At 36.6% G+C, this 144,179-nt stretch overlaps 5 protein-coding genes and 1 pseudogene across 9 annotated transcripts; 4 read left to right on the forward strand and 2 right to left on the reverse strand.

Annotated features, from left to right (window-relative positions):
* The first annotated feature begins 2,737 nt into the window (after positions 1 to 2,737).
* LOC122489011 (transmembrane protein 230-like) lies at positions 2,738 to 3,751 on the forward strand. Its single transcript, XM_043590527.1, has one exon. The coding sequence runs from the start codon at positions 2,754 to 2,756 to the stop codon at positions 3,183 to 3,185; it is 432 nt and encodes a 143-aa protein (XP_043446462.1). The 5' UTR covers positions 2,738 to 2,753; the 3' UTR covers positions 3,186 to 3,751.
* Positions 3,752 to 20,190: 16,439 nt separating this feature from the next.
* Positions 20,191 to 35,396, forward strand: RSPH4A (radial spoke head component 4A). Of its 2 annotated transcripts, XM_043592187.1 has the most exons (7): positions 20,191 to 21,038; positions 24,485 to 24,719; positions 29,403 to 30,143; positions 31,515 to 31,665; positions 32,519 to 32,636; positions 34,702 to 34,953; positions 35,350 to 35,396. In XM_043592187.1, exons 1-6 carry the CDS (start codon positions 20,362 to 20,364, stop codon positions 34,940 to 34,942), a joined length of 2,163 nt encoding a protein of 720 aa, XP_043448122.1. In that variant the 5' UTR covers positions 20,191 to 20,361; the 3' UTR covers positions 34,943 to 34,953; positions 35,350 to 35,396. The 2 variants fall into 2 exon arrangements, with proteins under 2 accessions (XP_043448122.1, XP_043448123.1); XM_043592188.1 differs by lacking the exons at positions 31,515 to 31,665; positions 35,350 to 35,396 and having other exon boundaries at positions 34,702 to 34,844.
* Positions 35,397 to 37,809: 2,413 nt separating this feature from the next.
* On the reverse strand, positions 37,810 to 64,495 carry ZUP1 (zinc finger containing ubiquitin peptidase 1). Of its 4 annotated transcripts, XM_043592192.1 has the most exons (11): positions 64,232 to 64,495; positions 62,119 to 62,694; positions 56,690 to 56,767; positions 53,131 to 53,241; positions 51,397 to 51,518; positions 49,302 to 49,470; positions 47,613 to 47,801; positions 46,807 to 46,972; positions 42,808 to 42,959; positions 41,516 to 41,736; positions 37,810 to 38,053 (listed from the first exon to the last, which is right to left on the reverse strand). In XM_043592192.1, exons 2-11 carry the CDS (start codon positions 62,678 to 62,680, stop codon positions 38,006 to 38,008), a joined length of 1,818 nt encoding a protein of 605 aa, XP_043448127.1. In that variant the 5' UTR covers positions 62,681 to 62,694; positions 64,232 to 64,495; the 3' UTR covers positions 37,810 to 38,005. The 4 variants fall into 4 exon arrangements, with proteins under 4 accessions (XP_043448127.1, XP_043448124.1, XP_043448126.1 ...); XM_043592189.1 differs by lacking the exon at positions 56,690 to 56,767; XM_043592191.1 differs by lacking the exons at positions 56,690 to 56,767; positions 62,119 to 62,694 and having other exon boundaries at positions 64,232 to 64,494.
* Positions 53,791 to 55,278, forward strand: LOC122490228 (annotated as a pseudogene).
* Positions 64,496 to 67,064: 2,569 nt separating the features above from the next.
* On the forward strand, positions 67,065 to 111,302 carry KPNA5 (karyopherin subunit alpha 5). Its single transcript, XM_043592193.1, has 14 exons — positions 67,065 to 67,281; positions 72,991 to 73,124; positions 74,542 to 74,643; positions 74,763 to 74,862; positions 76,374 to 76,468; positions 77,440 to 77,571; positions 79,722 to 79,810; positions 89,860 to 89,959; positions 95,802 to 95,965; positions 98,763 to 98,841; positions 100,459 to 100,584; positions 101,174 to 101,301; positions 104,546 to 104,724; positions 107,846 to 111,302. Exons 1-14 carry the CDS (start codon positions 67,278 to 67,280, stop codon positions 108,031 to 108,033), a joined length of 1,620 nt encoding a protein of 539 aa, XP_043448128.1. The 5' UTR covers positions 67,065 to 67,277; the 3' UTR covers positions 108,034 to 111,302.
* Positions 111,303 to 126,610: 15,308 nt separating this feature from the next.
* FAM162B (family with sequence similarity 162 member B) lies at positions 126,611 to 134,219 on the reverse strand. The gene is made up of 4 exons (XM_043592195.1): positions 134,029 to 134,219; positions 133,751 to 133,862; positions 130,293 to 130,401; positions 126,611 to 126,780 (listed from the first exon to the last, which is right to left on the reverse strand). The coding sequence occupies exons 1-4, from the start codon at positions 134,192 to 134,194 to the stop codon at positions 126,682 to 126,684; spliced, it is 486 nt and encodes a 161-aa protein (XP_043448130.1). The 5' UTR covers positions 134,195 to 134,219; the 3' UTR covers positions 126,611 to 126,681.
* Positions 134,220 to 144,179: the final 9,960 nt, after the last annotated feature.

Genomic DNA, 144,179 nt, shown 5'->3' on the forward strand with positions numbered 1-144,179 from the left:
TATATATTTGTGTAACTCTAATGCACAAATGTTGTAGGTGATTTTCTGCTGCCCTGAATGTAAAGTCCTTTATTAATATCCCAGATAAATTTGATAGGAAGATTTTTAATCTTTTCTTTTTAAAAAGAGTTGTCAAATCTCTAATTCTGTGATAGTCGTATGATTTTTCCAATCTCCAATTGTCCTTAGAAAGAGATAAGGCAAATGGACTTATCAGTGTATTATCATGTGAATTAGAGTAACACACACACATGCACACACACATTATTGACACAGGGTAAAGCATAGTTCTTTTAAAATATTTTAGTTGCCTCTAATGTACCTTTTATATATGCTAAGGGGAGGGGGGACACTATACTAAAACATGATTTTGTTGCTTTTAGCTGCCACTAATTGTACGTTTTAGTGATGGGTACAGATGGGAGAAAAGCAAGTGAGTTTTGCTCAGATAAAGTATACTCTGTTGAGAGCCTTCAGGTATCTGAATAATTTTACTATATCTCTGCCACTTTGAAATTAAGTAAGTGTGAGGTAGTTCCTGGGTTAAGTCTACAAAGGTCAGTTCTTCCTTCAATTATCCTAACTAACAATTGGCTAAATGGTCAAATAATCTCAGGGAAAGCCTGGACTCTAAGCTATTTTAAATGAGTACTGAGATTACTTCTGCTTATAGTTTTAAACTTAAAAATTGATTACTTACATATAAATAAAATAAACTAACTGCATTATTTAAGCAAACAGTAACACGATGTGGACCATGCCAGTTGATAAATATAATAAAGTAATATATTAATGTTGAGCGACTGAAATTCATTTCTGCAATGAATTATCAGCTCCTCTGTACTCTGGAAGGCCAGTATCGGTCTACATTTTATGCCTTGTGTTAGTATCTTTTCCTCTTGTTTCCCAAGAGCACGATCACAAACTCAGGTACAAGTCTCCGTTGCGCCAATAAAATCCCACTGAAGTCGGGTAGTATCCGTAACATTGGCCATTTGGAAAAAGACTGCATTCTTCTGCCTCAGCCTAAGTCTCTTTTCTCAAACGGATCTCTCATGAGTGCTCTTCTCTTTTATAATGCATAGGCCTGGTCTCTACAACCCATAACTGACATGTTTGAGACATGGTTCTGTCATCTAGTTCATACGAAATTTGGTCATAGATATATAACACAAGCTGGAATGAAGTCAAATGTCAACTCCATTATAAATGACTTGCCTCTAGTAAGGTGATTGTCTACATATAATCCATTCTTTGATATTAACTAGCTGTGTGATCTGGGGGTCAAAAATGCAAATCAAACTTTGTATTTCTGAGACACGTTAGAGAGAAGAGATTGTACATTATAAAATGCCATGTAAATAAAGGTAAGATTATAATTTAAATAGTTATAGGAAGAACTACCTTAGCTACTGTATATTCTATTTGTAGTAAATTTAACCAACAAACACTGGGTTTACAAAAAGCAAAATGTTCAATGCTAAGCTCTCTATGGTTGAGAGGATTTTGAAGATGTATCATTGCTTCCATAGGGAAGTTTTATATTCTAGTTTGGTTAATGAGGTAATCCCAAATATAAAAGAATCCACTTAAACAAATAAAACTCACTGGTAGAATTTAAAATGCACATTCCAAGGAGTGGGGTTAAATGGAATTAAATAGGATAATGGATGTAGTAGGTGATAAATTTTAAGATGAATTGTAAACTAGTAAGAAGGCATAGGTTAGTAAAAGGTAGGCATAGAACACAGAAGTGGGAGAAATACTACAATTGTTTGATTAAAAAAAAAAGGTTTAAGCAGAGGCTGCAGCTCGGGTACAAATTCCAGAAGCTGAGCGAGAATTTAGAGGTCTCCAATTCAACCCCTCACGAAGAAGGAACCCCCCTGCAACAGCCTATCAGAAGACCACACCACTTCTAAATAAGTCCTACCATTCCAGAGGTCACACCACTCCCACAAGGCAGCCAATTCAATGATCAGGCAACGTGAGATGCAGGAAAGCTGTCATCTACAAAATCAGCCAAAACTCAGGAGTGAGATGTCTTAAAGTCTTTGGACACGCCTTGCCCTTGATCATGTCAGGACTTGAGTTCTGTGGAGATAGGACTTCCTCTGTGGAGGAAGGCAGTCTGCATCCTTCATTCAGTAAGTACTCACAATAATCTGCATTGTATGGCACAATTCCCCTTTTACAGAAGGAACTAGGTCCTTGGAGATGCACTATGACTAAGCTTACATAGTTAATAAGAGGCAGAGCCAGGATTTCAGCCGGGTTTGATTCCAACTTTCACATCTCTCCTCTCCCCTGATTGGCCCTCGGAGACTGATCAGATTAACCAAGTATGCTGCATGTTAGACCAACGGAAGAGAGGCAAACGCGGGATGTGCTTACAAACATTTAGAGAAAATGGAAATTCTATGAAAGTGACTGAATGCAATCTAATGAATGTAAGCTAATCTGCTCAATCTAAACAGTTGCAGTGTCAAAGGAATCTGGGAGTTTACTAGAACTGCCTTAAGAAAATCACAGAGCCCATATAACATCAGACTATCAACGTAATCGCAACTTTGCATTATGAAAGAGGAATTCGATCACAAACGCAGCGGTCTTGCAGAAACAGGAGTTAGGTGAATGAGAGATGCCGAGGCGAGCCTCCACGCGGGTCCAGGCAGCCGTTGGGTGGGCGCGTGGGTCCTGACGCCCCTGCTCATTGTGTGGCAGCAGGACGGCTCCGCACGCCCCCTGCGGTTATGCTTCCCACTCGCACCAACGTGGCTGCTGGGATCCCCAGCAGCAAAGTGAAATACTCAAAGCTCTCCAGCACTGACACTGGGCACATTAACCATCAGAAGGAAACTTCGTCTACTGAAGCTAGCTTTAAATCGAAAAGATGTCCAGTGAGATCTCACTTATTAAAGTTTAAGAAAAACTCTACGAGGATTCCTTATAAGGCCATTGCCTGTGCCACCGCGCAGTTTTTGATTGGCGCCTTTCTCGTTGTCACGGGTTGCCTCCTGCTGGTAGGCTACATCAGCAAAGTGGGCGCCAACCGGGCTGTTGCCGTTCTGATTGTTGGCATCCTGGTGTTTCTGCCTGGGTTTTACCACCTGCTCATCGCTTACAGAGCGCACCGAGGCTGCCAGGGCTGCTCCTACAGGGACCTTCCGGACTGTGATGACTAGCCCCCCCCCCCCCCCGTGACAGCCAGGAGAAGAGTCACAGATGGGGCTGAGCGGAGCTCTAAGGCGTTTGGCAGAAGCTGTGGACCTCTATGCCTAAGGATTAAGGAATTCTGAAGCTTTGTAGATACTTAGCAAAACTATGGCCAGATTTTATCAATTCGTCCCCAAAATGTTTACAATTAGCCAAATAGGAAGCTGGGAAATGCTCCATTTTTATGTTCCTGGCCCTGGCTAAAACTCCCGACAAATTTTTCCACATGTATAGTGGAAGGACAGCAACGCTAATTGTATGGGGAAGTGAAAAGTTATTTTGTAGGGCAAAATGTTGCCACCACCCTATTTAGAGCCGAACATTTCTTTTAAGCAGTCCTCATGGGTAATTTTATCTTGTGGCAAATGGAAAAATGCAGTATGTCTGATTTCATATTACTAAGTAATTTACTTGTAAAATTTCTGAGTATTTTATCCCCCATGCTTATCTCCACCTCTGTAACCTATGGATACCTTGGTAAAACCAAGTATCAACTTAGGAAAAATAAAGAGCAATACAGTTGTGTTGTGTGCAACTTTAGAGTCAGAAGTGGTTTTAAACCCCAGATGCCAACGTTTTTAACTGTATGACCTTGGACAAATTATCTTAATACTCAGAGTTTGGGACCATAATTCCTACTGCTCTGGGTGTCTGTACGGGTCAAATATAGTATTTATATCAACATGGCACATAAGTGTTCCCCAAAGTGTTAATTCCTCACTGTCAAATAGGGTTTTATAGAAGACGGCACATGAAATTAACTAAAGCCATAGGCGAAGTGCTTCCATCCACTTCAGGCTAACCTAGAAAAGTTGGCCACCCAAGAGAATGAGACTGCTAATCTGTAATCTTGGTTTAAATCAGGGCACTGGGTTGCTTTCTATATGAGCCTTTTCCTCTTGAGTCCTATGTAGGAATAGGGCAGATCAAGGATTTGTGTCACCTAAGGCTTATGCAATTTGAAAGGCTCTCTTAAGAAAAGAGAATTCAAAAATATGAATTAGAAATTAAGTGCAGGGCATAACAAAGGGCCTATATTAAGTATCATCAACTTCATGGTAAACCTGGCACTCATAGAGAAGGTAAATAAAGGATCTATAGAAAAGGACTGAACGTGGGGATATGTCTGCAGCTAAGGCGACGGTCCCAGATTAAAGACAACTGAGTTAGCAGTAGTATTTTTTAGAATAAAGGATATCATCCTATAAAAAGAAATACTTTCTGAAGTGTGGTAGATAAAGAACACAGGCATACGTTGGCGATACCAAGGGTTCATTCTGTCCCAGACCACCTCAATGAAGCAAATACTGCAATAAAGTGAGTCAAATGAATTTTTGGGGTTCCCAGTGCACATAACAGTTATGTTTAAATTATACTGTAGGCCATTAAGTGTGCAAAGCATTACATCTAGAAAATGTAAACACTTAAAAAATACTTTGTTGCTAAAGAATGCTAATCATCACCTGAGCTTTCAGTGAGTCGTAATCACTGGTCTGATAATGAAAAAGTTTGAAACATGGTGAGAATAGGTGTGAAGTGAGCAAATGTTGCTGAAGAAATGGTGCCAGTAGACTTGTTTGATGCAAGACTTGTTTGATGTTTACAAACCTTCAGTGTGTAAAAAAAAATATCTGCAAAGCACAATAAAGTGAGGTGTGCCTGTATAGACTGAGATTTATGGAAGATAAAAGAATATATTTTCTGGACAAAGAATATTGGCACTTCATAAAGGAGAAGAAGGATACTCTCAAGAGTGCTAACTTCAGGATACACAAAACATACCTAAGTTAAAAAAAAGAGTTTAGAAGTCTTTCATTGGTACTATATTATGTACCCAGCATTGTTTTAATTCCAGACATTGTATGCATAGTGTGTGCTGTAACTTTAAAATTGTAGTTAATCAGGTCACATAGCTAACAACTCTTGCTGAAGTATAAATTATACATGTTTGGCTCTTCTTTTCGTTGTTCAAAGTTTAGACCAATTTTCTAGAACGACATTCTTTTGAAATGATTGGATTTCCAGCAGTGATGGACAGCTGTCTAATCCCAGTTAACTGAGTCAGCAAGCCAAGTCATTAGGCACAGAGAGGTGCTGGGAGAGAGAAGACTTCAGCAACACCCATCTATAGACAGAAGAGTATTGCAGAGAGCATTGTCAGAGCAGGACATTGTCCCTAATTTAGAAACAAAGCACATCGCTTTATTACTAGCTTTTCGAGAAAGGTCTTGTACTCTGCCCTTCCAAGAGTGGGCCTCAGTGTCATAATTTGTTCTGGGGTCTTCTTTTATGTTTTTGAAAGTAGCCTGTTTCACTATGGATTCTACATCCTCATGAGTCAACTGCTTTTCAAGAATCTTCTGACTTTTAGCACAGTGATTCTGAGGTCCTGAAATGGGTTTAAGTTGATCACACGTGAGCCCCATGAGGAAGATGTGTGACTAAGGATTGCCAATGTAACTAGATGTGCGAATAAGATATAGGTAGCTCTAGGTCAAAGATATATGAGTGATCCTGATTATAGTTTAAACTGGGGAAAATGTTAGGGAATCAGCAGAAATACGAGAAAAAACTCTATTATACATCTCATTCATTTCTACCTCCCTACATGTTCATGAGCCTACCCTATCTTGTTTAATAATGCACCCTGCCAATGCCCCCTCCCTGCACTTCGGATCACCAGTTTGCTACATTTACTGCTTTATTTTCCAGAGGATTTCTCTCCTTCCAATATCCTAAACAATTTCCTTACTTTTTATATTTATTATTTGGTGTCTGTCTTTTCCCCCTAGTAGGTTAGCTGTAGGAAAATAGGGATTTTTGTCTGTTTTGCTCAGTTCTAAGAATGGCACCCAGAATGTAGTAAGTACTGGATAAGTTTGTTGGATGAAAGAATAAATGGAGAAACTACTATTGCCTAACTTAAATATAAGGAAGTATGAAGGCCTAAGAATAAATTAAGCCCATGCATTTTTGAAACTTCAAGTTTCACTCATTGATAACCTAAAATTTTTTAAATTAAGAAGGCCTTAGGCAGGGCACCTGGGTGGCTTAGTTGATTGAGAGTCCAACTCTCTCAGCTCAGGTCATGATTTCATGGTTTATTAAATGGAACCCTGCCTTGGGTTCTGCACTGACAGTATGAAATCTGCTTGGGATCCTCTCTCCCTCTTTCCCTCTCTCTCTCTCTCTCTCTCTCTCTCTCTCTATGTGTGTGTGTGTGTGTGTGTGTGTGTGTGTGTGTGTATTCTGACCCTCCCCCACTGTATATAAATAAATAAATAAATAAATAAATAAATAAACAAAACTTTAAACAAAAGGCCTTAGGAAAGTACTTTTTTTGTTGTTGTTGTTGTTTTATTTTTTTTTCAATATATGAAATTTATGGTCAAATTGGTTTCCATACAACACCCAGTGCTCATCCCAAAAGGTGCCCTCCTCAATACCCATCCCTCCCACCCCCCATCAACCCTCAGTTTGTTTTCAGTTTTTAAGAGTCTCTTATCAAGAGACCCATTTTAGACCTAAAGTCACCTTCAGATTAAAAGTAAGGGGATGCTGGGGCACCTGAGTGGCTTAGCTGGTTAAGCTTCAGACTTAAGCTCAGGTCATGATCTCATGGTGTGTGAGTTCAAGCCCTGTGTGAGGCTCTGTGCTGACAGCTCAGAGCCTGGAGCTTACTTAAGATTCTGTGTCTCCCTCTCTCTATGCCCTCCCCTTCTCATGCTCTCTCTCTCTCTCTTAAAAATAAACATTAAAAAGTATTTTAGAAACTAAGATGATGTAGAGTCATCTATCATGTTAATGGTTGCAAAAAGAAATAAGAGTAGCCATACTTATATCAGACAATCTAGATTTTAAAATAAAGACTGTAACAAGAGATGAAGAAGGGCATTATATCATAATTAAAGGGTCCTTCCACCAAGAACACCTAACAATTGTAAACATTTATGCCCACGATGTGGAAGTACCCAAATATATAAAGCAATTAATCACAAACATAAAGAAGTTCATTGACAATAATACCATAATAGTAGGGGACTACAACACCCCACTTACAGCAATGGACAGATCATCTAAGCAGAAAATCAACCAGAAAACAATGTCTTTGAATGACAGACAGGACTGGATGGACTTAACAGATATATTCAGAACATTTCATCCTAAAGCAGCAGCATAAACATTTTCAGGAGTGCACAGGGAACATTCTCCAGAATAGATAACATACTGGGACACAAATCAGCCCTCAACAAGTACAAAAAGACGGAGATCATACTATGCATATTTTCAGACCCCAATGCTATGAAACTCGAAATCAACCACAAGAAAAAATTCAAAAAGAAAACAAATACTTGGAGATTGAAGAACATCCTATTAAAAAAATGAATGGGTTAATCAAGAAATTAAAGAGGAAATTAAAAAGTACATGGAAGGCAATGAAAATGATAACACCACACCCCAAAACCTCTGGGATGCAGCAAAGGCAGTCATAAGAGGGAAGTATAAAGCAATCCAGGCCTTTCTAAAGAAGGAAGAAAGGTCTCAGACACACAACCTAACCTTACACCTTTAAGGGCTGGAAAAAGAATAGCAAATAAAACCCAAAACCAGCAGGAGACAGGAAATAATAAAGATTAGTGCAGAAATCAATGCTATTGAAATAAAAAACAAACAAACAGTAGAACAGATCAATGAAACCAGGAGCCGGTTCTTTGAAAAAATTAACAAAATTGATAAACCTCTAGCTAGCCTGATCAAGAAGAAAAAGGAAAGGATCCAAATAAATAAAATCAAGAATGAAAGAGGAGAGATCACAACCAACACTGCAGAAATACAAACAATATTAAGAGAATATTATAGGCAATTATATGGCAATAAATCCAGCAATCTGGAAGAAATGGACAAATTCCTAGAAACATATAAGCTACCAGAACTAAAACAGGAAGAAATACAAAATTTGAACAGACCCACAGCCAGTAAAAAAATTGAATTATTAATGAAAAATCTCCCAAAAAAACAAGGGTCCAGGGCCAGAAGGCTTTACAGGGGAATTCTACCAAACATTTAAGGAAGAGTCAACACCTATTCTTTAAAGCTGTTCCAAAAAGTAGAAATGGAAGGAAACTTCCAAACTCATTCTATGAAGCCAGCATTACCTTGATTCCAAAACCAGACAAAGCCCCCACTAAAAAGGAGAATTATAGACCAATTTCCCTGATGAATATGAATGCAAAAATTTTCAACATACATTAGCCAACCAATCCAACAATACATTAAAAGAGTTACCACGATCAAGTGGGATTTATACCTGGGATGCAAGGCTGGTTCAATACATACAAATCAATGTGATACATCATATTAATAAAAGAAAGGACAAGAACCACATGATCCTCTAAATAGATGCAGAGAAAGCATTTGACAAAAGATAGCATCCCTCCTTGATAAAAACCATTAGGAAAGTAGGGATAGAAGGATCATACCTTAAGATTAGAAAAGCCGTATGTGAAAGACCCACCACTAATATCATCCTCAAAGGTGAAAAGTTGAGAACTTCCCCCTAAGGTCAGGAACACGACAGAGAGCTCGTTCTTGCCACTGGTATTCAACATAGTATTGAAAGTCCTAGCTTCAGCAATCAGACAACACAAAGAAAGGCCTCCAAATCGGCAAGGATGAAGTCAAACTTTCACTCTTCGCAGATGACGTGATACTCTATATGGAAAACCCAAAAGATTCCACCCAAAAACTTCTAGAACTGATCCACTAATTCATCAAAGTCTCAGGATATAAATGTCAATGCACAGAAATCAGTTGCATTTCTATACCCAAAAATGAAGCAACAGAAAGAGAAATCAAGGAATTGATCCCATTTACCATTGCACCAAAAACCATAAAATACATAGGAATAAACCTAAGGAAAGAGGTGAAAAATCTATACACTGAAAACTGTAGAGAGCTTATAAAAGACATAGAAGAAGACACAAAACCATGGAAAACATTCCATGGTCATGGATTGGAAGAACAAATATTGTTAAAATGTCAACACTACCCAAAGAAAGCTACATATTCAATGCAATCACTATCAAAATAACACCAACATTCTTCACAGAGCTAGAACAAACAATTCTAAAATTTGTATGGAACCAGAAAAGATCCCGAAGAGCCAAAGCAATCCTGAAAAAGAAAACCAAAGCTGGAGACATCACAATCCCAGACTTCAAGATATATTACAAAGCTGTAATCATCAAGACACTATGGTACTGGCACAAAAAACAGAAACTTAGATCAATGGAACAGAATAAGAACCCAGAAATGGACCCACAGACATATGGCCAACTAATCTTTGACAAAGCAGGAAAGAATATCCAATGGAATAAAAACAGTCTCTTCAGCAAATGGTGTTGGGAAAACTGTACAGCAACATGCAGAAAAATGAACCTGGACCACTTTCTTACACCATACACAGAAATAAACTTAAAATGGACGAAAGAAAACCTAAGAAAACCTTAGGAAGCCATCAAAATCGTAGAGTTGAAAACAGGCAACAACCTCTTTCACCTCGACTGCAGTAATTTACTCAAAATGACTCTGGAGGCAAGGGAAACAAAAGCAAAAATGAACTTTTGGGGCCTCATCAAGATAAAAAGCTTCTGCACAGCTAAGGAAACAATCAGCAAAACTAAAAGGCAACTGACGGAATGGGAGAATATATTTGCAAATGACATATCTGATAAAGGGTTAGCGTCCAAAATCTATAAAGAACTTTTCAACTCAATACCCAAAAAACAAACAAACCATAGAAGAAATGGGCAGAAGGCATGAGTAGACACTTTTCCAAAGAAGACATCCAGATGGCGAACACACACATGAAAAAATGTACATCACTCATCATCAGGGAAATACAAATCAAAACCACAATGAGTTCTCACTTCACACGGGTCAGAATGGCAAATATTATCAATTCAGTCAGGAACAGATGTTGGTTGGTGAGGATGCAGGGAAAGGGGATCTCTTTTGCACTGTTGGTGGGAATCCAAACTGGTGCAGCCACTTTAGAAAACGATATGGAGTTTCCTCAAAAAAATTAAAAATAGAACTATCCTACAACCCAGCAATTGCACTGTGCTGCTCTCTGAAGTCCACTATGTTGGTGTGGGGGCAGAATATGGTGCTACTCCAATCTCTCATCCTTGGGCTGGGAATCTTGCAGCCCTCACAGAATAGCAAGGGCATTCAGCTCACCCTGGGCCACACTCTTCTGTGTTATTTCTTTGATGCGGTTGGGATTCAAAACCCAAAGTCTGTGCATGGCACAGATCCCCTCCTCTCCTCCAGAGTAGACCCTCTCCACCCTGCTGATGAAAGGCCTTTAGCTGGCACCTACAAGATCTTTTGCCCTTGGGGAGGCAATAAACCCTTTTCCAAAAGTACTCCAGGAAGGGTACTATTCTCTCCCCCAGTGTACCCCAGAGATCACGACACCACACTATGCACTCCAGGATCAGCTCACTTCTCTCCAGGAGCATGCGCCACAGCTCAAGCCTAAGAGTTTGAGCTCCGAAACCTGGTTGCAAAAAAGAACTTCTGACGCACCCTGTCCCCCGCCCCAGTCCATGGTCCAGAGAGGTTTTCCTCCTGTGCTAACTCAATGCTGCAGTATCTCAATACCTCTTTCTCTCCCTTTTGTCTCTCCAGGGAAAGGATTCCATCCCCTCCATAGTGCCGCCATTTTTCTCTCCCCCAATTCACATCCACGCACCTCACTCTTTCCAAGCTGTCTTCCTCCAACTGTGGAGATCCTTCTGCCACTCTGCAGATCGATTTCATGGGTGTTCCAAGTGACCTAACCATGGGCAATAAAATCTATAAAGACTGTGAAACCTGCGGGTAGAGTATATTCTGCTTCTACAACAAAATGTCCCCTCATTACCACACTGTTGCCATCCTGATGTCCTTCTAACATGGCAGCAACAGTCTGCTCCTGAATCACAGAAATTAAGATGAGTAAACAATGGTTATAAATTAAATGAATAGTCAGAACTATGAGAAACCCAAGATGACCACTTGGTCTTTCCTAACTCTCTGGCAAATCCCACTTTTGGTTTTTGCATTCCTTTAGTGACCTTGGTGCATTTGAAAAAATTAGTTTGGTCCTCAGAGGCCTCAGACCTCTCTCTGGACTTTTTAAACATCTGCAGCTGGACTTCATTCAACTATCACTTACTGTGGGTTATCAAAATGTATTTCCTGGGGTGGACTTTCACAACATCCAAGTACCCACTTCACTGGGCAAACTATATAAGCCTCAATGAAAACCTTACAAATTTCTTAAAATTATCACTGTCAATAATCAGGCAAGGTCAACAAAACTAATGAAAAAATTATACTCAAGCAGAACAAGTAAAGATTACATAGGGCCGATGTAATTAATGAACTGATAAATATGGATTATACTTTTCATAACTTGTTGTCTAAAGTGTTACTGGCTTTTAACCTTCTGTTTTTCCAGATTTAGGAAAATTTCTTCTCTTTAAAAAGTTTTTTTCAATGTTTATTTATTTTTGAAGAAAAGAAAGACAGAGTGTGAGTGGGGGGAAGGGCAGAGAGAGAGAGGGAGACACCGAATCAGAAGCAGGCCCTAGGCTCTGAGCTGTCAGCACAGAGCCCAACGTGGGGCTCGAACTCACGAGCTATGAGATCATGACCTGAGCTGAAGTCAGATGCTTTAACTGACTGAGCCTCCCAAGCGCCCCAGGAAAATCTCTTCTCTTAAGCTGCCAACAATTTGGTAAGATACACCTTTGTAAACAAAGATGAAACATTTATCTTTTTCTCCCTACCTAATCCCTCCAAAATTTAAACAATATTGTTAGTTATTTACATAAATTCACTGAGAAATTGTTCCCCTTATCATAAGACACAATTAAAAAACAAATGCCTATCTTGCCAAGGCTTTGACTAAAATGTCATGTTTGAGAGATAGGTACATAGACTCAGGTATCACCATACAGGTTTAAAGAACTGCTTCCAAAAATTGGCCTAATGCCTTGCTTACAAAGCTCCGACAAAGCAATCTTTTAAAAAGTTTACATACCTAGTCACTATTCTTCCTGCTTTTATAAAAATAACCAGGCCAAGCTTAAACAAATTAGGCTTGTCATGATCGTTGATTTAAAAAAATGGGAATTGGGGCGCCCGGGTGGCTCAGCTGGTTGAGCATCCGACTTCAACTCAGGTCATGATCTCACGGTCCGTGAGTTCGAGCCCTGCGTCGGGCTCTGTGCTGACAGCTCGGAGCCTGGCGCCTGCTTCAGATTCTGTGTGTGTCTCTCTCTCTCTGACCCTCCCCCGTTCACGCTCTGTCTCTCCCTGTCTCAAAAATAAATAAACATTAAAAAAATAATAAAAATAGTAAAAACTGGGAGTAAGTGTAGAGAGAAAAGTTACGTTTGTACCTTTGTCTCCATTAGATTCTAGTCCTATTAATTGTCTTTGAGGTTTGGTTATACACCAAAGCTGGACTGGATCCTAAATGTGTGTAGTTTCTTCAAACATCTGGCTATGACTCTCCAAACTAACATTTCCAATTTTCTCCCACCCTTGTAATTTGGAATCAATAAGAATAATAACTGCTCTTGAATCTCCTTGGAAGAGACTATATCAGGGCATCCTCACTGTCCAGATGGCAGTGACTTCGGGGACTCAAGCCTTAGATAGACACCTCACAGCTAAAGAAGGTTCCACATGGCGTCTAGCTCTATACAAATGCTGGAGACCTCTGAATCAAATTGACGAAGAAAACAAAGATGACAGCGAATGTGGACAGCTAAGTCAAGATCCCATACCAGGCCCGCATACTCATAAACATTATTTTGATTCTGCTCTTAATCTCTTTCACATTAGACCTCCTTTACAACGCTGGCAAATCCCTTCGCTTTTCGTAACTCAACATTTCTGACATGGCCAGATTATCGACATTTTCAAAACACTGCTACTCTGTATCTCTTTTCTTAAATTAATTTCCCTCCTAAACCATGTCTACCCTATTGTTGGAACTACAGTGTATAATGACTCCATAATTTCTGCTTCTCCCGGGTCTGTTTTTACTCGTGCTTGGCAAAAACACTACCAGGAACACACTGGTTAAGTCCCTATTGAAGTAAAGGTTGTTGTGCAATTTGATTATTGGTTACACCTATTTCATCTGCGTAATCAATCAGAAACTTAGCACTGGGCACCCCTTTAAGTTTACTTCACTGACTAACGTGTATACCGGCTGCACACATAGTCAAGGGTGTTCAACTACGGGTGGTGCCAACTCCAGCAAAGCTGCTAGGTTTGTAGGATTGCTTTTCCTTGGGTAGATGCTACCATGAATGAATGCCTGATCTCTCTAAAATCCTGAGAGATATTGCTAAAATGCTTTGCTAATGCAATAGCCGCCCAAGAAAACTCTTTGGACTCCCTTGCACAAGTTGTGTTAATTAATGGAATTGTTCTTGGTTACCTCCTAGCTGAACAAAGTGAGGCTTGTTCTGTGATAAACACCTGTGGCTGTCCTTAAGTAAACACCTCTGATGAAGCAGAAACCCCTTGCTTTCACCCGACAGGCAGGAAAACTATTTGGATTTCTAGTTGAATCTGTGACCCCAAACTGCAATTCTGGAATCTCAAATAAACTCTCATTTGAGTCTCATTGTGACTTTTTGTTTTCAGGTTGACATTCCTGTGAAGACCATGCTTTCCTTATTTCTCTTTCAAGTGGTGGCTATTTTTTCTCTCATAAGTGGGGGTTTATCCTTCTTCCTTCTTATTGCTGCTTTCAGATTATTATCCCACCTTCCTCCATAAAAATACCCAGCTTGGTCATGGATATTCTTATCATCTAGCCATATCACTCATTATACATCTTTAGTATAGTCATCTACCAACTCCTGGGTCAGTTCCCTCATTCTTTGAAGATTTTGGTTCTTTGATCGCTGAAGGATATCGTAGGCATACTCTCCCCTATTACTTCCACTAATTACAACTAAAAACTCTGAATAAAATACATAAAGCAGGGGCACCTGGTGGTTCGGTTGGTTGAGTGTCTGACACTTGATTTCACCTCGGGTCATGATCCCAGCGTCATGGGATCGAACCCCATGTCGAGTTCCATGTCAGGCTCTGCACTGAGTGTGGAGCCTGCTTGAGATGCTCCCTCTCCCTCTTTCTCTCCGCCCTTCCCCCTCCCCCCCCCCCCCCCCCCCCCCCCCCCCCCCCCCCCCCCCGGTGTGCTCCATCTCTCTCTGAAAAAAGGTTTTGTTTTTTTTTTTAAACGCATAAAGCAACTATTAGAAGATTCTGAAGTGGAACAGACTAGCCAGAGATCGCAGGACTCAGGGGATGACCCAGTAGTGATTTCTTTGTTGTTTTTGCTTTTTTCCTCTCACGTATATCCATGCCTGGGTGCTAAACCAGCCCACACCTAGAAATTCCAATGGGCATACTTTTAAAAGACCCGAGAAAGGTCTGTTCTTCCTAGACTCGGAATAGAGAGACCCCACAGAACAGAATCTTTCTGACTCTACTCACTCTATCCTAGGCAAACACAAAGGAAGAAGCCCCACAGTCTCCTCCACACCTGTACTGCAGAGTGGGTGGTTTGCTGCTGTTGACAGTCCTCCCCTGCATGAACAGGAGCAGAGATGATCCTCCCTCCCTCTCCCCTCCCCACTGGGCACTGCATTTGCATCCCTCAGCAGACAAGGAAGAGACACTTCTCAAAGTGATAAAAGCAGTGTAAAAAGTGAAGTTGAATCTCTCATTCATTGTTGGTAGGAATGTAAAATGATAGTTTTTCTGAAAAACAATTTGGTAGTTTCTTATAAAGCTAAATACACACTTATCATATGACTCTGAAATTCTACTATTTGCCCTACAGAAAGGAAAACTTTTATTTGCATAAAGCCTGTACGTGAATATTCATAGCAACTTTATGTGCTATAGTTGGATGAATATTCCACTAATATTCCACTTTATATGCTATAGTTGGATTAATATTCCACTAATTTTTGGAACTGTTTTCTATTTAGCCTTTGTTTCTTCTTTTTGCCTTCCCCTCTTTTTTCTGCCTTCTCCTATTTTACATGACTCTACTTTTTTTCTTTTTTTAGCACAACAATGATACTTAAAATATTTTTAGTAGGTGCTTTAGAGACTGCAGTAAACATTTACAACTATTTAAATCCGCTTTCAAATAGCGCTATACCACTTCACAGGTAGGTCAGGTATTTTAAAAGATTATTCCCAGGTTCTCTCATCGCTGATTGCATTACTGTCATTCATTTTACTTAAGCATAAGCTATATTCATCCAACACATTATTATATTCTTATTTTGATCAAACTGTTAGGTTAGATAAGTTAAAAGAAATAAAATGAAATGTTTTCTTTTACCTTCATTTATTCCTTGTCTAGCACTTTTCCTTTCCTTGTGTAGATTTGACTTTCTGATCTATATCATTTCCCCGATCTCTGAGGAACTTCTTTTAACATGTCTTATCTACTGGCTGCAAACCCTCATCTCAGAAAGCCTTATCTCCTTCACCTGTGAAAGATAATTTCATTGGACACAGAATTCTAGATGAGTGCATTTCTTTTCTTTCAACACTTGCATATTTCACTCTACTCTCTTCTTGCCTTAATGGTTTCTCTTGTTTTCTGAGATTTATTTATTTATTTGAGAGAGAGAGAGAGAGAGAGAGAGAGAGAGAACATGAGCAGGGGAGGTGCAGAGAGAGGGGGACAGATCCACAATGAGCTCTGTGATGCAGGCAGAGGACCTGATGGGGGGCTCAAACTCATGAACCCTGAGATAACGACCTGAGTTGAAGTCAGCCACTTAACTGACTGAGCCACCCAGGCACCCCTTGCTTAAGTAGTTTCTAAAGAGAAGTCTGATGTAATTTTTATCCTTGTTTCTGTAGAACAGGTAAAGTGTTTTTTCCCCCTGGCTTCTTTCAAGATTTTCTCTTTGTCTTGTTTTCTGAAGTTTGAATATTATATGCCTAGATACAGATTTTTCAGTATTTATCCTGCATGTTTCCTTAGTGTCCTGGATCTGTGGTTTGGTGTCTGTTAGTAATTTTGGAAAATTCTCAGCCATTATTACTACAAATATTGTTTCTGTTTCTTTCTTCTTTCTTTCTTTCTTTCTTTCTTTCTTTCTTTCTTGCCTTCTGCTATTTCTGTTAAGTGTATTTTACACCTATTGTAATATTCTCACAGGTCTTGGTTATTCTGTTCTTATTTTAATTCTTTTTCCTTTTCAGTTTGAAAATTTCTATTAACATATCTTTAGACTCACTGATTCTCTTCTCAGCCATGCCCATTAAGCGGATGAGCCCATCAGGTCTATTTTTCATTTCTTTTACACTGATTTTGATTTCCAGCATTTTCTTATGATTTTTAGAGTTTCCATTTCTCTGCTTAGAGTATCCATCTGTTCTCCCACATTATCCACGTTTTCCTTTAAAGCCTTTGTTTATTTTATTTTATTTTATTTTATTTTATTTTATTTTATTTTATTTTATTTTATTTTATTTTAAAGTAGCCTTCACACCCAGGTCAGAGCCCAATGCAGGGCCTGACTTATGACCCTGAGATCAAGACCCTGGGCTGAGATCCAAGAGTCGGATGCTTAACCAACTAAGCCACCCACGTGACCCTATCATAATTATTTTATTTTTTTATTTTTATTGACTAAGTTTATTTATTTATTTTGAGAAAGAGAGAGAGAGAGAGAGAGTCCCAAGCAGACTTTGTACTATCAGCAAGGAGCCCAACGTGGGGCTCAAACTCGGGGAGTGTGAGATCTTGACCTGAGCTGAAATCTGGCACCTAGCCTGAGCCACCCAGGTGCCCCATTATTGCATCCACACGACTCCTGAAACAGAATGCTACGGGCACCAGTGACAGTCACAACAAAGTTTATTACAATGAGAGGCAAGGCCGACCGATAGGGACCAACACTCTTGATAAGAGTGCGGCCCCGAACAGCCGGGGTACAGAGTTTTTATAACCGATCACATCGTTTTATCATCACCTGGGAACACAACAAAGAAACAGGTTCCAGATGAGTTAGAAACAGTTGCCTAATGAGGTGTTTACTTTAGACTTTCTGCCTCTAAGTTGCAACCAGTGGATCTCCTTGACCCTGCCTCTGATGCTCTTTTCTTTGAACTTTTGTTTCCTTAATTGGTGAAGCCTAATTTACAAGGGTATGAGGCGCAGTTTACCAGAGCAAAGCAAGGCTGTTATCTCTTAACCTTCAGTGTCAACACAAAGCTGTTATTTTTCAAGCTAAGCATTAGCCCTACACTACAATTTAACCCTTACACCATCATAGTTATTTTAAATTCAGGTCTGATAATTCCAAAATCTCTGCTATATCTGAACCCGGTTCTGATGCTAGTTTTGTCTCTTGAGACTATGTTTATTGTCTTTTAGCATGCATTGCAATTTTTTTTTTGTGTGTGAAAAGCTGGAATGTTGTATCAGGTAAAAGGAACTGAGATAGACCTTTAGTGTGAGGTGCTGTATTTATGTGGCTAAGAGTTAGGCTGTACTCACTGTTTGCTGCAGCTGTGGTTTCAGAAGATAAAATCTCCTCTAATGTCCCCGTTTTTGTGTCCCTGTTTTGTCTCTGTTGTCTTTGGGTTCCTCCAGAGAGTCCTTAGTAAATGGGTCTCAGGTTTGCGGTTCTTCCAGTGCAAGCTCCTATTATTACACAGACAGGGTGGTGAGATGCAGGGAGAGAGGGGTAGAGAAAGGGGAAGCATTCCAAGATCCTATACTCAGGTCTCAGCCTTTTGTAAATCTGTGTCTCTGGGTTGTGAGTTTCACAAATGTTTCTCAGCTTCCTTCCCCCTGTCCAACCTCAGGGGATATAAGAGGGCTAGAGGGGGCTAGATTTGGGTATCTCCCCTCAGGTCAGCTAGGCTTTAGTAAAAACCCCAAACAAACCCTAGTAAAAATTAGTTTCCCTTGAGGGCAGTCCTTGTTCAGGAGAACAGGGAGCTCTGGGCATTTTTCAGAATGGTTACTTTCCTTTGTCTCCCTGCCAAAAGCAGGAGAGCTTTTTCTCTGGTCTTTACAGAACCTAGGGAAACCTCTGGAGGGAAAACTCAACAGCAGTTCATTACAAGGGCAAATTGTATCAATGCTAAGAATGAAAAGTACAGGGTACTATGATAGTACATAATAAGGGAAACTGAGAAAGTCTGTGGGAGCAAGGAAGGTTTTCCTAAGGAAAAGAACTTTTCCTAAGGGAAAACTTTTTTGGCAAAAGAAATAGCATGTGCAATTGCTCAGAGCTAAAAAGGAATATGGAATATTTGAATGAATGAAGGAAAAATCAGGGTGCCTAGGTTGCCGACAGAGTGGGGAGAGTGGCTCCAGATGAAACTGGGAAGGTAAGGAGGCCAAGAGCTTTGATAGTGATTCTAAGAACAATGAGAAGCAACTTTGGGATTACTGGAGTCAAAGACTGGCAATGAAGCAGGAAAAATAATGGACATTTTCTGAAGGTTGTTCCTTTCAGTTGTCCTTTTCCCCTAATTTATCACTTTAGTTTTTCTTTCACTTTGAGTCTATGCCAAGGGTTCTAATCTAGGGAGTTAGACTTCAAGGAGTCCCTGAACCAGCAGAAATTATATGCAACATTTTGTGTGCACAGACACGTGTATTTTGTGAAGGGTACAGGTTCACAGTTTTATTGAAGAATTCTGCAATTCTCCCACCAAAATTGAGAGTGGGCGATATTATGTTCTTCCATGAAGTTAAAATTAATAGCCAACATCTTGCTAAATGGAAGTTGTATCAATCTAAAGTGTCAAAACCAAGTATTAGTTCATTTAAAAAGAGAGGGATACAGGACAAATAAACGTTAAAGGCTAATTAATATACAGTTTAGGGGCGTCTGGGTGGGTCAGTCGGTTAAGTGTCTGACTTCGGCTCAGGTCACCATCTCATGGTTCACGGGTTTGAGCCCTGTGACAGGCTCTGTGCTGACAGCTCTGAGCCTGGAGACTGCTTTGGATTCTGTGTCTCCCTCTCTCTCTCTGCCCCTCCCCTGCTTGCTCACTCTCTCTCAAAAATAAGCATTTAAAAATTTTTTAAAAATATATATACAGTTTATAGTCAAGGCCAGATATTGTCCCATCCTTTATACCTTCTTCAAGTTGGAGGTAATATAAATTAATAGTACTAGTCATGACCTTAAATATTGCAAAATTATGAATTCATACTTACATTATCAAAAAAGGATTAATTATGCCAATATAGTGTTAGGGTTAATTTGAATTTCAATTATTAGAGAACAAGTAACCCATGAACTGTATTATTTATATAGGATAACCTTCTGCGTTGCCTTCGCCTTCAAGGTGATATTCTCTCTACTCATGTGCCACACTCCATAAGAGGGGGAAGAGCAAAAACCTGGACTTCCTTGTTTATCCTCCAGTCTCCTGAGTTTGGTTGGCGCAGATGAGACACATTTGCCTTCTAAGCGCGAGTCTTGAACTCTCCTAGTCCGCCCATCTCATTCATACCTGCACCTCAGGATTCCCAAGGTCTGTCTGTGCCTGGGTCTGGGTCTCTCTGCCAAACACACACACACACACACACACACACGCGCGCGCGCGCATTTTGTAAATGCATTCTTTCTCCAGGAATGCACGACTCACCCCTTTCCGAGCAACATTCAGATCCTGAAAGTTCTCCAGCGCTGGATCAGGACTCGAGGCTCCTCCTTCTTTGCTCCTGCTGCGCCAGACCGGTTCTCAGGTTTCCAACCAAGACTGGTCAACTGCAGGTCGGATTGGCTGCGGTAGGAAGAGGAGCAGATGCTCCACCAAATCACAAATCTAGGATTTTAATTTTACTTGGTCTCCTCCCTAGAATCCTGGCAACTGGTGTGCATTGTTTCTCTTAGAGGAGAAACCCTTCCTTGCCTGGGTTGCTAAGGAGATGGGACGCTGTAACTTGCTGAGCAGTTGGGACCCTGAAATCCTTTAACTGACCTCAGCAAAGCGACTGCCCTGCGTTGCCTCTTTCCACATCTGCACTCCTCCTTCATCCAGATTTTTTTTTTCTTGACTCTTTCCATGGAAGACTCGACGTCCCCGAAGCGAGAAAAAGCAAACCAAGATCCGAGGGAAGCAGAGCAGCCATGGGAAGAAGTAACAGCAGCTTCTTCCCAAGGTCTTGAGTCTGGGTTATCTGAGCCCTTGGAATTGGAGCAGGGGCTGGAAACTGGACCCCAACCCAGAAGCCCTCCTCAGAGCCCACAGTCCAGAGCCAGCATCCCTCTGGATGACCTCACAGGACCAGGTGCATCATATCCACCTTCCCCTCCACAGGAGGCCTCTTACACTCCTTCTCCCCCGGCTCTGGCCAGACAGGACCTTGCAGCGCCATGGCAGTCAGACAAAACCACTAGTGTGAATCCCGAAGCTGGGACACCTCACTTCCACCATTTGGAACAATCGTCTGATAAAGGAGAATCGACTGCTTCTCACACATTCCAATCAGAGGGAAGCACCTTCCGACAGTCTCAGCAAACCAAACATGACCTGCATGGACCAGAAGATGTGAACTATAACAACTCTAAACAAAAAGAGCTGAGATTTAACATCTTTCAGGACGAAGACTCAAACAGTAACTATGAGCTGGATTACGCTGAACCTGGGGTCTCTGAACTGGCCCCCAGCATGCTTGAGATCACCATTCAGAGTGCTAAGGCTTACTTACAGAAGACTAGTAGCAAGTCTGGCTTAAATTTGTAAGTCCTAAAGGGTTAAAGGGGTGTGTATGTGTGTGTGGATTTGGCAAAGAAAAGGGGGTGTGAGTATCTGTGTATGAGACTTTGTTTCTGTGGGTGAATGGAAATATATTTGAAAAGTTTGCATTGGTAGGAGAGAGTTGGTGGCTTAATAACTCTTTGCATCACAGGACTCAAAATAGGTCTTTGGTGGCAATTCTTTCCATTTCTTTACAAACCCTTGGCACACAGAAATAAAACCTAGGAGTTATGTATGGAATCTTGGGTTTACAGAGATGAAGATAGTGAAGTCCAAGAATCTCTCCAAGATGCTTATAAAAAGTAATTGTCTACCAGTGATAGGGAGTGCATGGCTCTGCTCTGAGCATCATGGTAGTTATATGGCTTGGTTTTGAGTTCCCCTGCAGGCCGGGGCGGGGTGGGGGGGGGCGCGGAGGCGGGGCGGGGGATCACCAATTATCTCACTTATCTCAGAACTGTCTTGATTTGAGCACTGAATATTCTGTATCCCGAGAAAACCCTCGGTCCTGGATAAACTAGAAGAATCGATCACAATAATTTTAAGTCTGAAGAATTCTTTATTTAATGTGAGATATCTTGCCCCAAACCTGAGATTGACACTTTAAAATATTTCTTCTAAAGTACAGTTTTTAAACTATAATTTACTAAGCTTCAAGGATGTGATTTATCCTTAGTGGTTATTCTACTTGAATTTCTCATTTGAACTTATTGTCATAATTGTCTGGGTTAAATAACAAGCATAAATTTACAAACTTTGTTAAAATTCCAGAAAAAAATCATACATACTTGAGAGTTAGTTAACTAAAATTTAAAACTGAACACAAACATAAAAATGGAAAATTTTCCTTTATGGAATTATTTTATAACCGATATTAATTAAATATCAAATTTTATTTTATTTCCAAATGCTAAATCTCTGAGGTAATAAATATCTTCTATAATATTCACTATTGTCTTCTAAGTACTTTAGAGCCTGCAGTTAAAAACCATTTGGTAAAAATGACTTTAACTCTATCTCTTATATGCAATTCTTATTTGACAGCCATGAAAAATATTGTTTTTGTTGCAATTGAAACAGTCTTTTACTAAAATACAAGATCTGACATTGGTTTTGCTCTGTTGAATAAAATTAGCCTACAAAAAAGAATTCCTTCCTCCTTTTCTGCCATTCTATTAAAACAAATTATTAAACCTCCCAAATTGAAAAAGCTGTAACTATGAATTAAAATCCACATTTTATAATTTGACACAAAGGCATTTTCAGATGTGGACCTCTTAAAAAACCAATGCAATATCTTGCCTGAAGAACTATAAATAAAGCACAAGCAGACATTATTAAAGCCTGAAAAATAAAATAAAATTTGGACTTAGAGTCCTCAATTCAATGGCATATATGGTCCCTACTGGAGCAAATCAAGAACTCCAGTTACAACCCAGCTGCCTAGTAAGCAATAATATTTTTATCCTGACTCATTCTCCAGGAGTTTCAATACTGAACGAATATTAAGGAAGCATGATGAAGTTTTAAACAAACTCCATTTCTGTTCACCTACAAGAATAGCAATATTTTGGGAAAGAAGGATTTATTCTTCACATGTATTTTTAAATGGCCCTTCACATGGGTTGCCCACATAATCTGCATATTTTTTCTTCGATATTCCTGAGACCCATTAGATAAATAAAGATATAAAGAAAAAATGAAAAATAATAGCTATGGGCAACTAGTAGAAAGTGGGCAGTTATTGAGTATCTATTTTGTTTCACTCTAATAAGGGAGAGGATGCATTAAAACAACAACATCAAAAACTTAGTTTTGGCCACGAAAGAACCTAATACAATTGCTGAGTGGGAAATATATCATCTACACAATTGCATAGCAGTGGATCGGTGATCTCAGAGAAGCCCATTGAATGGTTTTCAGGAATGACTAGAGTGATAAGTCCTCAAGGACAAAAATACGTTTTAAATGATTTCTTGAGAGAAATTATATATATGGCACATAGCAAGCAAAAGCTCTCAGGTTAGGACTTAACAACTATGTGAAACTGATTTTGAGTAGATTTACCTCACTGGGGCAGACATTCTAATTGAGCTAATTATTAGAAATGAAATTGGAGAGATGTAATCCTTATCTGCCAGAGGAGAAATTCAGGCAAGTTTGCAAACTGGACAAAGGAATTTCTATCTAACTGAAGAGCACTTTGACAGACATTTTTTGCTCTTAAATAGTAAATTCACACAGAAAATCTGGTATTTGAAAAAACACACCTGAGCAGTATAAAATGTAATGAATTAACCACTTTTAGGCAGTTTCACTAATTCAGTTATGAAATAAGTACCTAGGACGGTGTTGTTGTTGTTTTTAAATGTTTATTTATTTATTTATTTATTTATTTTATTTTAATTTTTTTTTTCAACTTTTATTTATTTTTGGGACAGAGAGAGACAGAGCATGAACGGGGGAGGGGCAGAGAGAGAGGGAGACACAGAATCGGAAGCAGGCTCCAGGCTCTGAGCCATCAGCCCAGAGCCTGATGCGGGGCTCGAACCCACGGACCGCGAGATCGTGACCTGGCTGAAGTTGGACGCTTAACCGACTGCGCCACCCAGGCGCCCCTAAATGTTTATTTATTTTTGAGAGAGAGAAACAGAGTGCAAGCTGGAGACAGGCAGAGAGAGAGGGAGACACAGAATCTGAAGCAGGCTTCAGGCTCTGATCTCTCAGCACAGAACCCAATGTGGGGCTCGAACTCACCAACCGTGAGAGCATGACCTGAGCCAAAGTTGGATTAACCGAAAGAGCCACCCAGGTGCCCCCTTAGGGCTGTGTTTTTAATAGAATAGGACAAAAGTGTTAGAGTACATCACATTTTAATAAAGATGAATAATATTTGATGACATTTTTCAATTGTGTGTGGGGAAGGGTTGCAATATGTAATGTATTTCTTATAGGTCTAAAAACCACTGAAGTAGGTAATTGGTCCAGGAAAAGGAAAGGAAGGGAACATATTTAAGAGTCAACAGGATTTAGAAATCAAATTGGATTTGATGAGTGTAGGGGAAAGGGGATGAAAAAGAAGTTAAGGGAAAAAAATGTAAAATAAGGTTAATCTCTTAAATATATAACTAAGAGATTTCAAATCAAATAAAATGTGAAAATGCATCTGATGCAAAATATGTACCTTGCCATAATATGTGTTTTAATAAGTTAAATATTCATATCACATTGGAGGCATTTCTTAAGCAAAATTCTAGCATAGGTTCTTTCTGGCAGTGGTGAAATTAACGGTGTTTATCCATTTATGATATCTGGAGGCTTTGAGTTCTTGAAGTTTCCTAGAAACCAACTAACTGAGTCTGCATGTGATGCTTCTTCAAAGGCTTTTTGATAAGGATATTATCTGGAATTTTCTCTTTTCGGGTAGGTATGATCATCTTTCTGATATGCTCGCCAAGGTCTTAGATGAGCGTCCGGAAAATGCTGTGGATATCATTGAAAGTATCAGCCAAGATGTGAAGATGGGACATTTTAGGAAAAAATTAGATACACTCCAAAATGAGAATGAGATGCTTCCAACATATGAGATAGCAGAGAAGCAAAGGGCTCTTTTTCTCCAGGGAAATTTGGAAGGAGCTGACCAAGAACTAGAAGATGAAATAGTAAGTCACTGCTGTAAATTTGAATAGCTCAGTCTTAGAGTTTTATTTCAGATGAGTGGGTGTGGGTTTAAATTCATATCAACTGTCTTTTATAGTTTCCTAAATAGTATGTGTAACCTCATTTCACACCATGCATTTCCCTGTTACACTTTTTGATTTTTTTACATTGTGTTTCACAGGGTTGGTTGGTTGTTATATGTTTGTGGGGTTGAGCTCCTTGATGTCAGAGAAAATGATCTCTTCATCTTTTATATCCTCCAAAGTACCTGGGACAGATCTGGGTCTATAGCTGTTTCTTATTAATTTATTAAATGAATTAATTAATGTCAGATAGTTTAAAACTGGACTTTAAAACAAGTTGCATATTTTCCCCTTTAATTTACTAGAATAATTAGAAGTACCTCTAATGTCATTTGCATTCTTTTCCAAGGCAACTTCCTCATATTATGTCTTGATATCATGCATGTTACATCAATGAGGCATGATACGAGGGGAGAGGGATAAGATAGTTATTTTAATCTCTATAGAAAAAGCGTTGAAAATATTCACAGAGAAAGCTGGTGACAGAGATAAAAAAATTATTATTAGAGAATAAAATTAGTTGTACTACAGAAATTTTAGCTCCAAATATTTTTAAATAGTATCAAGCATGCTGTTTCCTGTATGTCCATATGCTTGTCATTTATACTACTGAGTAATTTACACTATACATCTACTGAGCTTCCATGTTTTGTTAACCACTAGACTACTTAAATCTGCCTGTATACTTGCAAATTTGATGTTTGGTGTAAGATAGTTTCAGAAAAGGATGGAAAGTTCAGTCAGGAAAAAAATAGGAGGGAGGGATCTAGACAGTAGGTACACCATCTAGGGCTCTGCAACCTTTGTGTGGGGATTCAACCTGACACAGTGGGATACAGGGTACTCAGAAGGAACAGGTGATGGGTGCCAAGGAGTTGACATCGGCTGCACCTTTTCTGAAAATATCTTACGCCAAACATGGGGTTAAATAGCCACATACAGTGATGATAAGTCTGGGGGCAATCAGCATGTAGCGATTAAGCAGATAGGTAGACACTGTTATGGAGGAGCTTATCAAAAAGAAGTCAGACTCCAGTATTAGAATGGGGCATTGGGCCATCTATAGGCACAGTATTACAAAGTAGGGGTCTGCATCCTAAGACTAGGGAAACTAGGGGTGAGAACACAAACAAGGTGTTTTGGTCCTGGAACTTGAGCTCTTTAACCAGATTTCATAAATTCTTCCTAAGGAAGAGTAGGATTGGTTTTAGGGCCAGGAATAGCTGAGCCATGAGATGAAGATTAAAAGTTCTATCTCAAAGAGTAGAAAGATGCAGGAATAGAAAGACACATAGATCTTGGGAGCACTGAAATGTGAGCTTTGTGACCAACTCATTAACTCATTAAGTTGGAATGCCGACTTAATGTTTAGAGTGTTCGTGCTTCTATTCCTGTCTTTGACCACATCAGAATTCCTGTTCCTAGTTTTAGCATTCATTTATTCATTTACCCATTAATTCACAAACATTGTGACTACCTACTGCATGCCAGGTACACGTGAAAAAGATACACACATGAAATGATATGCACAGAAACGTATTTAAATGTTTATTTATTTTTGAGAGGGAAAACACAAGCAGGGGAGGGGGCAGACAGAGAGAGGGAGGGAGGCACAGAATCTCAAGCAGGTTCCAGGCTCTGAGCTGTGAGCATAGAGTCCGATGCAGGGCTCCAATTCACAAACCATGAGATCATAACCTGAGCCGAAGTCGGATGCCCAACCAACTGAGCCACCCAGGCAACCCATATACACAGAACTTCCTGACTTTAAGTTGCTCACGGTCTACTGAAACAAGCAAAAAGGACTGTAAAGGTATTTAATTAGTGCAATAGAGATAGCCTCATATGGTGGGGCAAACAGAAGATTTCATCTGAATTAGGATCCTAGCTCGATTACTTACTTGCTGTGTGACTATGAGTAAATGATTAAACCTTTACAAGCCTCAGGAGTAATCAGATGGCAACAACTCAAGGGGAGAGTACTATTTATGAAGGGTTTGGCACATACTGGGAGCTCAATGGATAGCAGCAATTGTTATTATGTTGTTTTGACAATCTATGAAACAGAATGGAATGACTAACTCCACTACTGGGAATTGTCCTGGAGGTGGTATTTCATTTGGGTCATGAAGGAGAAGTAGAGGTTCATGAGATAAAGACTGTAAGGAATAAATTCTGGGCAAAAAGAACAACAGAAAGTCAGGAAACATTATTTAATATTTGGGAAAGTGAAGCATGAGGGAACAATGAAAACCAAGCAAACAGGATGCATAAAGTCAGACTGCTCTTGTGCATTGTGCATTGATAAGAAAGTTTTTTTCTTCTCCACAATGGGAAGTCAGTAGAAGTTTTTACTAGAAAATAGCATAGCCTGTCTTGTGGTTTATAAAGGTAACCCTGGTGATAATGTGGAGGAGAAAGGAAGGAGAAAGATTAGAACAGGGCATTCAGAGCCTTCTGTGGCAGGACAAGTAGTCAGGATGGAGACTCATATGGTAGAAATAAACTAAAGAGGAGGTAAGAATGCCAACAGCTTTCTAGGTGGTAGAATCAATATGACTGCAACTAATTAAGTACAAAAGAAGAAACAAGGATAATGGAATTTTCTAATTTGGGAAACTGAGTGAATGGTGATGTTATTGGCAAAGATAGGACATATACAAAAAAAGAGAAGATTTTGAGAGATACATGACTTCAATCTTAATTTGAGGTATATGTAGACTATTCAACTGAAATTTCTAGAAACTGGCTAGCAACATGGGTGTAGAACATGGGAGAAAAGTCAGAGTAAGAGAGTTGGGTTTTAAACAACCCACATAACACTCGAAGTAATGTGGGAGGAATATGCCAATCACAAAGTACTGAACGATGGCTGAAATTTTGAAAACAGCAATGTTTAGGACCCAAATAAGGAAAAGGAACCAATTAGAGACTAAGAATAAATAGTTACAGAAGGCACAGTAGGATCATGAGTGAGAGCCAGTGTAAAAACAGTATGGAGATTCCTCAAAAAATTAAAAATAGAAATACCATATGATCCAAGAAGTCCACTACTGAGTACTTACCAAAAGAAAGCAAAAATACTAATTCAAAAAGCTATATGCACCCCTATGTTTATTGCAGCACTATTTACAGTAGCCAAGGTATGAAAGCAACCTAAATGTCCACTGAAACACAAATGGATAAGGACACTGGAATATCACACAGCCATAAAAAATAATGAGACTGTCCCACTTATGACAGCATGGATGGACCTAGAGGTATTACACCAAGTGAAATAAGTCAGAATGAGAAATACAAATACCATATGATTTCACTCATATGTGGAATCTAAAAAAAATCAACAGATTTATAAACAAACAAAAAGTAGAATCAGTCCTATAAATGCAGAGAACAAATTGATGGTTTCCAGAGGGAAGTGGGGGGTGGGGCATAGGCAAAATGGGTAAAGGGGAGAGGGTGATACAGGCTTCCAGTTATGGAATGAATAAGTCACAGAAATAAAAGGCACAGTATAAGGCATATCATCAATGATATTGTAATAGTGATGTATAGTGATGGATGGTACTACACCTGTAGTGAGCATAGCATAATGTAGAAACTTGTCTAATCACTTTGTGTCTATGTGGAACTAATGTACCATTGTGTGTCAACTACACTCAAATTAAAAAAAAAAAGAAAAACAAGTGAAGGGTGCAATAGATGTCAAACGTGAAAGAGATGAGGATTGAAAAAAGCCTTTATGCTTATTTTGACATCAAAATTACAGTAGAAGTGAGAACGGATCATTTGTAAGCATAGCAAAGTGCTCTCAATTTCTCCATCTTCAAGGTCTAAAATTTGTCTAAAATTTGCAAGTGATCCCTCTCTTAGTTACGGTTATTTTCTACTTTCTCACAGATGTTTTCTTACAGTCTACTTGAGACTTTGCTTTTTCATGTCTCTGTACTTCTTTTATGAAAATGTTTTTTAAATGTTCTTCCTTATGTTAAATCCGAAAGTATTTATTGTAAGCAGGGGAAAACATCTGACCCAATTATGTTTTCAAAGGAAGTCATGTCTGAGCGCTTATTTTATTATATTTTCCTTTTATTTATCTTGTATGTTACCCTATATAGAGGGCTATATTGATTTTTATTTACCCTATAGATTACCATATGTATATAATAAATATTTATTATTTATAAAAATATGGTAACATATACAAACATATATAAACATTTTTTCCAAATATATATAGGAGGTAGACTATACTTTATTATTTCAGGATTGTAAAGAGCCCACTTAAATATTTTTTATAAAAAGAGGATGTTGAATTTTTATTATTCATAGTAGCTTAAATTACCTTTACTTAAGATACACACAGATAACAAGGCAACTGTTATATTGACAAGTATAAGACACAATAGAAGTCACATTTATAAGTAATAAGGGAAAAATTGACATACAGGAATTATCAGAGTTTGATCTAAATGTTGCAAGAAATGTCAAAGACATGGTGGCCAGAGAAAGTAAAGCTAACACCAAGATCTTTAAAAAGGAAACAGGAAGCAAGCAGTTCTCTTATAGATAAAACATTAACCGCAGCATTTGTATCCCCAGGCAGAAAACGCTCTCCCAAATGTAATGGAGTCAGCTTTTTATTTTGAACAAGCTGGAGTTGGTTTGGGCACAGATGAGACTTATCGCATATTTCTTGCCCTCAAGCAGCTTACTGACACCCACCCCATCCAAAGATGTCGTTTCTGGGGCAAGATCTTGGGTCTGGAAATGAATTATATTGTAGCTGAAGTAGAATTCCGTGAAGGAGAGGATGAAGAGGATGTGGAAGAGGAAGATGTAACTGAAGAGAGGGACGATGCAGATAGCGAAGCTGATGAAGATGACGAAGACCAATTACCAAGGACCTTTTACAAGACCCCACAGGCTATACCAAAAGAAGAAAACAGGACGGGTGCCAACAAATATGTGTATTTTGTTTGCAACGAACCAGGAAGACCATGGGTGAAGTTACCCTCGGTTACGCCTGCACAAATTGTTACTGCAAGAAAAATAAAGAAATTTTTCACTGGGCGTTTAGATGCTCCCATCATAAGCTACCCACCTTTCCCGGGAAATGAGAGCAATTACTTACGAGCACAAATTGCCAGAATTTCAGCAGGGACCCACGTCAGTCCTCTGGGATTCTATCAGTTTGGTGAAGAGGAAGGAGAGGAGGAGGAAGAGGTAGAAGGCAGACGAGACAGCTTTGAAGAAAACCCTGATTTTGAAGGCATCCAAGTGATCGATCTCGTGGAATCCCTATCCAATTGGGTTCATCACGTGCAACACATTCTGTCCCAGGTAGGGGTTTTCCAATTCTCAATCTATCAGTCAATCGGCAAATATTTGTTAAATTCCCTCTACAGTGTACAAATGTATACAAAACAAAGTTCTTCAGACCCTAGACAAAGAAACCTTTGAAAAACCAAATGAAGACACAGGGTACTACATAATTGCCAAGTAGTATAGACCTGGGATCTTCAAACAAATTTTTATTTCCAAACCGAAATAAAGTAAGTATTTCTATGGAGAATTTGACAAGTTATGTAAGGATTTCGATTTATGTATGTTGTGAAATGATGTGCTTTTTAAAAAAATTTTTTTAACGTTTTATTTATTTTTGAGAGAGACAGAGACAGAGTGCGAGCGGGGGAGGGGCAGAGAGAGAGAGGGAGACACAGAATCGGAAGCAGGCTCCAGGGTCCAAGCTGTCAGCACAGAGCCTGATGCGGGGCTCGAACTCAGGAACCGTGAGATCATGACCTGAGCCAAAGTCGGTCGCTTAACCGATGGAACCACCCAGGCGCCCCATGAAATTATGTTTTATATGTTAAACATAGATAGGTACTTTAGTTTTGGGAACAGTTGTTTTATTCTATTTCTCTAATACATGGAGCTTTTATACCAAGAAAAATAATATATTATAACAAAAATGAAAACAAGCAGTGCTATATAGCACCTCTTCTGCCAGGTGCTCTTAACAGCACTTTCTGTATATTATCTCATGTAATCCCCTCAACTGTATAAGAGACATATTATCCTTATTTCACAGATGGGGAAATTGAGACAGAGAGTTTAGAAAATGTGACAAAGAGAATATAGCCAATAAGCAACAGGGTCAGATGTGAATGGGCAGAATGGATCCAGAGTCCATCCTCTTAATCACTGTGCTGTGCTGCCTCATCTGCAGGCAGAAAATCCTTACACTTTGATCTACGTAAGAGGTACTCCAATATGTCTATGGATAAGAGTTAACTAAATGAAAAATAGCCCCAAGCTTCCTTACCTGACTTTATTATCACATTTAAAAATTTGTTATTACTACTATTAATCATACCTTACCACTTTCATATAAACTATTTATGAAAAATTAGTAAAATGCATTATTTTTTTCACAAGGGTTTGGCTAATTTTAAAATACATGTTACATGTTCTGTAACTTTAAGAAGTTGGCAAATTTCTGAAATAAATTGTACAATTTTTTTTTTTTTTGCTAGACATAAACGATCAAAAACCTAGCACTTGGCATGTATGTTGAATGAATAAACGATTGACTGGTTAAATTCCCACACAGTAGGACATCTTGCAGATGTCCTTGCTTCAATCCAAATAAATATTCCAATATTTCAAGATCTTCATGAGATTACTAAATCTTGAGATACTCATTCCCAGGGCCGCTGTAATTGGTTTAACCCCATACAAAAAAGTGAGGAGGAAGAAGAAGAGGAAGATGAAGAAAAAGAAGAAGAGAAAGGAGAAGAGCCTGACTATACAGAACAGGAAGTGGGGCCACCTCTTTTGACACCAATCTCTGAAGATTTAGGTAATTTTACACAGATTACATAATATACCGTGTATATTATATATACTATGTAGATTATATATATATGCATATATGATATGGTATGTGTAGCATCCATATATATACTAGGTACTATAGTACATTTTTATATATGTATATATTACATACTATGTATATGACAAATGGGAGTTGATAACCTATAAAAAGTGGATAATAACCAAAATTTCCTCCTCTTTTCCCTTCATGTGTTTTGGGATAATGGGGAATAGAGAATATAGCTGGCCTCACCGCCAACTTTCTTGGACAGAGGGTGGAGGAGTGATGCAGGGAGGAAACATAAATTGGCTGCAGGTCTTACTGGAAATGCTGACAGTTATCTTGCGTATCATTCTTGTCTTGCATTTTGCAGACCATAAAATATGGCCATAAACACATGACATAGTTACAGTAAAGTCATATGAGGTACTGTGGCTTTTTAAAATCTACTACTATCTTCATATTCTTGTTTTTTCCTATTCGGTTCTGGGGCATTTTTGCTTGTAATCCTTGTTCTCTTCCATAATAAGAAAATTTTAATCTTTTATTTGGTCATTAAATAATATTCTCTCCACCACATAGGCCTCCTCTCCCTTAGTAAAACTTTTCTCTGTTGCACAGATGGACACACACACGCACACATACATGCATATAAATAATCAAATTTGTTGTTCCACAACATTCGTAAAATATCCTTCTGATTCTATGTTAAGCTGCTGATGTTTAATTTTTATGTCAAGTATGTGTGTTGTAAGATTTACAAAAAGAGCTTCTCTGTTACACAGTAGATCCTTGTCTATCTAACAGTTAAGCTTTTGAATTTCTCTTTGGTTTACAGAAATCCAGAATATACCACCTTGGACAACACGGCTATCCTCAAATCTCCTTCCTCAATATGCTGTTGCAGTCCTTAGATCCAACCTTTGGCCTGGGGCATATGCCTTTTCCAATGGCAAGTAAGTGACGAATTACAAAGCCATTATTGTGATTATTTAAGTGCTAAAAATTGTAACTTATCACTGGAATGTCATGTTCCAGTTTTTCTTTCTTTCTTTCTTTCTTTCTTTCTTTCTTTCTTTCTTTCTTTCTTTCTTTCTTTCTTTCTTTCTTTCTTTTTTCTCCCCTCCCTCACCTGCTTCTCCAGGTGAAGTACCAACCTGGGCTCAGGAGTTAGAGCAACCCCAGAGTAAGAGACAAGGCTGCCCTGAGTGGTTGTTCAGGGCAGTCATTCGCAATAACCAGGGGAGAGACCCAAGGCCAGGATGGGAGGGGGAAAGGGCATGGGGCAGTCCACCCAGAGTAGGGAGTAGGGAGAAGTGAGTGATACCCAGGAAGGTCCAGGCCGTGAGCTAGATGTCATGTTCAGCACTTGCACCTACATCTTCCCCATGCGTTCTTATCACAACTGAGAAGAGAGGTCCGCATTTCACAGATTAGGAAACTGGGCGGGGATAAAGAGAGAACAAAAGGCTTGGAGGCAGATGATGAAGACCCCAGACTCCACAGAGGGTAAAATGTCGCTGTCCAGGATGAGCTTCCTCCTGTTGCCAAGATAACCATTTCCAGGGAGCCTACACCACTGCAGTCTGGTAAGCTATTTTCTCACGGGAGCTATTTTCTCACTGGTGTTCGTTTCTGGAGCTGTCTGGTGCCAGGAATGCTTGGTAAGGAGGAAGCGGGTTACTATGGCTTTAATTCATCTTGGCATGTCAAGTGTGTGTGCCGTAAGATTTATTCAGATAACATCTGTATTACACAGTGAAGCATCAAATTTAGAACATGAGAGTAACTCAGACTTCTGTCCTTTTAATTAACCAATTAGTGGAGCTAAAATACGGCTTTTATTCTATGATTAATAGACATACTCGTTTTCTAAGATTAATGGAGGTAATTCTATGCGGTGTTTAAATTAATCTCAATAGTTTTTGTTGGACATCTTGATAAAAAATAATTTAAAATATGTATTATTTAAACTATCACTTTCAAGAGAATCAGGATCAAAGAGGATACTCAATGTCCTTTTATTCCTCACCCACAACACACACTTCCATTTGTCTTATGCTTCCATTTCTCACCTAAGAGCCCTCTGTCAGAAGCTCAGCTAAGCTGGAGAGAGAGCTGAGCTGTCACATGTCAGAGATGCCGTTAAAGCAACAAGTCCAAAATGAAAGAGTTAAGCTTGTGAACATTTACTGTGATAAGCAAGAGAAAACTCTGACTGTCCCTGTCCCATTTTCCCTTGTGGAATGGCACACTGATGGAAGGTCAGTGGATCAGTGTATATATGGGGGTCATCTCACTGAGGAGTCCCCAGATACCAGGCTTCTGCAGTTTTTATGGCCTTGAAGGCCCAGGAAGCTGGTAGAGGGTGGGGGGAAGGGCTAGAAGGAAGAAGTACTCAGTACTGAGTCTGGGTGGGGAGAAGTGTCCTTGAGGTATATCTCCTTCCCTAACCCCATAAGGAGGCTGTGGCAGAAGCACCTGAAGACCTCTGCTTAAGGCTTCAGATAAGATCTAGAACGAAGGCACCTGTGCTAGGACTCAACCATGCAAAGAGCACGGCAGGCCAGATGGCCCAGAGTCCTTGACCACAGCTTCCCTTAGAGACGTCGATGCACTGGCTGGGCATCAAGTCTGGTGTGGGAATGGCAGTCTTCCCCTGTGAGGCCTGTCGGGCAAAACTTGTAATTGCATACGGTTGGGCCTGAAAAATCACACACAGGTTTGTAACCAATCACAAGAATCCTCTGCTATGCCAGCAACGTACTAGTTGTGGTCTAGGTGTAAAGTACAATTTGACAGGGTCTGGTGGCCTCTTAATCCGCTTAGGCAGTTTGGATCATAGTCATTTCCTGTGGGAGGAGAATCATTGAGGGGTATTTCATCTCTAGCACTTAAAATGTATTGTTTTAAAATTATGGGATTATGACCCTCTAAGAGTGATCGACTTTTAGAGAAGGAGCGATTTTCTTACCGAAAAATTATATAACAATCACCTACTTTCTTTTTTAAACTTTATAGAAAGTTTGAAAATTTCTACATAGGCTGGGGTCACAAATATAGTCCAGACAACTATACACCCCCAGCTCTACCACCAGTGTATCAAGAATACCCCAGTGGAGCAGAAATTACAGAAATGGATGATCCTACTGTGGAAGAAGAGCAGGCTTTCAGAGCTGCACAAGAAGCAGCTGTTCTTTCAGCTGAGGAAAATGAAGAAACTGAGGAAGACGAAGAGGAGGATGATTATGACCAAGAATAAAATTATCCCAGGTTTGTGTAAGACTGATCCACATATACCTTACAGGGAACTTATTTTATTTTATTTTATTTTATTTTATTTTATTTTATTTTTATTTATTTTATTTTTATTTATTTTATTTTATTTTATTATTTATTTTATTTTATTTTGTATTTTATATTATTTTATTTATTTTATTTTATATTTTATTTTATTTATTTTATTTTATTATTTTATTTATTTTATTTATTTTATTTATTTTATTTTATATTTTATTGTATTGTATTTTATTTATTTTATATTTTATTGTATTTTATTGTATTTTATATTTTATTTTATTTATTTTAATTTACTTTTATTTATTTAATTTAATTTATTAATTTAATTTAATTTAATTTAATTTAATTTAATTTATTTATTTATTTTAGAGAGAGAGCGAACACAGAGAAGGGCAGAGAGAGACAATCTTAAGCAGGTTCCACACTCAGCACAGAGCGCAGGGCTCAATCCCACAACCCTGGGATTATGACCTGAGCCGAAATCAAGAGTCAGACTTTCAGCCAACGGACTCATCCAGGTGCCCCGGAACCTGTTTTACATACATAACTGTAGCATATAATTACATAAATATTGGCAACTATTCCTGTGCAAAATGTCATTCCTTGAAAATGTCAAGTTTGGAATTTCATATGTGCAGCTATTTATATGTACTTGTAGAAGGAAGCTCAATGGATTTTCCAGAGGCTAGATGACATGTTCTTACATCACTGTTCTGATGACTACGGCTAATAGAAGCATGTGTATTTAAAAAAAAAAAAAAAAAGTTTTAATTTCTAATATGGCAAACCTGGGAAGATGTAATCCACAATATCTTCTTGGTGGTCTTTAATATATTTTGTGTCAATGGGAACTGTGACCAAAAATGTTGTTAATCACTGAATTAAAGCATGTACTTTTAACCAGTCTCTGATACTATATGCAAATATTGCATATATATGTATGTGTGTGGGGGGGTTGGTTTTGTTTTGCTGGGGAGAGGATTTATAATTCTATCACCTGCCCAAAGACTGGGAACGCTCAAAATGTTAATACTTTTTACTTGTTACTTCTTAAAAAAAATGCTCTCAGTCTGACTCCTTTATCCTAAAAAAAAAATTGGTTTTATATGATCTGCACAGAGATGGCTAGCTGGGATATCCAAAGACTTAAGATTACTGTTTTTGTAGCACTGCATCTCTAAAACTATTATTTCCATTCCTAAAAATGTATTTTTAAGTCCTCTTTGTGCTGGACAGTCTGAGATTACTTTTAAAAACTAGACATTGCTCCTGAAACCTCAGAGCTTCCATTCATCAAGGAAGGAAGTATAAAAAGAGAAACAGAAAATTAGAATAGGTTGCAACTTAGCAGCTACTGTGAAATAAATATCACAGGATACCACAGAACAGTGCTTCTTAAATCCTGTGACGTACCAATTGAAAAATTAAAATTCGACTCCAATGTCATTATTTTGGAAAATAAAATATCACAATTCTAATTTCTATAATTATCTTGTCAGACTGCCAGTTCACAAAACACTGATTTATGCTTTAAAAAAAAAAACACTGCTATCAAACACTTAGAGGGTGCATTTAACCTGGATTTCAGCCATGAAGAAAGCACTCCCAAGAGGTGGACAACTCAGGGGAGAAGGGTCGTAGGTAGCATAAGCTATTTTGGCAAAGGACTCTAGGCTGGAAGGAGTGGAACTTTGAGAGTGGTGAGAGACGAGTCTGGAGGTAAGCAGGGTCCAGATTGTTGGAATCCAGGAGCAATGAAGAGGACTCAGGTAGGAAGTGATAAAATCGCATCTATACTTTAGAACATTTGGCTTATATGTGGAAGACTGACTAATAAAGGATCAAGACTGGGAGACTAGTTAGGGGGTTATCACATTATCTAGATAAGAGGAAATGGTGGCATGAAACAGGATAAAGTAGAAGCCTGGTTACCAGTCTGAAGGACAGAATATTAGGACGGATGATTTCCAGAATTTTCCAATTGGCAATATTATTCATTCTTAGGAATGCAGCTTTTACTATTTGATGGAGTAGATGATATTTATAAAACTTCAAGTATGTTCTTTTTATTCATGGTGTTGCCTTTGGTTGTTGTTGTATAATATCCATTTTCTTATCTACCGTCCCATGGCATAGTCTCCTGCCAATCAGTTGTGCCCTCTCTAGAATCTGAATTTTGTACATAGACATTCTACCTCGACTCCTAGACGGATTATTCTGCTGTAAATCTAGCCTCTAGAACTCCCTTTGTTCCAGCACCGTTTCTTAGTTACCTGTGTCTTCTCTGAGCTCTTGACAATCTTTCAGTGAATTCCCTTCTGCTCAAATTGGCTCTGGTAGGATGCCTGCTTGCAACCTTACTTGACACATCCAACATGAATCTGAAAGTTTCTTTCCTACAGGACACATTAAACACGAAATTCCAATTCACAGTTGTATGGGTAAGGTATAAACATTTAACAAAAGCAAATCCCTCTGTTAAATATTAAGGTTATTTCTAAGTAATGAGCGGGGAACTTCATTATATATGTTTTACAAGAGAAGAGAGCAGAATGCTATAATGGAAAGAGCTTCAGCTTGGAAATGAGAAAGCCTGGGTTCACACCCTGGATTACAATCATTTTCTTGGGCAAATTACTAACCTTACAGACATTCAGCTTCCTCACAGGACTAACAGAATTTGTCTCACAGAACTATTTTGAAGATTAAACTAATTAATACATGGAACATACTAAGAATACCTAACACCACTAAGGACCCAATAAATATTACATATGACTATCATACAAAACCAGTTTCTAAAATACGGATAAGAGAGGAAACACAGAATTCATAATGCAAATGAAATAGTTTATTGAAATAATTACTGAACAATGAGGTACTCAAGGTATGATTTAGACATTTTATAAATTAAATTAAAAGTTGAGTATTTAGAGAATTCAGACTCATAAGTTGTATTAGGGAGTTTAGTATCTTAATTTGGAAAATAAAGTAAAATTCCATAGTCACTGACATGCTTAATTCTTCAAGGAATCTTCTCAGCTGTAAAGACTTGAGATGCTTGTCTCCTGGCCTTGAAAAGGAATTTTTAAAAACTGTTAATTTTAAGCAAGAAGTCCATTACTTAGAATACATATTATTTATCTAACATAAAAAATAAAATCTGGAAATTTTTTCAAGATAATGAAAATTCCTTAAGAAAACTTACAACTTCAAACTTAGGTGATTAGGAATAAACATTTTTAAAGGCAGGCAAAAAAGAAATTAAACAAAAATACCAGATGAAGACAAAACAGAAAGTAAAAAGAAAATGTCACTTTTTTAAGGAATAAGGAGTCAAAAGTAAAAATGCAGGGCCCCTGGGTGGCTCAGTCGGTTAAATGTTCAACTTCAGCTCAGGTCATGATCTCATGGTCTGTGAGCTTGAGCCCCGTGTTGGGCTCTGTGCTGACAGCTCGGAGCCTGGAGCCTGCTTCAGATTCTGTGCCTCCCTTTCTCTGCCCCTCCCTGACTCACGTTCTGCCTCTCTCTCTTTCTCTCTCTCTCAAAACAAATAAACATAAAAAAACCATATTTTTTAAGTAAAAATGCTGGCTCACAGAAAGAGACATGTATAAACAGATAAAGAAATTATCTCTAAACGTGTTCTATCTTCAGAACTTGAGTTACAAATCAAGGCTAATTTACCAAGCTAATTTAAAACAAAGTTAAGTCTAGAGTGCAAGGATTACACAATGGAAAACAAATAATGCAGTGATGTAATTTAACCACAATGTATCAAAATATGAAAAGAATTGAGGAACATGGCTATTAAATAGATTTGTATGCATTACTGAACTGAATTGCATTAGAAGTTATTTTCTAACATAAATGCTTTCACCTGAACAAGTACTCGAACATCTACAACAGTTTGGAATTATTAGATACTCAAAATATGGTAGGAATGTATTAAGGTAATTATAAGACGGCTGCCAGGATAAAACAAATTTTTGTGAAACTTGATTCCTCTCCTTGAGTAAGAGCTGCATGATTATTACAATATTATAATTAATTAAACTCCAAATATGAAGAACAAAACATAAAATTCAGTTACAAACATCTACATTTTGGAATATTTTAAAATACTAAATTTGTTCTGAAATTCCTACAATTAAAATCATAGTTCTCACTTAGGGAAAAGACGTTTTAAAATGAGCTATAAAAAAACAAAAACAAACATGAAATAAAAGTAAAGTCATTAATGTGCCCTTATTTAAAGGTGCAGGTTTCTACCTGGTGATATCCAGATCAATCAGTATATCAGTATTTGCTGACTTCCTAGAGTGTATAAAAGCACTGTTAAAAATGACAGAATAACTAACTGTAAGACACAGTGATTTAAAAAAAAAAGGAAAGAACAAAAACATAGCCTTGAAAGCAACATGCAAAAACAACGTTTACTGATTTTTTTTTTATTTTTCAAAAATAGTATCCTATGTTTTCAACAATGAAAGTGAATTGTTCACACATAAGCTTAATTAGCAAACATGAAAATGATGAGACTTTGTATTCTCACAGAAGAAGCAATATAGGGCAGGACTCTGGATGTAAATGGACTGAATCGGAATCCTGCCTCCTGTTACTTAGCAGCTGCGTGACTTTAGAAGTATAACAACTTTTCTGAGCATAAACATCCTCATTTGTAAAATGGAAATAATAGTGCCTACTCTATAGAGCAGTCATACAGCTATTAGTTAATATATGTGTAAAGTGCTTATGATGGTGCCCAGCATAAAATAAGCATTAGAAAGTGTTGCTTTTATTAAAATTACAATTATATCATATTATCATTTCTTCTCTATCTGGCACTATTGCACATAGTCAGCCAAGTTCTAATTCTTTCGGTTAAAGACACAGCTACTCTCCATGACTCACAAAAAAAAAAAAAAAAAAAAAAAGGAATAGAGGAGCAGCAGCAAATGTACATTTTTAGTATTCTAATATTACTACTGTCTCAGTTTTCAAAACAAGAAAGTTAACAATTAAAGTGTTCAGCCAGCCTCCATGATAATATTTAACATCACCTATGCTTTCAAAAAAGTTACCTGTGTCTTGATTATCAAGCATTTTTGTATTTTATAATGATTAATTAATCAAAATAAACTCTTAACTATAGAGAACAAACAGATGGTTACCAGAGGGGAAGTAGGTGGGATACATGATGGGGATTAAGAGTACACTCATCTTGATGGGCACTGAATAATGTATAGAATTGTTTTATCACTATATTGTACACCTGAAACTAATATAACACTGTTTACTGGAATTAAGACAAACCTAGTATGTTTACTGGATTTAAGAAGTCAAATATAAATAAGTAAATAAATAAAATTTGTTAATCTCTAACTTTATGCAGCCAAATTTATGACAGGGTGAACAAAATGAATGCAATTTTGGCATTTAAGTCACTGCAAAGAAACCTTTAAGATATCACAATTAAATGGAAGAACCTCTTAAAACAATCTTAGCCTTTATATCCCAAGTTGTGAGCCTGAAAAGATTGCTCTAGTTCTCTCATTTCAAGCAATTTCAGTCCTTCCTCCCATAATCCTGTTACTCTTCATAAATGCTCTTCTCTAGTCATCTCTTATCTCCTCAGAGGGAAACAAATCTATGTGGAGTACTCTAATAGGAACATTTTTTTTTTCTTTTAAGACTCTGGGAACTGTGCATTTTCTAGACTTGATACGCCACAACATAGCTTCAGTTTATACCAAGTGGAGGAGGGTTTTCAATCTCTAGAAATTCTTCTATAATGTACCAGTCAACACTTAACTTGTAAGGGATAAAGAGGCAACTGTACTGAAGTTGAATTCTAGAACTGTGCATTATCCAGTAAGTCCAAGTGCATAAAACAGAGCCTTAAGAATCACAAGAATCACATTTAATGAACAATAATTATATTAAGACCAATATCATTAGGTCTTCTTGGAATAAGTTAGGTTTCCTTAGACCATATATGTTGCCACTTTCATTACTTGTCTGACATTAACAATTACATATTATACAGTTAAGTATTTTTATGAAGCTCTGAGTAAAGTATTGGAAAGTCATTAGGTAGGGCGCCTGGGTGGCTCAGTTGGTTAAGCATCTGACTGTGGCTCAGGTCATGATCTCACAGTTCGTGAGTTTGAGTCCCACATCAGGTGAGCACAAGCCCTGCTTCGGGTGAGGCCCATTTCTCTCTCTCTCTCTCTGCCCCTCGTAGGATTCTCTCTGACTCTCTATCTCTGTCTCTCTTTGTCCCTTGCTCACTTGTGCCCTCTCCCTCTCAAAAAGAAAAAATAAATAAAAAAAATAAAAAAAGTCATTAGGTAGCATTTGAAATTTAAAGATGCCCACTCCAGAAATTAAATGATACAAAACCAATATATCTTTGCCAACTTAGTAATGCAGAATGAGATACAAAGGGATAACACTGATTTTAACTAAAAAATTTAAACTCCTGAAAGTTCAACTTGTTAAGCATCACATAATCAAATATTGAGATACTTACAACTTTCTCCTCTGAAGAAAGAACACCCTCTACTGCCACTATCTGGTATTGCTTATGTTTTAAATTTCCTACAAATTTCCGAAGTTGCTTGAGATTGCTAGCCTCCATGTCTTGCTTTAATAGTTTCTGCATTTCTCGAGAAGGACATCCAGGATCAAATATTAGTAAACATAATGTTCGGTTTTTTCTCTCTTCAATTCCAACAACTGTTCGACTATGACCTATCAAAAAATAAAATAACAGCTATATATATGTGTGTGTGTGTGTGTGTGTGTCATAACTATTTCTATATGTATAGACATAAGTTACTACATACACACACTATATTATATACTCTCTGTATGTAGTGTGTGCACACGTGTGTTTTGAATATAAATACTGCCAGTCCCTCTGACTGTAGGTATTTGAGCTCTCTCACTCTGAAGACACAATAGTTTTAGTTCTATTTCCTAACCTTCAGTTTTGTCTTGTTCAACTTTTGTTTTCTAAAGGCTTCATTACAAAAAATTCTGTCTACTGTGCCATATATTTTAGTTTTTCTTTCCTAATCCCTTGATCCTTCTTATTCAAATGATCTCAGATGAAAGCATTTGAAAATTACCTACCATGGAACAAAACGTCTCATGATTCCAAAAGGTCAACAAAAATAAATTTATATACTAGAATTTCAATGGAGAAGGTTTGATCTTTATAGCTTATATTCCTAAATGATGAAATCCTCAACATTTACTTCTCCTATTCCTATTGATTCAAATCACCCATTCAACAAAATTCACCAACTATCCATGTGCTAGGCACTATTCCAGGAAGTTAGCTTTACAGAAGCAAACAGAACATTCCTGCCTTTTTGGAGTTTATATCCTAAAATGAGGAAATATCCTATAAACAAGTTAAATAAGTAAGCATATATTGTGTTAGATACAAAAAATAAAGCAGGGAAGAAACACAAAAAATACCAATGGTGAGGGTTTGAGATAACAAGATAGAATTTTAAATACAAGGTGATCAGGGAAGGACTCACTGAAGCGACAGAGGTGACGACCTAAAAGAAGTAAGGGATAAATAAGAAAGGAAGAGTGAAACAGGTGGCCCAGAATATGCCAGGGATAGCACCCTTCGTTACCCAGGAAGGTACTGTAATGATAATGTAGCTCTGAAAATCAGACTAAGGTCACAATACTCTCCCCCTCCCCATTAGCATAATCTTAACCTGTCCTAAAGCAAAAGCCAATTAGTTGTCCTATAAAGGTATTACCTTGTAAGTTACACTTACTATCTAGTGTTATACCAACCTTGATGCTGAAGATAGATAGGTGGCTTAGATGTACACACTACTTTTGGACTCCCTTCTCTCTCTGAAGAATAATAGTTCAATATCCATTCAAATAAACGAGGATGTGTACCCAAAGGGCCAGTTGACTTATGAAAATCAACAATGTGGCACCTATAAAAAATTGACAAAATGGATTTGGAGAATAGTTTTTATTTTTTTAATTTTTATTATTTTTTCCAATATATGAAGTTTATTGTCAAACTGGTTTCCATACAACACCCAGTGCTCATCCCAAAAGGTGCCCTCCTCAGTACCCATCACCCACCCTCCCCTCCCTCCCTCCCCCCATCAACCCTCAGTTTGTTCTCAGTTTTTAAGAGTCTCTTATGCTTTGGCTCTCTTCCACTCTAACCTCTTTTTTTTTTTCTTTCCCCTCCCCCATGGGTTTCTGTTAAGTTTCTCAGGATCCACATAAGAGTGAAACCATATGGTATCTGTCTTTCTCTGTATGGCTTATTTCACTTAGCATAACACTGGAGAATATTTTTTAAAACATTTTCATCAATGGAGTTATCAAATACAAAAAAAAGTTTTAATTTAGAACTAATTTGGTCTCATCAGTATTTTCCTAAGAAGAAAATGAATATAAATTTTATTGTCATTTTATGAATAATTATTTAAATAACTTCATAATAAGGTTGATGACTGACCTAAAAGTTACAAACCTTTTCTGACATAGAAATCTCCATGAATAGTAAATAAGGACCATATTTGGTTTTTAAAAGTCCTCTTCATAAAACCTGAGACACAACTTTCATTCTAAAGTCTCTAAACCTGATGATCAATTAGAAGCTGACTTCTAATTTTAATTCTGCAACAGCCATTTACATGTGTCAAAAAGATCCTGAACATTTTTCCTGTTGGCTCTCACAAATTCCAATAATAGACAAGAAAATAATACCTGGAAAGATCTCAGAAAAACCCTGCATGTGCTCCCATCTGTACACCCACCCATCCCCTATTTGGCACTAGACCACAGTGGTATCCCTTCCACAAGAGAAAGTCAACCTTGAGTAAACAAAATTATTTTAACTAGAAGCACTGTTGACATTTCTCATCAATTATTTTCAAAAGGTCAGGTATAACCAAAAGCAATTACAAGGTTTACTGTCATTTTAAAGTATAGCACGGATACCCTGTCCTTGTCTTTCCTAACAATAAAATCTCCAAATACACCAAAACTATAATGGTTGCTATCTTTAGCCTTAGCAAGTTTTGTGTTGGTAACTTTCAACTGATTACTACTGAGTTTCAAATGCTGAAATGAATTTCTGGATAAACTGTTAAAAAGTAGGTACAGGGGTGTGGGTTAGAAAATTGACCACGTTTACATTTAGAATTTGAATAGTGCCCTATAGAATATAATTCATAAACAGGAAAAGGAAGACATTTAAACAAGTAGTAAACAAATGCAGAGAAGGGCATCGAAAAGATTTTACTCAAAGATTAAACTATTTCAGTCACCCCGAAAAAAGCTGGATATATCACGTATTTTAGACAGAAATTTTCCTTTCCTTAAACCCGATTTAAAACTCAGTACATGACATATACATAACCTGAAAGTGTGAAAAGACTGGCAAGAAGAAAAAAAGAAAAATAAATAAATTTAGAGGGCATTAAAATCGTCCTTTTGATTTAAAAAATTCAAGAAAGTCATTATACGAAGTTTTCCTACTTAAACGTTAAGAAATATTTTTTACTGCTGAATCTAATCAATTAATATGATAGAAATGATGTAAAGCAAACATAAAGGAAAACACAGAGCCATGAAGCTTAATGGCAAACGTTCCATTAAAGATGATCACAAGCATCTATCTCTGTTCCCTCTTGAAAGCCCAACAACATAATACTGAAAGAGTAAATGATCCAAACACCCAAAGACAAAGAAAATGGAGACAGACAAAACTGCCCTGCATTTTTGGAAAATGAAAAGCAGAAAAGAAAACATAAAAGTGAATGCAAAGAAATAGACAACTGTCTTAAAATTCCAGAGAGGCTAGAAGCTTAGAGGCACTAAGTATTAGGGAGAGTAGTAATACATCTATAAATGTGAAATGAATTGAAAGTTTGCATAAAGAAGGCAAATCTCTCCTTAAACACCCCCTCCATCAATGCAGGAGCTCAAGGCAGAAGAGTGAGAACTCTTCTCTGAATGGCCTCTGAGAAAACGTCTCTTCCTATATTGAAATTTGAGAGTTCCCCAACCAAACAGCAAGCTTCTACCTAATAGTCTGCTCATCTGTTAGCTCCATGCAATCCTACAGGACCTTTTTAGTGCCTCATTCCTCGCCCTAGGAATGGACAACTAAGGATTTATAGAAATTAGAAGAAAGCCCTCAAAATGCAAAAAACTAAAATAGACATGAAAACAAATTAACACAGAAGAAAGTACAAAATGCAAGGAATAGAAAGAAACAAAATGTTGGAAAAAAATTTTTGCAACATAAAAGACTACGATGCTATGAAATTACCCTTAAAATTAAAAAACATGATTGCTAAGATACAAATTTGAATAAAATAGTTGGGAGATAAAGTTGAGTAAATCTAGATAGTAAAACAAAAACAAAGATGAAAAATGAAACTTAACCAATAAACTTAATATCGAGGTTCACTGGCCAACTAACAAAGTTCTAGAAAGAAGAATAAAAAAAATGGAGAGATCATAATTATCAAACAACAGTTAACCTCTGAGCTCTTAGTACATGCCAGTCACAGTTCTAAGGACTTTATGACCTCATTTAATATTACTACAACTCTATGAGGCACTTATTTTATGTTTTTTTCCAATGGTGGCACAAGACTACAGACAAAGTAAGTCATACAGCTAATAAGCAGGAAAACTAGAATCAATTGTAGGCTGTCAGACTCCAAAGTCCAAGCTCTAAACCACTACACTGAGATCTTACAACTCATAATTCCAGATTCAGAAGGAAAAACAAATGCCCAATACAAGGAATTGAAGCCTCACATTCACGGTGAAATTTCGTAACAGCAGGGCTAAGAGATGATGCAAAAAAGCTTTCAGAGAAAATAAGCAGGTTACACATAAAAGGAATGAAAATCAGATGACATCTTACCTTCTCAATAGTAATACTGACTGCTAGAAGTCACCAGGGTAAAAACTTAATTTGATCTGAAAATGACTTTGAATTTAGAAGAATATAGCCACTCAAACTATCATTTAAGTAATTAGGACTAGGCATCTTTCCTTAAGAACCTAATGAAAGATGTGTTTAAGCAGAAGAGTAATCCAAAAAAGATAAAGACATGGACTCCAGAAAAAAATCCAGACTCCACTTCAAGAAAACAGTGAAGAAATGCTAGATGATTATAGCTTTCAAGGGGATCTAGGAGGCAAACAATCCAGACTAGAGCAAAGACAATAGAGGACTTCAAGGAGGAGGTGTTCAGGAATAGGAAAGCCTCAGATTACGTTAAGTGCAGTGTTTAGAAAAGCTTGAGACCATGATGCAGTCAATAGTAAAAGGGGAAAGAAAAGTCAATCCTTAATTCAAGTAAATTTTTTAAAAGCTTTTCGGGAAAGGAAATAAAATCAGCAATGAATAATATTAATACAGTCATAATGTAAACTCTGACTTTAACTTAATAAAAAAGTGAAATTTAACTAAATTACAAGGATTGAGGGTGAACATAGGTAGGACAGGTAGGTCAGGGAAATGCAGCAGACATCTAAAACTGATAAACCAAAAAAAGAAAAAAAAAGGCCCTGAACGCATATTATTTACAAACAATGGGAGTAACAGCTGCCTCTGAGAAACCGGACTTGAGAACAGAGAGGAACATGAGATAGGGACTGAACTGTTGGTTTTCAGTATAAGTGTTTCAGTGCCACTTAAATTTTACTTTTTAGCGGTCTCTCTGATAAACGAAAAAAACAACAACAAAGGAAACTTCCCAGAGATGGCAATAACCTTAACTTGGATTTTTAGGTACATACTTTACCCTTAGGGAGGTCAGAAGTGTATACACTTCACATGCTCCGATCCAGGCCTTTGTTCCCTGTAACCTGTTATTAAGTTGAGAGGCACCCTGAGGATCAAAACCTTCCTTCCATGCATCTTCAATCATAGACTGGATTTTTGGAATGCAAGGAATTGACATACCTAAAATTATACAAGCAAACATGTTACATGACAGTTACTGAAGTACTGAATCATACCATTTAGCTGTATGCCATATACTCCACAGGACCTACAACACACTTTTTAAAGACCATCATTCTTGACATTTTTATTACAACATTTTCTCTTTCTCCAACATGAATTCAGGCTTTTAATGTAAATATCCACTAAAATGCTTCCTCACTAAAGCTATGAATTGTGAATACTATTTATTAACTCATTCCATATTATATGTATAGTTGATCCTTGAACAATGCAGGGGCTGGGGCACTGACCCCCTGCACAGTCAAAAATCCGCATGAAAGTTTTTGCTGGTCAAAAACTTCACTACGAATAACTTATTGTTGACTGGAAGCCTTATGAAGAAACATAAACCTAACAGTCAATTAACACATATTTTATATGTTATACATATTATATACAGTATTCTTACAATAAAGTAAACTAGAGAAAAGAAAATCGTAAGAAAAAAAAAGAAAAGCATAAGGAAAATACATTTACAATACTGCACTGTAAACAATTCTGTATAAGTGCACCTATGCAGTTCAAACTCATGTTTTTCAAGGGTCAACTGTATGTTATCGTATCAGCTGACAGGTTCAGAGTCTTGTATTTCACATACCTTTCAAGCAATCATCATAAGCATCATTTCGCAGTAATGATGAAAGTAGCATTTGGAAATTTCTGTAACCACAACCCCAACCTTTGTCACCAAAAGATGAATGAAAGTGATCCACCTCTGTAGAAAGCCACACACGCCTCACCTCTGTGGCAGCATTCTGATAGTATCTATAAAGTGCTTCAATAATTCCTAAAATAGAAAAGAGATTTAGAAGAAATAGAAGCGTAAGCTAACATTTTCTATGGCTGTCTCATATATTTCTAGTTATCAGTCTCTCCCTCAGGGGTCCCTTCTAAATCCTGTCAATTCCATTTTATGTTTTTACTGTTACAACCTTAGTTCATGTCTTTCTTATTACTATGATACAAGTTTCCTAGCACTAGCGCACTACTAATTACATTGAATTGAAATTGTTCGCACCTTTCATTTCTGCACCTACCAGGCCAAGCACATAAAAGTGTACTATTGAATGAATGATATTATTATCTATTATTATACATACTGCTAGACATTACTCTCTCTGAAGCTCAGTCCTAATCAATTTGCTCCCAATTTAAAAACTTCAATAACTTGCTATTATCTATAGAATGGTTATAATCCATGGTATATGAAGCCCCACAGCAAGCTATCTTCTGACTTACCTTTTTTCAAACCATTCTTCTTGACATAATTTTGGCTGTGGCCTAACCGAACACATTAAACGTTTTGCCCATGGAATTTCCATTCAATTATAATATCTGATAAGCACTTTTTATATACCTAGCACTATGCTAAGTGCTAAAATTACAAAAGATATATATAATAATGTTCTTTGAAATCTCGTGGACCCAGACTGTTATAGTAAGTGCTACAATATGGATAAACAAGATGTTAGGACAGGGTATATCAGACTCTGTCCCTTCCCTCCATGCAATCCTGTAATACCAAAATACCCTACAGGATATTTTGAAACCCTACAGACACTCCAAAGATCAAATGCTCATGTCTTTATAGACCCCTTTCCTGATTCCAAAACCCAAACACAAAGGTCTTCTTTCTCTGAACCCTCACCACATTTATTTGCTGTGCCTCCTACGCATTAGGTATATTCTGTCACGGCAGAACACTAGTTTTTTGTGTATACTGTATTTATTCTACAGATTCTGTGAAGTTTATGGGCAGGAAGGTCTTAATTGGGTAGCTGATACTTTCTCCTACAGTATGTGGCACGAAAAATGCAATCACTGGATTCTTTTCATTTGAATTGAGGGTATCCTATGGGAAAATGGGTTTTGTCCTTAACAAGATGAGAGTCAATAAATCAAAACAATTAAATGAACCAAGTGTTGTAGTTGTGCCTAGCATACGAAAGAGAAATATATGTAAACCATTTCCAAGGAACTTTAACAGATAAGACTTAGAATCAAGAAAAAGAACAATTAAAATGCTATATAATTGATCATTCAATGTTACAGCATGGAATGGATACTTATATTGATAAGGAGATATTTTTAAGTGATTAATTCATCATAAAAATAGAAGTACAGAAATTTAAAAAATGGTTTATTTTAAAATAATTATTTGAAGAGTCTCACCTAAAAGTAGATAAACTATGGCTTACAAAAATTAAGCAAAATTCAAATAATTCTTATTATTACTTCGTTGACATATGAAATATTAAAATAATGGTTTGGATGTTTAAGAACTCACCAGAAGTTTTTGTTTTTCCATCATCAATACCAATAGCTAGTGATTCCATCATATCAGCTTTTCTTCTATGAAATTCAGATGGATGCATTCTTCCCCTATTGACTTCTATCTCCATATTACGTAGTTGCTGTTGTTTGTATCCTCCAGAATTATCTAAACCATATTGTCTCTATCAAACATAAAAATGAATCACTTAATTTTTATGCCTCTTTACCTCAGTGAGGATGGAAACGTACTACAATTTTATTTGGAAATGCATTTTGAAACATTCTGGTTTATAGACTTTTATACAAATCAACTTAAAGATTTTTATTAAAGATAAATACACACACACACACACACACACACACACATCCCTGAGTTAATGACAGCCTTTCTCTATAAACCACCACCACAGCGAGAGATTTGCTTTCCTTGTAGTAGGGAAAGTAGTGAATCCTGTCTTCCTACTAAACATACTGAAAAAGGCAGATGAGTTCTGAATATAGCACTGATTTATTGAAGAAAATTTGTCAGTATTTGTTATTTGATTCTGAGGCTAGTTTATGAAGGCTTACTTAATCCATACTTCATTCAGGCAATAATTCTACATAGTAAATTAATTGGGTTTTTTTTTTTTGCATACTGGATAGAGAATCTCAAATGTATAACACAGCCTCTATGGAAAAAGTTTTGAAATCTAAACAACTTGCAAAGTTACATAACAAACTCCCTTAAATACTGGAAACCTTGTGTATTGATAATGTTGAAAATTATGTAAGGTAAAAAAAACTTAGGAAACGCCAACTTATTTTCCTCCTCTGAATCCTAGTGGGAAAATGTTTTGCAAATAAATGAATCACCAAGGATAAAAATAGCCTAAATCAGATATTCCAAAGCAAGAATTGCACAGTTCTACGTGAGGTATCTGAGAAGACAAACTCAGAAGTCAAGTAAATCTGAGAAAATTATGATTATGTACAATGCACATTAGAATATTAAAGGTTCTCAAAGTATACAAACCTGCTTAACTGAATACTTTCAAACCTGTTCAATCATAAATCCTTTTTATTTATACATAATCCTATCAGCACATGGAAAAAGAACATTTAGAAACTCTGAGCATTATTAGCACAGATAATACCATAGTCCACAGCAATTAGGATTGAAAAAAGTAGAAACATCTATTAAAAATGTAAACGAATTCGGGGCACCTGGCTGGCTCAGCAGAGCATAAAACTCTTGATCTCAGGTTGAGTTCAAGCCCCGCTCTGAGCATGAAGACTACTTAAAAATAAATAAATAAATAAAAAACACATATACATATATATATAGCTGCTGCCAGTTTAGTTCAGCAGATACCACCATCAACCTAAGATAAAGCCTCAAATATCATCAAAAACGCATTTTCCATTAAAAATTGCTCTTTTTGAGTGCCTGAATTGCAATCGTTAAGAGTAACACTCAGATGGGAGAGTAAATTGATTAGCATTGAGCTTCAGAAAGAGTAATGTTTAAGAATCTGTACAAACAGTTAAATTCTGAGTCTCAGTTCCCTAATTTGCCCTATCAATTTACATGAGTTTGAATCCAGGCTTTAACCATTTAATACAGCCTGAACCTGAACAAGTTAAGCTATGTAAGCACTCTTTGTCTCCATTTCTTCATCTGTCACTTATGGAGTTGAAAAGATTTTGAGATACTATATATGAAGTGCTTATCTCAATACATGACCAGAGTAAGTACTTACAAATGGTGGCTGTTATGAATTATAAAATGTATATGTAAAAAAAAAATACTTTGGGGGGCGCCTGGGTGGCTTAGTCAGTTAAGCATCCGACTCTTGATTTCAGCTCAGGTCATGATCTCACTCTTTGTGGGATCAAGCCCTGTGTCTAGCTCTGTGCTGCCAGTGCAAAGCCTACTTGGGATTCTCACTCCCCTTCTCCCTGCCCCTCCCCTGCTTGTGCTCTCTTGCTCTCTCAAAATAAATAAGTATTTACAAAAAATATTTTGTATATCAACACGGACAAAAATAATAGGCTGCAGTCTTGACAGACTGTTTGCAAAGAACTCCACCAAAGCAAAATATTACATTGTTATTTAATCTTTGTACCTGCAGCTTCTGAAATTCTCCCATTTCTTGTTGTGATTCTTCAGATCTCCTCTTTCTGTCTTCTTCTTGTTGAAGCTGATGAGCCAATTCTAGATCTCTAGAACACTGGACTCTATCTATGCCTATTAGATATTTTTAATGTTTAGAATAAAATAACTTCTGAATATAAATCTTACTTATTATATGCTAATTCATATTTTTAAATGGGAGTATATGCTATTATTTTGATATTTATTCATGACTGTGATGTCATGGAAACACTATTTCTGGCAGAACGTGAACAGCTTCCATAAATGTAGAACCTCCATTTAAATCCCTACTATTCACTGAGTAGTTAGGCTGTGACAAGCATTTTTCATTAATTACCTCATTTGATCCTCGTAACAAACTTAGGAAGTTAGGTATTCTCTACTAAGGAAACCAGAACTTGGAGATATTAAGTAATACTCTTCATTGGTGTTCTTTACTAACACAAATAAGGCAGGTTGGCATTTAAAATAAACTGAGGGGAGAAAAGGAAATAATAAAGAGCATAAAAATATGTTTGCAAAGTGCCGCTTATTTACAGTCTGATCTCAAACAAATAGTACAACTTTGTAACATTTTGCCCTGTTTCCTCTCTAGTCAATATCCCACAGATCCATTAGTCAGTAGCTTCTGGCCAGCATCTTGTTTCCCTGACCTCCAATTTGATAGTTTAATATGTATTTGAATATTCTTTCTTTCCTTCCAAATCTCTCAGCCTCTATCACATCTTCCTATTTAGTTATTTGGTCCCCACTTTCACTGCTAGAGATAAGCAGTTTCCAACTGACTTTTAGAGTATTTTGATGCTATCTACAGTGATTCACTCAGGCCATACTTTTCATTATCCACTATAGGCTTACAGAATAATTTATGTGCCCATATAAAGTCTATCATAAACAAAATAAGAATTAGTGGACATTCAGCTTCAGAGAGTTATTTTCCCACTGTAGTTAGGAGAGAACTACCAGAATGGGAGGACTGTTCCATCTTTGTTCCAATAATTTTCATTTGGGGATTAGGCTGAGTGAGCAAGGAAATGTTGTCCATGAAACTCACTGACTGGTATTAGGAACAATAATAATGGACACTAAAGACCCCTGAATTAACAGGATATAACAATGTAACTTAAGAAACTAAAACCCAATAGAATACAATTGGTTGCTCTTAGGGTCTTATTTCAGTGGAACTCTGAAACTCATATAGAATCTTTCCACTTGTAATGTACCACAATGATTACTTAATCAATGCCACTATTTAAAAAGATAGGAGGCAGAGAAAAAATTGTAGAGTCACTAACAAAACTAATAAGCTATAATATTTGAAACTAGGCAAATTGGAAATGAACCTGAAAAACGTTTAAGTCATATAGTTCATATATACTTTTTAAATTTTATGTGCCATTTGACAGCTTCCTAGTTCATTAAGCCTTTCATGAAGCCTCAACTTCATCAAACAGATTTTTTTAAATTATACCATATTATCACTGTTTTCTCAATATTGGTGTTCTGGGGCAAAACTCTGGGTACACACCATGAGTTTAGTTGTTGGTTACAACAATTCATCCCATACAACTTTTCTGTGAAACAACTTCTAAAAAGTTGAAGCTACATTACTTTTTTTCTCTATATTACTACTCCAAAAATTAGATGTATCGTAGGAAGTAGAAATTAAACCATGAGACTCTTATTTTGAAATGTATCAACATACCTTGTCCAAAGCTGCTTTCTTCCAAATGTAAGTCAACATGTTCCTGGAGAATATGGTAATTTGTACAGATGAGCCCACACATAGGACAGTCATACAGTGGTTGATCATGGTCTGTTTTAGAGATATAGTTCAGTTGGTTTTATTTTTAAAACTTTTAGATTTTTCACCCTAAGTCAAAGAATGTCCACTGCCCACTAACCTTATTAAATAAATCAAAGATCTCTGTAGTTGGATTTAAAGCTATTTTCTACTTCTAGGGTCAAAATGGAAGACTGAACAAAAGCACAAATCTCTCTTACCACGATAATAAAAGAAAAAGTTAATAATACACATGCAGATCTATAGTCAAAGCAAGAAAAGAAAAGTATAAAGGAAAATCAAAATGGTAAGTAGGGGCCATTTTAGGAACTAAATTCTCAGTACCCTCCCCCCAAACTAAGTGGTGAGATGTGAAATTAAGCACAGAGCATTCAGCATAAAGCTTGGAATTGGGATCATAACCTGTTTGGGAGCAGAAGATCAAAGAGCTGCATTTATCAAGCAGTACTGCAAGCAGAGAGGTGCAGCTTGCCCAGGACAGAGGCAGTACCTCCCCAAGGCCAAGACCTTATGTCAGTCATGAAAGAGGAACCCATAGTGAAAGGACTGAGCTAAGCAACCATGCATGTAAGGCCTGGTCTGGAAGTGGAATAATAGTATTTAGAAAGTAGCTGAGGGGCTGGGTGGCGCAGTCGGTTAAGCGTCCGACTTCAGCTCAGGTCACGATCTCGCGGTCCAGGAGTTCGAGCCCCGCGTCAGGCTCTGGGCTGATGGCTCGGAGCCTGGAGCCTGTTTCCGATTCTGTGTCTCCCTCTCTCTCTGCCCCTCCCCCGTTCATGCTCTGTCTCTCTCTGTCCCAAAAATAAATAAATGTTGAAAAAAAAAATTAAAAAAAAAAAAAAAGAAAGTAGCTGAGACTTCTATGAAGCTGTTTATTTTCACAAAGTAGATGTGACTCGTCTCATTTTAGCTGGATCAGCTGACTTTAAAACTGAACTAAGTCAATCTGATATGTCTGGTCAGAGGCTGCAATCAAAAGATTTAAAATTAGTTGATATACCCCATGGTGGTGAAAATGAAAAACAAGCTATTGAGTTATCTACTGATGTTCTTTCCAATGAAATTCATTCAAAAAGAGAAATTAATTCAATACTTGGGTGAAATCAGCCAAGAACAGACAAGTACTATTTTGGAGCCGAAGATACATTAAAGGTTTTGGAAGTGGGAGCTGTAAAGATTCTAACAGTTTATGAAAATCTGGATATAATGAGAAATAGTCCTTATTGTCAAGGCACAGAAGAGGAGAAAATTCTCTAACTGCAGAATAAGATGATAAATCTCATTTCACTGACAGGACAGGTATATGAGCTGATTAAGAACATGTCCCTACTGGAATGGTTTGCTCACAACTATAAACAATTTGGAGCTACACTGGAAATTGTGATAAGAAAGATCCCAGTCTGTGAACGGATTTGGTGGAATTGGAAGAATCTTGCAATACTGAGCTGAGTTCCACAGAACACAAAGGAGGACACGATGAATTTTTTTACTTTGATAACTAATAGGTAGTTGACATGAGTCCCACAAAATGTGCCTCACCCTGCAGCATCCAACCCAAGCATACCCCTGCTGGAATCCAAGCAGATCCCTGCCTTAAAATTGGACCATTTTCAGAACTTAATCCAGGAGCATCAGATACTGAAAAGAAAACTAAAACAAACCCAGGTCCAACCTTACACTTGGTTTTGCCATGGTGCCAACATTGCAACCTACAACTAAGTTCCTAAATGCTACTTTGGACTAATTTAGAAAGAAACCCAGTTTTTACTTTACTTGATGATGAATTGGTTGCTCTTGAATTTTCTGGGAAAAAAAAATTTTTAACCTTCATATACATAAGCAAACATGATTTAAGTGCTATAAATCTTCAAAAGTTAATAGAAGTGACATGAAAAAAAAGAAAGAAATGCTAAAGATCAAACACTTGGGCTCATTAGTAGGCTGAATACGGCTGAGGAAAGAATCTCTGTGTGTGAGGATATGACAAGAGATATTTCCCAAAATGAAATGAGAAACATAAAATTTCCCAAAACGTAAAGAGAAAAAGATTAAAAAAAAACCCTAAAAAACAAAAAAAAAACCCTCAATATCCCGCATATCCAAAAACTGTGGGAGAACTGCAAAAGGTGTAACATACACAAAATAGGAACACCAGGAGAGAAAGAAAGGAACAAAAGTATTATTTAAAGCAATGATGACTGAGAACATCCCCAAATTAATGTCAGACATCAAACTATAGATCTTGGAAGCTCAAAAAACACTAAGCATAGTAAATGCCAAAACAACTACATCTAGGCATATCATATTCAAACTTCAGAAAGTCAAAGATAAAAAGTCTCGGAAGAAGCCAGAGGGAAAAAAAAAACCCTACTTATAGAGAAACAAATATGAAAATTACATATGACTTCTCAGAAGGCATTTAACTAATAAAAGACAGGAGTGAAATATTTAAATTTTCCAGAAAAAAAAAAAACTCTACCAACCTAAAATTCTATATCCTTCAAAATAATCTGTCAAAAGTGAAGGAAAAATAAAGAATTTCTCAGACAAATAAAAATTGAGAGAAATTATTGCCAGTAGACCTGCCTTGCAAAAAATGTTAAAAGAACTTCTTCAGAGAGAAGGAAAATGATATTAGTCAGAAACATGGATCTCCATAAAGGAAGAGCATCAGAAAAGACATAGGTGAAGGTATAATAAAAAATTTGATTTTTCTCATTAATTGATGCAAGATGTAAGACTTAAGTTTATTAAAAATAAAAATAGCAACAATGCATTCAATTATTTGTGTGTGTGTGTGTATATATATATATGCATGTATACATATGTGTGCTTACAATTATGTGAAATAAATGACAATGATGACACAAAGGACAAGGGAAGGAATTAGGAATATTTTATTAATATAAGGTCCTTGTACTCATACAGTGATACAGTGTTACTTAAAATTAGACTTAGATTAGTTCTTAATAAAACTGCAAACTCTAGGCCAAGCACTAAAAAAAGTAAAAACAAGGATAACTGATATGCTAAGAAAGGAGAGCATTAATTGAGCAAGTGACATCTCTTGCCTGTTACCAGGAGTAGAAGTCCAAACACTGCATCTTGAGACCAAAATCACCAAGGAAAACACGCAGTCAAGCACTGGAGAGAACATTTAACTCATAGTAAACATAGAGAAACACACAGAGAAGAGAAAGAATAAGATCACCTTCAGTATTAGACATTAGTCTGCAATGGCCCATGGGTCTCTTCCAGCAGCCATCACAGGGCAACTGGTCTCTACACACTGCTCTTATGTCACAGAATGAAGGACAGAGGACAGATCTAGTAGAATGAAGGAGACAGGATAGATCTAGCAGGTGCCATATGACACACATGCTTAAGCAAAACAAAGGAGTATACTTGTTGCCTGAAACAGGGAAAGATATTTCCAAACACAGGCTGTGAGGACTCTTACCTCTTGATAAGGAAGTATTCTGGGCCCAAGGTTCATTCTTATGTGGCCAAGTAGGGGTAGAAAGACTGCATGCGTGAACTGTCTTTCCCAACAGAGATAAAATGAAATCATATGAAATGCTCAATTCAACCACAAAAGACAGAAAAAAAGTAGAAAACAAAAGAAGCAAAGAACAAGGGCAAAAAATAGAATACAGTAAAAAATATGGTAGATATATTAGTTCCACTGTAGGAATAATCACTTTAAACATCATTGGTCTAAACATACCTATCAAAAGACAGACTGTCAGAGTGGAATAAAGTACAAAATCTACCTGTATTTTGCCTATACGAAATTCACTTTAAATATAAATACACTTACAGATTAAAAGTGAAAGAAAGAAGAAACATGCAGCATGCTAACACTAATCAAAAACAAATACAAAGTACCAGGAGTAGCTCTATTGATTTCAGAGAGGGCAGATTTCAGAACAAGGAATATTATCCAGGATAAGGGGGGGTACTACATAATGACAGAGGGTTCAATACTCCAAGCAGACATAATAATCCTTAATGTGTATGTGCCTAACAACAGAGTGTCAAAATACATGAGGCAAGGGGCACCTAGGTGTCTCAGGTGGTTAAGCGTCAGACTTCAGCTCAGGCCATGATCTCACGGTTTGTGAGTTCAAGCCCCACATCGGGCTCTGTGCTGACAGCTCAGACCTGGGGCCTGCGTTGGATTCTGTGTCTCCTTCTCTCTCTGCCCCTCCTCCACTGGCACTCCGTCTCTCTTTCTCTCTCAAAGATAAACATTAAAAAAACTACCTGAGGCAAAAATTAACAGAACTGCAAGAAGAAACAGATGGATTCGCTATTATACAGTTAGAAAATTTTTAACACTCCTCTTTTAGAAGTAGACAAATCCAGCGGGAGGAAATAAGTAAGGATATACAGTAATTGAACTCAACTGTACCATCAAGCAACTGGATATAATCGACACCTCTACACAAGTTCATCCAACAACAGCAGAATATACTTTCTGTTCAAGCTTGTATAAAACATTCACTAAGAAGGTGCCTGGGTGGCTCAGTCAGTTGGGCATCCAACTTCAGCTCAGGTCATGATCTCACAGTCTGTGAGTTTGAGCCCCGCGTCAGGCTCTGTGCTGACTGCTCAGAGCCTGGAGCCTGCTTCAGATTCTGTGTCTCCCTCTCTCTCTGCCCCTCCCCTGATCATGCTCTGTCTCTCTCTGTCTCAAAAATAAATAAAAACATTAAAAAAAATTTTTTTAATAAATAAAACATTCACTAAGACCACATTCTAGGCCACAAAACATAATCTAGGCCATTACATCTTAAGAAATTTAAAGAATTAAAATGATACAATATCTTCTCTCAGACTACAATGGAAATAAACAAAAAGTAACTAACAGAAAGAGCTGAAAAATCCCCAAATACTTGGAAATTAAACACACACCTAAATAATGTATCAAAGAAATCGCAAGGGAAATTTTAAAATTTTGAACTAAATGAAATTTAAAGGGTGCATGGGTGGCTCAGTTGGTTAAGTGTCCAACTTCAGCTCAGATCATGATTTCATGGTTTGTGGGTTCAAGCCCTGCATTGGGCTCTGCTGACCGTGCAAAGCCTGCTTGGGATTCTCTCTCTCCGTCTCTCTGCCCCTCCCTACTTGTTTGTTCTCTCTCTCTTTCTCCCTCGCTCCCTCCCTCCCTCTCTCAAAGTAAATAAATAAACCTAAAAAAAAAATGTAGTCTTTAAAAAAAAATAAATGAAAGTGAAAGTACAACTTAAAATGTGTGCAATGCAGCAAAAGCAATGCGTAGGAGGAAACTTAGAACAATGAACACATGTATCAGAAAAGAAGATAAAGCATCTAAGTTTCCACCTCAGAAAACTATAAAGAGAACAAGTCAAACCCGAGATAAGCAGAAGAAATAATGAAGAAAAAAAATTAGAGCAGAAATCAATGAAAGAAAAAACAGAAAATCAACAGAGAAAACCAATGAAACCAAAAGGCCTCTAGTCAAGCTAAGAAAAAACAGAACACAAATTGTTAACTCTGAAATAAAAAGGGGGCATCACTACATGTCCCATGTACATTTAAAAGAGAATAAAGTTATAATATGAACTATGACATAAATTTGTAAACTAGATGAAACAGACCAAGACACGATCAGGCAAATTAAAAAAAAAAAAAAAAAAGAAACCCTTAGGTAAAAACCTAACGAAATACACAGGGTATACATGAGAAAAAATACAAAATTCTGATGAAAGAAATCAAAGAACAACTAAGGTGAGAGATATTTCTTCTTCAAAATAGGAAGACTCAATATTGCCATAATGTCTATTTTTCCCAACTTGATCTATAGATTCTATGCAATTCCAATAAAAAATCCCAGCAAGTTATTTTATGGATATCAAAAAACTGATTCTAAAATGTATATGAAGAGGCAAAAGATTCAGAATAACCAATACAAACAATATTGAAAAAGAACAAAGTCAAAGGACTGGCACTACCTGACTTTAAGACTTACTATAAAGTTATAATATCAAGATACTGTGGTACTGAAAAAAGAACAAATAGATCAATGGAACAGAGAAGAGAGCCCGGAAATAGACTAATAGCCCAGTCAACTAATCTTTGACAAAGAAGCAAAGGCAAAACTATGGAGCAAAGAAAATCTTTTCAGCAAATGGTGCTGCAACATGGGGACATCAAAATGCAAAGAAAATGAATCTAAAGTCAGACCTTACATCCTTTGAAAAAATTAACTTGAAAATGGATCATAGACCTAAACATAAAATGCAAAACCATGACATCCCTAGAAGATAACAGGAGAAAACTTAAATGACTTAGGGTATGGCAATAACAACACCAAAGGCAAAATGAAGGTATAACATAATTGATAAGGTAGACTTCATTAAAAAAAAATTTCTACTCTGCAAAAAACAATGTCAAAGAGGATAGGAAGTGAAGCCACAGAATGGGAGAAAATATTTGCAAAAGATACATGTAATAAAGATCTGTTATCCAAAATATACAAAGAACTCTTAAAAATCAGCAATAAGAAAACAAAATACAAGATTAAAATGTGGGCCAAAGACCTTCACAGATACTTCACCAAAGAAGATACACAGATGGTAATTAAGCATTTGAAAAGATACCCATGTTATATCAATGAGCAGCACTTAAAATTAAATGAGATACCACAACACAAATATCAGAATGGCCACAATCTGGAATACTGACAATACCAAATGCTGATGAGGATGTGGAGCGATAGGAACTCTCATTCACAGCTGGTGGCAATGCAAACTGGTGTTGCCACTCTTTCAGAGTTTGGCAGTTTCTTGTCAAAATTAAACACACTATTATTATACAATCTAGTAATCACATTCCTTAGTATTTACCCAAAGGAATTGAAAATTTCTGTCCATACAAAAACCTGCACCTGGATGTTTATAGCAGCTTTATTTCTAACTGCCAAAACTTGGAAACAACCAAGATGTTCCTTGGTAGGTGAATGGATAAATATACTGTGGTACATTCAGACAATGCAATATTATTCATCCCTAAAAAAAAAAAAAAAAAAAAGAGCTGTCAAGCCATGAAAAGATGTAGAGAAAACTTAAATGCACATTACTAAGTAAAAGAAACCAACCTAAAAAAGCTATATACTGTATGATTCCAATGACATTCTGAAAAAGGCAAAAATACGGAGATACTAAAAAGATCAGTGATTGCCAGGAGTAGGTTGGGAGTAGGGGAGGAATGAGTAGGTGAAGCACAGAAGATTTTTAGGGAAGTGAAACTACTCTGCATAACTAAAATGGTATTTGTTATTACACATTTGTCAAAACTTGTAGAATATATAACACCAAGAGTGAATTATATAAACCTTCCATTAAGGTCTGGAATGGAAACTGTCGACTTAATGGACACTGTCGACTTTGGGTGATAATGATGGGTCATTGTAAATTCACTGATTATAACACATGTATCACCTGATACAGATATTGATAGTGAAACAGGATGTAAGTATATGGGGACAGTGAGTATATGGGTATTTTCTGTACTTCCTACCTAATTTTGTTGTGAACCTGAAATGGTTTTAAAAAATAACACTTATTAATTTTAAAAAAATGAATCTAAATACTCTCCTTACCTCTTTTATTTATTTATTTTTTTTTTCAACGTTTATTTATTTTTGGGACAGAGAGAGACAGAGCATGAACGGGGGAGGGGCAGAGAGAGAGGGAGACACAGAATCGGAAACAGGCTCCAGGCTCTGAGCCATCAGCCCAGAGCCTGACGCGGGGCTCGAACTCACAGACCGCGAGATCGTGACCTGGCTGAAGTCGGACGCTTAACCGACTGCGCCACCCAGGCGCCCCTCCTTACCCCTTTTAAAATATTAACTTAAATGCAACACAGACTTGAGTGTAAAATTCAAAACTATAAAACTTCTAGAAGATAGGAAAGGTGACTTTAGGTTTGGTGATGAGTTTTTAGAAACAACATCCAAAGCACAATCCATGAAAGAAGAAATCAAGGAAGTTGCACTTCATTAAAAGTGAAAATTTCTGCTCTGGGAAAGACATTGTTAAGAGAATGAGAAGACAAATTCCAGGCTGGGAAAAAATACCTGTGAAACACGTATCTGATCAAGCACTTGTATCCAAAATAAATTATTCTTAAAACTCAACAGTAAGGAAAAAGAGAGGATTCTCAATGTACTGTATGCATCAGCAACAGAGCCTCCAAATACATGAAATAAAACCTGATAGAGCTGAAAGAAAAAATAGACAACTACACAATTATAATTGTGAACCACAACAGCCCACTTTCAAAAACTACTAGAACTACTAGATAGGAAATCAGCAAGGATATGGAAGATCTGAATACAAACAAAATGATCTAAGTGACAAATTTGGAACATTCAACCCAACAAAAGCAGAATATACTTTTCTTTCCCAAGTGTCCATGGAACATGTACCAAGATAGATCATATACAGTATCTTGGGAGATAAAAGAAGCTTCAACACATTTCAAAGAGCTAAAATCACAGAGTGCATTCTCTGATCTAAAAGAGTCAAACTCAGAACCACAGGAAATCAGAGCCCAAGCCAGTTTAGATGCCACTGAGCTAGAAGTAAAAGAATGCCCCTTGGAAAACGACTGAGTGTATTTCTTCCTCAGAAAGTTTTTAAAACTACTCTCAATGTAGTTGAAACATTTATTATCTGAATCAAAATTCTTTTCCATAATTGTATTTTTTATATGGCAATAATAGCAAATGAATAATACTATAAATATAAACTGAATTTCAAAACACATTGGCAATTATTTGATTTACAAGCCAACTTTTAGGATACCACATATTAAACCAGGACCACTGTTACTTATTACATAATATTAACATCTTACCTTCTGATGGAGTGTCTAAAAGATTAGCATGTTTTGTTTTCACATGATTTTCCATATCTTGACTACAATCTTCTATTCTTCCACAGAAGGGACATTCTGGAGGACTATACGTTGTTTCATAAATTGATCCTTTTATTTTGGACAGGTCACACTCTTTTTCCTTACTTTTGAGGAACTTTCTAGCTTCAGTTAAGTTCTCTGAATGAAAGGCTTTCTGTTTTAAAGGACCATCATTAGGCAGGCTTTGAGCCGAAATTTTTGGATGATTAGATGCACAAGCTGAATGGACACTAGAATTAACTTCCATTCTACATTGTAAAGTGTTGTCCTTCCTGTTATCTGAAGTTCTATACTGTATTGTATTGATCCTTGCAAAGCTTCTTTCGAGTTCATTCTGCTCAAAATGAGCAGTTTCAATATGAAAACACATTTCATCATAATTCATGCCTGACAACTTGCAAAATGGACATATGACTTCATTTTCCATGTGAACAATGAGAAGGTGAGCCTTCATGTCTGGTTCTGAGGTTACTGTTTCACCACAAATATCACAAGAAAGCATAGTACATCAGGGAGCTAGAAAAAAAATGTAATACTATGTTAAGTTTGAAAATAAGACTGAAGAAAAAGAAATGCACTTTATAAAATGATTTGGAACACATTTTTAACAAGTATTTACTTAAAACTGGATTGTTTAGATGAAGATATCTTCAATGAACTTAATTGTTCCTCAAATATACAAACTTATTTACAAATCTGAACCAAAATTTCACTACTATATTTCAAGTTTATGGTTTCAATAAAACAAAGGCAGTAATAATTCAAATTAAAATACATAATATTTAAAGTATTTAATAATTTTTTTAACGTTTATTTATTATTGAGAGACAGAGAGACACAGAGCGTGAGTAGGGGAGGGGCAGAGAGAGGGGGAGACACAGAATCCCAAGCAGGCTCCAGGTTCTGAGCTGTCAGCACAGAGCCTGATGTGGGGCTCGAACTCACAAACCGTGAGATCATGACCTGAGCCAAAGTCAGACACTTAACAGACTGAGCCACCCAGGCACCCCAATATTTAAAGTATTTCAAAAAACATGTCTGGTCTGAGATAAAGGAAAAAAAAAAGTTTATAAAATTGTCCAAGTAAGATAACTCAGTTAAGGGAAAACTAAAAACAAAAAACCAAAAACCTTATCAACTGAAGTATCTAAATACAGAAACTTAAAGTTGTTAACAATGGGGAGGGTAAATAAACACATCTTAACTCAGTAGTTAACAGTTAAAAAGCTTTAGGTATATCAAAGTAATTTAAGTACATTATCATCATTCTATCTGGAGGAAACCCTGGCTCAGATAGGTCACCACAGCCAGAAAATGGTTAGGCAAACCCTTTGAGAGGCTGTCCTCTCAATTCAAAGTTGACCATGGTAGAAAAGAGCACCAATTCCAGAGCCAAGAGACCTGGGTTACAATTTCAGGTTTCAAAATTTTAGGTAAAACATCTCATCTCTTTGAGGCTCAATCTATAAAATGAACTGTACTAAACTGGCAGTCTTTTTAAGGTTTTATGGACTAATAAAATACCGGATGCCGACAAAATGTGATTTTGTTAGAATTTTTAAAAAGCCATCACTGCCACAACCTTTGTCTAGCTAAGGATTATTTAAAAACAAGCAGGAAAAGAAAAATAAGGAAATTCCCATCATTTAAATAAATTTAGTTTCATAAGAACTCCCTACATGGTCCTTAATTTTCTTATTCCCCTTAAGACAAGTGAAAATAGTCTTCGATTTTAGAACGAAATTCTCCCAAACCACCAGCTGAACCAACGTCATGCCTAGACTTTCTTCTTTTCCCGGGGCTGGGGCACGGCTAGACTCAGAGGGATACGCCTGAACTCCCAGTGTGATCAGACAAGTGGGTGAGAGATGTAATGAGGCTGGTGACAGATGCCAGGGTAGGTAGGTGGTAAGAGAAGCCGTAAGGGCCGAATGCCGCAAGGCCAAGTGTGCCCAAAAGTCGGCGCCAACGTCCAGGAACCAAAACCAGCGCAGGCACTGAGTGGGTTAAAGTTTAGGCCGGGGGAATAAGGGTTGGGACCGTTAGTTCCTACCGGCCCGAAGATCCGGCCGCGGCCACACAGTCCTATGCTTGGCTTCCTCTTCGGGTCCGCAGCTGATTCCTTCTGGCTCTCGGGCAGAAAAGGGCACGCGCACCGTCGATTACCTTTACCGGCCTGAAAGACTGAGGCAGGCTCTCCCTATATCCAGAAGTTCACAGTTAACCAAGAAAAAAAAACCTGACGACTCCAAAATACTTTCGCTTCCACACATTCAAAAAAGCTCTTCCTCTGTCCCCGGGAAGGAAAAGGCTCCCAGCATGCACCGCTCCATGCCAGACTGGGTTGTAGTGTTTTCTGGGAGTTGTAGTCTTTTTGCATCCTCTTTCCCTGGTTCGGACTCTTAATTTACTAAGAGGCACTCGAGGCTCTGAGAATTTTCAGAATGAATTCGTACGACGGGTCCTAGGACATTTCACGAATCCATAATAACCTAGGGCCTGACTACCGCTGTGTATCGATAAAGGGCTTACAATCCTACTACGTTCCAAAATCCAAACTATGCTCCACAGATGGAGGATAACTAAGATGAGTTCGTGCCTCAAGGTTACAAGATCACACACACCTTATTTTTAGGGTTCAGTTTTCATTTCATTCAATAAATATATAGCGAGTGTCTATTCGAAAGGCATTTTGCTTGGAACTGGGGCTGCAGAAGTCTTCAAAATATACAAAATGAACACCCTTTGAAGCTTACATGCTAGTGAGGCAGAAAATAAACAAGGAAACGAACTGATCATGATAGGTGCTATGAAGAAATAAAACTGAGTTATTTATAGAGAGGACTAATGTAGTTAGAAAAGGTCTCTCTGAGAAGGTGAGTGTTGTGATAAACTTTGCACCAACAGGACGAAGAGCATTCCAGGCAAAGAAAATAATTAGAGCAAAGGCTCTAAGATTGGAGCAAAAAGAACATTTTGTGACTTGAGCAGAATGTTCTCGAAGGAAGAGTGGTTACTATATAAGGTCAGAGTTGTAGACAGGGGCCAAATCATGTAGGCTCTTGGAGAAAACTATTTTAATATTTACATAGGAGAGTGGCAAAACCTGATGATGTACAGTATATTTAGGGTTTTGTAGTTAAATATGGCAGATTGGACATGTACATTTATATTCCCTGCCTCTCGAAATCTACTAAAATGACAGAAGACTAAAAACAAAAATAAATGCTGATGAGATTTTAACAAAATTTGAAAGCTAGGAAAAGGATAGATGAGTAGAAACTAACTTGGATAAGAAGAGAAGTCAACAAAAACAAGTCACTTCATACACCAGAACTCAGGAAATGTTCAGAAATTAAAGACCTGACACATCTGAAAACCATATTAAAACTGGCCTGAAAAGAGAAACATTTTGCTGAAAAGTCTGAATAAAGAGCAGTTAGAACCATCTCCAGATTTCCTCCAACACTAGGTTGCCAAGTGACTGATCTTTCCGTCCAAGACAGAAGGCTACAGGTTTGGTTTTATGAAGAAAATGAACCAGCAAGGTTATAATGTCAGAAATGCACAGCTAAGTGGAGGGGGGCGGGGAGAAGTCAAGGTGTTGGACTGTAAGTGGGGAAGAGTGAAAGCTAAATACTGAATTACGAGGCTCCTAGCCATTTTCCCCAACACATTCTGACGTCTGATATGTGTCTTCCAGTCAGGAGATTAAAAAATTCTTCTCCAGGGAATATCATTGGTCCAAAAGATAAGACCTACAGATAAGGAAAGTCCTTCAATGAAACAGCCAATATCCCAGGTTATTACTCTGTAGGGAGGACAATTGGCAAGCAGACAATGGGCTGTTATACAAATTTACAATAGTTTTCTTTAGTGTCTCATTCTTAAATATCAATGGATACTCAAGGATCACTAGGCATTAGAGTACAGCCTGTAGCAGTAAAGTTGAAAACCAAATGATGAAAAAGGAAAAAACAAAACTCTGAAGAAACAGAGACAACAAATGAAGGAGGAAAAACATACTTAAAGGAAACTACAATTAATATCTTCAGAGAGACAAAAAAAAGATATTTAATCCCTGAATCAAAAAGGAAATAGCTCTTGGGATTAAAAACACAATAGCAGAATCTATGTATGTATGTATGTATGTATGTATGTATGTATCTATCTATCTATCTATCTATCTATCTATCTATCTATCTCAATAGAGAGCCAAAAGGTAACCACGAAATTCTCAGAAAAGAAAACAAAAAGAACAAGAGATAGAAAACAGGATCTTCTTCAGGGCAGCTATCATGTGTTATCTACTATACTCTGTGCCCAGCATCACTTCTGGAAACAGATCTTTTCAATACTGTTTGTTGAACTCCAGAGTGCATTACAAAGCTTATGTGTGTTATAGTAATTTAGAGTTCTTTATTTGGAATTATTCATGTATCAATGACTATTTTTTGGTCAAAAATCCACAGATATTATAGAATCCAAATTCTAAATAAATGGCAAATTGAAAAGCTTGAAACAAACCAGCAGGACATAGGAAGAGGTTTAATGAAGCTTAAGGAGAGCCTCAGTAAATCTCCACGAGGTTGGAATTTTTCCAGAGTGCACACTATTTCAGCTCCAATATCTAAAACAGTGCCTAGCACAGATTAGGCTCTCCATCAATACGATCTTGTAGGATGAGTGACTGAACAAACAAACCAAAAGAACGAATGAGTGAATGAATGAGAGCTCCCATAGAAGACTTAGGGCAGTAGAACTCATTGCTGCCACAGCTACCGCGCCCGATTGAAATCCCGGAGTCAGCGCAGGTACCGGCTCCTCCTTCGGTGGGTGGAGCTCTGCGCTCGCTTCTCTCCGCCCCTCTGCCGGTCGGTGCAGCCGCCGCCGCCACCGCCGCCGCGGTCGCCGCTTGCAAGGGCTTCTGGGAGCCGAGTCTCGGGGTCTCGGGGAAGGGGCGCAGGTAGCCGCCATTTTGAGTTGCGAACCTTGCCGCTACGCTCGACGCTAGGGGCGGAGTGGCGACCCCACTGTTACCTGCAGCGGACGCCCCAACCGGGGACTGGGAAGTTAGTGCAGCGGATCGTGCCACATTAATGGGTAAGTGGGAGTGTTACAGGCCAGTTTGGGTGAAGCTTGGGTTTGGTCCCTTTGGAGGTTGCTGGTTCCAGGGGTCACTGTATTTAGCCCTTTCCTTGCGAAGGTTTGAGGACCAGGCCATTCTGCCAGGGTTTTTTGCAGGGTTCCCTAAGGGACACATTGGTGGCGGGGGCGTGGCAGCCGGACCTTTTCCTTGCTGACGCGACGGTGCGGGGGGATTACAGATCCTCGCAGCCAGCCGGGCTGGCCCTCGGAAGGAGCCTTAAACGGCCGAGCTCATCCTGCCCGGTGCCGCTTCACCGTGCCTTGGTAGCTCCGTTCTCGGAGGTACACGGTCTGGTCAAATGTTGCCCTTCAGTCCTGGGACTTAGCGTCTGTGTGGGTCCGGCAGCTTATTAGAAGTTCCAGTGTCCAGAATACCGCACGGGTGGCCCCGGGGGCCTACTTGTCGCACGCTCGCGGTCCGCCAGCTTCCCTCCTCCACCTGGATGTCGACGCGGGACTGGGTGGGATAGATGCTTCTAATAGCTCCGTTCCAAGATGAAAATTTAACAAGTGTTTCCTCGGTAATGCATGAGAGGCGAAGGATTCGAAAGGTGTGCAACGACATAGTGATACTTCAAAAGAATATGACATCGGCATTTACTCTTAGGCTTTTAAAAGCATTTTACGTCTGACTTGATGTCTCTTAATTACAGCACTCAGTAAGCGATTTTCTTTTTTGGTAAACAAGAAACAGCCTTATCCTTTAGCTCTTTAAGTACTGCTTGTTTGGTTATAGGGGCTGTAGTCAGAACACTTACCCCTTTGTACCAGCCTTATATTTTTACTAATACGCATCCAGACCCGTAGAAATGGAGGCTTTAGGGGCACAAGAAATTCCGTTAATATATATTAGAAGAAGTTCAAAATGCAATTACTTGCCCAACCTCAAAACAGTTTTACAAAAAGCTGAGTGAAAAATAAGCTTATAACTGGGAGAAGAGAGAGAGAGAGAGAAAGAATCTCTGTTCTGCAGTCTCAAAGTATCTGAATGGCATTTCTTATATTTAAAATAACTTGTATGAGATGGTAACCTTTGAAGTAGTCTTTAGAGTTATTTTACATAAAAGGGAACAATCCTCTCTGGTGAGGTACCTTTAGAGATTGTTCTTGGACTATATGTCTCCTTTAAAGCAATTGCAGTGAGGATGCAGGTGTTAAATAGTACCAGAAAAAGGAACAAATGATACATGAGTTGTTGGGGGTAGATTTTATTTGGTTAACATTTATATTAAAGATTTTAATGTGGGCACCTAGATTAATGATTAATTAGAAGTAGTGTCCAGTGTGTAGGCTGGAGAGGCACAAGGTAACTGAAGTAGATGTGGGGAGAAAATGCTAGAACTTGTTTCTTTACCTTTTAAAACTATTCTATAAAAAATTTTTCTATTTGTGAATTTTGTAATGGGAGAGATTATTAGGCTAGTAATACTTGTATATAAATAAACAAACATTGAGGATGAATACACAAATTTATTTATTTATTTATTTATTTATTTATTTATTTATTTATTTAGAGGGAAGAGCACAAGTGGGAAAGGGGCAGAGGGAGAGGGAGAGAGAATCCCAAGCACGCTCTGCACTCTTAGCCTGATGTGTTGTGGGGCTTGATCTCATGAAGTGTGAGATCATGACCTGAGCCCAAATCAAGAGTTTGATGTGTAACTGACTGAGGCACTCATGCGCCCCTGCACAAACATATTTTGCATGCGTAAGGATATGTGATCAAAAAAAGATTAGAGGCCGATGGCCTCGAAAAGCCTAATGTGTAGGTGATAAACATTAAGAGGCTTATTACTATGAACATTTCATTTTGCTAAAATATTTTATATTTATTGAGCATAAGTCAACAACTGATGTTGAAGTCCAATTTGTTCTGTAGTGAACTCATCTTTTTCTCATCTCAGACCCAAAGCTCTTATTAATGAGCCAGAATGTTTATAGATGAAATACTTAGGGAATACTGCTGCACACTGTTTTTATTAATTAAGTTAGATTGAGCTGTTTCTAATGATAAGTATTTGTAGGTCCACACAGTATTGTTGAAATCAATTCATTAATTATTTTAAAGAAGGATTTTGGTCGAGTATAAATATACCTTAATTGCTGTGATGTACATGTGTTAAGTTCAGAGGCACAAAGTATCTTTCAAATCATTCTGAAGTGCTCAGCCTATTCCATTCTACTTTTAGCTCCACCACTAATGAAATTTCTCTCACTGTCTTTACCAGTGACCTAATTATCAAATCTGATGCCTTGTGTGGCACCTGGCTTATTGTAGGCACTTAGATTTGCTGGATGAATCAAAGAATGAATAAATCAAGTGGTCTGTTTTCAGTGCTACTATAAATTAAATACAACCTTGTCTTTTGAATTCTCTTCTCTTTCCTCTTTCTTTTGGTTCTCTTATTTCTCTGACCTATTTCTTTTGGTCCTTTGTTCCTTTTCCCACTAAGAGATAAACATCCTCAAGATTTCAATCCTTGGTCACCTTTCTTTTATAGCTCTACATGATCTTGGATTATCAATTAGGATTCTTCCTGAGGTTTGACCCATATTTTTAACCATCTATAGGTCTAAATCTCCTGTATGTGTCCTAAGTATTATAAATTGAACACATTTAAAATGAAAGTTACTATACGTGTATTAGAATGGCTACAATTAACAACAACAAAATTCTGGCAGTACCAACTGTAGCAGAACAAAGAGCAACAGGAACTCTTACACATTGCTGATGGGAGTACAAAATGGTACAATACTTTGCTGTTTGGCAGTTTCTTATAAAATGGGAGGCATAAACTTACCATGTTATCCATCAGTCCTACTTCTAAATATTTACCTGAGAGAAATGAAAACATATTTACACAAAAACCTGTACATGAATATTTATAACATTTATTCATAATTGTACTAAATTAGAAACAACCTAAATGTCCTTCAACTAATGAATCGAGCAACTGTGATAGAAGCATGCAATTGAATACTACTCAACAATAAGGAATGAATTATTGATATATGCCAACAATATGGATCTCATAGCTACACTATGCTAAATGAAAGAAGCCAATTCAAGACTATACACTGTTTTTATTCCACTTACTGTGAAATTCAGGAAAAGTCAGAACTGTGGAGATAGAGAACAAGTCAGTGATTGCCAGGTATTAAGGGTGGAGGAGGGGCTAATTGGAGCAGCATGAGGAAGTTTTTTATTTTTTATTTAAAAAAAATGTTTTTTAATGTCTCTTTACTTCTGGGGGGGGGAGAGGGGCGGAGAGAGAAGGAGACACAGAATCTGAAGCAGGCTCCAGGGTCTGAGCTGTCAGCACAGAGCCTGACCTGGGGCTCAAACCCACGAACCGAACTGTGAGATCATGACCAGAGCCAAAGTCGGATGCTCAACTGACTGAGCCACCCAGACACCCCAGCATGACAAAGTTTTTTAGGGGTCATGGAGCTGTTTGTATCTTGATTGTGATGGTTTTATGCTGTGCATTTGTCAAATTCATAGAACTTTATACCAAAGGAGTGCTTGTTTTACTGTATGTAACTTTAAAAAGAAAACAGTTCATTGTTTTCATCTCAAAAACAAGCTAGCAATCAGACAAAACCATCCCTCTGATACACCATCTGTATTCCCTGTCTTGGCTTATTTTGTCATTGTACTGAAATAGCTCAAGCTGAAAACCATGGGGTTTCCTAAACTCCTTTTTCTTATTCACCTCATATTTCTTATATTTATTTGGTCTCTTATTCTTTTTGAATCAATTTCTGCAATGTTTCTGGAATCAACAGTCTTCTACATTTCCAGTGTAACTATTAATTTAGTTCTGGTCTTCATCATCAAAGTTCAAAACAATCTTCTCTTTAATTTCTTTAATTCTGTTCCTTAGGATCAAATCCAAATTTCTCAACCTCATTGCAGGAACCATAGGTGTTCTTAGTTACATTTCTAGCTTTATCTCCTGCCTTTTCTCCCATGAATCTTGTTTAGGCACACTTAATTTCTTACTGTTTTGTGATTATGCCAGTTTTCTGCAAGAACTGTGCCTTTGCATGTATTCCCTCTGCTTGAAATGCTTGTTCCTTCCCTTTCTCTTTTCATCCTCTTTCCTGGCAAATTCTTGCTCTTCCTTTAAGATAACTGTGAAGATTTTCAGAGCTCCCTGAGGCACAGTTAGTTAGCTGCTTGGTCTTCTGGGCTTTCACGGGATTCAATGCACATGTTTCAGCTACTCTGCTAATTACAGTATAATTTGCTACTTCATTAGTCTGCCTTTGACATCAGAGATAGCAGATAAATGCCAACCTTCTTTTTCTTCTGTTCACTTCATAGTGTTAATTGATCACAATATTCTCTTTGGTTTCTGAAAGTAAAATTATTATATTATTTTAAATGTAACATGTACATAAAATACTGTAAGTGCATTTGTAAGAAAATGTTTATATAAATGTTAATGTTTTTAAATACATTTATAATAAAACTACTTAAAAATATATAAGTATTTCAGCATTTAAAAAGAACTAATTATACCATAGTACTGCAAACTAGTATTGTAGTCATGACTGAAGTCATGACCCATGCAGCCTTAGTTTGTTTTTTTTTTTTTAATTTTTTTAAATATTTTATTTTATTTTCGGGGGGAGACAGAGCATGAACAGGGGAGAGGCAGAGCCACCAACTGAGCCACCAGGCGCCCCCAGTCTTAGTTCTGAAGGCAGCACTTTAAGTAAATAAAAGAAGCCAGACCCCCAAAAATATTTGACCTGTGCTTACTGAAGCCTAATACCATGTTCCCTTGAAAATAAGGTATTTCATTCTGGCCATTTCTTGATCTTGTTGGGAGCATAATTTTTTTTTCAATTCTTTTTTTTTTTTAAATGTCGTTGGAGCCGCCTGGGTGGTTCAGTTGGTTAAGGATCCAACTGTGGCTCAGGTATGATCTTACGGTTCATGGGTTCGAGCCCCACGTCTAGCTCTCCGCTGACAGCTGAGAGCCTGGAACCTGCTTTGGATTCTGTGTTTCCCTCTCTCTCTGCTCCTCCCCTGCTTGTGCATGCACACACTCTCACTCTCAAAATAAATAAACATTAAATAAAAAGTTTTTTTAAAAAAATTATTATTATTTACTTATTTTGAGAGAGAGAGAGAAAGAGAGAGAGAGAATTCCAACCAGGCTTTGCCCTTCAGCGCAGAGCCTGATGTGGGGCTCCATCTCACAAACCATGACATCATGAGCTGAGCCAAAATCAAGAGTCAACTGCTTAACCGACTGAGCCACTCAGGCACCCCTAGAAGTTTTTTACCCAACTATTTCATGATTGATAATTTCCTGGCTGACAGTGAATATAAGACGTTTCCTACTTCAGAAAGGTTAAAACAGCAGGCTTTGTGGAGTGCGTCTTAAAACCAGTGAAGTTAGGGTAATGACTTTATCTGTGTTTAGACCAAAATCTATTATTTGTTTGATAGTTTAGTCCTTAAAATATTTGGTCCTTTTGGTCCAATTTTGTTATGGGAATGAGGGAATGTATTCTTTGTACATGATCTTTAGAATGGATTTTGTAATTCTATTTAAGCAGTAAGCATGAACTTAGTTTCCCTAGAGTAAACATTTCATGTTGTTTTGAGAGTTACAAGTATCTGTTTTCTTCTCTCCTAACCTTAAGATGCCATGGCTAGTCCAGGGAAAGATAACTATAGAATGAAAAGTTATAAGAACAAAGCCCTAAACCCCCAAGAGATGCGCAGACGAAGAGAAGAAGAAGGAATACAGCTTCGAAAACAAAAAAGGGAAGAACAGGTAGGTGTTTCAAAATATTTAATTCTGTTTATCACAAAACTGTATAGATTTTAGAAGTTGCGTTATTATTGCTTATTTTTAGATAATTTTAAATGAAAAAGTGTTTTAAGAAATTGAATATAAGCCTATCCTTTAATTTGTTAGATTCCAGGAGTAATTCATGAATCAGAAACCTGTACTATTTTTAATCATTGAGAGGAACAGCTTTTCTGTTCTATTGATAAAACTTTTCTGTTAATTATATTTTATCCCAGTGCTAAGGATTTTTTACCCTTAAGCCTGTTTAGATCACTTCTGTTTGTCATTGTAAAATTCTTCCCCCCAAAAAATTGTATTCATTTGTTGCTTTGTGGTTTTCACAGTTCTTGCTTTTAAGTTAATTGTAGTCATCTTCCTATGCTGATCATACTGTTCCTTCTGTAGTCTCATCAGCCAGCTAGATCTCTAAGACTTCTCTGTTCTGAACTTTGTATATGTGACATAAGGAATAGAAACATCATTAGAAAGAGTGCCTCTCAATGCTTTTCATTCCAAGTTATACTTAAGTTTAGAAATATTTATAAGTAATTAAGAGGGTATAGTCTTCACATGCGTAAATTAAAACTAATGTGCAGAAAGGGCTAGCAATGAAGAAAGTAGAGAAAGACCCTGTTTTATAAATATGATTTGTCATCTCCCTATCTGTATTATCTAGCACAGTCCTAACTATATTATAGTAGGAACTCAAAAAAAAATTTTAAAAAATCTGTTGAGTGAATGATTAGAAAGAACTATACTGGCTGAAGAAGAGTGGTAATTATTTAGCTATCAAAAAGAATATGATACCAGAAATTTTCCTCTCTATTTTGATATAGGAAATGTATCTATGCATCCTACTCAGTGACTTCTCTATGCTTTATTTCTCTTATCTTTTTTTCTTTATTTTTTTTTTCACTTCTGAAATAATAAGGATAGGGCCATCTTTCCTGAGAGTTGTTCTCTATTCCTTATTAATCTGATATACTAAGTGTGTTAATATGCCACATTATTTTTCTCAGGTAACTAATTTGCTTTTTTATTAAGATTTCTTGGAAAAATTTTTGAAAAATTTTTAGACATCTCATACACTAGTGTGAGCATATGTGCTTTTACAAGTACTATAAAACATAAATGTGTACTGCACTGAAGGGACCCGCCATTGGTAAAAGATCTGAAATTAAGAATGACTTAGAGCAATCTGCAGGATAGAGGCTAACCTAGCTTGGAAAGTTTAACTTCTCAAAGATTATTAAGGTCTTCATGGCATAGTGATTGAGAAACACCTAAACTATTTGGAATTTTAAATAAGATTATTAGTTTGTTTTGTACACTTAAATGAAAAATATAATTCTATGGGAATTCAGTGTTTTATGTATAAAGTGTTTGTTCTTTATTACAGCTGTTCAAACGCAGAAATGTCTCTTTGCCCAGAAATGATGAATCTATGCTAGAAAGTCCAATCCAGGATCCAGATATCAGTTCCACTGTACCTATTCCAGAGGTAGATATTACAAAAATATATTTCAGATTATACTTCAATAATATTTTGGAGGTAGTGGATACAACAAATATTATTCATATAAAATATGTAAATGATAAATTATATTTTCTGTGTTTTAGGAAGAAGTTATCACCACAGATATGGTTCAGATGATTTTTTCTAATAACGCTGATCAACAGCTTACAGCAACACAGAAGTTTAGAAAGCTGCTTTCTAAAGGCAAGAATTATTATTTTACGAATTGATTTTTAATAAGCAATTTAATTTAGCACATTTATCTTATAAAACCAGAAAATTTAATCATTTAATAAAAGAAGGCTATGGGTCATTACTTTTCCTAGATCAACATGATAAAATAAGCTTTAAAATTTGCTAATGCTAATGGATAATGAACTGAACTTGTAATGACACGATTTAAAATTGATGTCACTTTTTTTTTCCCTCCAAATTTTTATTTAAATTCTAGTTAGTTAACATATAGTGTATATTGGTTGCAGAAGTAGAATTTAGTAATTCATTGCTTACATATAACCTCCAGTGCTCATCATAACAAGTGCTCTCCTTAACCCATCACCCATTTCAGTATGCTTATTTGATATTACAAGATTCTGCACTAGAGTTTTATTTATTGGATTTTTTTTAAGGCACTCTTCTTTGTACATCTTAATTTTTCTTTAAAATGTACTTTTAAATAAGATATATTTTTGGAGGGGGTCCCTGGATGGCTCAGTCGAGTAAGTGTCCAACTCTTGATTTTGGCTCATGTCATGATCTCACAGTTAGTGAGTTTAAGCCCTATGTCAGGCTACACAGTGATAGCGCAGAGCCTGCTTGGGATTCTCTCTCCTCTGTCTTCCCCTCCCCTGCTTGTGCACACACACGCTCTCTCTTTCTCTCTCAAAATAAAAAACTTTTTAAAAAAATATCTATTTTTTTTAATAAAGTTAATTAATTAATTTTTTTTTTAAGTAGGCACCACACCCAGCATGGTGCTTGAACTCACTCAAAACCTGGAGCTCAAGAGTCTTATGCTATACTGACTGATAAATAAGGAACACTAACCGAGAAGTTGCTGGGGAACCATAAGAATATACTTTTTGTTGAAACCAAGGGAGAAGAAAGACTTTTTGGTACTTAGACTGCCAATCGCTAAAATATCTTGGTTTTATTTTTGCGTATCTTTGTTTGAAAATTTCCTAGAGATTTTGTGGTTCTCAAAAGTCCTCTGCATTTCATGAAAATTTATGAAGAATACTAATAGTTCAGTAGCATTTCTGTAAATAATGGATTATACTCTGACAAAATGGAATATAACTTGACTGGAAAGCATTAGACAATGGTTGACAGGGAAGGGGACATCCCTGGAAAGTGGAGTATGCTTATAAAGAATTAGAGGGAACATTATCTTTCAGTTGGTGTTTCAAATGTTAGACTGAAATACTCCATGTTGTGAAGGTGACCTTTGAAATAGCCTTCAACTTACAAAATTAAATATTTGTATAGGAAATATTTTAGGATTTGTCTTACTGTGGTCAATGTAAAAGAATTTGCTTTGCAGTAAACATTGCAATTAGGAGAACATTTATTTACTTCAATTACATATACCTGAGGCTTTTAAACTTGGTCAGTGAAACCTAGGAAAGTTATTTTGTGCGTCCTGTTAATTGACACTGGGACCAGATTATTGTCTTTTTGTGTCATGTAATAACTTAATTCTTTTTAATTTTTAGAACCTAATCCACCCATTGATCAGGTTATACAGAAACCAGGAGTTGTACAGAGATTTGTGAAATTTCTTGAAAGAAATGAAAATTGTACTTTACAAGTGAGTTCTAAAGTTTTCTTTCTTAATTCTTTCCAGAAATAACATGTGATTAAAGTTTCTAGTGAAAGTAAGTTCTACAGTACTGAATATATTTAAGCATTCAGGAATAAAGGGAGAGGTGGTGCCACCTGTCTGGCCCTGGTCATGTTTGCAATGCTGGTTTCTCCTAGGAACGTTTGTACTGTTAAACAATTTTGGAAAAAGTATATAAAATCATTGTTAATTTAATAAAAATTTTGTAGCTGTCAACCTTTAATAAATTTTTTGTTTTAGAAAACCTCAAATTAAAATATTAATGGGTAAATTTTTTTGACCCTTAGCTAATTAGGGTTGTAACATTTTAGTATAAGCTCTTTTACCTCTTAAAATATTTTTATGTGATTAAGTTTTTTTAAAAAAAAAAAAAAAAAAAGAACTAATCAATATAATTTACTAATTATAAAAAGTTAGGTTTGTCCAAAAGAGCATTGCTTCTGTTAGAATACCTGACTCTTTAATACTCAACATTAGTTTTGTGAATTATAATTTCAGATGTGTTCATTTATTGTTCATGATTTTATACATTTTCATTATATTTTTTTCAGTTCTTATTTTTCCAGATTGAGTCTTTTTTTTTTTAATGTTTTTATTATTTAGTTTTGAGAGAGAGAGCAGGGGAGGGGCAGAAAGGATGACAGAGGATCTGAAATAGGCTCTGAGCTGTCAGCACAGAGCCTGCTGTGGGGCACAAACTCACAAACCTTGAGATCATGACCTGAGCCTAAGTTGAACGCTCAACCGACTGAGCTACCCAGGCGCCCCAGATTGAGTCCTTTTTTAAAATTAAGAATTTTTATTTATGAAATCTGATTAATTTTACTAGTTGTAAATCAGTCTTCCAGGTTGTTCAGCTAAGTCTTTACTCTCCCTCTTTCCTTTCTTTTTGACATTTCTTTGGTGCTCTCACTTATTCTACTTCTATTTTTCCTTAGTTTGAAGCTGCATGGGCATTAACTAATATAGCATCAGGAACTTTTCTGCATACCAAGGTAGTGATTGAAACTGGAGCTGTTCCAATTTTTATCAAACTTCTTAATTCAGAACATGAAGATGTGCAAGAACAGGTATATGTTTCTAATATGAATGGTTATGTTTACTAGATTTTCAGGTTTTCTTGAGAGTTGCATGTGCATTTCATTTCTTAAAACACAGTAATTTCTATTTGGTGTCAAATTAGAATGAAAGTAGAATGTACTGTCTCAGGCATAATCCTGGGTTCTCTGTAAGTATGATCTCAACTATCAAAAATTACTATTCCCATGTATAACAGAGCATACTGAGACCCAGAAAGTTAGTAATTTACCTAAAGTCACAGTGAATGGCTGAACCAAGTTTTAAACCTGGGCTGGTCTGACTCCTTATTCTTTGCTTGTCCTTAGGTTATTTTGTTGTTGTTGTTGTTGTTGTTTAAATATCACATTATTTTTAGTAGAACTGTTTTAAAATAAACATAAATAAATTCTCATAGTTGTTGTAAGAGGGAAATTTTAATCACATATGATTTGTACCAACAAAAGAAAATAAAATGTGGTATTTTTGTTTTGAACTGTTTTTATGGCAAATTTATCTGTTGTCCATTCATCTGTTTAGTTTTATATATACAGTATATGGGGTTTTCCCCCCACATAGCATTGATATTAGGAGCCTTTTCTAATGACATTAATTATTCTTCCAAGAAGATTTATTGATTACTCATTATCTAGTCAGATATATACCATAATTTGTTATCTATCCCTCAGTTATATTATACACCGTGTTATTTCTAGCTTATTAATGTTACTGATATGTGAGGAACATTATATATCAATCTTTATCTGTCTCTTGATTATTTCATTAGGAAAAATGACTTAATTATGGTAAAAGAAAAAATTTTAAGTTCTTATTACATATTTCAAAGTTGACCTCCAAAAAAGTTATATGTATTGATTTCCCCACCAATAGGATATCGATTCCACAGGGTGAAAAATATCATTAATTTAAAAGAGTTTTCTTAAGGTAGCTATATATGGCTTACTTGGTTAAAGCACCTATCTCATAAAAGATCTTTCTTTTTTTTTTTTAAGTTTATTTTATTTATTTTCAGAGTGAGACAGATGGGGAGGGTTAGAGGGAGAGGGAGAGAGAGAGAATCCTAAGCAGGCTCTGCAATGCCAACACAGAGCCCCAACGCAGGGGTTGAACTCATGAGCCATGAGATCATGACCTGAGCCAAGATCAAGAGTTGGACACTTAACCGATTGAGCCACCCAGTGCCCCTTATAGAAGGTTTTTCTTAAAAAAATAGAAAATAGGGGTGCCTGGGTGGCTCAGTCGCTTAAGCATCCGACTTCAGCTCAGGTCATGATCTCGCGGTCCATGAGTTCGAGCCCCGCGTCGGGCTCTGTGCTGACCGTTCAGAGCCTGGAGCCTGTTTCAGATTCTGTGTCTCCCTCCCTCTCTGACCCTCCCCCGTTCATGCTGTCTCTGTCTCAAAAATAAATAAACGTTAAAAAAAAAATAAAAAATAGAAAATAAACTTAGGTCTACAGTTGATGTTAAAAATATTAACTCATGTTTTAAATGTTAAAACTTTGTCAATTGAAAAATGTAACTTATGTCTACTTGTGTACTTACTTGAAAAATTTGAATAAGAATATAATGAAATGATGATTTGTATTTGTAGAATTTATCATTTAATTGAAGTTTAATAAGTGAATCTTTATTTCCAGTTATTTAAAAAAATTATGATGAACCTGGACTAATTCTAAACTTATTTTCAAAGATCAATCCCAAGCCAATTCTTATATTAGCTTTACCTCACTTTTCTGTGTTTTGTGTCTCCTTCCCTTTTTTTATAAATCAGTCCCTTCCCAGTGAGTGGATTCCTTGGCATAAGAGCAAACCTCTAGTATAAGTAATTAAATAATTCACTAAATTAATATATCTTATCTGAACCCATGTAGATTTGGAGTAGACAGTCTCTTTGTTGAACAGAATAAACATTTCACTAGTATGTAATGAAAAAATTGTTTAATGCCCAATCCTTGAGTTTGACTAAAAATATTAGTAAATGGCACTTTTAAACTTTTCTTACTGTCCATCTAGAATGTTTTGTTTTTTAAAACATCTTGGAAGCTATTACTTTGTTCATTCTGTACTAAAATCTTATTTGTAAGAGAAAGCATCTTATTTAAGATATTGTTGTAACAGGATATCTCTTTCTCATTTTTCTAAGGCTGTTTGGGCACTTGGCAATATTGCTGGTGACAATGCCGAATGCAGAGATTTTGTTTTGAATTGTGAAATACTTCCACCTCTTTTAGAGTAAGTACTTTATCACAAATGAATACTAGTTTTGGGAAAAAAATTATATTCTGCAGTATATTTCTGTATACACAATTACGTTCTTCAGTGATGCTTTTAAATTTGGCTTCTGTTTAGCTGTACCAAGAGTAATAGCTTGAAAGTAGATTAAAAATGTTTCTACTTTTATCGTATCCATCTTTATTTTTTCTTAAGCAATACTTAACAGTGTTCATTGTGTGCTTGATGCTTACTGTGCTGAAATAATTCTATAAAATGAGGATATAAGTAGTTGCACTACAATAAAAATTTAAGTTTTGCTAAAGCATGGAATCTTTAGTGCATGAACAGATGATGTATTTAGGATATCAGGTTTTTATATTTGATTTTGAAATGTTCAGAGAACAAAGATCGTAAGGGATTTTTCTTTCAGAGTTAGAATTTTACTTAAACAATTTATCTAGTGGTTTCTTTTTCAAATACATTACACGTTTTTTTTAAAAAGCAATTATTCTAAATCCTTTACAGAAATTTCATAAAATTATTTGAAAGTTAAATTCCTTTATTCATCCTGGCTACCTATCACTAAAAAGATCTTTTTTTAGGCTAATTGCCACTGGCAAGTAGTGAAAAAGAAAAAACTAGTTGAGATGGTTGAAAGGAAAAATTTTGTCATTTCTGTGCTATTAGTCATTCTCTCCAAGCTGAAAAATTGAATAGGAAGAATAAACTTTAGATACTAGTTTGCAAAAGATATTTTATTCTTTTAGAGAGAGTAACTTTCCATGAATAGAGTGATTTCTCAGCATTTCACTCAATAACATCGAATATTTAGTATGTACAGGCCACTGAACCACTTGCTATGTCATTAACTTTGGGCTTGTTCAAAGTTAATGTTCCAAAGTGTTGGAGAATTTAGCTGAGCTATAAAATAAAATACTGATTTAGAGTTCAATATCAGAGTTATTTTGAATTTCATACTGTTAAAAGTATCTCTTAAATTTTCAATTTGAGATTTTTCTGGCCTGATTATAGGGTTTGTAGATTAATTGAGCACTTTGTTTCTTTTTACTTTTGCTGTTTCATTTTCTTATTTGTTAGTATCTCAAGTTGGTAATGGTTTATGAAATAATATGTAAGCATTTTTTAATTCTGATTCCTTTAAATGTTTAAGGAAATTTTAATCATGACCAAAGAAACAAAACAAAACAAAAAAATAAAGCTCTAAAGGAGAACAAAAGCACCCAGCTAAATAGTTATAAGCATAATAAATTTCAGAAAAAGAATAGGCTTAAAAAGTAAGTTTCAGTTTCATTAAAAAATTGAGAAAGATAGTGAAAAAGAAATTATGTCAACTTAGCTACCAGATGCATACACTTTAATTGGGCCAAAGGATGAAAGTTATTAGCTTAAAAAAGATTATGGATTATCTGTTGTTCACATTGAAGTTCACATTTTAGTTGATAAGTAAATGTAAAACTTCTGTTAATGGTTTTATCAATTCTGTTTGAGTTTTAATTTGTTTTACTTTACTTCATTTGATATCAGTAAATATAACTTTTCAATAAACATAAACCTCTCGGTAAATGTAAACTTCTTACTACTATAGACTTCATATACTGACGCATTTGTTGTTTTAATTTAGTTCAACTTTAATTTATATAATAACCCCATTAATATAGTTAAAGAAGAGTAGTATACAACAGAGCTTGGACAACTGCAGTCCTCAGGCCAAATCTGGCCTGCTTCCTGTTTTGTAAATTAAATTTTATTCTAACATAGTCATTCCCATTTGCTTACTTAATATCTATGGTTGCTTTCATGCTATGTCAGCACAGTTGAATAGTTACTACACAGAAAGGTGTGCTATGCCTAAAATATTTATTTAAAAAGTTTCTCAATCCCTGATATAAAACGTCAATATAATTATTTTGTTTCTAAATGTGTTACGATTTTAGGAGGTTTCAAAGACTGTAGGAAGACATGTAGAACAGATTTTGTTTTTATATATGATAAAAGATAATATAACAAAATTTACCATTTTGACTGCTTTAAAATATACAGCTCACTGGCATTAAGCAGTGTTTTGTACCTATCACAATTCTTTAGTTCCAGAAGTTTTAACACCCCAAGCAGAAACTGCATTACCCATTAAGCTGTCATATCCTATTTCCTCACAGCCTCAGCTCTGGGAAATCACTAATCCGCTGTTTCTGTGGATTTGGCTATTCTGGATATTTCATAAAAATGGAATCATACGTTGTGTGACCTTTTGTATCTGGCTTCTTTCACTTAGCATATTGTTTTCAAGGTTCATCCATATTATAGCATGTATCAGTACTTCATTATTTTTGTGGCTGAATAATATTCTATTGTATTTTGTTCCCTTATTCATCAGTTGATGGTCATTTGGGGTTTTTTCCCCCCACCTTTTGATTATATAGTATTCCTATGAACATTCAATCTTTTTAGGTATATACCTATGAATAGAATTGCTGGGTTGTATGGTAATTCTATCTTTAACTGTTTAAGAATCACCAAACTGTTTTCCATAGCAGCAGTACCATTTTACATTCCCACCAGCAATGTATGAGAGTTTCAGGTTTTCCATATTCTCATCAGCACTTGTTATCTGTTATTCTGATTCTGATTTAAGGCTGTAAGGCGGTATCTCATTTTGCTTTGATTTGCATTGAACATCTTTTCATAGGTTTGTTGGCCATATGTATATTTTCTTTGGAGAATGTTTATTAAGTCTTTTGAATATTTCTTTAAATTTAGTTATTTGTCTCTTTGTTGTGTTACAAGAATAGGGGTGCCTGGGTGGTTCAGTCAGTTGTGTCCAACTTAGGCTCAGGTCATGATATCACGGTTCATGAGTTCGAGCCCCGCATCAGGCTCTGTGATGACAGCTCAGAGCCTGGAGCCTGCTTCGGATTCTGTGTCTCCCTCTCTCCCTGCCCCTCCCCTGCTCGCGCTCTGTCTCTCTCTCTCAAAAATAAATAAACATTAAAAAAAAAAAGATTTCTTCATATATTCTGAATAGATTCTTATCAGGTAAATGATTTACAGTTTGTTTTGTTTTGTTTTGTTTTGCGTTTTCTGGGTTGTCTTTACTCTCTTGATAGTGTCCATTGATTCACAAAAGTTTTTTAAATTGATGAAATCCAATGTATCTGTTTTTTCCTTTTGTTGCTTATGCATTTGGTGTTGTATGTAAGAAACCATTGCCAAATTTAAGGTTGTGAACATTTGCCATTATGTTCTCTTCTAAGAATCTTACAGTCTTAGCTCTTATATTTACATCTTTGATCCATTTTGAGTTATTTTTTTTTATATGATGTGAGTTGCATTTGGGCATTCACTTATCCCAGCATGATTTGTTGAACAAAATATTCTTTCCCCGTTGAACAGTCTTGACACCTTTGTTGTAAATGAGTTGACTATACATGTGTGGGTTCATTTCTAGATTAATTCTGTTCCATTGATATATACATCTGTCCTTATGCCAGTACCATACTGTTTTGATTTCAGTACCTTTGTGGTAGATTTTGAAACGAGAACACGTGAGTCCTTCAATTTTCTTTTTTTGGTTAAGGTTGTTTTAGCTATAGAGGGTTCCTTGCAATTGCATATGAATCTGTTTTCAGGGTACAGAACTGATTAAATTTATTCCTAAGTATTTTATTATTTTTTTGATGGTATTTAGGTGAAATTTGTTCCTGGATTTCTTTTTTGACTTGTTCATTGGTAATGCTTTGTGATCTAACATACAGTATATCCTGAGGAATGTTTAATGTGCACTTGAGAAGAATATATATTCTGCTGTTACTGAGTTGAATGTTGTATAGGTGTCTTTTATATTTAGTTGGTTTATAGTCTTGTTGAAGTTCTCTATTTTTTTGCTGATCATCTATCTAGGTGTTCTATCCATTACTGAAAACAGTGTATTGAAGTTTCTAACTATGATTGTTCAACTGTGTATTTCTTCCTTCAGGTGTAACCGTTTTTGCTTTGTATACTTTGCTGTGTTGTTAGGTTTTATAAGTTTTAAGTGTTATACCTTCATTATGGATTGATTTTTTTTTATCAATATATAGTATTTGTGTTTGTCTCTTTTTTTTTTTTTTTTTTTTTTTTTAAATTTTTTTTCAACATTTATTTATTTTTGGGACAGAGAGAGACAGAGCATGAACGGGGGAGGGGCAGAGAGAGAGGGAGACACAGAATCGGAAACAGGCTCCAGGCTCCGAGCCATCAGCCCAGAGCCAGACGCGGGGCTCGAACTCACGGACCGCGAGATCGTGACCTGGCTGAAGTCGGACGCTTAACCGACTGCGCCACCCAGGCGCCCCGTGTTTGTCTCTTAAAATAACTTTTTTTTAAGTTTATTTATTTTAAGAGAGAGAGTGAGCGAGCAGGGGGGAGGGGCAGAGAGAAGGAGAGAATCCCAAGCAGGCCCCACATTGTCAGTGCAGAGCCAGGCTTGGGGCTCGAACCCATGAACCATAGGATCATGATCTGAGCTGAAATCAAGAGTCAGTGGCTTAACCAACTGAGCCACCCAGGTACCCCACCTTAAAATAACTTTTAACTTGAAGTCTGTTTATCTGATACTAGTATAATTAGTATTTATCTGATTCCATCCTTTCACTTTCAGCCTCTTTGTGCCTTTAAATCTAAAGTGAGTATCTTGTGAAGTTTATTATAGATGGCTTATAGATTGTTGCTTGTTTATTTTCGGGTTTTTTAAAAATGTATTCTGCCAGTCACTGCCTTCTAATTGAAGGCTTTAATCCATTTGTAATCAGCATAAATACTGACAAGGAAGGACTTCTGCCATTTTATTGTGTTCTGTATGTTTTATATCTTTTTTGCTTCTCAATTCCTTATTGCCTTCTTTTGTGTTTGATTTTTTGTGGTAAGATATGGTATTGATTCCTTTCTCATCTCCTTTTCTGTATATTTTCTAGTTATTTTCTTAATGATTAATCCAGGGAGTACAGTTAACATCTTAAACTTACAATAACCTTGTTTAAATTAATACCAATTTAATCTCAATCTTATGAAAAAACTTTGCTCCTGTATATTACTGTCCTACCTCCTTTAAGTTGCTATTGTCAAAAATAACATTGTACATTGTATGCCAGTTAACATCGACTTATAATTATTACTTTATTTATTTTTTAAATCCTATAGAAAAAAAAGAAAAATTACAAATCAAAACTACTACCTTTTATATTAACCTATATAGTTATTTTTAGCAGTGTTTTTTTTTCTTCTGGTTTTGAGTTACTGTTTACTGTGCTTTCAGTTTTAGTTACTTTTGTAAAGCAAATCTACTAGTGACGAATTTTCTCAGCTTTTGTTGTACAGGGAATCTTTTACTCTTTGATTATTTTGAAGGATAGTTTTACATGATATAGAATTCTTGCAGGATATAGAATTCTTAGTTGACAGCTTTTTTTTTTTTTTTTCAGCAGATTAAATATAAATCTCATTGCCTTCTGTCCTCCATTGATTTTGATGAGAATTTAGCTGCTGGTCTTAATGAGGAGTTCCTAGTTAGACAAAACAAAGTCAAGCCCCCTGCATCAGTCCTGCAGGCAGCACTCACACAGATCAAAACGGACAGACACAATTTCTCGGAAACATGTCTCTTTAGCTCTATTTTTAGAACCAGGAACTCACAGTGGGAGCTCTAGCTTTCTTCTTCAACACTGTTGCAGGGAGTGCCTGGGTGGCTCAGTTGGCTCAGCTGAAACCTCTGTCTTCAGCTCAGGTCATGATCTGTCGGTTTGTGGGTTTGAGCCCCACCTCAGGCTCTGTGCTGACAGCTTGCTCAGAGCCTGGAGGCTGCTCCGGATTCTGTCTCCCTTTCTCTCTGCCCCTCCCCTGCTCAACTCTGTCTCTGTCTCTCTCAAAAATAAACAAACATTTAAAAAAAAATGTAAAAAAGACTGCTGCCAGAGTGGGGAGGGATTTAGGCAAGGGTAAATTATGCTGTTTAAAGCCCACCACATTTTAGCCCTTTCCTATTTAAAAGTTTTCTTTGTAAACTTTTGACTGTTTTCAAGAGTTCTTTCTTTTTAAATACGAAATTTATTGTCAAATTGGTTTCCATACAACACCCAGTGCTCATCCCAAAAGGTGCCCTCCTCAATCCCCATCACCCACTTTCCCCTCCCTCCCACCCCCCATCAACCCTCAGTTTATTCTCAGTTTTTAAGAGTCTCTTATGGTTTGCCTCCCTCCCTCTCTAACTTTTTTTTCCCCTTCCCCTCCCCCATGGTCTTCTGTTAAGTTTCTCAGGATCCACATAAGAGTGAAAACATACGGTATCTGTCTTTCTCTGTATGACTTATTTCACTTAGCATAACACTCTCCAGTTGCATCCACGTTGCTACAAAAGGCCAGATTTCATTCTTTCTCATTGCCAAGTAGTATTCCATTATATACGTAAACCACAATTTCTTTATCCATTCATCAGTTGGTGGACATTTAGGCTCTTTCCATAATTTGGCTATTGTTGAGAGTGCTGCTATAAACATTGGGGTACAAGTGCCCCTATGCATCAGCGCTCCTGTAAATTCCTAGCAGTATCCCTTGGGTAAATTCCTACCAGTCATAAGATACATCTATTTTTAATTTTTGAGGAACATCCACACTGTTTCCAGAGTGGCTGCACCAGTTTTCATTCCCACCAGCAGTGCAAGAGGGTTCCTGTTTCTCCGCATCCTCTCTAGCATCTATAGTCTCCTGATTTGTTCATTTTAGCCACTCTGACTGGCGTGAGGTGATATCTGAGTGTGGTTTTGATTTGTATTTCCCTGATGAGGAGTGACGTTGAGCATCTTTTCATGTGCCTGTTGGCCATCTGGATGTCTTCTTTAGAGAAGTGTCTATTCATGTCTTCTGCCCATTTCTTCACTGGATTATTTGTTTTTCAGGTATGGAGTTTGGTGAGCTCTTTATAGATTTTTGGATACTAGCCCTTTGTCTGATGTGTCATTTGCAAATATCTTTTCCCATTCTGTCAGTTGCCTTTTAGTTTTGTTGATTGTTTCCTTTGCAGTGCAGAAGCTTTTTATCTTCATGAGGTCCCAATAGTTCATTTTTGCTTTTAATTCCCTTGCCTTTGGAGATGTGTCAAGTAAGAAATTGCTGCGGCTGAGGTCAAAGAGGTTTTTTCCTGCTTTCTTCTCTAGGGTTTTGATGGTTTCCTGTCTCACATTCAGGTCCTTCATCCATTTTGAGTTTATTTTTGTGAATGGTGTAAGAAAGTGGTCTAGTTTCATTCGTCTGCATGTTGCTGTCCAGTTCTCCCAGCACCATTTATTAAAGAGACCGTCTTTTTTCCATTGGATACTCTTTCCTGCTTTGTTAAACATTAGTTTGCCATACATTTGTGGGTCCAATTCTGGAGCCTCTACTCTATTCCATTGGTCTATGTGTCTGTTTTTGTGCCAGTACCATGCTGTCTTGATGATTACAGCTTTGTAGTAGAGGCTAAAGTCTGGGATTGTGATGCTTCCTGCTTTGGTCTTCTTCAAAATTACTTTGGCTATTTGGGGCCTTTTGTGGTTCCATATGAATTTTAGGATTGCTTGTTCTAGTTTCAAGAAGAATGCTGGTGCAATTTTGATTGGGATTGCATTGAATGTGTAGATAGCTTTGGGTAGTATTGACATTTTGACAACATTTATTCTTCCAATCCATGAGCACGGAATGTTTTTCCCATGTCTTTATATCTTCTTCAATTTCCTTCATAAGCTTTCTATAGTTTTCAGCATACAAATCTTGTACATCTTTGGTTAGGTTTATTCCTAGGTATTTTATGCTTCTTGGTGCAATTGTGAATGGGATCAGTTTCTTTATTTGTCTTTCTGTTGCTTCATTATTACTGTATAAGAATGCAACTGATTTCTGTACATTAATTTTGTATCCTGCGACTTTGCTGAATTCATGTATCTGTTCTAGCAGACTTTTGGTGGAATCTGTCGGGTTTTCCACATACAGTATCATGTCACCTGCAAAAAGTGAAAGCTTGACTTCATCTTTGCCAATTTTGATGCCTTTGATTTCCTTTTGTTGTCTGATTGCTGATGCTATAACTTCCAACACTATGTTAAACAACAGCAGTGAGAGTGGGCATCCCTGTCATGTTCCTGATCTCAGGAGGAAAGCTTGCAGTTTTTCCCCATTGAGGATGATATTAGCTGTGGGCTTTTCATAAATGGCTTTTATGATGTTTAAGTGTGTTCCTTCTATCCTGACTTTCTTGAGGGTTTTTATTAAGAAAGGGTGCTGAATTTTGTCAGAAGCTTTTCTGCCTCGATTGACAGGATCATATGGTTCTTATCTTATTAATGTGATGTATCACATTGATTGATTTACGAATGTTGAACCAGCCCTGCAGCCCAGGAATGAATCCCACTTGATCATGGTGAATAATTTTATGTGCTGTTGAATTCAATTTGCTAGTATCTTGTTGAGAATTTTTGCATCCATATTCATCAGGGATATTGGCTTATAGTTCTCTTTTTTTTCTGGGTCTCTGTCTGGTTTGGGAATCAAAGTAATGCTGGCGTCATAGAATGAGTCTGGAAGTTTTCCTTCCCTTTCTATTTTTTGGAACAGTTTGAGAAGGATAGGTGTTATCTCTGCTTTAAATGTCTGGTAGAATTCCCCAGGGAAGCCATCTGGTCCTGGACTCTTATTTGTTGGGAGATTTTTGACAACTGATTCAATTTCCTCACTGGTTATGGGTCTATTCAAATTTTCTATTTCTTCCCGTTTGAGTTTTGGAAGAGTGTGGGTGTTCAGGAATTTGTCCATTTCTTCCAGGTTGTCCAGTTTGTTGGCATATAATTTTTCATAGTATTCCCTGATAATTGCTTGTATTTCTGAGGGATTGGTTGTAATAATTCCATTTTCATTCATGATTTTATCTATTTGGGTCATCTCCCTTTTCTTTTTGAGAAGCCTGGCTAGAGGTTTATCAATTTTGTTTATTTTTTCAAAAAACCAACTCTTGGTTTCATTGATCTGCTCTACAGTTTTTTTAGATTCTATATTGTTTATTTCTGCTCTGATCTTTATTATTTCTCTTCTTGTGCTGGGTTTGGAGTGTCTTTGCTGTTTTGCTTCTATTTCCTTTAGGTATGCTGTTAGATTTTGTATTTGGGATTTCTTTTTTTTTTTTTTTTTATGTTTATTTTGAGAGAGAGTGCTTGCAAATGGGGGAGGGGCAGAGAGGGAGAGAGAATCCCAAGCAGGCTCAGCACTGCAATGCCCACTAGGGGTTAGGCTCCATCTCACTGATTGTGAGATCATGACCTGAGTGGAAACCCCAAGAGTTGGATGCTTAAGTGACTTAGCCACCCAGGTGCCCCTGTCTTCAAGAGTTCTGATAAAGTTGATTCTGACAAAGTTTGCAGATTTTTTTGTTGTTGTTTATATATTTTTTTCTAGTGGGGGACAAGCTGCAAAAGTTACCTTCTCTACCATTTTTGCTCATGTCACTACAGAATAGAGGTTTTTTTTTTTTTTTTTAACCTAGTTTCTGAATAGCTGTGGAAGGTTTCAGATCAAATATACTGAGAGACAATCTATTCAGAACCAAACATCTCTTCTCAGTAGCTGATCTGCATTTGATTTGACCCTGTGTACATACCTTGCTTCCTAAAAGTATAATGTATTATTTTCTTGCTAAAAAAAAAAGTAATCTAATACTCTTTTTAAAGTATATAGAAATGAGTCAGTTTTCCATGACACCCTTTATTTTGACATGTTTTATGTCTTGTAAAAATCTATTCAGATCATAGATTCCAATTTTTAAAAGTAAAGTGGTGATACATATTTTTATTTCTGGGGATATAATTATTTTTAAAATTCCCCTTTCCTAGTTTACCACTTGGGTTTGACTACCTTATGAAATATATTGTGAATTTTTATACTTTATGATACAAAATAGCTAAAGAGAAAAAATGAATGTAAAGTGACAATTTTCTTTTCTTTTCTTTCTTTCTTTCTTTTTTTTTTTTTTTTTTTTTTTTTTTTTTTGGCAGGTTATTAACAAATTCAAACAGACTAACAACAACCAGAAATGCTGTATGGGCCCTCTCAAATTTATGTAGAGGGAAAAACCCTCCTCCAAACTTTAGTAAGGTACGAATAAAATATACAAATTAAGGAATCTATCTATATAAATGTTTAAATCTCCTTATAATAGATTTTTAGAGATTGAAAGAAACATTATGCCTTTTTTTGGTAATTATTTTCTTTATTGACCAGACAATATTGAGATATACAGTGGAAAAGAAGTTTCCCTTCTGCTCTTACTTTACCTCATGATTGCCTCTCAGCAACCATTGTCACTTTGTCACTTGATGTTTATGTACGTTAATGTTGACTTTAGAAATCCACTAGTCTAGTTCTTTTCATTTATAGGAAATTGAAGCCCCTAAAAAGGTAAAGGTAATTCATCCAGGTCTACTCTTAGTTGTAAAATCTGAAAAGTAATTAGTCCATGGTGGCTTCTGCTTTCCCAGTGTACTTTTTATCTGTTTAGAATATATTTTTCCCCATCTCCTCATATTCTGCTAAAAGAGTAGATTATTAATAAATTCCCAATCTAGTTCTATTGTCTTACCAATAAGATGCTGTTAAAAAAATAGAATGTAGGTAAATTTCTGGGCTATCATTATACTTCTTCTGAATTCAGTATTAATTAAAGAGGAACAAGAGCTCAAAATCTGGTGTGGATTTAGTGATAATGTTTCTGGGCGCAAAAAATAATAAATTCCTTATTCAAAAATATGCATGAATTAGTATGCCTTCTCATTTATGCTTTAACCATTCCAGTTTTAAAAATGGATGATTTGGCCACATTTCATGTGAACTGCCAACACGACTTTAAAATCTCATTGGTACCATGATTCTGTTGATCTTTCTCCACACCCCATAGCATGTTATGGGTTCAATCATAGTTCATAAAATTCTTATACTACCATCTATGCTTATTCTATTCCATGTTTGTTGACAAGTGCATAATATGACTAAAGAGCTAGTTTAAAGCATTGTAAAGTATGCTAAAAGGAGGAACAAAATTATTATTTTAATCAGAAATTTGGTTTAATAGATACATATATTAGAAAAGTTTTGCATAAGTTGTACCACAGCTCCTCGAGGAAGCATATAAAACATTATAAAACAATGTTGCAACAATGGCCTTATTCAGTATAAAAGGATTTTTTATAATTTTCACTTTAATAGTGAAAGAAGAAATGAGTATTTGGACTGTGTATAATACAAGGAAAAGAATATTATGTGGTACACAAGTACCCCTCAAACAGCCTTAAAAAAAAAACCTGTATAAAAAAGGTGATTATTTGGCATGATCATTATAGAATTGGAAGGAAAGAAAATGTTCATATTTTATCTAAGGAGATGATAAGGATCCATTCAACTGATGGTGGTGAATCTTTCACCAGCTATTTATATGTTTAGACTTGCATGTAGAATTTGCTTGCTAATTATATTTATGGTTTTAGCAATCATAGTAATCTATTTTACCTCTTAAAAATGCTATTTTAATTGAGATTTTACTCCGTGAACTTTGGTTTATGCATTGCTTTTCATTTTAAATTTCTTTCTTTAAAATACATTACTTTTAAGCGTTTGGGGTTTTGTTGCCTTCCTCTGCTTTTAAAATAGTGTGCATCTGTATGTGTATATTTTTAAATAATAATTATGAGATAGTTGTAAATATATAATTAGTTTAAAATGCCATGTTTGATTTTTCCTTTTTCCTTATTAGTAACAGTATTGGATTATTTTTTTAAATATATATTTATTTATTTTTGAGAGAGAGAAGGAAAGAGAGTGCACAAATGGGATAGGGGCAGAGAGGGAGAGACAAAATCCCAAGCAGCTCAAACTCATGAACCATGAGATCATGACCTGAGCTTAAATCAAGAGTCAGCTGCTTAACCTACTGAGCCATCCAGGTGCCCCTTAAAATATATTTTATATGTATATATATATGTGTATGTGCATATTTCCCATTTCATCTTATAATGTATTCAAAAAAAACATGTATTCAAGAGTTGAGATTTAATAAAATTAGTAGTTTTTACTGTTTCTACAAGTTAATTCTTAAATGAAACTGGGTTTCTCTCCCCTTGGAAGTATGTGGAAGTAAAAAATTCAAAGATCAGTGGTACATTTTGGTACTACTGCCTTGATTTATACTGAAGTACTGATAGTTTTACCCACCATTGCTTTTGTAGCTTTAGTACAAATGTCAACAAAGTGAAAAAGACCCATTATGTGTTAGAATAATTATGAAAATGGTTTTGGCATTAAAGAGCCCCCTGAAAGTTTCAGGAATCCTCCAGGGGTCCATGGACCACACTTTGAGAACCATTGGCCTACAACTTAATGCTTAGTATCTGCTTAATATGTACCTAATTCCCTTTTCTTCCTTAAATGCTTGCTTATAAATCACCTTTTCCATGAGCTCTACTCTGATTACTGTATATAATAATGTAATCTGTCACTGCCTCCAGCCACTGACTTCCACATTTTAATCTAATTTTTTTGTCAGCATCCTTTAACATAGTATGTGTTTTTAAAATTTTTTACATATATTAATTAAAAAAAATCTTCCATTAAAATATAAACTCCTTAGAGTTAGGAATCTTTGTCTCTTGTTTACTTATATATCCCAAGCTTACAGTGTAATTCACGTTAAAAGGGCTTAAGACTTTTGTTGCATACATTTTCTGTGACTTTTCTATGAGAGATTTTTCCTGTATCGTTGACTTTTTTTGAAATTTTTATTTTTACAATCATATTTTATATTTTCAAGATTTTTTTTGTTTTGTTTTCTGCTCATTTTTATACAGACTTCTTCTATAAGCTTCTTTTATGGACCTAGCAAATTATGCATCTGTGAGGATTTACAGCTTTTTTGAGCTTTTCTTTTTTCTGGTGTCTCTGTTTTTTTGTATGTTTTTGTTTTGTTTATGGTTTGTTTGTCTTAGTCTCATTTTTACTGGGGGATCTCCTCATTTAACTGGTGGTCTTGGGTACTCTGGACATACTTAGGAAGCAGGCAGTAAAAGCTAAATGGAAAATGGGTAGATAGGTGGGTGTTTAGACTCATCATTTCATGGACTTCATTACAGAGTAATTGGACAGCAAAACCATGTTTTCTCTGAGGAACTCCAAATTTCAGTATGCTTTCTGAGATCATACTGTCTCCAGAGACGATTTTCCAGTCTCCTGCTGGAAAGTAAATAGATTGGGTTGAGGTGTAGTATATAGATAATACTACTGGAGATGTGAGAATTGGGTATTGGAAGAGGGCTAGAGGATTTCTTCAGTCAGTATGTAAACTTTTACTCTGGAATTTCTGATCCTGTGCTTTATTTCAACCTTGTCTATGCCTGATACCCCAAAGTTCAGTTTCTGTAGTTCACTTTTTGTTGTTCAGCTTCTCCTTAAAATAAACGTCTAGTCTTTGGTAGCATTGAGAATATGGTCCCTATATGGTAGGGACCCAGAGTCTAACCTGTTTCCCATTTAGATTTTTAAGCCCTTTCTGTTTTAACACTGTTCCTCTTCTGTGTTTTCTGTGATACCTGGTACCTCTGATTCTTGAGATCTTTGGGATGATAGTTGGATGATAAATTAGCTTTCTTTTTCTTCTTTTTTTTTAAGCTTCCTTCTTATTGGTAGCTACCTCTCCAGGCATTGAGGTGCCACCTTTCCCTCCTCATTTATAATCATGTCCCCAATATATTACAGGCAGGATTACAGATGTCCACTGCACTCCTCAGAGATAGAATTTGTATTTCTCTTTCTTCTTTTCCTTGTTCTGAGAAGACAGTGAATCAGAAATATTTTTATTTTGCTTCCTTTAAAAATATGTAGTACTTCACTGTTTTTTAAGTCAGTACAAAGATATGGATTAGCTATGCTGAATTTTTTTTTTATTTATTTTTTTATTTTAAAAAAAAATTTTTTTTTCAACGTTTATTTATTTTTGGGACAGAGAGAGACAGAGCATGAACGGGGGAGGGGCAGAGAGAGAGGGAGACACAGAATTGGAAACAGGCTCCAAGCTCCGAGCCATCAGCCCAGAGCCCGACTATGCTGAATTTTTTAACTCAAAAATTTATATTTGCTTTAAAAATAATTTACACATTTCTCTGTTCAAGGAAGAGAAGGTGGTTGGCAAGGGTGAAGGCATGATTGTTCAGGAAGGATCCAGTTGTGCAGATTTGTTTTACTAACTTACAAACACATCTATTTTGTAAAGAAACTATTTCTTGTTCCGGGGCCCTAGGGTCATCCTTACAGGAGACGGCCCAGCAGAGAACATTGATAAGTATTTTTAGAAGGTTATAGTTTATGTCCTGGCAGTCTTTAAAATTGAGGTAAAGAGAAAATTCATCTAAAATACTAGAGCATGAGGGGCATCTGGGTGGCTCAGTTGGTTAAGCGTTTGACTTCGGCTTAGGTCATGATCTCACGGTCCATGAGTTCGAGCTCCGTGTCTCGGGCTCTGTTCTGACAACTGGAGCCTGGAGCCTGCTTCGGATTTTGTGTCTCCCTCTCTCTCTGCCTTTCCCCTGCTCTCTCTCTCTCTCTCTCTCTCTCAAAAAATAAGTAAACATTTAAAAAAAAATTTTTTTTTAAATAAAAATAAAATACTAAGCATGAAAAAGCTATCATTACTCTTTTTTTTGTAGCATATCTAAATTTAGCATACAGCCCTTTTCTGAGATAGAAGGGATACTTTAGGATGCTGATAAAAAAAAAAAAAAAAAAACAACTTCAAGGACGCCTGGGTGGCTCAGTTGGTTAAGTGTCTGACTCTTGATTTCAGCTCGGGTCATGATCTCATGGTTCATGAGTTTGAGCCCTGCGTCGGGGCTCTGCCGTGACAGCCTGGAGCCTGCTTAGGATTCTGTCTCCCTCTCTCTGCCCCGCCCCTGTGTGTGTGTTTATGTGTGTGTGTACATGCATGCACTCTCTCTCTTTCTCCCTCAAAAATAAACAAACATTTAAAAAAAAAAAACTTTAAGGAATATAGAATCAATACTGATCATGGCAATAAAAAGAGCCAAGCAACATCTCAGTCTCAGTGCTTACTATATGCCAGCACTATTCTAAGATGCTATGTGCATTCTTATAATTTAACAGGACTGTGTTATTCCTGTTTTATAAATGAAGAAAATGGGTTTCAGAGATGTTAGGTAATTTGCCCATGGTCACACAGCTAATGAGTCTAGGTCTGTCTGACCTAAGAAAGGAAAGATCATAAATTTATCTAATTCAACCTTTGTTTCACAGAATTGGAAACTGAGTTTCAGAGATGAAGTGATGTGCTCATTGCACAGCTAATTAGTTGGAATATTAATGCTAGAGGACTTAAGTCTCTGGTGTGTGTGTGTGTGTGTGTGTGTGTGTGTGTGTGTGTGTTGAAGATTCAGGGTTTCATTACATTAAGAAGTAGAGTTTAGTAGTGACTTCCATTTAAAAACCTTTCAGATTTCTTTTTGTATTTTCTACACCTTTAATCCTCAACTGTTATTAGGTTTATTTCCAATAATGTATATATGATGAGTAGGTTGAGATTCATTTATGTTGTATCATATTCCATGATTATTATATTAGACACTTTTAACATTTTTACTTCCCTCTGTTTTGATATGCCTTTTTTGGGTGTGTATGTGTATGATTTAAACATAGAGCATCTCAAATATGTATTTCATTACCCTAAAAAGGTTTAAATTACCACATATCTTATTTAAGATTAATTGGAAATAATTATATGTTCATATATCTGATCATAATTTTAAAATAATAGAATGTGTTAATTTCGCTGGTACTTTTTTGTATTATTAAATTTTTGTTTTAAAATGAGTTTCTGCATTTGCCTAAGGAAACTTGATCTTAGAGAAAATTGTTAAATATTGGCTCTTTTCTTTTCTTCCAGGTTTCACCTTGCTTAAATGTCTTGTCACGATTATTGTTTAGCAGTGACCCAGATGTATTAGCAGATGTGTGCTGGGCCCTTTCTTATCTCTCTGATGGACCCAATGATAAAATTCAAGCAGTCATTGATTCTGGAGTCTGTCGAAGATTGGTGGAACTTTTGATGTAACTATAATTTATGATAAATAATTGTATGATTATGTATTAAGTCTAGCAGTTAGAATAATGGCCTTGTAAATATCTCAAGAGTCACCATCTTCAGGAAGGATTAAAAAGCCATCAACCCCACTTTTCAGAACAGCTATAATGCTGAAAAGCTATAATGCTTAAATTTGCATCTCATATCCTCTAGTTGGAACTAATCATTTCATTAATATATTTCATTAATTTTAATCTCTTAATGAGTGGGAGGGATTTAATTCAGCAGGTATATATGGAATTCCTATTGCCTCTAGTGTTGTACAAGATATTGTTAATGAAGTATAGAACACAGTACTTGTTCTTACAGAACCTGTAATCTAGTCAATTGTTCATTACAATAGCTAACTTACGTAAAAGTCCATGTAATGAAAACATTTAGTATTTCACTTGTGTTAGTATTTCTCTTGCTGGGCTGTTATTGCTACCTTCTTTAAAAAGAATATATTTTCTATAAAAGAAGTTAAAAACTTGTAAGACAACTTGTTTTAAAAAGATAGTTTCTGGAGTGGCTGGGTGGCTCAATTGGTTGAGCATCTGACTCTTGATTTCAGCTCCGATCATTATCCCAGGGTCGTGGGATCAAGCCCTTTGTTGGGCACTGTGCTGAGTTTGGAGCCTGCTTAGGATTCTTTCTCTCTCTTCCTCTGCCCCTCCCCTGCTTCCTCTCTTGCTCTAAAAAAAAAAAAAAATATATATATATATAATATATATTATATATATTATATTATATTATTATATATATGTATATATGTAATTTTCAAGATGGTTTCTGTATCCTGTTTTTTTTTTTTTTTAAATTTTTTTTTTTTCAACGTTTATTTATTTTTGGGACAGAGAGAGACAGAGCATGAACGGGGGAGGGGCAGAGAGAGAGGGAGACACAGAATCGGAAACAGGCTCCAGGCTCTGAGCCATCAGCCCAGAGCCCGACGCGGGGCTCGAACTCCCGGACCGCGAGATCGTGACCTGGCTGAAGTCGGACGCTTAACCGACTGCGCCACCCAGGCGCCCCATGTATCCTGTTTTTAAAAAAAGATTTACTAGGGGCGCCTGGGTGGCGCAGTCGGTTAAGCGTCCGACTTCAGCCAGGTCACGATCTCGCGGCCCGTGAGTTCGAGCCCCGCGTCAGTCTCTGGGCTGATGGCTCAGAGCCTGGAGCCTGTTTCCGATTCTGTGTCTCCCTCTCTCTCTGCCCCTCCCCCGTTCATGCTCTGTCTCTCTCTGTCCCAAAAATAAATAAAAAACGTTGAAAAAAATTTAAAAAAATAAATAAATAAAAAAAGATTTACTATATTCCTTCCTTTTGTCAAAAAAACAAACAAGGCAGACAGTACAAAGAAGAGAGGTCTGATAAGGGGTTGTGGCTCCAGTCTGAGGACAACATCTAATGGGGGTGTTAGGGCTCAAGCTTGAGGGTGGCACCCATTAGACCAGAAGAGCAGGCAGGCTGGAGCAAGGTTTGGAGCCAACAAATGATGGATAACAGCCTAGCCAGATCAGAAGATTGGTCATGTGTGGGGAGATTATGATAAAAGAAGCCAGTTTCTTATTCTAAGAGAATGGAAATACAAATATGGAAGGGAGGAAAGCCAGAATAATCTTGTGGTATTAGATTAGAACTGGAGATTTGAATGTGAACTCATGGCTTTTAACATAAAGAGATAGATGTAGAAATAAATGTGTGTGTGTGTGTGTGTGTTTATCCTCTTAAAGAGCCTGAGAGTAGAGATACATCTATATTAAAAAGCTGAACACATGAAATCTTGGTTTTTACTACTCTTCATTAACAAGAACCAAACTAACGTATTGAATAAAATAGGAGTCCATGAGTCCATACTAAAATAAGTAGGTAGATCAATAGATAAGGTAGAAAAGACATACAGTTGAAATAATGGTATTAGAATATCATCGTTGGCAACAATATGAATAATAATTCAAACAATACACATCAAGAAATGGTGAAAGTAGTGGTAAAAGTGGGATAAGGAATGGGATTTTACATAGTATAAAAGTATATCCTCTCCAAAATATTAATTATAAAGGGAAAAACAGTAATGTTAAAGAGGAGAAATCTGACAAACATCATCCTAATTGACTGGAGTTCTGCACCACTATTGTAGAAAAAACAGGTGTCAGATGCTATACTATGTAATGAAAAGACTATAGCATTTGTGATGTCCCAGCTAAAAGTAGGTGATTTGTGTCTTAATCATGAGGATACATTGGAGGAAAAACAGATAATTGGCTTATGATCATCAAAAATGTCAAGATCAGGGGCGCCTGGGTGGCGCAGTCGGTTAAGCGTCCGACTTCAGCCAGGTCACAATCTCGCGGTCCGTGAGTTCGAGCCCCGCATCAGGCTCTGGGCTGATGGCTCAGAGCCTGGAGCCTGTTTCTGATTCTGTGTCTCCCTCTCTCTCTGCCCCTCCCACGTTCATGCTCTGTCTCTCTCTGTCCCCAAAATAAATAAACGTTGAAAAAAAAATTTTTTTAAAAAAAAAAAATAAAAAAAAATGTCAAGATCATAAAGAAAAAAATAGGAACTTTTTTGTATTGAAAGAGACTAGAGACATGACAGCTGGGTATAATACATAATCCTGGATTAGATTCTTTATTACAAAGGTGTTACTGGGGTAACTAGTGAAACTTTAATGGGATTTCTGGGTAAAGAGTATACAGGTATTTTTGTACTATTTTTGCATTTTTTGGGTAAATTTTAACTCTCATATATCATGTAAGTTGGTATTTTTATTATTTTTAGGCACAATGATTATAAAGTTGTATCACCTGCATTAAGAGCAGTTGGTAATATTGTGACTGGTGATGATATTCAAACACAGGTGAGTTCAGACTTTAACATAAATTGTTAACATAATGGATTTTAAGAAATTTACCTAGTTTCATACTACTTGGTTACATATTAATCAAGACTTTAGCATTGCCACAACTATATAGACATCTACAATGTAATGGTAATAAGCATATTCTTGGTAATAAGTGATTAACCTCAAATACCTCTGTGTGAAAGCACTATCCTAGATATATATTGATGTAAAGAAGTATAAGATAGAAGGTAGGCTCTTGAGGGATTTATGATAAAATTGAGGAGAAAATACATATTAAAACAAAGTAAATTGCCCAAGTTTAGTATATGTTTGACGAGAGCTGATTGGTCAGTAAATGCGATAAAAATTTTAAGAAGAGATCACTGTGCTGAGAAATCTTTGTAGATTCCATAACGGAGTTGTAATTAAACTGTATTTTAAAGATGGAGAAGAATTTAAGTAAACCAGAAGAGATTTATATGACCATAGGTACAGAAGTAGATGTGTGAGTTGTGTTTAAGAGACAATAAGGTTGACTGGAAGAGGAACTATCAGGGAGAGAGTGATTGATTATAAACAGGTTAGAAGGGGATTGGTTAGAAATGGGAGGGCCTTTTTTAGTAGATTGAAGATCTAGATTATGAGAATGGAAGGAAACATTTCCTGGATTAGTAACTACATGTGTCTGTGTCTGTCTGTCTGTCTTTTGGAGAATGGTGACATACCAAAAAAAAGGTGTGATGTCAAGATTACATCTGGGGCAGTCTTTTTTGAAGATAGGAACTTAAACTCTGTAACACATTCAGTTCTCCTTTGCCACCATTAAATAAATTTTATTCTAATTTACATATTGTCTTTCAGTTTTAATTTATTCAAGTCCTATTTAGGTACTTACACATTAGTTATTAAATAGGCAATGCTTAGTAATTGATAGTTTCTCATTTGAAATAGCTCTTTAAATGAGAATGCCCTTTTAAACATATACTCTTCAGCAGAATTTTCATATACTGCTTCATGCATTCTTCACCAAGTAAATTTAATGCAAATCATTGTGGATATTTTGAAAATAGGAACACAATTATGCCATGGAATTAATGTAAAGAGACAAAGCAGAACATACTATTTTATAAAAGAGAAGTGGAATAAACATTTTAATGAAAAAAAAATTACCTTATTGTATACATTGAGGTTTTTTACATTTATAGAATCAGGTACTTTCGACCTGTTTGATTTTTTTTTTCCATCATTTCATTCGGTAAAACTAGGGGTCGGATACTGGCCAGTCACTAAATCTCTCTTCAAATTGTTGTATCAGTTGAACTCTTGAGTGTATTCCTAAACTTGAAGGGCACACCTCTGAATGTACTGCTAATTCGCATTTTGGTGGTTTGACAAGGGCACTTTCTGCACCTGCATTAGACCAGATTTGGCAAAGAGGGAGAGTAGAAGATAGTAAAAACCTAAGTTTTACTTTGAAAGGAATCCCTTTTTTCCCAATTTAGTTTTTCAGAGTGGTTTTTATATTTCTAAATTAAATTATTAGTATATTTTTGTGTGGATTTTTTTCATTTGTTTTGTTTTTTTGTTATTTTTGTCATAAAACTTTGTTTCCATTTCTGATTTTTGTTTTAGGTAATTTTGAATTGCTCTGCATTACCATGTCTCTTACACTTGTTGAGTAGCCCAAAGGAATCAATCAGAAAAGAAGCCTGCTGGACTGTTTCTAATATCACTGCTGGAAATAGAGCTCAGATTCAGGTAAATACCTTTCAGATCTAAGAAAACAGCAAGATTTCATAAGTCAGTGTGGACAAAAGTCAGCATTTTACCAGTGATTTTTTTTTTTAGTGAGTTACTTAAAAAGATCTTGAAAAGTATTTTAAAGAACATAGCCTTTTCTCCTCTAAAATAATAACATTAATTTGTAGGAGTCTAGTGAGGAATTGTGTGTGTGTGTGTGTGTCTGTGTGTGTGCGTGCGTGTATAAAATTGCCCACAGTGCTGGACACATATGGCTACTCTTTAAAAAGGATGGATTTATATTAGTTTTAAATAGGTAGTGATCTTCCTTTCTAAGCTTTTAAGTAGTGATTTATTAGGATCTTACCAAGCTTCTTGAGTCAAAAATTACCCATTTTGATAAATTATCCACCTTGTACTTCATCATATTTAAAATTAATATTCTGTTAATATATTCTGCAATCATGAAAGTTTGTTGAAAGATTAGAAAGATTATCAGAGGTATTTCCAAAAAGCCTGGCATTTTAAAATCAATGAGTCTCTCCACTTACTAATATGTTTAAAACAGTATTTGCATTGATTATGCTGTATCATTTTTCGTCCTCAGGCTGTTATAGATGCAAATATTTTTCCTGTTTTGATTGAGATTCTTCAGAAAGCAGAGTTTCGCACCAGAAAAGAAGCAGCTTGGGCTATAACTAATGCAACATCAGGAGGCACTCCAGAACAAGTAAGGTATGATAAAAATTTTTTTGATATTTTTTAAAATGTCAATAGAACTAAATGAAGTACTAAATACATTTTATTTGTTGATGAAACTAAAACATTATTTCTAAATCAGTTAGTAAGCATTTTAATGTGAAATGAAAGCATTTGTTACATTAGGTATATTCATTCACAGGTTTTTTTTTTTTTCATTAAAGGATAATAACACCATTCTCTTTGACAGACTGTATTTAAATATCAGAGATTAAAAAATCTGAAAAAGAACAGTCTATATTAGTTTGCAAATTTTTTTAGACCATTGAAATCACATACATGTAACTTTATTATATAGAAATGGCTAATGAATTTGAGCATCCCTTATCTAAAATACATTGAAATAGACATTTGTTTGTATAGTAATGTTCTCCTAACTGGTTATTAGCCTTATCTATGGATGGTATCTTTTATTTTTCATTACTAGTATTCTTTCTTTCTTTTTTATGATAACTTTTTGAATCTAAGCCTTTTATTGTTTATTTACTTGTTTATTTTACTAACAACATAAATAGGTACTGTGGGCTTTGAAGTCAGGATGCTTTCAAATCCTGTTCCCTCAGTAAAAGTTGCATGACCTTGACAAAGTCATTTTACCTGTTTAATCCACAGTTTCTTAATTTTTTTTTAATTTAATTATTCATTTTGAGAGAGACAGCAAGCAGGGGACAGGCAGAGAGAGAGAGAGAGAGAGAGAGAGAGAGAGAGAGAGAGAGAGGATCCCAAGTAGGCTCTGCACTGTCAGCTTGGAGCCCAACATGGATGGGGCTGAATCCCACGAACTGTGAGATCATGACCTAAGCCAAAACCAAGAGTCAGACACTTAACTGACTGAGCCACCTAAGCACCCCAGTTTCTTCATTTTTTAAATGAATTTGATTAACAGATAGTACTTATGGTAGTATCTTGATAATTAAATGTAATTCATACATTTAAATGCTTAACATGGTGCTTAAACATTAAATTCTCTACTAAGATTAGCTGCTGTTATCATTATTATGTGAAATCATCACAGCTTTTACGATCAGAATTCTTGAGTTCCTTTTTGTCTTGTGCATTTCCCCCATAGCAAGGTTCTACTTTGCACTTGTCTAAAAGCCTAACTTCCTACAGAATCTTCTTGTTCTATGGATTTGTCTGGAAACTCAGGACTTTTTAGGTTTCTTGAAGTGCCTATTTAGGAAGTATTTTCTAATTAGTATTTGATTTATTTCTTAATTTATAAAAGAAGAAGTCAGTCTACTAGCTACTTTACAAATCACTGAGAAGGTTTTGTCTATTATTGCCTACACTTGTACTATATCTTGCTGTCTTAGATTTATATTTCTACATGTTGATAACATCTCTCCTTATTTTCCATTCTACTTGTTTTATTACATTTCCATTTCATTATGTTATGAATATAAGCAGTAATAAAACAAGATCTTTCCTTTGTTCTGGCTTGCATTTTTTATATACTAATATTATTTTTATGTGCTTTGGGTACCAAAGTTTCTTTGTTAACCTATAAATAGTTGTGTTTTTTCAGTTTATATTCATTATTATGTTGTCCATATGTAATTAGATTTATTAGTGTGAATCAAGTGTCCAAACCAAGGTGATTATTTTTCTAACCATTTTCACCATTTCATTAATTCTACATATATGGGAAGAGATCTTAGATTAATTTCAGCATGCATACCACTAATATTTATTGAATATCTGATATTGCCAGTTGTTGTGCTACATCATTTCAGTTATTGAGTGTCAGGAGTATATCAGATACTTTCATGTATTTTATGTCCGTTAACTTCATACCTCTATGAGATATTCATTCAACAAATATATTGATCAATTTTAGTATGGTATATGGCAAGTGAGTGCTCTAGTGAAGGTATATACTTTTTTAAAAAAAAGAGAGTGGGGGCGCCTGGGTGGCGCAGTCGGTTAAGCGTCCGACTTCAGCCAGGTCACGATCTCGCGGTCCGTGAGTTCGAGCCCGCGTCGGGCTCTGGGCTGATGGCTCAGAGCCTGGAGCCTGTTTCCGATTCTGTGTCTCCCTCTCTCTCTGCCCCTCCCCCGTTCATGCTCTGTCTCTCTCTGTCCCAAAAAAATAAAATAAAAACGTTGAAAAAAAAATTTAAAAAAAAAAAAAAAAAAGAGAGTGGGAGTTGCCTGGGTGGCTCACTCGGTTAAGCGGCCGACTTCGGCTTAGGTCATGATCTCGCGGTCCGTGAGTTCAAGCCCTGCGTTGGGCTGTGTACTGACAGCTCAGAGCCTGGAGCCTGTTTCAGATTCTGTGTCTCCCTCTCTCTGACCCTCCCCCGTTCATGCTCTGTCTCTCTCTGTCTCAAAAATAAATAAAACGTTAAAAAAAAAAAAAGAGAGTGGAAACTAACTTTATTGAGTTCTTAACTGTATTTTTACAGCAACACTCTGAGCTTGGTACTGTTATTATCCCCATTTAAAGATGGGGAAACTGAGGCACAGAGCAGTCACTCAAAGTCACATAACTAATAAGGAGTGGATTTGGCCCTTGAAGTCATGCATTCTGGCTTCTGCACATGCTTTTTTCCTTTATGCTTAGTGGATGTTTTGCCAAGTGAATAAATCAGTTACTTTATTTTATAGAGGATGGAAAAGAGCTAATAAAAACTAGAAAAGGACAAAGTATTAAAAAATGAGTGGAATAACTTTTGTGAATAATATATGTTAAAATTATTCACAACAGAGCCTGTTTTGCTCCTAGAAGCCTTCTGTGCTTCTGAAACACAGGAGATACCTTAGAACATCAGCTACAGTTGTTTTTGTGGGAAATTTGATTTAAATGTCCCTCTTTCCTCTCCATTTCTGCATACTCCCATGCGACCCTGATATGTGTACATAGGCTCACCTTTAAAAAAAGAAAAAAAAGCACCTTGAAGCCACTATTCTTAGTATTCATATTGCCATGCAGAAACAGACCCAAGTACCAACTTGCTTATGTGTATCTTTTTGTAATATTTGTAATATCATTTATGGCTAATTATGTTAAATGAGAATAGGAGAGTAAAAAGAAGTTTCAGGTTCCTATGTAGATGAATATTTAAATGTTTTCATGTTTGAGTTTATATATGAGTACTTTTCTTAATTGTTTATGTAACATTTCACTAAAGAATATTTTCCTATCATTGTTGTAAATATTTAAGTCTTTTTAAATTTTTTTTCCTCTACTTTTTTTTTTTTTTTAATTACTCTGAAGGTATTTGGTAGCTTTAGGTTGCATTAAACCCCTTTGTGACCTATTGACTGTTATGGATTCTAAAATAGTCCAAGTGGCTTTAAATGGACTTGAAAATATTCTACGTCTTGGAGAACAAGAATCTAAGCAAAATGGAATAGGCATTAATCCATACTGTGCTCTCATTGAAGAAGCATATGGTAAGCAGTCAGTTCAAAATTTATCATTATAGTCAATTCTTTTTGTTTTTAATTGCTGTTTAACATTATGTTGGTTTTAGGTATACAAGATAATGATTCAATATTTGTATATGCTACAAAATGATTACCATAGTAAGTCTAGTTACCAACCATTATTGTACATAGGTATAAAGATTTTTTCTTGTGATGAGCACTTTTAAGATTTACTCTCTTAGCAACTTAATAAATATGTAATAAAATATTCTTAACTGTATAGTCCCCATACTGTACACTATACCCCATGACTTATTTATAACTGGAAGTTTGTACCTTTTGACCTCCTTCATACCTATTTTGCCAACTTCTTCACGGGCAACCACCAGTTTGTTCTCTGCCTCTAGGAGCTTGGCATTTGTTTTTATATTTTTGGATTTGACATATAAGTGAGATCACATGGTATTCGTCTTTCTTTGTGTGACTTATTTTATTTAGCATAATGCCCTTAAGGTCCATCCGTGTCGCACATGGCAAGATTTCATTCTTTTTATGGCTGAATAATATTTTATTATATACATGTATACCACAATTTTTTAATTCCTCTTCCATCAGTAAATACTTAGGTTGTTTATATATCTAGGCCACTGTAAATAGTGCTGCAGTGAACATGGGGGTGTGGGTATCTTTTCTAGTTAGTGTTTTTGTTTTCTTTGGATAAATACCCAGAAAAGGAATTGCTAAATTATATGGTGGTGGTTTTTTTTTTTTTTTGAGTAGTTTAATTTTTTGAAAACCCTCTACACGGTTTACCATAGTGGCTGCATCAGCTTACATTCCTACCAGCAATGCACTAGGGTCCTGTTTTCTTCACATCAGTGCTTGTTATTTCTAGTCTTTGAGAACTGATTCTAACAGATGTGAGGTGATATTTCATTGCAGTTTTTTATTTATGTTTCCTTGATGATTAGTGAGGTTGAGCACCTTTTCAACCTGTTGGATATCTGTGTTCTTTAGAAAAATATCTATTCAGATCCTCTGCCTGTTTTTTAACCAGATGGTTTGTTTTTGGTGTTGAGTTTTATGAGTTATTTATATATTTTGGGTATTAACTCCTTAAAGTATATGATTTGCAAATATTTTCTCCTATTCTGTAGGTTGTCTTTTCATTTTGTTGATGGCTTCCTTTGCTGTATGCAAGGAACAGTAACCTTGCGTTTTAGTTTGATGAAACCTCACGTGTTTATTTTGACTTTTGTTGCCATTGCTTTTGGTGTTAAATCCAAAAACTGCCAAGACCGATATCAAAGAGTTTATCAGCTGTGTTTTCTTTTGGGAGTTTTAGAATTTCAGATCTTACATTCAAGTAATCCATTCAGGGTTTGTTTTAGTGTGTGGTATAAGATAGTGGCCCAGTTTCATTCTTTTGTATGTAGCTGTCCAGTTTTCCCAGCACCATTTTATTTATGTTTATTTATTTTTGAGAGAGAGAGAGAGAGAGAGAGAGAGAGAGAGAGAGAGAAAGAAAGAAAGAAAGAGTACAGGGGAGGGCAGAGGAAGGAGACACAGAATCTGAAACAGGCTCCAAGCTGTCAGCACAAAGCCTGATATGGGGCTTGAACCCACAAACTGTGAGATCATGACCTAGCCGAAGCTGGTCACTTAACCCACTGAGCCACCCAGGCGACCCCCCAGCACCGTTTTTTTGAAGAGATTATTATTTCCCATTGTATGTTACATTCTTTGCTCCTTTGTTGTAATCTGATTGATGTTATATGTGGGTTTCTTACTGGGCTCTCTATTATGTTCCATTGATCTGTTTTTATGCAACTAAGTTTTGATTATTATAGCTTTGTCATATAGTTTGAAATCCAGGAGTATAATGCCTCCAGCTTTGTTGTTTTTAAGATTGCATCTGGCTATTTGGGGTTTTATGTGGTTCAGTACAAATTTTAGGATTGTTTGTTCTATTTCTGTGAAAAGTACCATTGGAATTTTGATATGGATGATATTGAATCTGTAGATTGCTTTGGATAGTGTGGACATTTTAACAGTACTAATTCTTCCAACCCATGAGCACAGAATATCTTTCCATTGATTTGTGTCGTCTTCGGTTTCTTTCATTATAGTTTTCAGTGCACAGGTCTTTTACCTCCTTGGTTAAATGTATTCCTAGGAATTTTATTCATTTTGATGCACTTGTAAATGGGATTATTTTTTAAATTTCACTTTCTAATAGTTTGTTATTAGTTTATAGACATGTAGTAGATTTTTGCACTGTTTTTGTATCCTACTTTACTGAATTCATTGATTAGTTTTAACTATTTTTTTGGTGGAATCTTTAGGATTTTCTATTATAAAACCATGTCATATGAAAATGATGATAGTTTTACTTCTTCCTTTTTGAATTAGATGCCTTTAATTTCTTTTCATTGCATAATTGCTCTGGCTAGTACTTCCAATACTATCCTGTAATAATACAATTGAAGAGGTTCATCTGTAATCAAATGAAAAGATTTTCAGTATCACTGAGACTTGTGTGTAGATTGTTTTTCTTGGAAGCAATGAAATGAAGTGCTATAGATTCTGCTTATCTTGTAAAAATAGACATTTTCAGTTTCACTTATAGGTTGTACTTTTGGTAAATTATATAATAGATGCACTGGATTTGCAAATAGTATTCATTCCATATTGGTATCTTCTGGTTCATTCTCTGAGATAATGTGTGTGTGTTAGTTTGCTCACCTTTTGGTGTGTTTTTGTTTTGATGCTTTCCATTTTTGTGCCTTTTATTTAGCATAATTACTTTGGAAAGGACCTGTGGACTTACATAATCTAAAACTGTCATTTTAAAATTGAGACACTAAATTACAAAGGAACCAAACTATTTGGGCAAAATCACACAGCTAGCAGAGTGAAGACTGTGATGTTTTTACCCCCAGGCCTGTGCTGCTTCCTTACCGCACTGCCTCATGCTCTCATTCTTAAAGTTTAAGGCATAAATGGTGTTAGCTATCAGTATATGCAAAAATTAGATAAAAATAACAGCCCATTGCTAGTGAACTGACAGATGCTGTGGATTCATTATTTCAGTTCAAATTTATGTTGAAACCTGTGTAACAATTTTTTATATATATGTATATAATAGGTCTGGATAAAATTGAATTTCTGCAAAGCCATGAAAATCAGGAAATTTACCAAAAGGCTTTTGATCTGATTGAACATTACTTTGGTGTAGAAGAAGATGATCCCAGCATTGTACCTCAGGTGGATGAAAATCAACAACAGTTCGTGTTTCAGCAGCAGGAAGCACCAATGGAAGGGTTTCAACTTTAACTTGGGGGGGGAAAAATTAATGGCTAAAAAGGGTAGTTTCAGATATCTCTTCTTTGTTACAGTGTCAGTAGGAATGTTTGGTGTGTTTTTACTTAGAACAGAAAAGAAAAAGTTGATGCACTTTTAAAAAGCAAAACAAAAGTTTCCATTCGGATGCAATCTTTTGTTATAGTTTTGTTTTTATTTTGGTGTACCTGTATTTGTGTTTCTGTTGTTTTATCTATTTTTTGTATCTACTTGTGAACAATTAAATACATATAAAATTATTTAATAACTTAAGCTTAAAAAGGAGAACTTTGGTAAAGTATTACATAATTGTTCTGAATTTTTTCTAGCATCTTGGAAACTGCGCATTAGCAGTTTTGCGTTAGCAGAATTGCATTCTGGCAGTAAGTCCGACATGCCCAATCTATTAAATCTACCTCTATCTTGAAGCAAAAACAAAAAAGCTTCAGAAGCATGAAATAGTGTAAAAGCTAAATTAGAATGTGAAAATATCTGTTACCTTAAATTATAAATCACTGTGCTGTAGGTTATACTTTACAAAAAAAAAAAAAGTTACAACAAAAAACCTGTAAAATTTATTTATAAAACATAGAAGTATTGTACTGATAATCAATTAAAATGTGGCAATTGTGAAGAGAAAAGCTGTTCTTCATGTTGAACACATTAAAATGATTACACAACATTTAAATATTTGTTTTTAACATACAAATGCTATTAATATTATTATATTTTGTATTTTGACCAAATATGCTACCATTTTTGAAATAGTGTTTTATTATTTTTTCACTCTTCATTTTAAAAAGCATCATGATAGAGATGCCATCATGAATCTAAAGTAGTGCTGCATAGCAAAATAATACTGTAATTCTTTCTCTGATTTTTCAGAGCAGTAATTGAAAAGTTTCACTTTCTGTGTAATAATAAACTTGGGTACTTGAATGGCAAAATTATCCTGAAGAAATCACCTTGTTATGTGTTAAATTTTATTACATGCACTTAATGTTTGGACACTAAAGGATGACACTAGTGAAAATTGCTAAGGATTCTTTAATATAGTTGAAATCTGTATTAGGGATTTTTATTTCATAATACAGAGAGGGTCATACCGCTGTTTGTTGTAAATCAGTGTATTAGATTACATTTGTAGCAGATCGGTCAGTATAATGTATCTGTTTTACCTATTAACAGCAAAAACCTCTTCAAACTGTGAAGCTTTTAAAAAAAAAGTTTCAATGGGAAAATTCTATTTATTTATAGATACATATGTATATGGTGTCTGTGTGTTGTTCTCACAGTGCTGTACTTGTTAGAGCTTTCTAAGCAGATATGGTACTGTTGAACTGCAGTCTTTTCATTTATGGGTATATGCAGGCTATTTACATTTCCAATTATATACCTAAAATACTTATTTAAAAATTAGTATACAACTGTCTTAAGATGGGAACTAAAGCATTTTTGATATGATCCATAGTCTATTCTGTAAAGAAAGATTTCATTTATGATAGCGTTTATAATGTTTCTGCTGGAAATCAGAGGCATGTTACAAGAAGAAAATGTATATAGGAGTACTTTTAAAACTTAGTATGACACTTTGTAAATTATGTATCATGAAACCGTGCTTTTGGCAAGACACTTAAAACCTACAGATATAAAATACAGGTTTAAATGGTGTCCATAATGCTGACTGTATCTGCCAAACCTCTTTTATATATTGTTAAGTAGAGGATTGTATCTGTGCCCTTTTTATTGTGGTGGAAGTTATAAAGTTGAGTAAAAAAAGGTTTTTGTTGTTGTTGTTGTGTTATGTGTATTCAAAAGAACAGGGTAGTTATATCAAAGATTACCAAATTGATGGTGAATTTATGAGGTAAACTCTTTGTGGTACAGATGGTTCTAAGTATCAGGTGACAGGGTATTCCACTCTTTGTAATCAACCGAACTTAATAATGCAGTATAATTCATAAACTAACCAGCTGTGCCTGCTTTTATTTTGAGGACCCTGTAGTCATATTAATGAATATCAGAGTCAAGTCTTTCAAACAAAGTAGTTCTTATGAAAGGAAACATAATATATGTGTGTGTACACACCCTCACACATAAGATGATTTTTGAGGGGGCAATTTTTAAATTTTGCCAGTGAAACCTTATATCTCTAAATACAGAATATGACCATATTATAAGCATCTAAATATAAAATTATATTTAGATCTGTTACTTGGATAATTAATTTGATTAGATTTGGATGCAAGGAGTAGTATCTAATAGTTGGGACCAGCTATTGACATGGTGATGACTTTATTGAACCAAGACTAGCAAATACTTTGTTATTAGAATTTTTTAATATATGTCAACTCCTTTCAAATATAATTTTTAAAATGCTTCAAAATATATTTTCATTATTATTCACTGACCTTTATGGAAAAAAAAAATTGACTTTCTTTCCTAATAAGACTTCTTATATTTAAATCCAAGAGAAACTGTGCCAAAAAAAAAAAAAAATTAAAACATGTTATAAAGGGGAATGCATACAACATTAATGCAAAAAAAAACAAGGAAATACTTGAAAGAGCCTTTTACATTGATTTAATTAAATTCATTGTTTCATTTTGTCTGAATTTGAATTTTTACTAGTTAATCTATGCAATTATGGTTACTTGTTTTATATTTGTAAGTATTTGACTCACTAGCCTGGTGTTTTTAAACAAGTTTTATTTTGAAAGGTGTTCCTAGAACTTAATTTTTAATGTCATTTTGTTCACTTGCTGGTAGCACCAGAACAAAAAGCTGAAAAAACAAAAACAAATCTGCTGGCACAGAAATAATATCATTTGGTAACTGTAAAACTTACTTGCAAGATAAAGGTTGATTTGTTTAATAAAAGACTAAAAGAAACATTACCTTTGCCTTCATATTTTTTCTTAAGAAGGAGCATTATGGAAAAGGTAACTACTACAAAGTCTAGTGAGTTTTTGTTGCTGTTCTGAATTCGGCAATCTCCTGGCTGCTTGTGAAACTGAAATCAAAGTAATTGTTAACCTTTAATCTTTTAGTTCATAGCATTACTGTTTTATGAAATGTGACATATTAGGAGAAAATGTGCTAGGGCTCTAAAAGGATAATGTGTCTTTAAATTCTGACTGGGGTGTGGGATGAAGGGAGGATATTCTTGTCTAACTAAATAAACCAACATTTGAGCAGTATGCAATATTATGAAATGTTACAGCACTATATTAAAAATAATAAAATACTATTTTACAATTGCAGTTATATAAATGTGTCTATTTTATTTGTTCTTACTGATGCTATTGTATTCTTATTGGAGCAAAAACAGATGCCCTCATGATTATAATTCCATCTACTTTATAAAAACCATTAAGAATGTTGTTTGTAACCTATCTGATAAAGCAGTATGTTGCCTTTATTTTAGAACTTACATATTCTGCTATACATTATATCTGTCTTTGTATTTCAAGCTTTGGCAGTTTCACGTGTTTTGAGATTATTTTTTTCCTTTTCTGTTATTTTAACGCAATACTGTGCATTTATTTAAGGGGAAGAGTTTTAAACCAGATAAATAGAAATTGGAGGGAATGTCCAGTTTAACTTTCTTTTTTTTTTTTTCTTTTTTTTTTTTTAATTATTTTTTTTTAATGTTTATTTATTTTTGAGACCGAGAGAGACAGAGCATGAACGGGAGAGGGGCAGAGAGAGAGGGAGACACAGAATCGGAAGCAGGCTCCAGGCTCTGAGCCATCAGCCCAGAGCCCGATGCGGGGCTCGAACTCACGGACCGCGAGATCGTGACCTGGCTGAAGTCGGACGCTTAACCGACTGAGCCACCCAGGCGCCCCCAGTTTAACTTTCTTAATGTACTCTGGGACACATGGTCCACACCGTAGCCAAGCCTAAGCCTCCCTAGCTTAGAGCTTTTGTTTGCTGCTGCTGCTTGTCTCTTTGCCTGGCTTCATTTCTTTCAGTATTTGAAACTATGTTAATCACAGAGTAGCGAAAGGAATTGGATCGGTTATATTTAGGGTACCTTACTTTCAGTAAGGCAGTCTGCAATTTTAGTGGCAAATGAATTTCTGAAAGTGCAATGTAGAGGTCAAACAATAGACTGTGCCATTCCCTTCCCAGAAATTCCTAAGTATATCCTTTAAAGATGTGTTTGGTCAATTTAATGTACGTTCTTTGATTTTCTTTTCATTCATATTTGAAGAGTTGACTAAGTTCAGTGAGTACATGATTCCCTGCTTTTAGCACATCAAATAAATTTTATATTTCAGTAGTTTAAGTTTTAGGAGACCTTTACATCATATCATTATCATTAGCACTTTAACATTCCAATTTTCCATTTTGTTATGAAATAAAACTTTGAAATAATCGTACCAGCTGGAAAGCACCACCAGAACTAAAATGTTGATTGGGGGCAACCCCACCAAATAAACAACTTGGAATGCTCAGTAGTTAATGCACAACCATTTTAATTTGGAGACAGTAGGCAGTTTGATGTGTAATGCCCAAAAGTGCCTACTATTTAAACATTGAGTGTTTAACTACTGTTACTCAACACAGTGTTGGAAGTCCTAGCCTCAGCAATCAGAGAACAAAAAGAAAAGGCCTCCAAATGAGCAAGGAGGAAGTCAAACTCACTCTTCACAGATGACATGATATGCTATGTGGAAAACCCAAAAGACTCCATCAAAAAACTGCTGGAACTGATAGATGAATTCAGCAACATTGCAGGATATAAAATCAATGTACAGAAATCAGTTGCATTTCTATACACCAATAATGGAGCAGCAGAAAGAGAAATCAAGGAATCAATGCCATTTACAATTGTACCAAAAAACATAAAATACCTAAGAGGTGAAAACCCATTAAATACCAAAGAGGTGAAAAATCTATACACTGAAAACTGTAGAAAGCTTGTGAAAGAAATTGAAGACACACAAAAAGGAAAACATTCCATTCTAATGGATTGGAAGAACAAATATTGTTAAAATGTTGATACTACCCAAAGCAATCTACATATTCAATGCAATCCCTATCAAAATATCACCAGCATTCTTCACAGAGCCAGAACAAACAATTCTAAAATTTGTATGGAACCAGAAAAGACCCTGAATAGCCAAAGTAATGTTGAAAACAAAAAACAAAAGCAAAGCTAGAGACATGACAATTCCAGACTTCAAGCTGTATTACAAAGCTATAATCATAATGACAAGTATGGTACTGGCACAAGAACAGATACATAGATCAGTGGAACAGAATAGCCTAGAAATGGGTCCACAAACATATGGCCAACTAACGTTTGACAAAGCAGGAAAGAATAGTCAGTGGAAAAAAAGACAGTCTCTTCAGCAAATGGTGGTGAGAAAACTGGACAGCGACATGCGGAAGAATGAACCTGGACCACTTTCTTACACCATACACAAAAATAAACTCAAAACAGACGAAAGACCTAAACCTTAGGAAGCCATCAAAATCCCAGAGTTGAAAATAGGCAAAAACCTCTTTGACCTCGACCACAGCAAATTCTTACTCAGCATGTCTCCGGAGGCAAGGGAAACAGAAGCAAAAATGAACTTTTGGGGCCTCATCAAGATAAAAAGCTTCTGAACAGCAAAGGAAACAATCATAAAAACTAAAAGGCAACCAATGGAATGGGAGAAGGTATTTGCAAATGACATATCAGATAAAGGGGTAGTATCCAAAATCTATAAAGAACTTGTCAAACTCCACACCCAAAGACCAAATAATCCAGTGAAGAAATGGACAAAAGACATGAATAGACACTTTTCCAAAGAAGACATCTAGATGGCTAACAGGCGCATGATAAGATGCTCAACATCGCACATCATCAGGGAAATACAAATCAAAACCACAATGAGATGCCACCTCACACCTGTCACAATGGCTAAAATTAACTCAGGTAACAACAGATGTTGGTGAGGATGCGGAGAAAGAGGCACCCTTTTGCGCACTCCTGGTAGGAATGCAAACTGGTGCAGCCACTCTGGAAAACAGTATGGAGCTTCCTCAAAAAAATTAAAAATAGAACTGCCCTACGACCCAGCAATTGCACTACGAGGTATTTAACCAAAGGTTACAAAAAGGCTTGTTTGAAGGGGCACATGCACCCCAGTGTTTATATAAGTGCTGTCAACAATATCCAAATTATGGAAAGAGCCCAAATGTCCATTGACTGATGAATGGATAAAGAACACGAGGTATATGTATACAATGGAATATTACTCGACAATCAAAATGAATAAAATCTTACCATTTGCAACAGCATGGATGGACTAGAGTACGTTATGCTAAGCGAAATTAGCCAGATAAAGATAAATATCCTATGATTTCACTCGTATGTGGAATTTGAGAAACAAAACAGATGAACATAGGGGAAGGGAAGCAAAAATAAGAAAAAAACAGAGGGAGACAACCCATAAATGTTCTCTTAAATATAGAGAACAAACTGAGGGCTGCTGGTGGAATATTGAGTGGGGGGATGATGGGCTAAATGGGTGATTGGCATTAAGGAGGACACTTGTTGGGATGAGCACTGGGTGTCATGTGTGCCTTCGTTTTTTTATGTCATGTTTATGTATACCTAAAATATATAGTTTCACTTCCCTGTTTTTGAAATGTATAAAATGGAATATTTTATATATTCTATGATTTTTAGCTCAATGTTAACAATTTTTGAGATACATCCATATATACATATACCTATGGTTCTTTTTCTTTGCTGTATACTATTGCATTTTGTGACTACATCATGATTATCTGGTAAGGCAAGTCTTCTGTTTTTCAGGATTGTCATAGCTCTTTGCATTTCCACATAAAGAATTCACTTCTTAAATTCTGTGAAAAGCCCCATAGGGATTTTGGCTGAAATTGCATTTAATCTAGAGGACAATTTTGGAGGAGTTAACATCTTAATTATACTTTTACTACTCATTAGCAAGTTATAGCTTACCATTTACTTAGAGCTTCCTTGCTGTATTTCAAAAATCTTTTCTTCAGTTTTATTCACAAAAATCATTCACATCTTTTAAGTTTATTCCTGGGTAGGACCCTCATGTTTTTCATTGTTGTAAAGCATTTCTCGTTAACTAAAAATTTCCAAATTGTTCCTGGGGTATAGAACTCCAATTGAATTTTGCATATTAATCATATCTAACAACCTTGCTAAATTAGTTCCAATTTGTAGATGATTTTTGGGTTTTGTAGATGATATTAACTGTAATGACATTCATTTCAAATCCTTGTTTCTGTTTCTTGTTGCATTAAGTTATGACCTCTAGTATGATAATGATTAGAAGTAATAGTAGCAGGCATTTTAAACTTGTTATTATTTTCTTAAATGCATTTAATGTTTCACCACTGATGATGTAGTAGGTGAAGTTTGTATTTGGAGATTCTGTGTTATCAAATTTGCCCACTCCTTAAAAATCAATACCCCTGACATTTTCATGGTCATTTGTGGGCATTGTGCATAGTGGTGAAAAAATCGAGTCACCCAGGACACATGTTCCCAGCTGAGTTTGAACAAAGCAATGCTCTGCTCTCTTATTTCAGCCTTCATACTACAAACAGCTATCCTTTCATGACCTATTTAAGTGCCATGTGTCTTGTGTTTTTTTTTTGTTGTTGTTGATTTTGCTGTTTAAAATGGCCTCCAAGTATATTGCTGAAGTGCTGTCTAGTGCTCCTAAGTGCAAGAAAACAGTGTGACTGCTTTCTATTTATTTATTTATTTATTTATTTATTTATTTATTTATTTATGTGACTAATGTGTCTTTTTTTTTTTTTTTGAGAGAGAGGGCACAAGTGAGGGAGGGGCAGAGAGAGGGAGAGAAAGAATCCCATGAGGGGCAGAGAGAGAGAGAGAGGAAGAGACAAAGAAGTGGGACTCACCCCAAAGCAGGGCTGGAGCTCACGGAACTCACCTGATGCAGGTCTCGAGCTCCCCCAAGTGGGACTCACAAACTGTGAGATCATGACCTGAGCAGAAGTCAGATGCTTAACCAACTGAGCCACCCAGTAGCCCCTTGTGAGTGATGTGTCTTAACAGAAAACACATTTGTTAGTTACGCTTTGTTGAGGCATGAGTTACAATTCTGTAGGCTGTGAGTTCAATGTTAATGAATCATATATATATATATAGTTTTTAAAGAGAAACACCTATAGAATAGGGTGTGTATTGTTTGGTTGACAAACATATTACCAGAGGTTCACAGGAACCTAACCCTGTATTTCCCCTAGGAGTAATGATTCAATACTTGCTAATTCAGTGTTTGCAGCAACTTTTTTTTTTTAATTTTTTTTTCAACGTTTATTTATTTTTGGGACAGAGAGAGACAGAGCATGAACGGGCGAGGGGCAGAGAGAGAGGGAGACACAGAAACGGAAACAGGCTCCAGGCTCTGAGCCATCAGCCCAGAGCCTGACGCGGGGCTCGAACTCACGGACTCGAACTCACGGACCGCGAGATCGTGACCTGGCTGAAGTCGGACGCTTAACCGACTACGCCACCCAGGCGCCCCATGCAGCAACTTTATACAATAACTACCATGAATAATGATAACTGAGTGTATGTTTTTTGTAGATAACTTCCATCAGATTTAAAATGTACTCTTTTTTCCCTAATGTAAGGTTTTTATTTTATTCTGTTTTTAACCTGAATGGAGTTGAAATTCATCCAATTTTTCTCTGCATCGTGAATAAACCTATGGCTTTCCACTGTTAATATGTTGAAAAATAGACTTTCCAGTATTGAACCTATTTTAAGATGTACCCAATGTGTCAGTTATCATTTTATTGCTTTTAAGCTCCAAATGCACCCTTCCCCAACCTACTTTTTGATATTGGTCCAGGACCTCGTAAATATTTCTCCTTTGTCGGTAGAAGGCCCTGGAGGGACACTGAAGGAGGAAAAAGTTTCATGACCTATTCCTAGTTTGCTTTTCCTAGCTTTTGTTCCTATGATGCTCAGCCACTGTGCAGAAGACTACAGCGGCTCACCTCCAGCCTAGTGTCAGTGCTACTTCTGCCGGCAGCTTCCTGGTGAGTTTCATTGGCACCTCTAGTCCGCTTCCCAACCAGTTCAGTGGCACTCTCACAGGCAGCCCACTGGAGACTTACCCCAGTGACCCACCTCGTTTTCTAGCAAGTTGCACAGGCTCCCAGTAGGGGGTGTCCCAGCTAGTTTCACTGGTGCCCGAGCAGGCTTGCAGGGAGCCTTGCAGGCATCCCAGTGGGCAACTTCTCAGTGAAATTAAATAGCCCTTGGAAGCAACTTTCTAGGGAGCTCCTCCAGCACCTTGAGAGCAACTTACTGGTTAGTTTTGTTGGCACCTCAGTGGACGGTTTTCTGCTTGCCAGCCTCAGCCTGAGACACCCAAAGAACTTTTCTGCCATCCAGTAATGCTACATACCAATGAGGTCCAAATCTTAGCCTTGCTGGAGGGAGACCTATTCCAAATTGATTACTTCCTTGGATACTGACTTTGCCTCAGACATAGTGGCTGTTCCCTACATATCCTGTTATTTATCAGACTTCTCTTTACCAGGAGTAGCCAATCCCTCATTACTAATCTCTTTACATTAAATTGTCCCTGTTCAGTTTTAGGTGCTGACAGCACTCTGGCAACCATGTGAACATTCCTAAAACACACAAGTGACACAGTACAAGAAAGGCAAAGATTCTCTTTGTGCCCAGGGAAAGCAGCGTTACGACAGGAAGCAGAGTGGCTATGGTAGGTAGACTAAGCCAATTTTCCGGAAAAATTATGAAACTACAAAGAAGATTGTGCTGAGGCTTGAATGTGTTTAGCCCAACTGCAGATCTAAGAGAATGCTGGCTATTAAGAGATGCAAACATTTTGAACTGAGAGGAGATGAGAAGAGAAAGGACCGAGCGATCTAGTTCTAAGCTTCATATTTTGCTATATTATGAAGACAATAAAATCTTGATGTAATGTTCACCTTAAAAATTTTTCCTGTTCAGGTATCAAGGACATGCTATTTTCTTTAAAAAAAAAAAGTTTTATTTGAGATATTCACCTACATACCATACAATGTATCCACTTAGAGTATACAATTCAGTGGTTTCTATATTCATACAGATGTGTAACTATCACCATAATCAATTGTAGAACATTTTATTTTGTGACTCACTTCTTTCATTTAGCATAAATGTTTTCAGTGTTTAGTCCATGTTGTAGCATATATTGATATTTCATTCCTTTTTTATTACTGAATAATATTCCATTGTATGGATATAACACATTTTATTTATCCATTCATTGGTTGATGGACATTTGGGTTATTTCCACATTTTGGTTATCATGAATTGTCCCCTTTATCCAATAACCCTCTATGTTTGGTAATATTCTTCGCTCTGAAATCTACTTTGATATTAATATAGCCACTCTTACTTTTGTTTTAGCATAGTGTATCTTTTCCATCTTTTTACTTTTAATCAATTTCCTCCTTTATAAAGTGGGTTTCTTGTACTTATCTACTAATCCAAGATATGGATTTTGCTTTTTTATTCTGAGAATCTCTGCATTTTCATTGGAGTGTTTATAAATCATTAACAATTATCATGATTATTGATTTAATTTAGACCTAACTATTTGCTTTTTGTCCCTTTTTCTTTTCTGGTCTGCTTTTGCTTTTTCTACACAGTTTTGGATTAGCTAGGTATTTTTTAGTTTTCCATTTCCTTTGTTGACTTATTAGCTGTAACTCTTTAATATTTATTTTTCATTTTTTATTGGTTGCTTTATAAAGGATTTAAAATAGCCATTTTTCACTCTGGCTACTTTCAAGTAATACAGAAGCATATAACATATAACACTGTACTTTTGAGCACTTGAGATGTGGTAGTACCACTGAGAAATTGAATTTTTAATGTTATTTTATTTTAATAAAGTTAAAAATAAAAACTGATAACTTTACTTGGTTATTAGAAAACCTAAGTATATTTGGCACAACTTAGGTATGGGAATTTTTGTTTTGACTATACATTTTATGAAGTGTAAATATAGACTATTTCCAATCAAAATTTAGCCTTTGAACTGAGAGGTAAAATCCATGTTGGGTCTCAAAGATTTAAAAAGGAAAAAGTAATATAAAATATCTTATTAATTATTTTTATATTATGGTTACTTGCTAAAATACTATTCTGAACATACTGAGTTAAATTCCATTAAAATTCATTTTACTGATTATTTTTACTTTTTAACATGGCTATTAGAAAATTATAAATTTCCTATGTGGTGTTATTTTTCTGTTTGACAACACTGGTATAAGCAGCTTGAGTACAGTATACTTCCGTTGTCTCCTTCTCTGCCTTTGTCCTGTTGTCATACATTTTTCTTCTCTATATGTCATAAACTCCCTAATACATTTATTGTTTAGCCATAAATTTTTGCTTTAGTCAACTATTCTTAAATTTTTTTTAATGTTTATTTCTTTTTGAAAGAGACAGAGACAGAATGTGAGTGGGTTAGGGGCAGAGAGAGAGGGAGACACAGAATCCGAAGCAGGCTTCAGGCTGCGAGCCATCAGCACAGAGCCCGATGCGGGGCTCGAACTCACAGAGCTGTGAGATCATGATCTAGCCGAAGTCAGACGCTGAACTGACTGAGCCACCCAGGCACCCCTTTAGTCAACTATACTTAAAGGAGGTTTAAAAATGTATGAAGTTTTTTATATTTGCCTGCATAGTTACCATTCCTAGTGCTCTTCAATTCTTTGTGTAGATGTAGATTTCTATCTGGTATCATTTTCCTTCTACATGAAGGACTTTAACATTTTTGTATTATAAGTTTGCTAGTGGTGAATACATCAGCTTTTGTATGCCTGAGTAAGTCCTTACTTCATCTTCATTTTTGAAGATTTTTGTTAGATGTAGAATTTTAAGAACATTTTTTTTCCCTTTAAGATGTTGCTCCAGTGTCTCCTGACTTGCCTTTACCTGATAAGAATTTTGCTGTCATTCTTATCTTTGTTCCTTTGTAAGTAATGTTAACTTTTTCTTTGACTGCTTTAACATTTTTTTCTTCATCACTGATCTTAAGCAATTTGATTATGATGTGTTTTTGTTTGCCTTTTTTCATGTTTCTTGTTCTTGTAGTTAGCTGAGCTTCTTGGGTTTTTGAGTTTATAGTTTTCATCAAGTTTGGAAACATTTCAACTCATTTCTTGCAATATTTTTTCAATTCCAATTCCATTTGTATTAGGCTGCTCAAAATAGTCTTACCTCTAATACTGATGCTTTGTTCATGTCTCTCTCTCTCTGTGTTTCATTTTGGATAGTTTTCATTGCTTTGTCTTTGAAGCCACTAATCTTGTCTTCTGTTGTATCTAATTTGCTCTTAATTCCATTAGTGTATTTTTCATGTCAGACTTTGTATATTTCCTCTTTAACAGTTCTACTTGGGTCTGTTTCATATCTCCCATATTTCTTCTTATGCTCAAGCTTTTCTTTACTGTGTTGAACACAGCAGGTATGATTATAGCTGAAACGTTGTACTTATCTGCTAATTCTAATGTGCTCTGTTTTTCTTTTTCTTCTTTTTCTTCATTATGGTTTATATTTTCCATTTGCATGCATTGTTTTCATGTCTGGTAATTTTGTGCTGGAAACCAGGCATTGTGACTTTTACTTTTTTGGCTATTAGGTAAGGATTTCCTGCATATATTCTTAAGCTTTGTCATTGGACACAATGAAGTTACTTGAAGACACTTTGATCCCTTACAGTCTTGCTTTTAAACTTTGTAAGGCAGGCACAGAACAGCCTTTATTTTATTCCTGAGGCAATATCATTCTGAGTACTCTGCTAGTCTGCCAAATATGAGAGTTTTTAGTTGGGCCAGTGGAACTCAAACCATTCTTGGCCATGTGTAAGCTCCAAACAAAAAATTGTTTCTCCTTATTCTTTCAACTGGTTCTTTTCATGACCATGGGTAGTGGTCACTCAGCTCAGGTGTCTAGAGCTCTCTGCACAGCTTTATCATTTTGGTTCCCTACCCTGTGAAATCTAATTGTCTTATCTTCCCTGGCTTCCTGACCCTTCTCTTCAACTCTGAGAAAATTCTAGGCTCCACCTAGGTTTCCTGTCTACACCCTACAGTCTTGAAACTCTCTAGGCAGTAAAGTGGAACAATTACAGAGCGCAACTAACTTATTTTCTCTTTTTCACGGATCACTGCCCTTCATTGCCTGATGTCCAATGTCTGGAAACTGTTGTTTCATGTTTTTGTGCAATTTTTCAGTTGTTTCAGGCAGGAGAGTGTATCTTATTCCTGTTACTCCATTTTGGCCAGAGCACAAGATGGCATACCAATTCATAATGTTCTTTTTAAAATCTCTGGCTTTAATCCCTGTTATCATTTCTAAACTGTTTTCTTGTACCTGTCATCTCTTATCTTGATGACTCTGCCAAATTCATTTACATCAACCCTCTATATTCTATGTTTTAATTTACTTCATTAGTTTCTGCTGTTTTATAATTTCCAATGTTTTATTCCCTTTGGGTGTATTCTATATTTCTGTTTCTAATTTCTTAGGGATGTTTAACACATTTGTTATAAACCTTTCATTCCTAAGAAATGAATATTGAGGCTATTAATTTACTTTGAATTACCACTTCAGCTGCATTTCACAGTTTTGATACATAGCTTTTTCTTATCATTCAATTCTAAGCATTTTTAAACTTCTACTATGATTTATTCTTTGATCTGTGAATCATTTAGAAATGTTTTAAAATCCTCAAACTTTAAAAAAATTGTGACAATAAATGAACAAATAAGTAAACAAAAACATTATGCCATTAATTTCTAAGTTGGGATAGGATTACTCTTATAGTTTAACAGTTGATGAAATGTGCTTTATGTTTTAGTATATGCTGTTTTAGTGAATGTTTCATGCATGCTAGAAAAGAATGTATATTATTAATTGATTCACATTTTTAATATATTTACGAGTCAGTGAAATTTGTCAATTTCTAAGAAAGATATGTAAATTTCCCAAGATAATGGTGGGTTTGTCCACTTTTTCCTTGTAGTTCTGGCAATTTTTTATGTATTTAGATGCTGCATTACTTTGTGCATACAAATTTATAATTGGTATAATATTTTTCAAGTTCAAATGAGAATTTGTAAATTTATGTCCCAAAAGAACAGAATAGTTATTACAAAATGTTAGTTTCAGATTATGTGATAACTGAATTTGAATAAAACAAACTAGTTGAAACTTAGCTGAAAATATTTTATTTTTCAGTTGTTGTGGGAACAATGGACCTTACTGCTGAAGGCTGAAGACACAGAAGCCCCATTATGCCAAGATGAAAATGTGATCAGAGTGAAGGTTCAATCACAGCTTTTCGTGGTGAAATCTATACCAGCGCGCTAGAGAATGGCCACTATCCAAAAAGGCAGCCAGTAGATAGAATGAAAGAGTGCAAAACCTTTGGTCTAGGATTTACTAATGTTAAAAAGAAAACTAGATGACAGTGAACAGGTTGGTTAATAAAATGATGTAACTAAAACCAAGCAGAAAACAACAGAAAAAACCCTGTTCTCAATCCCTGTTCTAGGTAACTTCACTGTAAACATCTTTGGTGAAAGCAGTTTCCCTTCAGACATTTTCACAGCACAACTAATGGGCTGTCAACAATTTTGCCTTAAACGGTAGAATAACTGGTTGATAGTTTGGTTTCATTCTCTATTGACCAATCAACCACGTTTGGCAAAGTTAAAGTATTGAAGCTAGATGTCCATTTGTTTTCATTCCTCCATTGACAAAATCCCCATCTTTGTATTCTATATATCTTAGTCCTCATAATGGTCTATACGTATTCTGTTGTTTTAGTTGTGTACTTTGTATACAGTATATTACTGCTTTCAATACATTCTGCATATCTTTGTCTTCTCTTACCAGAGTTTCTTTTCTTTATTCTGACTACTGATATATCTGGATTCATTTTGACCATGTTATTTTGTTCTGTTTCCCCTTTTTTTCTTTCCCTTTTTCTCTTTTCTCCCCCCTTTTTACCTTTTTATTAATTTCATTCATCTATTTTTTTTAAATCTCTACCTGTTTGAGAGTTCGTATTTTCCTGTTACCCTAGGAATCTTAACATATATATTTAACTTAACAAAAATCTAAATAGTTTTGCATTCCTCTCAATCAATGCAAGAACCCTACTCCTCTACAATTTATGAGGTAGGGAAGTTAGATATTTTTAGGATATACCATCAATTTTTACTTTGATTTAAGTATTTTTACTTTTTTTTTCTTTTTCATCCATTCCTTCTCGAAGCTTAGACCCTCCACTGGAGATTGCTTTCCACATTCTTGTCCTTCGCACATAGCCTCTTAGCTCACTTATTCATTTTCTGATATGGCCAGATATCCCAGGATCATCTTATATATTTCCTGTACCACATCTGGGATCAGCCATTTCCCTAAGGAGGCCTTGTTTCTGTTAGTATGAAATGATATTTGGAAATCAAGATCTGTGTGCTAGGAGCATACAACTACTTGGTTGCCCATTGCTAACTAGACCTTTTCAATGTACAGACCTAGGAAAAAATGTATTTTTTAATTACTTACGCTTAATCAATGTATATGAAGTTTTCTTACCAATATCAATATTATTGTTAATAATATGCTTACTGAAAACAGGGGTTTGGTTTTTGGGTGGAGGAGGAGACTTCTTCTTAAAGGTCAAATATATCCCACTAGAGATTTTTAAAAAACACTTGAAATATTTACTCTCCATGTGCCAACTTGATACACAAGTTTATTCATTTGATTTTGCTTTTAAAAGTTGATTGCCTTTTTTAAAGAACGTAATGTTTTTATCATTATGTGAGACATCCATACTGTCTAAAGTAAAATACATAAAACAAGATATATTCAGAAAAGTTTAGCTTCTATCACTGTCCTCTCCAACATATTTCCTTCCTTGTCCTATAAGTCACATTAAAAATATTTTTTTCAGTTTACCTTTCCATTTTTTTAATGTTTATTTATTTTGAGAGAGAGAAAGGGAGAAAGTGCATGCAGTGGGAGAGGGGCAGAGAGAGAAGGAGAGAAAGACTCCCAAACAGGCTTCACGCTATCAACACAGACCCTGACATGGGGCTTGATCCCACAACCATGAGATCATGACCTGAGCTGAAATCAAGAGTTGGATGCTTAACTGACTGAGCTACCCAGGCACCCCAATCCTTCCATTTTTTAATGTAAAAATACATTTACATATTTCCTCCCTTTATTAAACAATAGCATAGCACACACGCTTTTCTCTAATGCACTTTTTTCACTCAAGTATACTCTGTAGCTCATGACATAGAAGAATACAGAGCTCTTCATGCTCTACTCTACCAGCATAGTACTCCATTGTGTGGACATACCATTATTTGTTCAATTAACCCCTTAGACATTTAAATTGTTTTCAGTCTTTGCCACTGTAAAGAGTGTGGCAATGAATAACACTGTAAATTTCTAGCTCAATAAATACATATGCAATGTTGCTAGATATTGTCATATTTCCCTTGTGAGGACTTCCTTTCTCACTACCTTGGAAACATAGGATGTTATTCAAGTCACTTTTCTTAAAAGCAGCTTTATTGTGGTATAATTTCTATACCGTAAAATTCACCCATTTAAGTGTAACATTGCGTTTTCATAAATTTACACAGTTGTGCATTACTACAATCGGTTTTAGAACACTTTTATCACCTCAAAAGCTTCTGTTATGTGCTATTTTAGCCAAATATTTGGTATGGGTTTATTGGTGGGTGGGCATAACACAGATGGCCTAAATTCTGACCCCAAATACATATGATAAACTTTTGGTTAGGTTTTTTTTTTAAGTTTTATTTATTTTGAGAGGGGCAAAGACGACACATGTGGGGGAGGTGCAGAGAGAGAGACAGAGAGATTGAGAGAGAGAGAGAGAGAGAGAGAGAGAGAGAGAGAGAGAGAGATTCCCAAGCAGGCTCCATGCTGCCAGCACAGAGCCCAATGCAGGGTCCGAACTCACGAAATGGAGAGATCATGACTTGAGCCAAAATCAAGAGTTGGACACTTAACTGCCTGAGCCACCCAGGTGCCCCTTGGTCAGATATTCTTTAAGGACTTTTTTTCCTACTTTTCATTTAGATCTAAAGATAATACATAAGTTTCTCTCCTGTCTCTCATTTTCTCTTCTCCTCTCTTGGAGGCACTGTGATAGTTGATTTTATGTGTCAATTTGAGTAGGTTAAAGTATCTAATTATCTAATTAAACACTCATCTAAATGTTGCTGCAAAGGTATTCTGGAGAAGGGGTTAACATCTATAGCCAGTTGACTTTAAGTAAAGAAGATATCTTCAGTAGTCTGACTGGGCCTCATCCAATCAGTTGAAAGAACCGCAGAGCATAACTGAAGTCTCCTGAGGAAGAAAAAACTACTTTTGGACTGTAGCCTCAGTTCCTGCCAGAGAGCTCCCAGCCTGTTGGTCTGCTCTACAAATTTCTGATTTTCAGTGCCACAAACCTGTAAGCCGATCCTTTAGATAAATCTCTCTCTCTCCCTCTCTGTGTGTGTGTATGTATGTATGTACGTATACACACACACACACACACACACACACACATAGAATAATATGCAGTAAATGAAATTATACTGTTTCAACTACCTAGGTTTATGACTAAAAATTATAGATTCCAAATGAAAATTATGTGAGGAGGAGATATATAATTTTAAAGTTGTTAGGCCATTGATTGACACGCAATTTTTCTTCTTTAATGTCTTTGTCTCTTTAAATTACTTATACAATTACTGTTTTGGTATTTTTGTCATTTGAGAATAGATTTTTAAATTAATAGTTCTTAGTTTATAAAACTTTTCAAACTTATTTTATCTAATTGCGGGGAATAATGTGAAAAGATTAACCAGAGGTATTATCCAATTACCAAACAGAGTGGAACTTTGGTTGAAAATTCGCTTAGATTTCCAAAGAACCCTTAGTGAGCAACATACACAGAGTGCTCAGTTTAGGCTTATCTGTGATGGCCAAAGACTGGACCAAATATCCAGATAAACTATGGCATATTCATACAATGGAAAACTATAACAAAATGAAAATGAATAAACTCATGGTACACAAAATTTTTGGATTGATCTCACAACATAATGTTGAATATCAGGATCCACCTTCACAAGTGCATATTGTGTAATTCTACTTATATAAAGTTCAAAGCCAAGCAAAACTAATCTATGGTGATAAAACAACAATGGTTACCTTGGGAGGGTGATGACTGGCAGGGGGGCAGAAAGGAGGTTTCTCGGGTACTACTTGTGTTCTGCATCCTGACCTGGGCAGTGATTATGCAGGTGTGTCCATTATGTAAATATATATCAGACTGTATACACTTTTGTGCACTTTTCTGAATATAGTTATACTTCAATACAAATTTTCCTAAAGAGTAAAAATAAAAAAGACTTTGTGCTTATTTGCACCAAATAAAACCATGGCAATTACCTTCTTAAATATTGTTTTATCTATCTTTTATTGTTTTTGATAATAGCAATGATATTCTGATTAACACTTTGTTACATCGAGTTTCATTTAGCCTTAGCCTGTTCAGCCAATGCAGCTTCTTTACGCCACTTAGCTTTCTTTGCCAGATTCCAACTTGTTAAGGACTCGTGTCGTTCTGCAGCCTAAAAAATACACAACAAGAAAAATTAAATAAATAAGTAAATAAATAACAAAGCAATGTGACTCTCTGGAAAAATTTGTGTTTTATTTATTTATTTATTTATTTATTTATTTATTTTTGAGGACTGATATATATATATTTTCAATATATGAAATTTATTGTCAAATTGGTTTCCATAAAACACCCAGTGCTCATCCCAAAAGGTGCCCTCCTCAATACCCATCACCCACCCTCCCCTCCCTCCCACCCCCCATCAACCCTCAGTTTGTTCTCAGTTTTTAACAGTCTCTTATGCTTTGGCTCTCCCCTACTCTAACCTCTTTTTTTTTTTTCCTTCCCCTCCCCCATGGGTTTCTGTTAAGTTTCTCAGGATCCACATAAGAGTGAAACCATATGGTATCTGTCTTTCTCTGTATGGCTTATTTCACTTAGCATCACACTCTCCAGGTCCATCCACGTTGCTACAAAAGGCCATATTTCATTCTTTCTCATTGCCACGTAGTATTCCATTGTGTATATAAACCACAATTTCTTTATCCATTCATCAGTTGATGGACATTTAGGCTCTTTCCACAATTTGGCTATTGTTGAGAGTGCTGCGAAAAATTTGTGTTTTAGATAGACATACACAGGAGATACTACTCTGTGAAAAGGAGAAGAGTGACTTAAAACGTCTGTCACAGATAGTATCCAAGAAAAATGATCCTCTGGTATAGAAAAAAAAAATTATTTAAGTTGCTGGACTTCTACTCAACAGGACAGCTGATGTCAGCAATCTGCCCTGACCCTCTCTTGGCACACAAAGACATATTTTGGGGCAAAAAATAACAAAAATATTTTCAAATGCTTACACTCAAAAATCAATAAAGGTAAATCCTCAGGTACCAGGAATGGAAAAAACTAAAAAGGCATGAACTGGTGGGAAATAAGAAGGATTGAAGCCAGGATGGGAAGGAATGGTTTCAGGAAGGGGACATTAGGGAAAAATATTGGTTTTAACAGCTGTGAGCTGGAACTTTAATCTCTACACCAACAGGTGAGTCTAGAGTTTGGATCTGGAGTTGGAAGTATCAGGTACACCAATGAAGTGACTAAAATTCCTCTCACTAGCCCAAGGAACTAGCAAGGAAACTAAGCATTTATCTGGGGCATCGGTGGAGGTGGGGGGGTGGGGTAGGGGTGGGGATCACCTGTGAAAAGAAAAGCTGATCAGCATCATAATTAGGAGGCAAGAACTCTAGCTAGAAAATGGATCTGAGAAAATAATCTAAGTGCAGTACAGAGACACAGATAACAAAAAAGTAGAAAAGACAGTTAAGAGACTTTGAGAATAGAATTAGAAGTTCCAACACACATTCATGATAGATAGAGAGAATAGACAGAATGGGTGAAGGGTCCGTATTTGAAGTTATAACAGCTTAGACTTTTTCAGAATTGAGGCCAGCTATAGGTCCTCAGCCTGAAGAGCACAGGAAATCCTTAGCAGAATAATAAAAAAAAATAAAAGACATTGATGAATGCCTAATTTGCACCTCACATTTAATATATCCAAAGTACAGGACTTGGTGTATTTTGCCTCTTGTGCCTACCAGTTCTTTCCCCAGCCATCACCCATCTCCAGCGGCACCATCCACCTAGTTGTTCAAGTCAAAAACCCAGGCATTTTGACTTCTTTCTTCCCTTTTCTTGTCTTTTCCCATATCGAATTTACCACAAAGTTCTATCCTTCCTACTCCCACAAATATATTTCAAATTGCTAACCTTTTCTTCACCTCCAACTATCACAATCTCATTTAAGATATATGCATTAGTTATTTAATCAGATCAGGGTGATATCAGTATAGATGGTGAGGAGTGGTCCAATGGCAGGTATATTTTATTTTTAATTTTTTTAATGTTTATTTTTGAGAGAGAAAGAGACAGGGCATGAGCTGAAGAGGGGCAGAAAGATAGGGAGACACAGACTCCAAAGCAGGCTCCAGTCTCTGAGCTATCAGCACAGAGCCTGATGCAGAGCTGGAACTCATGAACCATGAGATCATGACCTGAGCTGAAGTTGGACGCTTAACCAACTGAGCGCCCCCGGTAGCTATATTTTAAAGTGGAGTCAACAAGATTGCTGATGTATAATGGCTTATTCATGAACACCTAGAAAGATGACAAAATAGTGAGCACCTGGGCAAGGCCATTTTGGAGGGGGTGGTCACAGAAGGTCTCTGATGAGAATGGGAATAAGCTAGCTATGGCAAGGCCAGGGGAAGGAAGGAAAGCCTAGTGAAGAGAAAGGGCTTGGTATATTAAAAAAATAGAAACGAACTACTGTAGATGGGGCATAACAAAGAGAAGACGTTATGAAACAAGGAGGGTCCAGACAGTATCAGCCTCCAGTCTGTCATTAAGGAGCTAGAGAATCATCAACTTGGTGGACAGTCATTTTATCTAGAGTAGGTTATAAAGAAGAGATGACCAAATTTCTTCATTTCCGTGTTTGAATACTTAAGAAATATTTAAGAAATTTTCCATTTGATGAGAATAATTTCAAAGCACAAGTTCTCTGCCAAGCTAATAGAAATGAAAGGATATGTATATAACATCAGTAAGCTAACAGTCCTCAGGCCCTATGTGAATTACTGGGCTCCGATAGTCTCAAAAACCTGAAAAGTAATGATAGGCAGAATCACAGGAATAGGCACAATGGTAATTGGCTACACACCCCCAGAGAGTGAAGAAGTATAGATCCAAGCAAACTCTTCCGTGTGACGAAGTTGTCAAAATCTAGTTCCAACTCTGGCGGCACTATTAGAACATGGTTCATGATCAAAGAAGTTGCAGTCATGCTCTAGTGCATTCAGTTGCAAATGCCCAGTGAAGAGCGACTCTGATAAACTGGAGTGTGTTCAGAGAGCTCAAAATAGAGAAATTAAGACTGGAGAAGAGAAGACTCATGGGGATGTGTTAGTTGTCTCCCAGTATTGGGGGGGTGCTCTTCATGGTAAAAAGTGCTCAGCAGATGGATTTGGGGAAGCAAGAAACAAAATTAGAGAGCAGTCAGCTCTTAATTTCTCTCTAGAAACCACATACAGAAGACGGCAAAGAGAGGGCTCACCTACAGGATACCGACAAGCTGGCCTTGAACACTTCCAACGTTTGCATTTTCATTTCAAGATTTTATTCGATAGCTATGATTGAGTTCATGACTTAAGGAATAATCTAGTCTGGATAACTTTCATGCAGCAAACTTCTTGTGCAGATTTTAACCAGGCTATTAACTGTGCTGTTTTTGTTTTTATCTTTTAATTGGAAATGAGCTTTTGTTCCTCCTACCCATGTATTTTGCATTTGTGGACTCAAAAATTTTGTTTCCTGTAGAATAGATATATATGGGCAGCTCAAGGTATCTAAGATGCAATCGTGCTTACATTAAAAGCACAGCAATAATCCCCAAACTGAGAACAAAGCTCATAATATTGCTTAAAATTCACTAGTCCAGCTTTATTTTAAAGAGATACTCACCCTTTTGGCTGATGCTATCACTGCAAAACAGGCGATAATTGTGAGTCCAATCATTATGTAACAAGCTTTCACCCGAGCTTTGTTTCTTGCAGCATCTATCATTTCTGGCCTAAACCAAGATGTGCATTCTGTTAATCATATTGAAATAATATTATTTTCTGACTGACATGATAGACGATTATTTGTTATGTAAATGTTCCAAAGGTCTCTGAATGCAAACTGCAGATGTGGAAGACATCCAAATGCTAGCCCATTATGTTACCAATTTCAAATTAACAGGTATATTTCCATCTTAATTAATGTTAGTCACCATGAAACCACAGTAGTATATTTAGTTTCTCTTCTTTTATAATGTTTTTTTAACATTTATTTTTATTTATTTTGAGGGAAAGATAGAGAGTGAGCAGGGAAGGGCAGAGAGAGAGAGGGAGACAGAATCCCAAGTAGGCTCCACACTGTCAGTGTGCAGCCCGATGTAGGGCTCTAACCCATGAACCGTGAGATCATGACCTGAGCCAAAATCAAGAGTCAGATACTGAACTGACTGATCCACCCAGTCTCCCCAGTGTATTTAGTTTCTAATTGCTCAAAATATAACTACCAGAGATTATGGCCTGACTCCCTATCTTTTTTTTTTTTTTCCACAGATCAGGGTAAAGGTAAGAATTTAACCTTATACATGTCTCGAATGACTTGTGTTCATTCGGCCCCTCTGTTATTAAGTGGGCTTCATTTTTAGTTTTAAACAGGTGTTTTTTAAAACTCATTTTCATCATTTTGCTTCCTCTCTAGCCTCCGGATCTCATCTTGCCCCCTCCCATCCTATCCTGATTAAAGAGACTATTACACATTTTGTGAAGATGATTATTAAAGGAAAGGTGTTTCCTTCGTGGCTTTTGCATGAAGTTTTCAAAAGAAGTGATCAAAATTACAAAGATTTGTTGAAGAAAAAGATAAACCATCTTCTTTTTCTTATTATTATTCTGAAATTGTAAATACTTATTTGAATACTAGGTAGTCTTATTAATAAAGTTATAGGCAAGTTGTTTAAGATTTTAGCAGTGCTATTTAACAAAGCAGTGTTATGAAAGTAATCATGCCTGTGGGCTTTTGATACTGAAATAAACTTTAACATTTTGGAATAATATGAAGTGGAAGTTTACAGATATACATAATTAAAGAATGATTCTTGAGAATGTGTTCAGCAGTATTCTTTATTATCTAATGTCAAGTTTAAATAGAATGTAGTTGCACTGAAAACAAAATTTAGAAAGACAGGTTGCAATTTTGCTTACAAATGAAAAAATTTTTTAACTTTTCCACCATTTTAAAGAGCACAGAAAACCAATATCTAACTCTTTTCCTTAGATTTTCGACAGATTAATGTACGTTTTAAGATGTTAGTTGTAAACAGGTGAACATATGAAAACATTATTAGATTATATTTGTTGCTGACTTTTGTTCCAGATGGAACCTAAAAGATATGATCTTTTTTACCCATCCATCTGGCTTTGATCTGCTATACCAAATTAGTTTAGCTCTGAAAAAAGAAGAAAAACACAGTTATTAAATATCATTAGGGTATGGTATGATGATTATAGTTCATTATTATTATATGCCCATTAATTAATTATATGCCCATTAAGAGCATGCACAGTGAAAGCTGTTTACATTGTAAGTCTAACAGTTTAGGAGGCACAGCCCTCCTAAAACAACAGTGCCTTGAAATATATATATATATATATATATATATATATATATATATATATAACAGCAAAATGAAAAATATTCAAGTACTTTCATGTTTCTGACCCAAAACTACAATTCCTTTCTTAGGCATCTTATTCAAAGTTAAATTCTCCTGTTTATAACAAGTCTTTTGACTATGATCCTGGGGCAATTAAATTATTTCTGTAAAATGGGTCTCTTCACACGTAGAGCTATATTAACGCAATACTGGATCTACTGTGTTCTGACGAGCATTAGTTTGCACTACTGCAAGTTCTTTACATTTTTTTTTTTTTTTAGTTACCAGTTTATTTGTTTCTATTTACTATCGAAGTATTGATTACTCTGTTGTAGCACTAAAACCCAAAATTCCAAAAAATCAAGCATGGTGTTTTAGCTTCTCTGAGGATAATTTCGGCTGTGGGCTAAGTCTGTAGTTTGGAGTCTATAGATTTCAAGGAAAACAATATTTTTTTAGAATATTAAGAAATGTCTCTGTGGTTGAATAAATGCTAAATACAGTTTTCAAATTCTGCGTTGTTTTCAAATTCCATGTCTATTCCTCATTGAATAATTTGATCCAAGAAAGGGACAAAAATGTTTGAGAATTCATTACTGACTGAACACTTCGCATCACATGTTTTTTTTCCCATTTATTTGAGATGCTTTTGATAACTAGTAAATAAAAAGTAATAAAAGTGTAGACAAGTACAGCTGAAACTTACGTAACATGTGTTAACTATACTTCAATTAACAAAATGTAAAATTAAATTTAAAAAAGTGTAGTCGATATGAGCAGAACAAGATATAGGCCCAGTTTCCATTTTCCATTCTAATAGGCATTGCTTACATTATGTAAATATAATATACAGGACATCTGAAATCCTTATTTGATATTACAGTTCTAGTCTCCCCATTAAAAAAAAAAAGATCAGCTTAAAAGGTAATAGATTGATTTTATCCTTCCTTCCTCCCCTTTTTTATCCGCTCCCTTGTGAAAACTCCGGAAAGTAACTTGGGCTTGCATGCACTGAAACTGTAGAAAGACGGTTTTTACAGGTTAACTTTACCCTTGGGGTGAAACTGTCAGCTTGAGTTTTATCATTTAAGCGAACCACTATCTTGGGTTTGGGATGGTGAAGAGGCCAGCGAGGCTGGTGTCCCAGAGTCCTAGCCCGAGTAAACCCGGCGCTCCATGGGCTGCAGAGCCCTGTTACAGCAGGTGTCTCCCGCCCCAAGATAGGAGGTCCTATAGATGGGGCTTCCTCCCAGAGACTCTCCAGTCCTCCCGGGAGCCATGATCCTTCCTTGGGTGGAGCAGGGATCTGCTCCGCCGGCAGAATTCCTCTCCCTCTATGGGGACCCCTCAGGAACCCGGGGAAGCACTGGCGGACCATGTCTTCCGTGTGGCCTAAGTGCTTCGCTGCCTTGCGACTAGGAGCTCGCTGGGAGCGGGTATCTGGGCGACGCTGCGAGTGCCCACTGAACTTCTGGGTTTTCACTCAACTTCAGCAATCTCCCTGTAAGCTTATGTGCCCACTGTCCAGTCAAGGAACTTGACATTAAACCTCACTACGGGGAGGCTGGGGAGGCACATTCCTTAAGGGGGTAGATGTTGTGGACCAGCGCGGCCTCCTCCGCTCCCAGGAGAACCCAGGTCCGGAGGTGGATGGACCCCGCACCCCTTACAGGCGCAAGACACCAGGCGGCGCGGCACAGGCCACACTTACGGGATCCGAGGCGGGATGTCCTCCATCGTTTTGAAACGTCCGGTCCACAGCAGGATTTTCTTGTCGAATTGCGAAGGCTTGTACTCGGCGGGGACCCGGTGCACCTTCCCTGCTGCGAAAGCGACAGGGGTGGACGGAGGGACCGACAGACCGACGGCACAGTGGCTCAGTGCGCACCCACGCCTCCACCTCCCTCCCTCACCCCAGCCCCGGCTCCACGCCGGCCGCTCCGCATCCCCTCCCTCCCAGGTCGTTCCCAGTCAGGACTCCCCCCGGACCTTGGGGCCCAGAGCCGCTGGGGGCACGGCTGCTACAGTAGCGGGGCAGACCCCGAGGCCGCGGAGGCGCTAGGGCCCGCCACGCGGCTTCTCCGTGCGCTCCCGGGGCGCAACGGAAGATGCGCCCCAGACCGAGGCGCAGGGGGCCCCCGACAGCCGCGAGCATGCTGCGCCCCTTCCCGCGCTCCCAGCCGCCGGCGGAGGACTGCTCAGCTCCCCGGCCCGGCCTGGCCCGCCCCGCCCCGCGTCGCTCCCAGGGGAGACCCCGGGGCGCAGCTGCAGCCTCTGGCGCGCGCACACCAGCTCCCGGTCTCCGCCCCCCGGCCCGCGACCTCGGACCGGGGTGCCACGGCCCTGGGGGGGCCGATTCCCTCCCGGGCGGGGCCCCGGGGAAGGCCTGCCTCTGCTGAGACTGCTGCCTGCAGCTCGTTTTAAAGGCATTTCTTCGTACCGAGTAGAAACGCGTTGCCATCAGGCTTTCACCCTTTGGTTCCACTGGTTGGCGCCAAGAGAATCAATCTAAACCCTCTCCTCCGGGAAGAACCAACAGTCGTTCAAGGGCAGGACACGCCAGATGGTTTCCAAGTAAGTGTGAGGACGTTCAACACACTTCTGAATTCCGTGAAGAGTGATTTTGAAGATGGCTCTTCACCCCACACTCCACTCCCAGACTTTTCCTCTTTTCTACGCGGAACAGCCTCAGTTGCCACAATTTATTTTTTTCTATCCATTTCTTCCTAACTCCGCAGACTCTCCAAATGTTCTTCAAAATGAGCCTTTCTTCTACTCTCCACCATCTTCCCTCTGCAAAAAGGGGGGAGAATCTGCTGTTCTCTGGCATCTGACGGGAAACAGGGACTCAGAAAAAGGGCTTTTAGGAAAGCTGTCTACGCTGAAGGAATTTACTTATTCCGTTTACTCATCTTCCAGGGGCAACAGACCTCAGCCAGGGGAAAGTGATCTTCAGGACCCAGCACCAGGCCCAGCTCACCCTCATCCTGGTTCCACAGACAGACACTTTTAGTTGCATCTCCAGATCTTTCTTTTCTTCCTAAACCAGACTGTCAGGCTCTTGAAGACAAGATCTCTGCAACTCCATGTGTCTTTCACTTAACAAACAATGTTTAACAAAAGATTCCTACCTCTGTACAGAAGTATGCATTTTAAGGGGTGGGCTTTGCCTTCATACAAAGGTTGAAACCCCTGCTTTAAGACTAAAGAGTTGCACAATCATGAGCAAATCATGTCATCAGTCTTGGTCTCCTTTGTAAAAGAATTCCTACTCCTCAAGTTCATTCATGCAATGACTAAAAAAAAACCAAACCTACCAAATCCCAGCTACTTCTCAGAGCTGGGGATAGAGCACTGAACAATGTCAAGTGAGGATTAGTAGATAAAGAAACACATAGCAGGGTGGGGGGAAAAAAAAGTAAGCAGGGGTGGGATGAGAGCTATTTGGAAAGGGTGGCTAGGGATGATACCCTTCTAATTGTACCTGGCATATAACAACATTTCAAAAGATGTTGTCATTTCTTCCCCATTCACAGCTCTTGTCTCACCAGTCCCACAACACAAGGACATTTTAATTTGTGAAATCTCATGTAGGGAATTGTAGGAGACTATGATGTTCCAAAAGGTAAGGATTTTATTTTATTCATCACTGTATCCCTAGGATGTAGCTGAAAAATTAACACTTAGTAGATGCTTAATAAATATTTGTTAAATGAATAAATGAATGCAAGTCTTCAATAATAAAATAGACTGGGCTAGTTAAGAAAAGACTAAAGCACTTGAGAATGTGCTACACAATGAACTGAATGAATTCCTGCTTGACAAAGTATGTTGTCATAGATAATATTTGATTGTTTCAGGAATATACTACTTGAAAATTCTCCCATTATTAAAATGTATTATTTTTCCTTTTAAGATTTTATTTTTCTTTGTGTTTCAGAGAAGAAATATCCATAGAGCTAGAGAAAAACATCTCTGGGAAACAACAGTTCATTAACAGTTCATTGAAGAGTATTAAACTAGCCAAGTAAGTTTATTTCCCTGGAAAGAACCAAATGTCAGGCATATACACATGATTTTCTATGTCAAGCTTCTCTAGAATTGCAGAGTGACAGAGCAAGAGAATAAGAGGTTCTTTCATGAGAAAAAGAACAATTTGCATTCTATTCCCTATTCCTTATGGGATTAAAATATCACTATTTGGCAGTGGTCATAAAATATAGCTGCATGAGATGTTTTCTTTAGTTCTCGAGTTGGATCAAATTACAAAACAAAAACCAAAAAAACAAAAAACAAAACCTCAAATCAACTTCTGGTAGAAGAAAAAGCTAATCATAGCTAACTATGTTCTATTCTTTTTTTCTTTTCTCTTCTTTTCTTTCTTTTTTTTTCAACCAGGACAGTTTACATTCAACAAATATTTACTGAGTGCCTCCTATGGGCTGGGCACTGTTCTAGGATCTGAGGTGGCAGCAGGTAAGCAAATAATAATCTTTGCCCCTTACAGAATTTACTATTAATCCATGGTGGTTTTGATTTACCCATTCTCTACTATATTATTTTTCAATCTCATGATTCATCTGATTTGTATATACTATTTTTAGTTTTGTTCCTTCAAAACTGATTAGTTTTTTGATTTAGTATGGTTTTGATTTTTGGTTAGTATGGTTTATGTTTCCATTTCTTATGGCTAGTTACCTCTTAGGATATACTGTTAAAACTAGGAATGCATTTTTTTTTTTATTCTTTTCTGAGAGAGACAGAGCCTGAGTGGGGGAGGGGCAGAGAGCGAGAAGGAAAGGAAGAATCCGAAACAGGCTCCAAGCTCCAAGCTGTCAGCACAGAACCCAACGCGGGGCTCAGACTAACAAACTGTGAGATGATGACCTGAGCTGAAGTTGGATGCTTAACCAAGTGAGCCACCCAGGCACCCCAAAAGGCATTTTAAATAAAGTTATTATATAGACTAAGCGGAAAGTGTGGGTAATTTTTGTTTTGTTTTGTTTTGTTTTAGAGAGAGTGCACTCAAGCAGGGGAGGGAATCAGGGAGAGGGAGAGAGAATCTTAAGCAGACTCCATACCCAGCATGGAGCCCAATGCGGGGCTTGATCTCATGACTGACTGTAGGATTATGACTGGAGCTTAAATCAAAAGTTGGACATTTAACCAGCTGAGCCACCCAGGTGTCCCAAGTGTGGGTAAATTTTAAATTATTTAATTATTATTATTTATTATTGAGGACTGTGTGTTCGCTATGGGGCTAAGGCACGAGATGTCACCATTGCTGCAGAGCTGTTCCTGAGATGCTCCCATTCTGGCTAGGGTGATAGTCCCTCATCAGTAAATGCCTTGCTCCCAAATGAAGGGTGGGATAGGACCTTAACTAATTTGTTTTCCAATCCCCTACTAATCTTTCTGTAGGGAAAGTTCTAAAGAAACAGTTTACCTGCAGACCCAACTCACATTAGTGCCCAGTGCTTCAGGCAACCTTATCTAAGTAGGGGGTCCAAGCGAGAGCCCAATGACCCAATAGGTAGTAAGCATAGGTTTAGTACACAAGCAGAAAGTCAAAATGAGATCTGAAAAACCAAAATGAGATGATCCAACATATGGGTCTCCTTGTTGTTCCTTTTAATTCCCTTTTCCATTGCTGGAATTTAGTCTTTCATTCTCTCTCAACCATGCTGTCGGAATGACCTCCAAAGCATTTTCCCCACCTCCGGTCTGTTCTTTCTGTAATCTTTTCTCTGTCTAGTTTCCAGAGATAATTTTTCAAATCATGGGTGCAATGATGTAAAACTTTCATGGGACCAGTCTCGCCCCTATTCCCTCTCAGACCCTGCACTCCACATCCCTATCCACAGACTACAAAGAGGACCCTGAAAAAAATCATAACGAGGCAGGGGGACTCTTTCAAAGTCTCCTGCTTTGATATTCTGCATGGTCTGACTTACATTCTCTGTCTTCTCATATCCCTAGACATTTAAAATGTCACTAATCACGGGTCGGTAGGACACATAGAATTATTGTGCTAATACTGATGTACAACAGCTATTGATTAACATTACAGTTTAGTTCTAGCTTGGAGAGCTGGGTCTGCACTGTGTGTGTAACCAGTGCTCATCAGGGCGTGGCTGGGTTCTGACTGGTTGAGTCACATGTTGTCCCACTCTCCTAAATATTACTCTGAGAAATACATTCAGAAGAAAGCAGGTTGGATTAACTGCTCCTGCACTGTTCAAAACCTTTTCTGTGTCCAATAATACATACCTTCTATTTGTTCTGGAAATAGCAGATCTGAAATGCATGCATACTTATTAATTACTGTTCATGCAGACTGCCCCAGAATAGTCATTGAAGGGGCAGGTGCCATGGCCATGTCTCTCACATTCTTTGGCTTAAAGGTTATTTTAAAAAAAATTTTTTTAACATTTATTTATTTTTGAGACAGAGAGAGACAGAGCATGAACGGGGGAGGACATTCTTTGGCTTAAAGATTATTTAAAAAAATTTTTTTTAACGTTTATTTATTTTTGAGAGAGAGAGAGACAGAGCATGAACGGGGGAGGGTCAGAGAGAGGGAGACACAGAATCTGAAACAGGCTCCAGGCTCTGAGCTGTCAGCACAGAGCCCGATGCGGGGCTCGAACTCACGAGCCGTGAGATCATGACCCGAGCTGAAGTCGGACGCTTAACCGACTGAGCCACCCAGGCGCCCCAGGTTATTTTTGTAGTCTACTTCAATGTCTCTTAAGACTGTTTCGTGTGTCAGAGTGTATGCAGTTGCCTAATCACTTTATAGTGGGGGCAGCCTCTGGTCCCCAGTGATCAATTTCAAACTCCAAAATTCCTGGTAACAATCTTGTGTGACGAAGTTAGCATTTTACAATCCCAAGAACTGAATCTGATATACAGTTTTCACACTTTAAGCACAATGATTGTGTGATTCAAATCTGCATGCTTTGGTAGAGTTTTGAGACGACTTACTTGTGCTTTTCCAGCTCCCTGTCCCACACCATCTTTCTCATACACACACAGAAAGAAGTGGTCTTACAAAATGAATCAGACCCCTTATAAATGTGTACTATAATACCTTTCCTAGATAGTTACAGTTAAAGAAGTTTGTTCTTTCATAATGTGAATGATGCTGCCCCCAATTCCCTTAAGATAATTATCTCTTATCCTACATGCATTGTGCAGTTCTTCATCAGCTTCTCTCAGCTGCTTATTTCTCTCTTGACTTCTACATTCATGTTATCTTGGAAATTGGGAACTGGTGGGCACCTGGATGGGTTCAGTTGGTTGAGCATCTGACTCTTGATTTTGTCTCAGGTCATGATCCCAGGGTCATGGAATTGAGCCCCAAATTGGGCTCCACACTCAGCATGGAACCTATTTAAGATTCTCTCTCTCTCTCTCTCTCTCTCTCTCTCTCTCTCTCTCTTTCTGTCTCCCCCTGCCCCTCTTCCCCACTTGTGTGTTCTCTTTCTGAAAGAAAGAAAGAAAGAAAGAAAGAAAGAAAGAAAGAAAGAAAGAAAGAAAGAAAGAAAGAAATTGGAAACTGGCCTGTTTGAATGTTTTGTCTTTTCAGGGATAAAAAAGTCAACATATCAAAAGAATTGTTTTTTCTCTTTCAAACCTTTTTACTTGGGGTACTTATACTGACTTCTGATTTCCAGTGTGAAGTATAATAATATCTAAGCATAGCTAATTAAAAAGGCAGTGACGAACTTCTGTTGTTATTCATACTTTTCATTACACCATTATCTACAAATGGAAACAATTATTATTTATGATCATGATAATGAAGATTCACGACAGGATTTGTTACAGATGATTAGCTCAAATGATTTAAATTATCAGAGCTCTCTAACAAGAGGTCTGGGTTGGGTTAAAGGACCAAACTCTAGGGAAGGTTTTTATGGTTGAAACTGAATAACTAACAGAATGTTAAAGGTTAAAAACCAGCTATTTTATTTGTTCATTAATTTCTTCATTCTTTCTTTCAACCAGAAAGTATAGATTAAACATCTATTCTCCTGGTTTTGGAATTTTCATTATAACCTCTGCTGTAGTGAGGATTCTTGATGTATCTCCTTGGGGGTGTGTGTGCAATAGTTTGTCTTGGGGTGTTTACCTAGAAGCAAACTTTCTGAATCTAGGAATAGTCTCATTTTGGAAACTAAATGTCTAATTTAGTGTCATGATAAATATTCTGGGCTTTATTTAAAATGAAACTGGACTCCCTGTCTGAGCTCAGGTTTCAAGCTGGAAGGCTGCCATGAGGATGGGTGTGTGTGTGTGTGTGTGTGTGTGTGTGTGTGTGATCAGCTTTTTATCTATCACCTCTCTGCTTTACGCTTCTCTTCAACCTCTGCTTGGCTCTACCTCTCATCTCCTTTACTAGGTCCCCCAGGGCTCCCTCAGGTCTGGAAAAAAGAAGGGGCAGGAGAAGACGAGAGGGACAAGAAAGGTCTTACTTGACAGATTTTTGTGTGTGATCTGATGTAGGCGCTCTCAGTCTCTGATGCTGTCAGCAGCTGACTCTTGCTCTTGGTCAGGGTGGTGGCACTTTTTATAGGTTCCTGAGAGATCCTGTCCACAACCCTCCGCCATACCAGGGGAGTTTGAGCTTGCTCCTGGTGCACGTACATCTCTTTTCTGCCGCCAGACAAACAGCTTCAGTCACAACCTTCTGCCTTTAAATTTCGTAGTCAAGGGTCAAACTGCAGAGTATGTGTGTCAAGTTCTCCAAGAGGTTCTTCCCAAACTTCTCTCACTTGGTTTGAAGTGAGAGAAAAGAATTTTTCCTCCACCACCCTCCTACCAATCCTGGAGTGGGAATGAGGGAAATTCCAAAGCAAAATCTAGACTGGTGTTTGACTATCTGGGTATCGTGGACTTGCCAAGTTGACACATAAAATTAACTATCACGAATGTCTATTAGAACTCCAGTAGGAGGTGATATGAAATCTGATGTGAAATCGGCATATGAATATACAAGTGTAGAGTTTAGGACATGAATGGAAGACCTTTCAGCATATGAATGGTATTAAAAATCAGGGGTTGATGGGATCACCAAGAGAGTGAGTATAGATAGCAAAGAGGACCAACGACTGTGTCCTGGAACATTACAACATTAAGAGATCAAGGACTAGAGGAGGAACTAGCAAAGGAGAGTGAAACAAGCATCTACTTTGACTGGAAGAAGAAGGAAGAAAGAGTGCAATGTTTTCGAACCAAAGTAAAGAAACTATTAAGGAGGAAATGTGACCAACCGTATCCAATACTACTGAAGGTCAGGTAAAATTGAGACTAAGAAATGGTGATGTTAGTGTTTAGCAACATGATACCTTACCAAGAGTGCTTTTGGTGCAATGGTGGGAGATAAAGCCTGACTGAAGTGGGTTTAAGAGAGAATGGGACTCCCTGAAAGTGCTGGGATGGCTGTTGTCCTGGCATAATTATTATTAGTGCTTTCTTTCATTCCCAGAATGTTCCTGTTTGCATGATAAAATATATGTTTACCCCAGAGGAGAGAAATTGGAGACAGAGAATTTAAATATTCTCTTAAAAGGAAATTTGGAATACAAGTGACAGAGTAGAAAACTCCTCAGACATTAAATAAACAATTGTTACTTGGTTTTAATATTAAATTTTAGCACATAATGATTAATAGATGCCCAATTTAGTAGTTTTCTCCTCATCTCCGTTAGTCTGAAGTAAACACGAAGGCATATTTAGTAGCTCATGAAGAAGCCAGCTGCAAATCACTTGAGAATATATACTGCAGACATGTTTGTTCTTCAATTTGGTTATTCCCTATGCTCCTGTCCAGCTCATCTTCTAATACTCCAGGAAGAGCAAAGTTTGCATCTGAGGAAGTGCAAATTCTCCTGTGGTCTCAGTATCATCAGCCCAGCGGTAATGGCTAAGGGTAGATACATCCCCAGTAACATATGCCATGGCACTTGTAGCATGTTTTTGGCCTGATGTTAAAGAAGCTTGTGTTTCTCACCAGGTCTTATTTGTTTCTGATGCCCCAGCTCCTCACATAATTCCTAGAAGGAAATCATAGCTATGATCAGAACTGGGCAACGGAGGCTTTGCACCAGGAAATCCAACTTACATGATGCAAAAAATTTCTAATAAAGATTGTTAAACATTTTTCAGTTTTAAATTTTGTTTCATTTATATGTTGACAACATAAGCACTTCTATAGCATCAAAGAAATACTTGAATTTAGTACTGAGTGAGCACAGAGTTAAGCTAGGAATACCAGATGGTGTTTAATGCTTATTATAATAATCAGTGAGCCATGACATGAATTATGGAACATACTTGAAATGTCAAAATGATTTTTCCTGCATCAAGGGTGCATATTGTAAACATTGGAAAACCTTCAATGAATGAATAAATGGTGAAAAAGTTTCCAGTTTTTCAGTGAAGATTTTGTTCGTATGCATTATAATTAGAATATTTGGGGGGGGGAGGCAATTTCTATAACCATGTTTCACCAAAGGAGAAAAATGTGTGAAAGTTGAAACTGAGGATTATTGCTCCGCTAATATTAAAAATTGTATTTTTTCAAACAATCAATTTAAAAACAAAACAATCAATTTAAAAGTCTTTGCTAAGACTGTATCTTACCATTTATTTACTTGTTTATTTGTTTATTTATTTATTGATTGATGTTGGTAGACTAATAAGATATATAGTTTAATGCCTGTATTAGTCAGTATTGGGATAAATGGAAGCACCAGTATTAGTGTTTATCAGGAAGTCGTTCTAAAAGTGTTCTATGAGGATCTCAATTCCTGTTATTCTGTGGTCTATAAATAAAAAGTAAAAACATAATTGCCCACCAGGTGGCAGTAGTATGTCAAATTGTTCTACAAACGCACCAGCAGTGTAGGGGCACTTTACTAAATTCTTGGGATATGAAGGAATTGAGTTCTGTCCCTGCCTTCAACTAACTCAGTCTCTTCTGCAGCTGAAATATATGTGCTTTGTGTCTTTTTTTTTCTTTTTCTTTTGGTAGTAAAAATTGTAAGTATAGACTATTCTCTTGAGTTAGAAGAAAGTCAGGCTACCATAGTTATTTTGCCAGTGTGGAATCTGAGCTACCAAGTGGTTTTGTGATGTTCCTGGAATCAAATTATGAGCATAGTGTCATTCCCCCTCTGAGCCAAAAGTAAACCTAATAGACATTCTGTGATGGTATTTCCGCTAAAAAAATATGTGGTTTTAGGCATTGTGCTTTTTTCATATTTCTCAGCCTCCAGACAATTAAAACTGGTATTTATTGATTAGAAAGGAATTCTACTTTTAAGGTAACTAGTCACATCCTAACCAGTGTCAACAGAGTTGCAAGTTGGTGGGAACAATCTTACTCTCATCATCTGTACATTTCAATATACTCCATTAGGATATTTGAATATATTGTATATTGTTATAATCATATTAAAGGTAACGCAAAATTATCCCATTCCCATATCCTCAACACAAATATTTTCTATCTCTCCATGCTTCTTTAGAATCTTTATCTACATTTATACACAGTTCTAATTAAAGTACTCATAACATTTAAATTTTTTCACTTAGTTCATAAACCATATTTTATCTTTTAACTTCATCTTTACATTTATCTTTTTATGTGGCATCTTAATATTTAGTTACAAAGAAATGTTCTAATTTATTTTATTTTTGTGGTGGATACAGGTTTTATGTAATTTTATATGTTGTAGTTTATAGAATGCGTGATGTTCTGGGTGGCCTGAGTTCAGATATTTAATTCTGTCTGTAAATATTCTCATATTTGTCAAAACATGTTCTGAATTTGATTCCCAACACCTGTCACGAACCATGTAAATGTGTGTGTGTGTGCGTGTGCGTGTGTGTGTGTGTGTGTGTGTGTGTGTGCTTGCCAAGAGTTTTATTCTGGGAAACTGACTTAAGGAAATTATTCAAACAAACTAGAAAGTCTGAGTAATACAATGTTAAGATGTTTCTTCATACTTTATTTAAATTCTAGGAATGTTAGCATAACTTTATTTTTTGTAACTAATGTTTTTCTTTTCTCTTTTTTCTTTCTGCATTTCTATAACCAAATAACTGCCATGAAGTTCACTTGGGTGTAA

Source organism: Prionailurus bengalensis, chromosome B2 (assembly GCF_016509475.1).
Source record: "Prionailurus bengalensis isolate Pbe53 chromosome B2, Fcat_Pben_1.1_paternal_pri, whole genome shotgun sequence".
NCBI classification, from domain to species: Eukaryota; Metazoa; Chordata; class Mammalia; order Carnivora; family Felidae; genus Prionailurus; species Prionailurus bengalensis.

What these genes read in the sequence shown, in the direction of transcription:
- ZUP1 (XM_043592192.1), bottom strand. Translation starts at nt 62,680, where the DNA reads ATGCTTTCTTGTGATATTTGTGGTGAAACAGTAACCTCAGAACCAGAC. An exon ending in TTATGATGATTGCTTGAAAG is followed by an intron (nt 46,973 to 47,612) that starts GTATGTGAAATA and finishes GTATAATTTTAG; the next exon opens with GTATGTCAATTCCTTGCATT. An exon ending in TTTCTTCAGAGGAGAAAGTT is followed by an intron (nt 38,054 to 41,515) that starts GTAAGTATCTCA and finishes TTCCTTTTCAAG; the next exon opens with GCCAGGAGACAAGCATCTCA.
- KPNA5 (XM_043592193.1), top strand. An exon ending in AACAAAAAAGGGAAGAACAG is followed by an intron (nt 73,125 to 74,541) that starts GTAGGTGTTTCA and finishes TCTTTATTACAG; the next exon opens with CTGTTCAAACGCAGAAATGT. An exon ending in CTCCTCCAAACTTTAGTAAG is followed by an intron (nt 89,960 to 95,801) that starts GTACGAATAAAA and finishes CTTTTCTTCCAG; the next exon opens with GTTTCACCTTGCTTAAATGT.
- FAM162B (XM_043592195.1), bottom strand. Translation starts at nt 134,194, where the DNA reads ATGCTCGCGGCTGTCGGGGGCCCCCTGCGCCTCGGTCTGGGGCGCATC. An exon ending in CAGCGGCTCTGGGCCCCAAG is followed by an intron (nt 133,863 to 134,028) that starts GTCCGGGGGGAG and finishes TCGCTTTCGCAG; the next exon opens with CAGGGAAGGTGCACCGGGTC. An exon ending in TGATAGCATCAGCCAAAAGG is followed by an intron (nt 126,781 to 130,292) that starts GTGAGTATCTCT and finishes TGTATTTTTTAG; the next exon opens with GCTGCAGAACGACACGAGTC.
- LOC122489011 (XM_043590527.1), top strand. Translation starts at nt 2,754, where the DNA reads ATGCTTCCCACTCGCACCAACGTGGCTGCTGGGATCCCCAGCAGCAAA.
- RSPH4A (XM_043592187.1), top strand. Translation starts at nt 20,362, where the DNA reads ATGGAAGACTCGACGTCCCCGAAGCGAGAAAAAGCAAACCAAGATCCG. An exon ending in AGCAAGTCTGGCTTAAATTT is followed by an intron (nt 21,039 to 24,484) that starts GTAAGTCCTAAA and finishes CTTTTCGGGTAG; the next exon opens with GTATGATCATCTTTCTGATA. An exon ending in AAGAACTAGAAGATGAAATA is followed by an intron (nt 24,720 to 29,402) that starts GTAAGTCACTGC and finishes TTGTATCCCCAG; the next exon opens with GCAGAAAACGCTCTCCCAAA.